Here is a 141,115-nt window from a genome sequence, read left to right on the forward strand (position 1 = left end):
TGTTTGTGTGGCTTTCGCCCCAAAGAATCCTCTTTCAGGTGGACTGGAGACTCTAAAATGCCCTTTGCGCATGTGTACGCGTTACATTTTTGTGGCGTACGGATGGACGAGTGTTTGTAGGCAGTTCTAGTTGACGTGACATTTGCAAGTCATCTTGGATTAACGTTTCGGCTAAATACCACGCAGGGGCCACTGCATGTTGCTTTGCAGAAAAGCATCTGGTAAATAAAGTAAATCTGAATGCTGGAGGTTGGAATTCCCCTCCTGCTGAAGTATCTTTGATCAAGGTACAGCATTACATTATATGACATTTACATTTATTCATTTAGAGGCTTTTCTTCAAAGCGACTTCCAAGGGACTATGGAGTGTTATCAGCCCACACACTAAAGCCTTATCACTAAGGTGACCTACACAGTACTGTACAGCACTGGCAAAAGATGACTAATAATGTAGGCCTCCTTAGATAAATGTGTCTATGAAACTTTTAACTTTTAAACTGAAAAGACCGAGCAGCTAAGAAACCGCTTTTAACGCAGCTTTTCTAGACACTGACGGCAAAAAGTTCCTCAGGGGCGTCGCACTGAATGCCCGCGCGCACTCGCGCGCCAGGTAGTGTCACGTGGCCGCATACGGGCCGCTCGCCCTCCTCCCCCGTTCCCTCCCTGCCGGGTAGTGCCGCGAGCGGCCGCGCTGCAGTGATTGGAGGACTCGGCGGGGATGGTGTCGCTCCGCGCAAGGCTGGAATGCGCCGCTCTGAGAGACACGGAGAGTAAGAGCGAACGCGAAAGAGAGAGAGAGGGCGACCGACGGACACACAGGGGTCGACGAGGTTCTGCAGCGTAAGTCACAAGCAAAGGAGCTAAAACCCGGGAATTACAGCTTTTCCGCAGCGTTGTGTGAGACGACGACACGCGCGCGTCGACGAGATCTGCGGAGGGGACTTTTCCCGTTGATCACACTCCTGTCCTGCGCGAGGAGCAGCAGAGAGCCTCTCTCTCTGAGGTAAAAATGACGATTCGGTTGCGGGTCTCGACCCTCGTCTTTTTCTCTACCCGAAAAAAGTTTCTCTCTCTGGGTCTTTTTTTTTTTCTAACCCTCTAGCCGCCCACTCGTTAACGCTCTAGTTTTGAGTAATTTCGTCAGAATTTAAAAAAAATAATAAATAAATAGTATTCGTCGTGACGAGACGGTGTGGGAAGTCGAAGTGTGTGGTGTTTACTGAACACGTCAGTTTTTCGTGTTAAATGGCCGAGGTAGTGTTTTCAGTCTGACTCCCGCCCCAGCGTACAAACTCCCTGTGTGTCGCTGTGACTTCGCAGTTATTCTGCTGCATTTCGTGTTTAGTTGGTGTTTGTTCAGCTCCGCAGCTGTAAATCCGTATAGGCTCCGTTGAACCCCATTGATTGGACTCAATTGTACCCCTGACGTGGGGGTGGGGTTTGGGGTCACAACACTTGCACGCTTAGGGGCTCCTTTCTTCTTGGACTCGTCCGCACTTTTCACTTGTTTTTCCACTGATCGTCGTGTTTCCACACATTCCTTCAAATCTCCCCAAACTGCTGCAGCTTTTCCTTTGTCTCCTTATCAGCACCAGTATTTCTCACTGCACCCCACTGTACATTGGGAGGTGAAGTGGCCAGTGAGTCGATATTTACTGTAGTGATTTGGTCATGTTTGCCTTTGTAGTCCACCTGTCTTATAGTATTTAAATTACATTTGATTTGTCTCGCACTTCTCTCCAATGTGGAGGCGAGGCGGGCTCGGCCGGGGTCCCGCTCTCTGGCGCGTCTGGGGTTCGAGTCCCGCTTGGGATGCCTTGCGATGGACAGGCGTCCCATCCTGGGTGTGTCCTCTCCTCCTTCGGCTTTGCGCCCCTTGCCTGGTTAGGCTCCGGTTTGCCGCGACCCCGCTCACGACAAGCGGTTTCAGCCAGCGCGTGTGTGTTTTCTCCAATGCAACTCATAGTGTTGATACTTACAACTATTTTCTTCTTTGAACAGCTGGGTAATTTTACTGGCTAAGTAATTTTTAGGGTAAGTACTTTCTTCAAAAGTACGACAGCTGGAGGTAGAGATCGAACCTGTGATCTTTGGGGCCAAAGGCAGCAGCTCTGACCGCTGTGCTACCAGCTGTCTCGGATTGTTGGAATTCTCTCTCTGTATTGACATCTGGCATAATTGTTAGTGCCTGCAACTTTCTGGCTCTTGTGATTTTGCTTCTCAGACGGAAAAAGTCTAGTTTCCTTATTCCGTAGCGTCTTGTTCCGTTTTTATTTTGTAATAATTGCCACATATATGCAAAGCCATGCTGTAGAAAGTACATGCGGGTTCCCTGTTCTGTTGCACTCGGTAAGGACAGCGGTGATCTGCTGTAATTTGAATCAATGCTAATTGTGTGTATTATGACCTTATCAGTGTATCTTTCTCTTTGGAAAGACAGATATGGGTCATTTCCTCCAGGCAGTCCAATTTCTTTTAAACAAGTCCTCCATTTATTCTCATTTCTCAACTCATTCTTATTTATTCGGGGAACTTGGGGCGAAATTGTACCTCCTGGTTCAAACCCATGTACTCGATACGGACACCCTAAACTCCACAAAGAGAGGCCTGGGGTCAGGGACTTGTCCAGGGGCCCCCTTTTTCATCCCCCTACAGCCTCCACTGATCTGATTCTAGAATGAGTTAGAATGAGATATTTCTGGTTACTGGCCATGAGAAGCTATTAGGACAAAGCTTCGTTTGTTTTATATATCCCAGCGGGTGAAATTATCAGTCTTATCAATATTTTTTTGTGATATTGTTTTCTTCACTGTACCAAGTGGAAAGCTGGTCTTAATTTGGGTTGGGGGGGAATGGAAGTTGAATTTTGGAGACCAGTCAGCCCCTTCACTGTGAAGTTCACAAAGCTGCCTGAGCTCCAGGCAGTGCTGAAGTGAGTGGTTGCAGTGGGGTGGAGTAGGAGGTCAGAAACCAGATGGAAATGGTGAATGTGAAGCTGCCTGGACTTCAGGAGCTTTGCAGAAGGCATTGGTAGGACTGGGGGGGGGGGTGGAAATGAAACATAAAGGCTGACATTAAACATATGCCAGACAGCTGCACATTTTTGGGCCTGCTCAGGCCTCTCAGTTACAAAAATAATACAATCCAGTATGTAAAAGCATTGGTATGAGAGGCCCTGGAAGAGTCCTGGACCAGGTACTTGAACACAAAGCTATGACCTACTGTGACTACTCTTAGTGGTGGCTGAGTGAGAGGTTCCTTTCACACAGTTTAAGCTTTTGTGTCTCACTATTTGGGTCTCTTTTGGCAGCAATGTTCTGTGCTGCCCACCAGTGCTTGGGAGGATCATGATTGATCACCGTGGCCAACACCTTATTGACCTAATGTACAGAACAGCAGTATTTGAAGGCAGTGCAAAACTTTGCCCTGAAGGATGGTGGCTGGGGGGGTTGGTGGGAGTGGGAGTGGGGGTGCTAGGTGTTATGAAAATGGAATCCTGGATCTCTGCTCTTAGATGGCAATCAAAGATATCTTCTTAAAAACAGATCCATGTGAGCAGCAGGTGGTGTAGCAGTTAGAATTGCTGCCTCTAGACTCAAAAGTCACAGGTTTGAATCTGTCACCCGCTGCTGTAATACCATTGAGCATGTTATTTTCCCTAAATTACTGCAATAAAAAATTATCCAGGTGTTAAAACGAGTAAATCATTGTAAGTCACTTGGGAGAAAAGTGATGCAATGTAAACGTAGATGCAATGCCTGTGAAAGGTCAGTACTGAAAGCATTATAGTTGTCACAGTTCCCCATGAGCTTGAGTCTCTTCCCCCACCATTTCAGTGTTTCTAGTCATGCACATGTTTGCAATTTGTTACAAAATTCTGCGAATACTAAAAGATTTGCGGCACTCTTAGGGGTCTGGGTGTAATCTTATCCCTTCTTAACAATGCAGGTTAAACCTTATTCAAAAAACACAGCAGTTTTGGTAGTTTGTTCCCGATTTACAGACTTATTTGGGACCGAGAGTTGGTTCATTATTCAAAGTTCATTAGTCAAGTGTGACATGCAGTGGGCTAGGGTTCCTCCTCAATTCTGTGTGCAGCTAGTCTTGTAGTGTGCACTGGCAGAAACAGTGGCATTTGACTAAGTGACTGCACTTCGAGAATCCCATGTATGCATCTGTAACTTTTCTAGTGGTGAAATTTGCATTTGTTTTGGTACGTTGCTAGGGACAAAAGCATCCGCTATATGAGCAAATGTAAATGTCAATAACCCTGACGGCTTTGCGGGGTGGAAGGCAACAGAGGGGTTTTTTTTCTTTTTTAAGTACACACGGTCTCCCTTCCATTCAGCAGATCGGGAGGATGATTCTTGCTCCCTCTGGTGAGCCGGGAAGGCTTGTGCACATGCCTAGGCATTTTGAAGTCCCCTGGCAGGATTGTTTACAAAACAGCGTAAATAAAAAAGCCCAATAAAGAGCTAGACCAGGGTGTTTGTGCTCACCTGTAGCTCCCTGATCTCTTCTCTTACCCTACCTATCATGCAGTTCACTAAAACCCAGTACAAGCCTAAAAAGAAGAAATAAATTCATAATTGCAAAAAATTTCACAGTGTATGTTGTATGCCATCTACCTTGAATTGTAGACAACTCTTTATCAGCTCGGAGCTGGAGGTTTTACATGGCGGATGACGGCGAAGCAGCACCTTGTTTACAGTTCAAAACTGATAATGTAGAAGCCACGGGATCTTCTACAGCTTATTCACCTTCTTAGCTCTTTTTAAAACTTCAAGGCAGCTGTGTGTGATGAACATCTGTCAACGCATCAAGTGATGCATTAGCGGGCAATTTGAATTGGTATCGATATTGATGTGCTTATTGGAAAAGTTCCTTTTGAAAAGCCTTTTACTCAAAAATTAGAAAGTTTGGGACTGTACTAGATGTTAGGATGTCAATCTGTAGCAGCTACCATATGAACAGGTAGTCCTGTATAACTGATTCAGACATGGTGAAAAGGTAACTTTGCTTTTGCTTCTCACTATGGAAACATTTCTTAATGTGCTGTGTATGCTGCAGCTGACCCTGAGGTCAGGGTAAGCTGCTTCCAGTCACACAGGCTCTTTTATTTTCAGCAACCAGGCTCCCGTGAGGAGTAAGGACCTGCTACTGAAGCTTTAGCCACTGCTTAAATTCGCTCTTTTATAATGGACTATTTTATTAAATGTTAAAAACTATTGACTTAATGCTTCAGTGTGTAATTGGCCTAAAAGCATTCCAGCTGCACATCACATGATGCCATTGCTAGGACTCCAGTTAAAGAAGGTGCATCAGTTATCCCTCATCTTGAGCTGAAGGTTCATGCATAACATGGTCGTGCAGATTATTTGCATAAAGATGAAGTTGTCAGATTTGTGCGGTGGATGCCAGTATGGATTCCACGAGCACAGACACTGCAAAGAGTGAAAGCTGGTCAAAGATTTTTGTAGATGTGCTTTTATAAACATCTCAGCATCTTCTGTAACACTACCCATATGTACCCACAGGAATGCTATGTCCCCTTCCCTGAGGGCCACAGAGGGATCACAGTGAGCTGATTGCCCCGATTAACATTTTACTGTCCTTTAAAAGCTGCTATAGGGGTTTGGCACTGAACGACTGAAACACCAGCAGATCGGTCTACATTTAACGACTAGGAAATGGTATTGCATTACTTGAAACTTTTCCACGTAGCAAGAGCCCAAGGATTCAAACAAAGATTGTATTAAAAATCTTTGGGTTTAGAATTTTGCTTTCCTCCCTTTGCATGGTACATGGTTGCATATTTACTAAGTGTGATTTTCTTGTATTTTTAGTTTTTGGATAATTATTTACTTATGAATAATTAAGGACTGTCTTAGCATGTGAAATTAAATTACTACAATTTAGCTCTAGTTTCAAGCTTTATCTGTTTAATAAGAAGCTGTGACAGCTTGTTTTTGATGGTGATGGAGCAAGACTCAATTACAGGAAACTTTAAAACTTGTTATACAAAAAATGTAAACATTTAGTATGAATTTTTAAGTGCCACGTGATTCCACACAATTTTTAAATGTTAATGGAACGTGCAAAAAAGGTTGTCCTGCACAAGCTACTTAATAGGTTCTTTATGTTGAAGGGCCATCAGATCTGCATCTGCCTGATCTGTTCAGAACAGCAGCAGATTGCACCCTCTGGTCCATCACAGAATGAGGATGGCACCATGGCAATGTGAAGGACACTTGGAGAAAGGTGGGGGTTTACACAGGAGTGAACCACTGCCTCATCCAAAGGGCCATGCAGCATTTGTTTTTGTAGACTGCTTTTTTAAAGGAGTCTTATTTTCTCCCCATCTGCAGCAATCATCCCTGAAAGCCTTGAGAAATGTTTCTGTTTCAGACATGGAATAGGGAGGGGTGGGAGATTGAGTTGCCTTGGGAGTCTCTCTGGTGGGTTGAGGAGGAGTGTTGGGGGTGGGGGGGTCTGTATCAGATTTCAGGTTCTGCGTTCCTGTCTGCTCTGAACCCCCAGTTAGGAGCCAGCGTGGCTGCGCTCTGGTGCACGCAATCACACCATGCTCTCTTTTCTTTTCCAGCCCCTCCTAGGTCTCCAGGTCTTGTGGAATGGACAGTTTTCGGGGGCTGGAGGGGATCACGGAAATCTCACTGCAGTTTGGTCAAATTGAACCTCAGATATGTAGGGACCAGTTTGAAACACAAATATGCAGTCTGTCTCTGGAGGTGTGATTGGATGTGGGGCTGACTGGGGTCAGATGTATTCAATGCAGTTAGAAATACATGTAAATAGGACAAAGTTTCCAAGATGGTCTTGCCCACCTCCATCCTTAAAAGTATAGCTGCAGTCAGCTTTGAATAAGTAGGAAATTGGTGCCAAACATGAATAAACACTGACTGCTCTGAGGATACATATCTTAAAATTGAAAGATTGTAGTTATCTTTTTATTGTATTCATGTATAAAACATCAGGGAATTTCGTGGATATTAATAATGTGACTTGAGAACTAAAGGTTTTAATGAGATGGATTTTATCACTGCATCTTTAGACTCAAATACCTTCCTCTCTTTTGAATGCCTATTCTAAAACTCTGGAGAGAACTGTTATGTTTATGGCCAGGGGCAGTTGGTAGCATAGTGGTCAGAACTGATGCCTTTGGACCCAAATAGTTGACTGCTGCACTATTTCTAAAAAGTCTGAAAATCTGGACTGTTCCGCAAAGGTGGAGAAGTGAGATGGAATTTCAGCATTCTTAGTGTAGCTGTGAGTTACTTGTTTCTCAGTTGTGTAAAACGATCAGCTCTTATCCTTTAAGAGTTAGGGAGCTCTGCTCTCGGCACCAGTAACCAGTAGTTTCCAGGAGATGCTTCTACGTCAGGAATGTTAGTCTTTATCTAGCTTTATGGCTTCAGAACTGTTTTGAGGCAGCTTGAAGGGCACATGGATTTGACATTGCTTCATGGCTAGCATGTCGTATAAAGCAGTTTGTTTATCATATTGTCATGTCTGTAATTAACATGCTCTTTCACATTATAGATAGATATAGATGAGTGACCCAGTGTAAGTAGTGTATCTAGCAGTGTTAAGTGGCCTTGGTGAATACGGTGTGTGGGCTCATAACAGTACATAGAGTTCATTGAAAGTTGCTTTGGGCAAAAGTGTCTGCTAAATAAATACATGTAAATGTAAACATTAATGCTGCTCTTTCTATGACCATGCAAACTAAACAGAGGGGTATAGGGGTGTTGGGTAATGAGATAAATCAATAGCAAGCAGTAGTCTTGTTCCTGCAATTGACCTTCCAAGTTTGTTCTGGCATTGTGGCTAATCTAATGAATCATTGAACTCTACCTTATCTGAAGAAAGGTGGGACAGATTATGGGTGACATCATGCAGTTTCATTCATCTTTACTGTCTTTGTAGTCGTATCGTAAAGGTAGAAGGCTGAATATTAACTGGAAAGCCATGCATCCAAGTGACATTTAAAGGCAACGTTGCAAGCAGTGATATACACTGACAAAAATATCCTGATATTACAGTAATGGCAGCATGTGACAGCACCTTTTCACCAAAAGATTATTTGGGTCAGTCCTTGAAGCCAAACAGCTGTTCCTTTCAGTAGAGTGTCAAAGCCATAACATCTCCAATAAATGCCACACCTTTACAGCATTATAGAGTTTTAAGTTGGAGGGGGGAAAAAAGGCAACTACAGAAATGGACTTGCACTGTATTGTGCTTTTGTCTGTCACCAAACTGAAAGGCAGGTATTAGTTTTTCCTGGTTTGATTTGCTGAGGTTTTGCATTTTTTAAAATTTTTTTGTGCATTTTTTAAGGCTTTTTGGATGTATTTTTCAACTTTTTGTAATTAACTGATTGTGGTGATGGATAGTTTTTATGTACTGATGAATAAATGTGGTAAATTTATTTATTTACAAGATTAAATTTGGATTTTTAAGCACATTAAAGTTGCAGTTGTTTCTTCATAATGCAAGTGACAGTTAAACATTATACATGATATCTTTAATTATGATGTGCTGAATGATTACTATGTGGAAGTGTAGGGAACGGGTTCTTTTACACATTGTCGATTCAGCCATTCTTTCTGGGACCAGTCCAACGTTCCCCTGCTGTCACTGACTCAACCCTGCTGACATGACTCGACATACAACCTATAATGGGGTGCATCGCTTATTCACCTGTAGTCAGACTCCACTTAAAGACCTTATACATCCGGCACTATGTATGACCGTTCATTTACACAAGGATTAGAACACTTTGTCATGGGTGGTTCTCACAGGGTTGTTTGTATAATCCAACACTGACTTGTGTGTCAATAGGAACAAATAGCGGCATTAGCCTGTCATACATTGTGTATAAGAAGCGTGTTTGCCTACGATGAGTTGTCTGTTTTGCTAACTGCTTGGCTGGAAGAAATCGTGCCGGTCGGTAACTCTGGATCTAGTGCAGTGGTGAAGGTGAGGCTTGAAAGCTTCGTGGATCTTTTCGATGTTAACGCCATGGACCGGGGAGCGATTGATCTGGTGTCTGGCTTCTTGCCTGGCTGTGAGGATTAGATCTGGGTGTGCTGCTCTGAGTTTGCCAATGTGTCACTGGTATGCGGTGGTTGCAAGCTGTAACACACTGTGTATGCAAGATATTTTTGCCAAATAAATCCTTATAAACTATGGGCAAGAAACCCTTACATACATTTGCACATTTATAGGAAATGTGTGTTGGATATCTGCAGTGTCAGTATATTGTTTAGGTGAATTTTTGGGTTGCATTAGGTAAGACGTAGTGGCTGTGTTTCCCAGAAAAACCTAATACATGCCGTATTTATACTTCTCAGCCCTTGTTCTGATAATGCTGGTGGCAGTCTGAGTGCCCCAATGTATCTTAACCTCCCCCCATCCCCTTAAGATCAGTCTAATTTGTGAGTGTCACAAAGGGTTAAATGTTCATTGATCCAAAATGATTAAGTCCCAGAACCACTACGTAATACCTCATTTAGGAGATTAAAGCTTGGTTAATTAAAAAATGCAGTCCTTGAACTCCTAAGATGAAAATATGCATTGAACTATTGTCGTGTGTGTCGTGCCCCCCCCCCCCCCCCCCCCAAGCCTCAGTGTCTCTTGGGACGAGCCAGACGTGACTAAGCGGTGGTTTGAAAGCCTGGGCAGTGCAGACCCATGCTCCCTGGAGATTTGTGGTATGGATGCTCTGAGGAACAACCCCCAGCTATCCTTCAAACACACTCCCACACACAATGCTCACATCTTCCGGTTAGAAACGCTCACATTTATTTTGCATTGCGGTGTGCGGTGGCTCCATGGAGAAGTACGCTGTCCCGTGTATGTTATGTCTTACAGCTGGTTCTTTAGGCTCGTCTGCTTATGAGACTCTGGTTCCATTCCGGCCACATCAGCCTGCACATCTCGTGCAGTACTAATTAACAATCATTCACTTCATCAGGGATGGCAATATTAAATATAATTGCCTCCTACAGAATGAAAACAGTGAAGCTTTTTAACTTCAGTTGATCCCTGATGTAATTTTAAGCAACCATTATGACTATGCAACAGAAATGGAAACCAAGTTCCCCCATTCCAGTTAGACATGTGGTTGAGGTACTGCTTCTGAAACGGGGGACCCTATCACAGATCCACAGAATGGGGACACATTGCATTTCTGTTCAAATGCACAGGAGCTGCTGTTCAGAGAGACATTAGAGAAATGTTAATCACAGTCTATTCCCGTTGAAGTCGGTAGGATGTTACACACCTTGTACACCTCTATGGTACAGAGTTCTTGTATGACAGGTGTTCTTCTCCTTTACACTGTTGGTTGTTCAGTGCAGCTTTCAGGTGCAACATTGCTGTCGGTCATTTCAAATATGCCAAGTTTGTTTTTCTCTGTGCAGTTTGTCATTTGATTTCTTTCACAAGTACTTAGCAAACAATTCAATTCAAGGTTTGTCATAAGTACAAGTACCGTGTACAAATTCTTACTCGAATGCTTCTCCACACACTTTAGATGACATGAGATGCAATACACGCACACGCACACATTTCCTGAACCGCTTGTCCCATACAGGGTCGTGGGGAACCGGAGCCTACCCGGCAACACAGGGCGTAAGGCCAGAGGGGGAGGGGACACACCCAGGATGGGACGCCAGTCCATCGCAAGGCACCCCAAGCGGGACTCGAACCCCAGACCCACCGGAGAGCAGGACCCGGTCCAACCCACTGCGCCCCCTGAGATGCAATAGATTTTCCTAAAAAAAAATTTAAAAAAAGCCAAAAAGATTCAAGTGACAATGCAAGTGATGCACTTCGAGGGATCAGTGTGAATTCTAGTTGCAAAAGTGACAGTGTAAAGTCCAGCAATGTTCTCTGTGGAGATTATCCTTCAGCATGCCCACCCACCACCCTGTTGTGTGGTTAGGAGTATGTTGCCTGCAGTAGATTGACACGGGGAGAAATGTGTCAAATTCCTTGCTTCCAGAGGCAAGGTGTCCTCAAACGGTGTCAGTTGACAGGTAGGCTATAAGGCTTTGTCACTCAAATGTAGTGAGCAACCTTGCTCTTGTCAGAAGTTGTGCTGTGCTGTGCTTCTCCCCCCAGGTGATTCTTGAAGCGGGCACTGTCAGAGGTTCCACTTATTCCCACACAGTGTCTCTGAACTGGTCTAACCTTCCCTTTTATGGTCCTTAATTTCAATTAGTCATGGGTGATCGTTCACTTTGATGGCATTATTTGCTCCTCTATGCTCAAACACATTTTTACACATGCTCACTCTATTGTGTTGTCTTTACTAAACCCACTGGAATTAACTGCAGAGATGGAATCTCTAAATGCTCAATTTCCACTTCCTGTGTGGCAGATCTTACACGCATTCCACCTCATGTGTGCCCGCAAGTCGAGGCTCAGCTTTTATATCTGTGACTACGTTTTTACCGTGTTTTCTGTTAAATAGTGTAACCGAGCAGGTAATGGTATGAGGATTTCATGTTTTCAGGATTTCTACATCAACTCGGCATGCGTTGAACTGATATGTAAAGAACGCTGGTTACACTATGCCATTTGAAGCAGATGAACATATTGTAGTAAGATGAAAATTTGTACTTTTGCAAGTGCAAGTGGCAGGATTTCCTATACAGGTGAATGTAGGAAGGAAGTGGCTGTGAGTCGTTATGTTCAGATCTCCGATCAAGTCTTACTGCATATGCAGCCAAGTATATGTATTGTATTATAGTTGCCTCTTCCAGCGATCCTCTGCGCGTGCTGGATGTGTGTGATGAAGGGGCAGAGAACACGTTGGTCATGCTCTCAGGTGTTTGCTGCTGTGGCAGCTCTGATGGGACGCTGGCCTCCTGCCATGTGCAGCGACAGTGCTCTGACCTCTGTGTTCCTGGGTGCACACTGCGCTGTAAAAGCAGACAGTGTGACTGCAGTGGAAATTATGGGCTGCACCTTTGAACGGGCTCTGCCATGTGCTTTACCCAAGGAACTCCAGGGGCTTTCATCTTTATCTCCTTGCCAGCTTTCTCCAATTTGTCTGTTTTCTCTTCATTCCCGAGAGGCATTCCCTTTTGGTCATCTCAGCGTTAGTTGCATTTGTAGTAATCTCACTGGGGAAAAAGGCGGGGACATAAAATGCTTTTTTTTGGGACTAATTTTACAGTCATCAGTGTTTATCTGTCATCAGAGTCAAAATACACATGATTTCTCTATCTGTGAACTAAAATTATGGTGCACGTAATCTAGAGTTCTTGAAGTGCCAGTGCTTAAGAAGTCATTGAAGTGTTAAGGCAGCCCTTGATTTGCTTTAAAAGTCGTGTTATTCCACGTTTCAGCTTCTTATAGTACATATTGGTTTTGTTTTTACTGAAACCTGTATCGTCTTCCTAGCAGAAATAAGCGACTGACTTATGGTATAGCTGCCAGAGCTGTTTTTTTCCCCTCTGTAAAAGTATAGAGGCCTCTTGACATACTGCTGTCCAAGTTGATCAGCCTTCTGGTAGTATTTCTGTTTTACAATGTTTATGCTGCAGATTTGTAAGTATAGCAGTGGCAGAAGGGTTGCATGCAGTGATTGCAGAATAATGCATCCTCTTTAAGTATCTTTGATCCATCAGTGTCAACATTTCTAACAACAGGATTTGAAATTGCCCTCAGGATGAGATTAAAATGTCATTAGTAATTTCTTTTCCATAATACATGATGGCCACTTGAAAGGCTCTGCATCCAGCTCAGTGCTTGAAACCTCTTTTTTAGCTGTAAGTGATGAGATTAAATAGCATTTTTCTATCAATAGGGTGTGACTCTTGATGTCTACTGGGCTTCAGTAACCACAGCGACATACAAAACTGCGCTTGTGTCCTGCCCAAGATGGCAATTTGGTGTCGTATACCAAATTTGGTATGTATTTCTGAAGGACTAATCAGACACATTGCTAAAAATGTCTGATGAGGTCTCATGCCCAGAAACAGTCAACTTTTCTGGAGCACTTTGGCTGTGTTCTGTATGTGTGTGTAGGTAAGCTTGTTCTGGTGGAAGTTGGGAACCCACACTGATACACGTCTAAGGGTCTTTGACTTCTTTTAAGATGTTCTACATGATATTTGCTGAAGAATGGCTCCTGTGTGAGTGAAACAGGGCCACTGGCCTGGAAGTTGGTTCCAGTCCAGGCCTTGCTGCTCCACTCAGCTCCCAGCTGCAGCTTGTGGGTAATTTGTGCTGCATTCCCCCACATGCAGGGAGGGGTTGGAGCTGGCAAGGGCAACCTCGGTCATAATCACATGGGACTGCTGGTCACATGGGGCCACCGATCAAACACACTTGCATTTGGAACACCTCTGGCCACTGCCCTGCCATTTAGGCTCTCCGGCAGAGTTTTAAAGCTAGGTCCTAGCCAGGACAGAAATCCGGCCAGCGGTCCCCAGCCAGAGACCTTGCCGAGCTGTCTGCTTCTTGGGCGTTTCCCTGCATGGTGTGACACGCAGGCAGACGGAGACGTTGGCTGCTGCCTAGCTCTTCATCACCTTTGTGAGGTCCAGGCTGGCTTCCTGGGCCTCTCTGTAGAGCAGATGTTTCCAGAACAACAACTCAGACTGCAGTGCAGTAACCTTTGTTTATGTAGTGAGCTCCATTTAAAACTTTCATGCCCCAAGTTTATGGCCTGTTAAGCAGATGGTGAGATTCTGTTCTATATGCTTTACAGCATGAAATCTGCGCTCATAAGTTGAGCATGGATGAATGGCAGATAAAAACAAAAATAGCAAAGCAACTGATTGTATTTCTGCTTAAATTAATAATTATAGTAAAACTTGCTTTAATTTTCTCTGCTTCGACTGGGCTTTAATTTTTTTGTACCAGTGCTCTTGTTCTAAACACATTTTTGAATGATTTCATTACGTACCTTGTTTAGTTTTACAAATTTTTTGGTTTAATAAAAAAATGTAATTTATTTGGTTGTTTAGCCGGGCAAATCAAAAGAAAACGTTGTATTTGCATGCCTCCAGCAACTTTGTTAAAACAGAACAACTTTGGTTTGCCAATGAAAACTCATACCAACATCCGACACCTACACGCAGCTTGTTCCCCAAACAGATGTCATACTACTTTAGTTGAGCTCAGCAATCGAAAAAATGTTTGTATGTGGCGCTATAGCCAGCACTAAGCGATAGCACTGCTGCAGTGTCACAGAGGACACATTTTACCTACTTAACTGTGTACGTTGCTCAGATCCTGGTTTTCATTCAGGCTGAGTTCATTCCCACTTCAGGGTAGATGTGGGTGCATTACTGCACAATTCCAGACTCTTCTGAAAGGCCTTCTTGCGAGTGGGAAGTTCGGGGGGGGGGGATCACCTTTGCTCCAACATAATGTCTTACTGTGGTTAGTTTTTTCATTTCCCATTTTTTTCCTAATTGGTTTTCTAATGTTCCTCAACCTCTTGTCCAGTGCATAGTTGCTTTGGGCAAAGCCCTATCCCAGGTCTGTCCAAAATGACTGAAAATAAAAACACATACTTAAAACACACACACACACACACACATTTTCAGAACCGCTTGTCCCATACAGGGTCACGGGGAACCGGAGCCTACCTGGTAATACAGGGCGTAAGGCCGGAGGGGGAGGGGACACACCCAGGACAGGACGCCAGTCCGTCGCAAGGCACCCCAAGCGGGACTCGAACCGCAGACCCACTGAAGAGCAGGACCCGGTCCAACCCACTGCGCCTCCATACTTAAAACAACCTCCTTAAATTCTGATTGCTGACCATTTCATCTAATAATCATCTCATGTGTGATGTTGGTCAGTATATGGCTGCTTTCAGGTTTATTAATTACCTATTTACTACTGTTGAAAGCATAGTAATACCTTGATTTATTTACTAGGTAGGCTTTGTAAAAGTCTAGGAAATGGCTATAATAAAGAAAAAACTTTAATTTTGAGGTGCTGATTAAATGCTAATTCCCATCTGATTTTAACAAATAAATGTATTTAGTGTTCATCTTGTTATTAATAACCAATTGTCAAGAAGACTAGCTGTCACTGTCAGTTTCTTTGGGGAAAACTAAATGAATAAAAATAAATGTATAGTTTGTTAATCTGGTTCCACATTGCTAACTGTAGTGTGTTTTATGGTCAACTAATAACTGGGCACGGAAATGCACGTCACGTTCATTCTGCCAAGAACATATTTTGAAAATATCTGTGAATATACAACTGAAAATAAACAGACACAGTATGTATCTTCAGTTCATAATCTAAACATTTCACACAAGCACTCTGTGCCTATTCACTTTAGACTGCTAGTCACACACACACACACACACACACACACATTATATATTTAACCCGGTGACATACAGTATTCTGTCTCTTTCTTGTCTGAAGGTACTTGCTCTGATTACCTGATAAACGATAAATGTGTGTTGTCCATTGTAGTGTCTGCTGTTCTTCTGTCTCATTGCTGTGGAGCAACAAACTATTGATTATGGTTTAAGGGGTGATTAGTTGCATTTGTAGACTTGACAGTCAATGTGATCATCTGCAGTTGGCTGCTGTGCTTTTGAATAGAGAAGGTGTCTTATACAGGATATTCAGGGTTCACTATTCTTTGCAGGATGCATCCTACAGCACACTCTTGTCTCATAGCGTTCTAACCAACAAGCAGTCAGCTCTGCCTCACATCTCGAGCACCAGCCAAACCAAGCTAATGCTCTGCGTTTGAAAGTTGAGAGAGCCTTTAGGATTGGTGTGCAGTCCTTCCCAAACAAGACTACAGGGCTTGGCTTGGTGGCTGGTCAGCAGCCTCTGTGATGTGCTGCTGTTCTACAGACATCTCCCATCCTCTCTGATTGGTTCTAAGTACTCACCCAAAACCCTACATTGAAGTATGGGACAGCAGGTGGTGTGGACTTGCAGCCTTTTGGGCATGAAGTTCTCATGTTTGAATCCCACTTCCTGCTGTGGTACCCTGTTGTAAGGGCACTGGAGCCCTAAATTGCTCCAGTAAAAATTACCCACGGTGTATAAATAAGTAAATAATTCTAGGTAGCTTAACATTGTAATTTGCTTTGCAGAAAAACATCAACTAAATGAATTAATGTAAATATGTTCACACCAGTTACTGGAGGGGTTCTTAAACTGGGGTTTGTGGATCATGGATGAGCTTCAGGGAGTCTGTAAAGCACAAGCTTCCTTTGGAAGAAAAAAACGTTGATATCACTTACAGAAAAAGTTCAAAATAGATGCCATTCGCATTTAATTTCTTGCAAAAGTAATTAAGTTTCAGTGAAATAAGTTCAGTACTAAGTTTTCCTCTGAATTTATTTAATGGCCTTTTTCTAGGAAGATTCCTTAGCTTTCATCTAATAAAGGGGTCTCTGGCCTAGAAAAGGTTAAGGACCTCTGTACTAGTAGCTCTTTGTGTTTGTTTAGCTCTGAATTGACATGCAGAAATGGGGTTTGTCTTAAAATAGCTAGTTTTGTTTTGCCTTGTTAACTAGTAATCAGGGAAATAAAAATTAAAGCTAGTGCTTTGTATGAAAGTGACATCTTTTCTACTAAACTATATACCATTATAAAAATTATTTTCAAATAGGTACAGATACTTTTGAAAGTGGTACAATAACTAGAAACTATTTACTTTGGATATCTTTTAAAAAAAAAAAAAGCTGAAAGCTTTGTTTTCATGTTTCGTCTACGACCCAGTTAGGAAGCTCTTCTAAACTTGTATATCGGCAGCCGAGTTTCAGCCTAATATAACAATCAAGGAGGTCTTAGATCTGGATCACAGAAATATGCAAATTGGGAAATAATGAAGTTGGTTTTGCGCGCAGCTGAGACAGAATTATGAACGCGAGTAATTTTGTGCAGTTTCCTGACATCTTGTTTAAACTGAAACCCCTTCGTTTCTTCCCCCTGCTAGTTTTCTGTGGCGCCAGGCTGGCCTCCTACTCCTCCACGCCAAAGTTGCACAAGGTCCGGCCGTGATGCTAGCAACTCTTGGAGGCAACACGTTTAGTGTTAGTACTGGCGTTCTGTGCAGGTCGTCTTGTGCTGTTCCAGTCTGAGCTCCCCAGGGTGGTCGGGTGTCTTTGCTCTGCCTTCTTTGCCCCCCCCCCCCCACCCCCCAACCCAGACTGTAGCTCATACTCCAACCGCCACCACCAAGAACCGCCTCCCAATCTCAACACCGCAGGCAAATATACTGGTAGCTAAAAAGGGTGTTCTCTCATAATACTGATATTGGCTGCAGTACCGAGAGTGTGGTCTGGACACAAGCACTGTGTGGAGAGTATAAAAACAAGTCCCAGTTCTATGTTGGTGGCTTTTGGAAGTGTGTAGAGTAGTAGTGATGTCAGTCTTGTGTTTAGTGTCAGTAATTTAGGCAGATGCCTTCTATTTTCACCCGAAATCTATTTTTGTGTCCCCATATACGACGTTACACGGTAGGTCATAATACTTGTCGAACCCGCACGTCGCCACGCTGAAACTTTCGAAATTGCAAAAGTACGAAAACCATGTGAGCGTGCGTTCGGTTTCTGTGCTGTAATGTTGCTTCGGTGCCCTTTCTTAGGGGAAAGAACGGTGCTGTTATTTGATCGGGTATTTAGGCTGAAAAGGGCTAGTTTTCTGCCTTACAAGATGCAGCATTGATATTTTTTTTTTGCAGGGAATTGGTTAAGTGCACACAGAGGTGGACCTACGTGTGTGTGTGTGTGTGTGTGTGTGTGTGTTCACTTTTTTCAGGTTCTTCTGCTGTAGGGATTGAGCTTGGAAAAACAAAAATTAAGTACCTTTGCCCTGCAGAGATTAACCCTTCACCCCTGCCTGCATACAGACCTGAGCAATCAGTAGGTTTCCTGTCTCATAATTGTACTGTCTGATTGGGCCGTTTTGCGCTGTCTGACCACTTGATGAATTGCCCGGACAATCAAGATGTTTAAAGCACTCTTTTTACAAACCGTCTGAAGTACGAAAGTCTGAACCTCACACATCACTCTTCTTAATTCTGCACGTTGCTCACGAGGGCGAAGTGGAGGGGAGCGTAATCTGTTAATTAACTGAAGAATTACTTTCATTTGTCTTCGCCTTTGTGAAAAGGGAACTGGAAGACGCAAACGCGCTCTGGCCGACAGACCTTCAAACGGAGCGGGGCAGCTTATTTTAGTAAATTGCAGCCATATGTTTGCAGAGGATGTTAGGCCGAACGAAACTGCTTTACGTGCCAGACTTTAAACAAGACTTGGCCTGTGGGCAGCTCTGAAATTTTCCAGTGTGCCCAGCCAGCCTCCCCGTGCTGGCTGCAGCTAACTGGGATTTGTGTGTTACTCTCTCGTTCGTACAAACACCCACATACACACATGATGTCATTGGTGCTACCCGTCACCGTTGGCATTTGCTGCTTTTTCCTGGCACCCTCTGACTTTCATATCTTTAAACTATTTGTGTAGCTGGAGTTTTTCTTTTTCAAATTGAAGCAGTTTTAATAAGTACCTTGCTCAGGCAGCAGGGCTCTCTTGGGGCTTGAACTAACAACCCTCAGTTCAGAAGTCCAGTTCCTTAAGCATCGTTCTCCTCACTTCATTTTTAGTGTTGTGTAGCACTGAGCTCGGAATCCTGGTCCTGAGTGGAAGAGAGCAATGTGGGAGGAAGGTTTTTGCGGGCAGCCTTCAATACAGTGGGATCCAGAAACCAAGACCATTCCTTTCCCTTCTTGGTGGAAGTGATATCTGGGGGAAAGTTGCTAAAGGGGTCCTTTGGGGTGCCATTGCCACAAGAAGCATTCCAATTATATGGACTGAAAAACCTTAATGCTGCTTAACAGCAAAACAAGCTGTTTAGTAGCTCAACACATTGCTAACAGCTCCTAAAAGTGTTTCCTGACCACATTTAAAAAGGCATCCCGTCTGCTCTGAATTTGTCTTTTTTTTTTTTTTTTTTTTTTTTTCCCCCCCCCAAAGTAAATATTCCATAGCTCCTAAGTAAAGGCAAGTGGTGCTTTAATATGTGGCTACTTGGGGCACAAAATCTATAAAATTCTTTTAATTTCTGCCCTTTAGTCATCACTGCCAAATAAACACGACTGCACTGCTTATTTTTATTTGTATTTCCATTTTGGATATTTTTGGTGTTGTGTGGTTTTATTGTAGGCTATTGAGGCTTTTGGTTTTTCTAATTTAAAAAAAAAAAAAAAAAAAATTTGTTGGATGTAAGTGTACTTTTAGTTGCCTGTATGATGGCTACCATAGTGTGGTTTGAAAGGAGGAATGTTGCATGACTTGTGACCCAACTGCTGTTAGTCTTGGCGTTGGTTTAGAATTTTCTTAATTGAAATATGCAATAAACAAAGAAGAAACTATACGTTGTTAATTTTACAGTTTTTAGAATACTGCGCCCCAGTATTTTTTGGGCTTAGTCTGCTTAATTGTTTGAAGATTTGGTTTTGTCTTCCACCTGTGTATAGTGCCGTGTTCCTTCGACTCCGTAGACCAAAGTTAGTCACGTTAACGGGATTTAAAATCTCGCACTGCACTAGGGCTGTCACTATCGATTATTTTGGTAATCGAGTAATCGGACAATAATTGTGGCGAGTACTCGAGTAATTTTTTAGTCACAATAAAAATAGAATCAAGTGAACAATAACATATCATGCTTTGCATTTCAAAATTGAAAATAAAGCCATGGTTAATTTTTGTAAGGGTTATAATTCCTTGATTTGTGTGATTAGTAACCATCAAACATGCTATCCCAAGCGGGAGTTTATGAGTTATGAAATCGCGATGAAAAGTAATGTGAACATTTTCAAACATGGATATAGTCATGCCTTAACTTCACATTTCATCAGAGTTCAGCATCATCTACATTCCATTAAATTGTGCTCTCTGACAGGTGTTTAAGTGGTAACTCTTTATGATGCAAATATATCATACATATATCATGTTCGGTCTCGTGTTTAAAACTGCGTGCACCGCCGCCTTTCCGCCATTTTGCCGAGTACTTGACACGGCAAATTGTACTCGAGGATTTTTTTTTAAACCGGGTACTCGAAATTAATCGAGTAATCATGACAACCATATACTGCACTACACATTATTTTGCTCTGTAGTTCTTGACCCTTTGTGTTGAAATAAAGTGCTTCCTGATGTACAAAGCGGTACAGTAGGAAACAAAGCTCATTTAATACTTTTTGTGAATGTTTACTTTATTTACTGAGTAGTGGTGTTACATTTATTAATTTAGCAGACACTTTTCTCGAAGGTGACTTCCAATGAACTATGTACATTTACGTTTACATTTATTTATGCATAAATTGTACTTTTGCTAGGGGTGCGGTGGCGCAGTGGGTTGGACCACAGTCCTGCTCTCCGGTGGGTCTGGGGTTCGAATCCCGCTTGGGGTGCCTTGCGACGGACTGGCATCCTGTCCTGGGTGTGTCCCCTCCCCCTCTGGCCTTACGCCCTGTGTTACTGGGTAGGCTCCGGTTCCCCGTGACCCTGTATGGGACAAGCGGTTCTGAAAATGTGTGTGTGTGTGTGTGTGTGTACTTTTGCTGAGATGTACGTCGTTTTGGACCAAAGCGTCTGCTAAATGAATAAACGTAAATGTAAAATATTTATTTAGGAGACACTTTTCTCCAAAGCGACTTCAGTGAACTCTATGTAGTGTTATCAGCCCACACACCTTATTCACCAAGGTGACTTTTACACTGCTAGATACACTACTTACACTGGGTCACTCATCCATACATCAGTATTAAAGTGGATACTGCTCATTGGTGTAATTCTGTGTCAGTTCCATACAGAGCAATGGCACGGCTTCCCGACTCTACACGTGGATAATTTTAACACTGGTAACACTGTGTGTTCTTTTAGCACTCATTCCTCAGCTCTCAGCAGTATGAATTGTCCTCCATTAAACTGGAATTTGAGTATTTACGTGCACCGGTGAGTCTCCGTCCGTGGCTCCCTGCCCAGGCTAGTAAAAACGATTGCAGGCCTCACTTATGGATTTATTTATTTACGTACTTACTACACTCTGAACATTTTTCCACTGTGATGTTTGACATTTTCACAGGAAAATTACCAACGTGTCACAGTTGCCGCACTGGGGGAAGATCAAGTGCTTAAGAGCTGTGAATAACCTTTCAACTCTTGAGCACAGTGTATCTGGTTCTTTAGGTGTACAAATTAAATTTAGGATGATTTAAAAGTGTCATCACGGTCCAAGAAGACTGGGTTAAGAAATTAAAGGAATTTAAAATCTTTTAGTCCTTTTTTGCTGTTCATTTTTGTCTATATGTACAGACGCAATTGATCACAAAAATGTAAATGATTCGGCACCGCTGTTCCTTCATATCTGATTTAGCAAAGGCTGTTTCAACCTATTATTTCTTTTTCCACCAAATAGCTCCTTTTTCTGCAGAAGCCCAAGCCCTGATTCGGTGCAGATAGCCTCTAGAACCTCCGGACCTTACGCTTTCCACACTCGTGTCAAATTCGCCACTGATAAGTCACTTGTTTGAGTAACTCGCTTAGATTAGAGTTTCTGACTCACGAGATCTTGTATTTCCTGCCTCTGCCTGTTGAAGCCGATGGGGGTTTTGAGCAGGGGGGTTGTTCCTACATGGCGGATTGTGGAAAGCCACCCTCCTCGGTCCTTGGGGAGTAGCAGTCGGGAATGGAGAATGGAAGGCATGATAAGGGCCTGTGTTGTTTATCAGCTCAGTGCCTGGAATGTGTGAGCAGGTAATGGAAAACAAACTCCACATGAGCCCCTCCTGCCCCTCCAGGGAACAGTGTGGCGCCGTAGCTGGCACCACGCAGGGCCCCTTGCTGCAAAACATAACAGCGCTGGTGATAAGCTGCCAAAATACTCTTAAACACACGTGTTTTGGTCTTTTCACTTCGTTATAGTTGTTTAATCAGAGATGCATTAAGGCAGCGTAGTTCAGTGGTTTGAGCTTTTACATGCCAAATGTTTCACCTTGACTGGTTTGCTCAAATATTGTAGGGGAAAGATATGATTAGTGGGAACGCTTCAGCAGTAATGCACTTCAGAAGGTAATATAGCGAAAGATGATTAATATTCCTCTTAACACACTGAGTGACGCTGCTATATCTCCATGTTAGTAGCTATTCTAGGTCACTTTTAGTTAAACTGACTTGCTACTCGGTACATCTTGCATTACTCTCACCAAGACAGTATGGATGAGGTCCCCTCACTTATTGTTTAGACTTTTACAAGATGAAGGCTTACTTTTTCCCTAAGCAATCAGTCTGTCGACACACCTTAATTTGATGCTAGGTTTCTGCGAAACGAGCTCTGTATCACTGTACTGTGAAAGAGATGTTCATGACTGAGATGCATTGAAAGGCAATCATGACAGTAACGTTTCGCACCTTGATATCTGGTGACGTGGGCGACAAGAATTTATAGAGATGTGGGTATGAGGAACAGGTTGCGAACAAAGAAGTACCAGTTTAGAATGCTAAGGGGTTTTTTTTTTTTTTTTTTTTTTTTTTTTAAAATTCGTGCAAGACTTTAACCATCTTCGATGGCAGCTCTGGTTTTGTTTTTCTCCAACTTATCTGCTGTTCCCCTTCCAACAACATGGCATTTTCACACATCTGCAATCCACAGCAGGACATGCAGACACTTGAGTGGGGCTCTGCCTCCTCATATGCACCGGGAGCATGAGGTTACAGGGAGTAAGTCACCTGAAATAGTACCAGACACCACATGTGCGTCTGCCTTCAGCCTGCCAAGCGGTTCGGAAAACAAAGGCCTGCTTTTTGGAAGCGCTTTAGATTGCTGTCGTTACCAGGGGCTTTTACACTCTGTCTGTCATTAAATTTCGCAATGAAGAGCCTTCAGAGCCCATCTGAACTGGTTGCCCAAGAAGTGTTTTCTTTTCTCCCTTTTACTTGCACTTCAGTTTTTATTGCCAGGTACAGCCTATCTCCATGATACTACACACCCCCCACATGGCCCAGGATCCTTAGAGCTCTGATCTCTATACAACAAGAAGAAAAAAACTGCACTATGAAGCCTTGTGCAGTATAACAGGGAAGTTCAAGTTGTTTTATTGTCATTCCTCTATATAGCTTGTATACAGTGGAACGAAATGTCGTTTCTCCGGAGACCACGGTGCAACACAGAACAGGAGTGCAAGACAGTAAATAAATACACCGGACAGGACATGGACGCTGACATGGGTTGTGAACTGTAGGCAGTTTTTAGTGTATGGAGTTATGTTGGGTTACCTGTTTGACTGTGCCAGGTTAGCCTTGGGAGGCAGCAGGGTGTTGAGTAATCTGACTGCCTCAGGGAAGAAACTGTTGCAGAGTCTGCTGGTGGAGGCACAGATGCTCCTATACCTTCTGCCAGATGGCAAGAGGGCGAAGAGTCCATGAGAGGGGTGAGAGGGTCATCCACGATGCTGGCGGCTTTGCGGATCCAGCGGGTTTTGTATGAGGTGTCGATGGTGGGTAGAGGGACTCCGATGATCTTTTCATCTGTTCTTACAACTCGCTGTAGGGTCTTGCGGTCAGAGACTGTGCAGTTCCCGTACCACATGGTGAGACAGCTGGTCAGGATGCTCTCTATTGTCCCTCTGTAGAAGGTGGTGAGGATGGGCTCTCTTTTGGTTTGGCTCTCTTCAGCCTCCGTAAGAAGTCAAGACGCTGCTGGGCCTTCTTGGCTAGGCAAGTGGTGTTGAGAGTCTAGGAGAGGTCCTCTGCCATATGCACACCAAGAAACTTGGAGCTTTTGACTCTCTCCACAGTTGTTCTGTTGATGTGCAGTAGTGAGTGGTCTACTCGGGTCCTCCTGAAGTCAGCAATCATCTCTTTAGTCTTATCAACATTAAGAGATAGATTGTTGTCTTTATACCATTCTGGCAACTGGGAGTTGACACTACGAGTCTGACTTCCAGTGTCATTGATTTAACATTTTTTCTAACTGTAAGGTTAGCTTGCATGGAGACATAGCTAGGACTGCTGGCGCTACTAGTAGCGCACCTGTTCAAACTGCTAGGAGCTGTAACTGATCCTAGGTAGCCCTCACAGCCCAAAGACAGAAGTGCAGCTCTTTGTAGCATGAAGAGACCACATCTGATTTACCACTAGTTTCGTGTTTTGAAATGTACATTTCACCTAAGCTTGATGGGAACTTGAGCAAAACATGAAATACAGCCTTGGACACTTTTTTTTTTTCCCCATTCCTTACAGAACTTAGGACGTGTCTGTTTATTGAGCTTAATTTAGTCAGCGAGTTACCCGACATTCTATATTTAAAGCTTGAACGGATCATGTGACATAGGTAGATGGATCTGCAACCCCTTGCAGTATTATCTGCTGAGTGCTACACTGACAATGACATTATTGGTCTAGCCATTCTTATTTAGCCCACAGAAGCAGTGGGATACATTATCAAGGAACTAAACACTTGCATGTCTGCATTTTCTTTTTTTTTTAACCCTATACCTCATAGACCTACAATGGCTTTTGTTTGCCTTTCCTTACCAGTCAGGATTTCAGTGCAGAGCACAAGGAGCAAAGACAGCTGCTGTCACCTGTCCAGTAGCAATGTCACGTCACAAAACGCACCATTGAGCAGTGTAGATACTGTAGGTGCTCTGGCTTGCTGGAGAAAAGTGTCAACTAAAACTCAGGTTATCTTGGGGATCTGAGTCTAGGAAGTTTTTGTTCCTTGGCTGTGAACCCCCTGATTCAACTTATTGTCTTGCCTGAACCCTTTGTTCAGGATTGTTCTTGAAGATTTGGCCAGGTGGATGTTTTCAGTCTAAACATGCTTGAAACGGCTCTGTGTTTCTATTGCGTAAAGTACCGTATAAAGGAGAGACCCTTCCTGCAGCTTTGCTTCAATGCTGCAACCCCAGAGGTGGGTAAACATGCTCCCAGCTGTCCATCTTTCAAGCATTGGTGCGTGGCTGCAGAAGATACGGGAGGGCAGTTGTGCTTGAGGAGGCGAAAGAGGTGGAGGAGGTTGCGGCAGCGCACTGGTCCATATTCTTATGCTAATCCTTCCTGGGATGAGACACAGAGCAGCCAGGCAAACAATGGCACTGGAGCCAGAAAGTCTGCACTGCAGTCTACCAGGCCTAGAAAGGCACGCTGGGCAGGGCGCCGACATGAGAGGGGGTTGCCTGTAAGGAGGGGCCCCAAGAGGGCAGCTTGGGATCAGGGCCAGGAGAGACTTCTGGGAGAGTATGGGGAAAGGCATACCGCAGTGTTCACTTCACAAGCTGGAAGAGGAGGTGTTTGCATCAGTGTATGTATCCAGCATAAGGATACCCCACCCCCCTCTCTCCACAGTCATAAGTGCTGCGATGCCAGAACATGCCGTTGCACTTCCTCTCTTTTAGGACCTTGTGGAACGCAGCAGAAATTGATCAGCACAGTCATTTCTAAACCTCAATGTTGAGAAGTGGTGCAGCATGCTCATCCGGCAGTCCTGTGGCACAGCCTCGCTCGGACAGCTGTTCGGAGAATTACTTAGGCTTGTTAGTGCCAGGAGCCGTCTGTAACGGGCCCACAGCCTTGGGTTGCCTGTGTCCTCCATAGTGACGTAGACGGCCGTGTCATTTCCTCCTGTACCGCAAGATCAGCGTGTAGTCACGGTACACCGTGCTTAGATGTACGGCACCCGAGGATGGCGGATTGAAAACATCTGGAGTTTCTATCACAGATCATGATACCTGTTGAGCTTGGCCTCCTAGAACTAAGGAAAGAGACATGTTTGGAACTTTACATCTCTTAGATGGGTAATCGTTCACTGCGTTTCTCATCAGCGGCCCTCTTTCGCTCCTGTCAGAAACAGACTGGAAGGAGCGGCTGCTTGTGTTTTCCCTCGAAACGATTTTGGTGTGTTTTGTGTTCAGGATTTCACTAATCCTGGCCACAAGGAAACTAGTTAGTCTACCCTGACATTGCAATAACAGGTTCAGATATCCAGGCGGGAGCTCATTATTAATTGTGCTGTTGCATCCTGTGTGGAAGAGGAACAGACACAGTGTGGTCTGCTGCCTCCTCTATCCTTTGAGTGAGCTGTCAATGTCCCGGTGGCTGTCTTGGGAAAGAGTAATACTGTCTTTGACAGGACGCATCTTATACTGGGGGAAGGTAGACCGTAGTGTCTTGACCTCTTGAGTCTGAGAACGTGCTTTTACCTGTCCGCTTTGCTGTGGGGTAACAAACCAGAGGTGCTTTGTATATGACATACATCCCTGGAGCAGCCAGGAAGGAACTGACCTGAGCTTGTGGCTCTGGAGCAATGCTGTCCTTCGGTGTAGCCGTGCCTTTGCCTTTGAGTTGGACTCCTGGAGCGCATCTTGCACCTTTGCCTTGAGGAGCCCCCCCTTTGTTGTCTTATTAGCAAAAAGTCATGGATGTGTGAAAAGTAGGGCACAGGTCGGGGCTCTTTGTCCCCCTCGTGCAAATCAGAAGTGACAGACACCAGGCAGCTCTGCGACTAATTTGACTCCCCCCCCCCCAACTACTCAATCACTGCCCGGAGCACTAATTGCCGCAAGACACACAGAGCTACAAGGGAAAAGACACATCGAGTTATTAACGCTGGACGGGGCCAACACGGGTAATTGCGGAACATCCCAGAACAAATAATTCGGACATGTTTAGCCATTCAAGAATAGCGCCAGACTGACAGGGGTCAGGGGGTCGAGCCTGTGAAAAACAAGAGGCCAAAGAACGCACAGAAAAGAAAAGGAAAGAAAGACGACCCGCCTCCCTGTGGTTTTAAACAGAAATCTTCTTTGTCTATCTGCTTATTGTCTGTTTTAAGCTTCACTTTTTATACCTTAATTGACCGAAGGGGAGGGGTTGTAGGGTGAGGTCACGAGTAAGACTAAATCATTTAAATGCGTATGTGGAACGGGGAGGTGAGACCAGGAGCCAAATGCCATCATATGACACTGCTGCTTTCTATTGAATGGCAGCGATTCTTAGTTAAGTTGCACCTGCACATGTCGGGCATTGTAAGTTGGCCTGTGGCTCAGCCTCCCAAAAGCTCACTGCTGTAATTCTCAACACATCTATGTTTATATTTAGTGTTCTTTGTTCCACCGTGTTCTTAGTTGGAATGCGCTTCTTAGCCCTCAACCCTCAGTTGTTTTTAAATACAATTGAAAGTTTAATAAACAAAAAAAATCCAAAATTTTGCTTTAGTACTACAGCTGCCCTAGACAAAGAAATGTCCCCTAATTTGGATCCTTAACCTTTGTTTTGGAACCTGAATTCACACACACAAAGTGACCGTTTTCTACATGTCTGTAGTTATTTTATGCTTATATTCTGGGAAACTGATTTATTTAGGATTGTTTTTTTTTTTTTTTTGGTGACACGATGCTCTGAAATCAAAGACTGTGTATTTATTCTTGTGGAGTCTTCAGCGGGGCCTTCAAATTTGTCCCACATTTATTGTAGGTTTTGCAGCGGTAAATGCTGCACACTTAACTTATGTAATGAGCTGCTATCGCCATTCTGAAGAGAATTTAGAGGTTAGGTGTTGAGATGATTTAAAAAGTCAGATTTGTTCATGGCAAGTTATAGGGTTTGTAGGTAGGTATGAAATATATTAAATGACCTTAAATTGGTGCCTGGGTCATTTTTTCGCAAGTTGAATCTCAGGTGTTCTCTTTCTCCCCAGGACCTTGGACGAAAAGATCCCGTGAAAAAGAGGCTTTATCATTCTGCTACGCTCATCTACCTCTGCCTTCCGAGTCAACGTTTACCTCCCTGTTGGCGGCAGGGTGCGTGCGTGTTTCCCAGTTACATCTCTCTGCTCTGCCCCCCACCTCCATGATGGGGGCCCCACTGCACATCGCTGCGCTGGTGGCCTGCATCTCCCTGCTACTTGGGGCTCAAGGTGAGTCTCCTCCTACCCCCTTCTCATTACTGTCTGCCATTCTCCTGCCTTCCTGCTTCATCACTGGAGGTGGAGGTACCCTGCGCTTTAATGGCCCTGCACTTTGACTTAATGTTATGTGCATTGCTTTTACTGGATCGTACTGTTGCCAAGGGCTTCTCTTTCCCTCTCTTGCCTGCTTTCTCTGGCAGCAATAGTTGAAGAATTTCAAAAGGGTGCTATGAGAATCATTAGAGAGCTGACGAAGGGATTTCAAAGATTTGTTTACCCTGTGTGCCCACTACATGTATTAAGGGATGAAGATGGATAAAAGGTCTGTTCTTGTATGCTTGCATTCAGTCTTTTCATTCAGGCAGATATTAGTATATGCTACAGGGAAATAAATGAGGAAACATGAGGAACAGGATATCTTCAATGCTAATCGTATGAAAAGATGGGGGCCTTGATCAATTCAATTTACTTTTTTTATAGAGGGCACTTCTCATGCAGTGACACAGAGCGGTTGAACATAGTCACAGAGCAAATACATCAGGCAGAAACAAGCACAATACATTATCAGTGCTTTTATAAAACTAAGTATGCTTGCTGGCCGCGGAGGAAGGGAACAAAAACTCCCAACTGAAGGTCGAGGGAGAAAAAAGCTTCTGGGTGTCCAAGTGCCAATGGCTGCCCACCCCTCCTGGGCATTCTAGATTGAATAGGATTTCTAATTCAGATTAAAGGTAACAAAGGCATCGTTGCTGTCTTGTATCTTGATTTCCCAGTTCAACAAAGCACACCTCGTCCATCATGATGCTTGGTCATCATCTTCAGTCAGCATGGGGTGCTTCTGTACAACCCGGCCAGCCTCCTGAGCTCTTATTGTAGGGAGACAATGCTCGAAAAGAATAAATTGTTAGTAACTGATAACTTAAATAAGTTGAATACATATTGGCGGAGCGGTGGGGAAAAAACTGAGAAAACAGCCAAGTGGAATTAAATTTTGTGGTGATACGCCCAAGTGAACATGTAAATCTTTAGTCTGGATTTGAAGACTGATAGAGACGGGGAATTCTTACAGTAACTGGTAGACTATTCCACAGTTTGTGTTCTATAGCTAGAGGCACAACCTCCTACTGAGGTCTTATGGATCACAGGTACTTTAAGATAACCCGCATCCGATGAATGAAGATATAGTCCCGGGATATAAAAATCAATAATCTCACAAAGGTAAGCCGGAGCAATGCCATGTACTGCCCTATAGGTCAAAAGTAGGATTTTATTATCAAGTCTAAATGTGACTGGGATCAACACTAAATGTAACGATCATTTCTGGTTGATGCTGCTGGGTTATGAGGCTTCAAAACAAACAAAAATTGACAGCTGTTATCATCATATCTGGGTTTCTGTTATTCTGGTCAGAAGCAGCAGCCAGCCAGCTGGCTGGATGTGCTACAAATGACTGTCGTGTTCCGGGCATCCAGCACAAGACTCTAAGGAGGGTGACCTGTTTATCTCATGCTGAGTAGGCATCTGGTGTTGGTGTACAGAGCTGTGATATCTGGTTGCTGTAATATTACCAGCCCTGAGCGAGTGACTTTGCCTGAGGGAGAATTCCCTTTCCTGTCCCTGTTGTATGGCGTCCTCACAGAGGTCAGTGCTGCGCTTGGGCTTGCCGTGCTTGTCCGGGAATCGGTCGCAGTGAGCCACAAGTTGATAATTTTACAGGGATGTCTACGTGGACTTCCTTCTCCAAGGTCCAGCATGGGCTTCCCATCACGCATCAGTGTGTCTCTGTCAGCTGAAGGAGTCCTTTATTTCAGACTTGACCTGCAGGAGGTTCAGTGCAGCTCTTCACACTTTGTCACTGTCTGTAAAAATTCCTGAACATTTGAAGGACAGGGGAAAATATCTGCTCTCGCTGCAGGATTCAAACCTTAGGGAACTGACAGTCTTTGCTGTTCCCCCCCCCCAGTTTTATTTTAATATCACTTTTAAGCACAAAAACCTGAGGCCCTACAGTTACCCTCTAAGCTGCCTGTCCCTTCATGCTTAGCAACCTGTTGAGAGGTTAGTATAGAACAGGGCTGCCTTTTCAAGATGTTCAAGTCGGCGAACCTTTTTCTAAGTGACATTTGTCTGCTGACAGACTTGCCGAGTCCAAGAGAGCAACATTCCTCACTTGGAAATCATTTCTGCAGGTCTGCATGAAAGAATCAATGAATGAGCGAGTAATGATAGCCTATTGAAAGGTGCCTTTTTGGTTTTTCTTGCTGTTTGCCTTAATCGGGGATTCCACAATGATTTGCAGCTATGTTTCTGGTCCATGTCCGCTTTCATGGCCTGTTTTCTAATAACGTGCTCTTTGGGCCGCGCGTGTGTTGGTAGCTCCCGTTCTGCTCGCATGCGTTGAGAGGTTGCCTTTTCGCAGCAGCTGAAGATGTGAAAGTAAATATTAGCAGTAGTCCTCAAAGTTCATGTTTGAGTACACAGACAATTGTTGCGTAATGAGTACGTTCTTGAGGTTATGAGATGTTCACCGCTTGGTTTTTTATTCGTCAGGGAACAATGCGGTATAGCCAGTAAAAGATTCCACTTGAATTCCCCGGACAGTGACTGAGACGATCTAATTACAGGAAAAATGTGTAAATTGTTGAATGCTAAATCTTGCTTCCACCTTATGCTGGGCCTTTTTTTTAAAAAAAGAAATTACTTAGGTGTGCAGCACTCCTATTTACTAAGACACGGCACCAGAACTTATGAACTTCACCCACCATACCCTCTAGCCCCTTAACCCATAGCAGTCGGTTAGTCCTGCCAGGCCCAAGCCATGGAGGCTGCACCACAGGAAGCTGTTGGGATGATTGCTGGCCCCCGGCGCTACTCGACACATTAACTGCTTCCTGTATAGTGCTGCCGGTGAGCCATTGCTGGACACAGATACTCCAAACAGCCATTGTTCTCCGGAAATGTTTAGACATGGGGAGGGGTGTTTTCTGCTGCTCAGTTATTGCCTGAGCACAGCCGCAGAAGTGTTAGGAGGAGATGGGCAAGCCTGTAGATATTAAGAGGGGTTCAGCCCACTACGCTCATTTTTTATGACTACCTGCGGTTCAGCAGCGGGTTTTTTGGCACTGGAGGTGTCTCGGGGGCATTTAGAGTTCCACTTTTACATTTTTAAAAAAAAAACAAAAAAGCCTGAGCAGTAAAGATTTTATTAGTCTGTCGGTTTTCATTTGTTGTTGTTTACTGCGTTCAGGGAACGCCCGGAGAGGGTTTTTTTTTTTTTTTTTTTTTTTTTTTTTTCCTTTTTTATAAACAAGCTGCAGTTTGGCTGCGTGAAGGATATAATGCAGTTATGGTTTGTGGTGCGTTCCTGCCAGATATTGTGTGTTGATTGAGCATCATTTACACAAGCAACTTTCTGTTTGTTCACCTGTGCCGCCCCACATTTCAATCAGGACAAGGTGTGGTCTGCTAATACTGGTCCGATGCAAAAAGATGACACGGATACGTTTTCTTAACTGACGAGTATGTGGTTTTCTCTAGTGTTTAGTACCTGCTCAGAAATGGAAAAGTTTGAAAACAAGTGTATCTGTTTTCTGTTGTCCTCATCACAATCTTGCAGAATAGTTGCAGAAACATGAACCCCTGTTTCATATTTAGAGTATTTATATACTTTAGAGGGGAACTCATGACCTCGTGTAACTTGAGATTTCAAAAGGCGGGCAAATATTGCAGTGTGGTTTTCAGTTTTGATTTTAACTAATATGAATGTTGGCAAAGGTTTTTACAATATTTTTTCCTCGAGCGGCATTATGAGAAGTTGGATTTTCAATATCTTTAACCTCCATGTTTCATGAGATCATTGGGGTGATAAGGGGAGTATTCAGTGAGCTGCTTAAGAGGCTGAGACAACAGAAAGGCTAGTTGGCCCTTTAAGTGCAAGAGGCAGCCATCCCTTTCAGACTGTGGATCACGCCTGGAAGTAGATGGAGGAGCAGCGCTGCGGAGGCTGAGCTGCCAGACCTCAGACTCCACCGTGACGGGCGCCCGAATTAAGCACACATGTGGATGCTGGCCCACAGAGAGTCAGACCCCAGGCCGTCTTTGCTCCCCTGAAAGGCCTCAGCCTTATTCTGTGCTCCCTCCCCTCATTAAAGTCCAGGCTGGGAGATGTGTAGGGGCTGGGGGTGCTTTATGACTCCAAGGGTGAATGTGAGAGTCCAGTTAATCCTGCAGTAATTGTTACCGTTCGGCTGCAAGCGCACAGCACTCTCACACAACCGCTGACAAGTGTCCCATCTGTCATCCCACGGTTGTCAGTGGCCCAGTGTGACGATGCATTACCCAGAATCCTTTCTGATTGATGGCTTCATGGGCTCTCTGTGTTGACCGTTGAGATATTTATGCCACATATTCTTCTCTGGTGGGTACAGGACCCCAGGAATCTGAGATTTATTATCCCCCCCTCCTCCCTTCACTATATAAAAAAGGGGTCTGCATGGTGCAACAACTCCTTGCATTCCGGAGGCAGGCAGCTTTGATCCTCACAGAGGAAAAAGCGCTTAACATTTAGCGTGTGGGTCAGAGCTGAGTCAGAGGGATGCCGGAAGTCGACTACTTTGTTTTTCAGGCTGAAACATGCGCTCATTTCTGTGGCTGTATTTTAGGGTTCTGCATAAAGAGTAGTTGAGTGTAATGTCCTGATGTACTGAACTTTTTATTTTACTGAAGCCTCCGCAAAAGAGACATGCTTGAAAAGTGCAGTTAATAAGTGAATGTGTCTTAAACACTGTACTCACAAGTGAAGGCAAACAGCGGGGGTGGTGCAGAGGCCTAAGATCTCTGGATTTTATTTAGGGCTGTCTGCTTGATCTGGTTCCAGTCTGCATTGTGTTAGACTTTCCATATCCCAACCTGGAAAACCCTCAGTTCGGTGTCATACCACATTGAGATCCTGGCCTGACGGACATTGTACTCCAGGGGGGTGGTGGATTGATTGTGCTGTTGTAGGGTGCCTGAGCAAGGTAATTGTGCTTTGCTTAGGATAAATACACAGTGGGTAATGGTAATACTAATATTTATATTAGTGTTGTTGCTTCAGATTGCGAGGATGTGATAAGTGTGGTGGTCACACCTCCAAACTGACCCACCTGTGAAGAATGGGTGTAGCATCATTAAAATCAGATCTGTATAATCCCACTTCTCTCACCTTTTTGCTGATGGTTCAAAGTTGTGTGCTCTATTGGCCACATAAAAGCCCTGCAATGTCACAGAATAGCTGCCTGTTTCCATTACCTCTTATTATCTCATGGCGTTACCCTCGGCAACAGTGTAGATAGTGCCTTGGTCCCCTGTTTGTATAAGAAATTGCTGTTTGCTCTGCGCCCTCTGGCCTGCTGGCTCTTGTGGCTCAGATTGGGGTGATGTTTTTCAACACTGCCTGCTGTTTCTGGTTTCCTTATAACCATTTCCTGTCTCACTTTTATTTATTTTCCACTGTTACTGCGTTATGATTAAATGGTCTTAAATGTCTATTAGCAATCCTTGGGTGGTGAGGTGGCTGAGATGTTAGAGCTTTATCTGCAAGGACAGTGTTGAAAGGAGTGCAAAAAGTACCGTTTTTGTGTCTGCGAACAAAAGGAAGTAGCAGGAATCTGACGATCGCCAAGGAAATTTCACCGAGGCCATAGCTGCGATGCTTGGAAAGGAATGTAGCGTACAGGAAGAAGGAGCTTTGCATCCAGGGCTGTGAAACTTTGGGCTTCCAACCTTTGGGCCATCACAGACATTTCTGAACTGAAGAAACGCATTGTTTGGGAGGAACTTCCTACAACTGCATGCTGTACGCGTGCCATTGTAGCTCAGGGGCCACCAAGCGTAGCGAGTGTATGGCCAGGGAGGGCAAGGCTGTTAACATTTCCATGCACTCCTCTCTCCTTCCTTCCTTAGCCGCTGTCATTGGCTGCCACTGCTTTTCCGAGCACGTAGTTTTTCGGTTTCTAAGAGGTCCTAGTCTGCGGTGACACGTCTCCAACCATACTAACCAAATGACACCTCCCCAGATCGGTGACTGGTCCCAGCACTCTTAATGGCTGTGTGTACAGGCTGCTGGGTACAAGGATGCTTGGAATGGATAGCGTCTCTGTGCGCATTAACGTTGTATGCTGCCTGGAGTTCTGTGCACATCCTTTTCAATGTCAAAGTGTGGTGAGAGAAGCAGTTGTAACTGTGATCAGCAATGCAAAGTGCTCGACTTATTCTTGAACTATAAGTCTTTAGCCCAGTTTGCACCGTTTCCATTTCCTGCTTTGACATCAGTTAAATTGTTTACAGCACACATTCCTTATAGAGCTGACAAATAAGCTTTTAAAATTGGTGTTGTGCTACTGTTTACCTATCTGGAAATTGCCATGAAACCTGCACTTCACTCTCAATATGTCCATGAAACACCCACTTCAGACTACAGTGACTGTAGTGTCTTATGAAACAACTAATTCTTTATAATGGAATATTACAAGGGTAATATAAGAATCGCAGTAAGCTAACAACAATGTTGTTAATGGGTTGCAAACGTATTTTTCCCTTAATAAATAATAGGAATAGCTTCTTGGGTATCCAGATCCTCGCCTTTAAGGAACCAATTAGATTTTGATGCTGGGGAAAGGGTGTATTAAAATATTAACTGAATGAAGTACAAATGTGTACCAGAGTACACTACTCAAATAGAGTACAGCAGAGCGCTCCGACCCCCCCCCCCCCCCCCCCCCCAAGCTTTTGCACTCTGGGTAATACAAGTGTGTATGCTAGCCTTGACACAGTGACTCTTGTTTTTTTTTCGAGTGGTGTAATTAGTGCCTGTAAATAACGTGGACATGTTAATGATGTGATGAGTAATGCCAACCAGCTGTTGATGTAGTTATTTTTCAGCCTGTACTATCCTATCTGCCTTGCTTTTCTCATAACAAAAAGTTGGTTGTTTTCGTTATTGCGTGATCATGTAAACCGGGTGAACAAAGGTTGGAGTGGCAGGCAAATAACCACTTATTGTGTACACACACACACACAGAGCGCACATATGCACCCACACTGACACACTCTTGCCCTTTCCGAAGGACAACACAGTATAAATAGCCTCTAGGCCTTATAAGGACCAAGCTTATCAGTGGCTTAGTGTCAAGCTCTGCTTTTCTAAAGCGTAGACATGACAGAAGAGGATAAATTATATACACACACACACACACACATATATAAATAAAATGTCATATGCAGTACCAGTAAAGTACTGTATCTGAAGTGTATTGGCCTCTCTGCTTGCTTTGGGTCGCAGTGAGTAGGAAAAAGTGAAGAGATACTGGGAATTGAGAGCTGCAGACAGGCGCAATGTGGAGTAAATAAATATTGTTAAAGGGGTCGAGTTCAGCCTCTGGGGTGTGTGTGTCTTTGTCAGTGAGTAGTAGCATTGCGTGGAAGTAGACTATCCAGGCCTGCTCTTCCTTTAGTCAAGATGCAGGGTGGGAAACGTGATTGTTTGTGTGTGTGGGGGGTGGAGGGTACCGAGGGTCAATTACTTCTGTGCTACCAGTGCTTTTATGTTTCCCCTTTGTTGTACCTTCGTGCTTGACCATAATCAGACACAGATGTCCTTGGATACAGAGGCCACAGAGAATCCTATCTCACTGTGGGTTGTGTGCAGAACAAAATTTTTTACCTATAGTCATGAATCTTTTCCATATAACTTGGGGCACTAGGATAGTTTAAAAAGGTCTTCAAATTGTGATCTTTCCAATTATGCTATCGGTTTTCCTGTTGGCCCACTTTATCAAGCTTTCCTTTGCCATCATTTTACATTAGACATTGCGTCTGACACATCAATTCCCTTTTCAGGTGGACAGAACCCCGACTATGTGCTCCATGGTACAGGGGTCAAATACAGCTCAGAGTCCAAGAGGCGAGCAGAAGATACCACTGTAGCCCCAGAGGATGCAGCCCGGTTCCTCCGCTGCTACTGCTCCGGCCACTGCCCAGAGGATGCCAAGAACAACACTTGCGAGTGAGTCGGCCTGCTAGTTCACAGCCCCAAGTCTGTCGCTCTCAAATTCTCCCTCATGGCAAAGTTACCTTCTACACGTTCATTCTCTCACCCAGTTCCAAAAGCTACAGCGTGTTTACCGGCTCTTTGCCATCCCTGTACTCATTAAATGTTTTTTTTTTTTTTTTTTTTTTTTTTTTTTTTTTCTTCTTTCCCCCTCACATACCTGCCTAGTCTGAAAGTTCAAACATATATTTGCTCTTTTTGTGCTTGTGAGTTACTTTTGTAATCTGTTTTGCTCCAAGTCGCAGTTCTGTGTGCAACATGAATTGTGTCACCATACGCAATGTTCCAGCTACATGTTGTTCCCTTACTGTGTTTTCATGCAGGACCAATGGCCAGTGCTTTGCCATCATCGAGGTAGATGAGCACGGTGAAGTGGTCCTCAGCTCAGGATGCATGAAGTATGAGGGGTCTCATTTCCAGTGCAAGGTATCTCCAAGCAGTCCACAGAGAGTATAAGGACCATAGTGCACATGTAGTTTTATTATCCATGGCTTTAGGTACCTCTCATGATGTTAGATGCTTTTATTGCATTTGTATGTATTTCAGCTTTGCATCAAATCTCATCTTCACTAGGATTCCCCTAGAGCCCAGACAAGGCGGACAATCGAGTGCTGCCAGACAGACTTCTGCAACCAGGACCTGCAGCCTACACTGCCCCCTCTCGTGGAGCAAGGTGAGGAACAGGCCTTGTGAAGTTTCTCATATTCAGCAACATTATTGCTTGTAGATATATGAGAAACAAAAATATATGCTTACCCCCCAGGTCCTGACAGCGCCCACTGGCTGGCTTTCTTGATATCCATGACTGTGTGCTGCTGCACCCTCATTGCCGTCACAGTTATCTGTTACTACAGGTGAGCTCATCACAGTGGAAATACACAGAGAAACAGATACACCGTGGCTATGGAGTAATGACAGCATGAAGCGGCACTGGTGAACGCCTAGTCTTGTAACATACTTAAAAAAATATAATGTCTTACCATAACGAAATAATTAGCCTTTTGTTATAACTGATAGTATTATTCTTCCAACTTGTCAAATTAAAGGGCCGTCACACCTGATATCGTCTGTGCTTTAAGACGTTACAGTGAATGCTTTTGTGTGCGAGTCAGATATAAGTGGCAGGCGGAGAGGCAGCGTTATCACAGAGACCTGGAGAAGGAAGAGGCCTTCATTCCCGCAGGGGAGTCCCTCAAGGACCTCATCCACCAATCACAGAGCTCTGGCAGTGGTTCAGGACTTCCCCTGCTGGTGAGTGTCCTGCATTGCACCTTGCTTGGCACCTCATTGCTCTTTCTAAACCCAGGTTCTGACTTGGGATCAAACGCCACGCACCTGTACCCTGCTACCTCCAAACAGGTGCAGCGGACAATTGCCAAGCAAATTCATATGGTGCGTCAGATCGGAAAGGGCCGTTACGGAGAAGTGTGGCTGGGCCGCTGGCGAGGGGAGAAAGTCGCCGTCAAGGTGTTCTTCACCCGCGAGGAAGCCAGCTGGTTCCGTGAGACGGAGATATACCAGACAGTCCTTATGAGGCATGAGAATATCCTGGGTATGTATTTCTGGTGAAGCTCTCTGCCACTGTTGCTGCTAGTATGTAGAGCTATGATAATATCTTGATTCTTTCTTAATGTATGGCTTTAACAAGACTATCTTAATGGTAAATGTCAGAGAGTCGAAGTTGACTCATAATGACTACTGAAGTGTTTTCCATAGTAAGGAAGGGTATGGAAGTGGTGTGGCATTACTTTCTTCCGTGTATGTCTTTGGGCTGTGCGAGGAAACCAACACAAAGGAGAACATGGCAACTCAGCACAGACCTAATGTGGGTTGTACGCCAAATCAGAAACCACAAGCCAGGCCCTGCGTGGTAATGGCATTACCCACTGAGAACTGTCATTTAGATGAGTAGGATTTGCTCATACATGGCATGGCTTCCAGGTTTTATCGCAGCGGACATCAAGGGTACAGGAGCCTTCACGCAACTTTTTCTCATCACGGACTACCATGAGAACGGCTCCCTATACGACTACCTGAAAGTGACCACGCTGGACGCCCAGGCGCTGCTACGGCTCGCCTACTCGGCAGCTTGCGGCCTGTGCCACCTGCACACAGAGATCTACGGCACGCAGGGCAAGCCAGCCATCGCCCATCGCGACCTCAAGAGCAAGAACATCCTGGTGAAGAAGAACGGCACCTGCTGCGTCGCTGACTTGGGGCTGGCTGTCAAGTTCAACAGGTAGAGTCCATGCCCTGTAGCATGGACCTCATACATTCACTCAAGCCTATAACATACCCAAACACATATAGAAAAACACATAAAGACAGTTTGATAGTTGCATCAGTTTGGGTCCCCAAGTCATAGGTATATTTTGAGTCCTCCTGCCTTGCGTATTTGGGTGTTACATTACATTTACGTTTATTCATTTAGCAGATGCTTTTCTCCAAAGCGACGTATATCTAATAGAAAATAGTTTGTGTATTACATTAGGAGAAAGAGAGACGTAGCTGGAGACACGTTATTATTCTTCAGTAAAGTTAGTTTCTTTCCACCATATGCACCAATGTTTATCACACGAGTAGCTGCATAAAATTCAGAATTGATGATTCCTGATCACCTTCCTGCAAATTTTTTTTTTTTTGAGATAACAGAAACATTTACATTAAATAACTATTCAACAAGTGAGCATGCACTGTATTTAGCGGTGAGGTGAACCATTATATTTCTAGTGTTTGAGGAAACAAGGGTTTGTCTCCACGGACCCAGTGTACTCAAGATTGCTTGAGAAATAAATGTATTTTTGGTATTGTATGTGCGAGCTTTGTTTCAGCATTTGATATTTAGCCATGTTTTGCCTTTCAGTGACACCAATGAGGTGGATGTGCCACTGAGTACGCGGGTGGGCACAAGACGTTACATGGCCCCCGAAGTGCTGGATGAAACCATGAATAAGAACCATTTCCAGGCCTACATCATGGCAGACATCTACAGCTATGGGCTGATCGTGTGGGAGATGGCCCGGCGCTGTGTCACAGGAGGTATGAGCATTTCAAACCCTGTACCCAACAAGCTGTACATGAGTTTCTGAAGTGCTGCTGACACCCATCTTCTGCAAAAACTGCATGAAGTCCATTGCCTCAGCAGAAGAAAGTTTACCTGTTGCAAGTCACTTGAAGCGGCTTGACCATTTTCCATCAGTAGTTCTTGAAGTAATACATTAAAAAACATACATTTAGAGACGGAAAAGAAAAGCATTTAAAAATATTTAGCAAACAGACAAGCATTTTTCAGCTATAGTGACATTGTTGCCCTGTCTGGGCCTCCTTGTGTTCCCAGGCATAGTGGAGGAATACCAGTTGCCCTACTACGACATGGTGCCCTTGGACCCATCGTACGAGGACATGCGGGAGGTGGCGTGTGTCAAGTGCCTCCGACCCACAGTGTCCAATCGCTGGAACAGCGATGAGGTGAGTTGAGGGGTTCTAACGGAGCTAATTGGCTCAGGGCCGTTCAAGTACACACAATGTAGAATTGAGTTTACCTGATGGGAGGAGGCACCGTGTCAGGGGGTTTTAGCGTGACTGTGATCAGTGTCACTGTGCCACGCATTTGGAGTGACGCCTTTCATGCATCTCTCTCCTCAGTGCTTGAGGGCCATGCTAAAGCTCATGTCCGAGTGTTGGGCCCACAACCCGGCTTCACGCCTCACAGTGCTGCGCATCAAGAAGACGCTTGCCAAAATGGTGGAGTCTCAGGACATCAAGATATGAGGTGTCCGTTGCCAGCTCAGCTAAGCAGAGAAAGGACCTGATTTGGCTTTTTGAAATTAAAACGTTTGCATATTGCTTCACCTCAAGGAAGGGGGAGCGAGAGAGAGAGTGTGTGACTGGAAGGAAAGACCTTTCAGCGGTGTGGGGTGCATGGTGTTGAACTTCCAGTGACTGCTGGCCCTCCAGGAACTGAGCACGGAGACGAACCGTTCCTGCAGCAGCAGTGCGGCGTATTCCGGGGCGGCTGCATTCTCACACTGTCACATTGCTGCTTTCCTCTCCTCCACCTTTCAGCACAGACGCTCTGGGAAATGGGAACGAGTGGCATTGTGATTGGTGCTTTCTGTGAAAGCCATCCACTGAACTGGAAACGGGGGCTGGGGGTGCGGGTGGGCTGAGTTATGAGAAAGGACAATGAATTATTATGGTACATGTCATGGAAACTTTGGCTGAAAAGTCAGCAAAACCCATCACCCACAACTTTTTTTTATTTTATTAAAAAAACTTGTTTATACTCTAAATATTTTACATTGTACAAAGACCGTGTCTGTCCTGCCATATGGAACTATTTATCTGACTTCAGTTGTAGTATTTCTAAAGGAAAGAAACAAACTCATTTGCATTTAGTAGAGAAGTAACTACAGACAGACTGCGCATTGCCAGTAAATGCTGGGCTTCAGCTGCACAATTTCTGCAGACTGGCAATTCCCAGCTTGCGCTCAGCACTCGGACAGCAGGGAGTTCTTTGCTGTGCATCACGGACTTTGGCCAGTAGGAGGCACTCCGTATCTTTACCGTGTTTCTGCAGTGGGGGGAGACTATTCCAATTCGAGTGCAGATTTGGAAAAGATTTGCTTAAAAAGGTTTTATAAAGGTATCTTACATATTTACTTAATGTGGCTATAAATTCCGTGAGCTGCAGATAGGGTTTGTCTTTTTCTTTGTTTTTAAATCCATCTCCAAATTCTAGTCTTGAAATACAGCTGCATGTCTCATTGCAAAGTTTTAAAATCTGCGTACAGTTTGCATGTGTACATGTAGTGTATGTCCAACACCTATTTGTTTTATGTATTAAATGCTGGAAGTAAGATTTAAAGAATAAGGGAAAAAAAAAAAAAACTGGCAGGCATTCAAGTTGTGGCTAGCACAGTGTAAAATGAACTCCCCAGTACATTCCTGCTGATTTTTTTTGAAAACAAAGGGGTTTGTTCAGTTCCTCTTTTGCACATTTGCTTATTTGAATTATTGGATTGATGGATCCAAAAAACTTTACTTCTCTATGAAACCTTTTCTGTTTGCCTCTCCACCTTTTTTTTTTTTTTTTCTCCCCTCCTCTCTCCCTCCCTTTCTAGCCTTCACACATTAGCAGTGTAAAAGATGTTAGAAGAGGCAGGTCATGCCCAGAATTAAAGAATAGCTCTATGAAGGATTCCAGGGGTTGCCCAGCTGTGTGGCAAACCCAGTGCCAGCGCTTATACCCAGAACAGCGTACTTGACCATCCGTTGTACAGCTGCAGCGACACCCAGGAGATCACTGGACAGGAGTGACATTTAGAAGAACAGGTAACGCAAAGCCTGACACAGTAATGTCCTTAAGGATGCCAGGGGATGTGCCAGGTAACCCCGCTACAGCTGTCATCTATCTGATTCGGTATGCAAGCAAAGCTGTAGTAGTGATATTCGGGGCGAATTTACATGGGGTGAATGTGTTGCTCACAATAACAAAATAATTTTGCTCGTCACTCCTCCCTTGCACTTTCCTACTGCATCTCTTGTTCTTGTTTCCTGACAGAAAAGGCAACAGAAGACCTGATAGGATAGTTCGTATAATTTTGTCAATTAATCAGTTAAGGATGCATTTAGTTGCCGGTGAAGGAAAGCAGTGGCCTTTCAGAGGCACCGTGCCTCTTCGGGGGAACTTCAAACCTTGAGAATCAAATCATCCTCATTTGGGGAATTGTACTAGAGCCTTCATGTTTCATTCGGTCCTCGATGGGTCATGCGCTTTTTAATGTGAAAGGCCTGGTTTGATTAAGTTAACTTATAAATGGATGCATAACTGAATGCTTCTGAAGTATCCATGGTAACAGGATGCACATGAAAAACGAGTTCAGCCAGTCTTAACATTTGGTGTCAGTATTGTTTATGCACAAATTCAGTGTATGTCAAACAGCTAAGTATTAAATATAAAAATATTACATATCTCATAGGTGCAATCGCATAGAAATCGAGGTTTTTTTCGTACATTACCTGAAAAATGAGATTTCCCTGCATAACTGTAACCTCATATAATGCAAAGGTGCCTTTCCCTTCTTCATTAGCCATACTACTGATAGCTTGCACAAAAAGGTATCACCAAGCGTTGCATTTGTAAGATATTGACAAGTAAGAATGAGGACATAAACAGCCCTCTGATCGTACTCACTATGGGGAGCTTAATGTCATCTGGTCTCCCGCTATCTGTGTTGGTTTTTATGTCCGGCATCCAGCTCAAATCACGCAAACAAAGTCCCCACCCCACGGCTATCATTCACGTACATTTGTTGCTCATTTAAAGTGTTTATTCATAAGGAGGAATCACTGTCTAAAAATGAATCTAGCTGTCAGGAAACAGAGTATTGTTTCTGCGTAACACATTTTGTACAGCGTCTCTCCCAAAATGGTGCCTTAAGTTTACAAAAGAAATCTGTACAGATTGTCCAGTGTATCCAGTTTTTAAGTAAATCTTATTTTAGTATACAGTATTGTGGTCTTGTCTTTCGTTGTGTAAAAAGCAGTCTTTTTTTTTCCTCCTCCCCCTTAATAAATTTTTATTTTGTTTACTCCTAGGGGGTGTGGTGGCGTGGCGGGTTTGGCCTGTGCCTGCTCTCTGGCGGGTCTGGGGTTCGAGTCCCGCTTGGGGTGCCTTGCGACAGATTGGCGTCCCGTCTTGGGTCCCCCCCCAGCCTTGTGCCCTGTGTTGCCGGGTTAATCTCCGGCTTGTCACGACCCTGCTTGTGACGAGCGGTTTTGGACTCTCTGTGTGTGTATGTGTTTACTCCTAGTAAAATCAAAAGCCTCACACGTGCAGGTATGAAACAAAATATGTGTTGGTGCAGGGTGTACGTCCAGTTAAATTCTCCATGTCAGCATCATTCATGTTTCAATTAAGGCTGAGCTTGAGAAAGAACGCTCATGTTCCCAGATGCCCCTACTCTAAAATACATATACGGAACGCAGCTATTCTGCTTTATGGCTGTTTGCTTTTATAAGTAAAACTCATACCTTACGTCTGACTTCCAAGCCATTTCCCACAGTTGTGAGGAATGCTTGGTGGGTTTAGAAGTATATCTCGTAACCACTCTTCTTCATGATGCCAAGGAATCGCCAGAGGCGTTCCTCACAAACTTCAGACCCGTCACATGGCATACCTTCATGACGCAACCAATGGGCTGAGTGACATCAGAGCCATCACACAAGCCCATGTCTCACTTTTCCAGTTCCCATGTGACTGTCCATAACCCTCCTTTGAATGATATCTGGTGTTACTGGATGCATTTGATTCATCTATGTTAGTGTAATCAGGTGTCAGTTTGAGCAGAAATTAAATGTGTTGGACTCTGCACTGTGATTTTCCCCACTTAATGATTTAGATCTACGTTAATTTGTTTTGCTTGCACTTCTGAACACGACTATGACTGTTCCTATAGATGTCACCACGAGTGTCTGCATTTGTTCATTGAGCTGCCACTTTTCTCCAAAGCAGCTTACAATTATTTGCCCTTTTATACAGCTGGGTCATTTTACGGGAACAATTTTAGGGTATTTGCTCAAGGGTACTATAGCTGGAAGTGGGATTCGAACCTGTAACCTACCAGCTGTTTTGTGTCGCCCAAAGGTACCAGGAAACTGTTCCACAGAGCGTGTCACTGCCATCTGCTGGACAAGAGCAGCACTGTCTTTCTCATATATATTTAGAGTTTGTCAACTAGTTTTGTTGAAGGGAGTGCTAAGTTTACATGTATTCATTTAGTAGAGGCTCTTTTCTAAAGCGACATGTTACTCGGAATAAACAGGAGTGCATTTCAGCAGGTGGAGAGATACAGGTGCAGACACGTTGTGTGATGCCACCGTTTCAAAGAGCATAGCCGATGCTGTCCGTCGCATACGGAATCAATGATTATTGACAAATGATACGAAAGGAATGTGTGGAGCAGGTAGGAGAAGTAATGACTTAATACATTTTCTGGTTATGAGAATCCACGAACACATTCCCTCAGTAACAGTCTGTTTCGATGGTGCCGTGCAAAGGAACATCTTCAGTATTTCATTGTATTATTTTTAGTGTAACTGTAGGGGGTGCGGTGGCGCAGTGGGTTGGACCACAGTCCTGCTCTCCGGTGGGTCTGGGGTTCGAGTCCCGCTTGGGGTGCCTTGCGACGGACTAGCATCCCGTCCTGGGTGTGTTCCCCGCCCCCTCCGGCTTTACGCCCTGTGTTGCCGGGTAGGCTCCGGTTCCCCGCGACCCTGTATGGGACAAGCGGTTCTGAAAGTGTGTGTGTGTGTGTGTGTGTGTGTGTGTGTGTGTGTGTGTGTGTGTGTGTGTGTAAAATTCATCATAGCGTATCCTGTAAAGTTTATGGACTGACAGGATACCACTTCTGGAACTGGGATTCAAACATGCAACCTGTGGGTCCAAAGACAGCAACTTTAACCACTATGATACATAGTGAATTGCCTGTAGTGTGTATGTGTGTGTGTTACATTGCTCTGCTGTAGAGGTGTGTGTGTGTAAATGATTGCAGGGTGTTTTGTGTAGTGTATCCAGCACAATAGGTTACCTTGGATGAAGGTGAGAGCTGAATACTGTACAGAGTACATTATAATCGCTTTGCATCCCCCTCCAAATATGTAGTGGTGTGGTGGGTCTGGGCTTTGAGCCTTGCTTGGGATGGACTAGCATCCCGTCCAGGGCGTGTGTGTGTTGCGCCTTGTGTTGCCGGGTAGGGCTCCAGCTCGCTGCAACCCTGCTCAGGGCAAGCGGTTGTAGACATTGACTGGTTGTGTAGTTTTGGAGAGAAATATCAGCCCAGGGAATAAATATATCTATTTACGTTCATTCATTTAGCTGATGCTTTTCTTCAAAGCAACTCGCAACACTAAGCTGATTACCATTATTTACCCATTTATACAGCTGGGTAATATTACTGGAGCAATTTAGGGTGAGTACCTTGCTTAAGGATACTACTGCTGGAGATGGGATTCAAACCTGCAAACTTTTAGGTCCAAAGGCAGCAGGTCTAACCACTATGGTAGAAGCTGCCCTGTATGTAAATATAAAGGAAATATACTCTATATAAATGTTTCCTGCCTCTCAGCTGTTGAGTAGCCTGCAAAATCCAAGTTTGATCTGATTAAATGCAAAGAAAAGAAAGCCAAAGTAGGGGTGTTGAGTGAAAATCCTCATAAAGTTTAATTCTCATAACGTGAATGGAAGTATCTCATGGTATGGTGCTGTAAGTATTTATTCTTTGGGTGACCTTTAGCAGCTGGCTGTCATTCTGAACTTGTTAACCTGATTTTTCAACATCCATTTGCGGCATAGAAGGAAAATGAGGGAAACAGAGTGACGCAGCAGGTAACACTGCAGGCTCATAACCCTTGGGCTGTTTGGATGTAGGTTTAAATCCAACTCCGTCTGTGTGAAGTTTGCATGTTCTCCCTTGTTTCCAGGTGCTCTGGTTTCTTCCCACATTCCAAAGAGTGTTACAGGTGAACGGCTCACTTTGTTTTCTGTACTCTGAGAACAAGAGCGTGCAGCGTCCTGTGACGGACTGGAGTCTCGTTCAAGCTGTACCCTGACTAGCTTAGGGCTCTGTGCTTCTGGGATAGACTCCGGATCGCCACACTCCGGCACACTGGATAAGTGGTATGCTACTTTTTTCTTGTATTCAGAAATAATGAGCATAGTCTATTAAATCATATAATTATAGTAATGCTAAAGGGGAAAAAAAACAAATTTTGCATATTTATTATCAGAAGAGGACTCTGTCATAACATTTTCATCATTGTATCCAATACTAAGATATACATCAGTGATGCACAGTGTTTGTTTTATGGAAAACGCATATTTAGCAGAAGCACATGTTTATACAACACAGCTCAGGCCCAGCCTCAGCAAGTCTGATGCACTTAGAAAGAGCGAAGTTTCCCAGCACGTGTCCCAACATCCTAAGTTATGAGCACATGTTCTTTAAAGCTGTGACAATACATTTAGGTGATGGTGATATTTTTCTGTATTTTTTGCACAACTTTTTCTGGTTTCCTATGTACAGTATTATGGTTTTTTTAGGCCAGACACAATATAATATGTTTAAAGCAATCATTTGTAAACTTATTTTTACTAAATTCCATATAATTACAGCAATTGTACTTAAGCAAAGGGATTTGAATTGTTTTTCACTCCTGCCCTGCGATAGATCAGCTTTACAAACTAAATCTAATACAGCTAAGCCTTTAAAATAAATTATAAAAACAGTGATTTTTGTGGTACGAAAAGCAATACCTTCATGGTCATACATGTTCTTCATTCTTACATAAATGATACTCATTACCAGTTAACTACTTATTCTACTTATATACTCAACTGTCTGACAAGCAGTCAGCTAACTAGTTACAAAAATATAATACTCTAACACTGTTTGTAGTGTCTCATGACTATGATTCTCACATATACACACATCATCCGTATTTGTAAAAACTTAAATGCAGTTAAAAAGTGAACATAAAATTAAAAAGTTGGCTTCCCTCAGAAATGAAGATAAATATTTAAAGGAAAATTAAAACCTTTCAAAGCTCTCACAAATGAAGAAAACATTCCGAAAAAAAAAAAAAAATTGAATTAAATCACGGAATGAAATCTTATGATACACAGATACAAGTGTTTATGTCACATGAACGTTCGGTGACCGGAAAGAGCCTGCAGTTCACACATGAGCCAGCCTTACGCAAAGCCCACCCCCAGTGAAGCAGTGAGTGGGCTGTTGTTTGTCTTGGTTTGCGTAACGCTTCTGTTGTGCTTGGCATTTCCTGCTCTGACTTTGTATTTATTTTGTGCCGAGCTTAGCAACAGCGTGGAAGGAGTTTCAATGAGTCCTCAATCCTGACCAGCTCTGGCCGGAGAGGCGTCCCTCTTGCTGTGCAAAGCTATCTTCCCTCTGCCATGACCTCCTCTTGCCTGGTCTTTCTTCTCTTTGTGATTCCTCCCCTGTTTATCTTCTTTCCTCTTGACCATGTTCCGCAGCTGGCTGAGGTCCAAGGCATCGCTGGAGTCTGCGAGAGCCTCCGCGTTGATGAAGACATCTTTGAAGAGACGCAAGTGGTCTTCCAGAGCGCCGCGCATCACGGCCACTTCGGACTGCAGAACTGCCATGCGGCTCAAGGGGGAGCTCTTATCGGTGCAGTTGCAGCAAGGGAGGCAGCGCTGCTCCTTCACGCTGCTTGACTCGGCTCGTGGCTCCTCCACCTCTTTCTCAAGGCCCAGGAGGTCATAGGCGGAAGGGCCAGGGTGGTTTTCCACTGGGGAGTCTAAAGAATCTTCCCCTCTCTCATCCTTGCTCCTCCTCTTTAGCCCTCTGGTCGACCCATCTGTTGGTGCTGATGGCCCATACGTGTCTGGGTCCTCTGCCTGGATTGAATTCCTCAGATAGAGCATGCTGAGGTTCTGGTTCCTGATCTGCTCATGCAGGTGTTGGATTCTGCTCTGGAGCACAGGGATGGAGTACATCTCCTGCTCGTGGGATGGCCGGTCCTTAAATTCAAGCACCTCCTCCCCCAACAGGACCTCCAGGATCTCTGAGTGCCGAATGGCATCCTTCATAAGCGTTTTGAAGTCACTGGAGAGCTCCTCCACCTTTTCTTTTTTCACTTTGTCCATTTCCTCCAGTCTGTGGAGATCCTGCTGACTCCCCATGAAGCCATGCTTCAGGTCTGTCAAACTGTTATCCATGGACTGACTCTTCATCTGCTCGAAGGTCAGAGTCTTCTGGACCTGAAGCAGACCTTCACGGATTTCCTCTACCGTGTTACAACAGCCCATATCCCAGTGGTCCTGCACCTCTGTGTTTTCCTCCAGGGCAAGCTTGTTTTCCTTGGCCACCTCTGTGACATTGGCCACTTCCTGCTCCAGTTTGGACAGGGCACTGGTGATGACCTTACAGTCACAAACTGTGGCGTTTGTATTCTTGTGTACGTGCCGGAATAGGTAATCCACATCTTCTTCAATTTCTCGCAGCAGCTTCTCATGGATGGTGATGTTGTTGGCCAGCTCATCTATCTGGTTCAACACCTCCACTTTGGCTGCCTCCACCTCCAGCCCTGTTTCCATGAATTGGATCTGGCTGTTGCGCCCGGTCTCAGCAATGCTTTCCTCTAGGTCGTGGTGTCGTCTTTGCAGGCCAAGGATGTTGCGTTTAACCAGGTCCAAATCTTCCAACAGGGCACTGAGCTCTACTGTGTTGTTGACTACCTTGTTATCTAATCTGTCGATGGCCTCCCACATTGCTGGCCCTTCCAGGAGCTGGCTTGGACTTATGCTGTCCCTATCGCTGCTTTCTCTCTGCACCTTCTCCTCCAGCTGCTTCTGGTCTAGCTTCACCTCAGCCAAGGAGGCATTGAGGGACTGAAGACTGACCTGCCCATAAAACAAAGAAACCAGTTGGTATTCCATGCTTATTCTTCATGCATGTGTCTCAGAGATACCGAGCATGTTATAATTCCATTCATCTTGGATAAATGCTCTCTTCCTGTTAGTGTGTAAGACTAACGTGAAATCAATTTCTCTTCTATTCCGATTTTCAGAATGTTTTACACATGAAATGTCTATTTGTCACAAGAATTTGTAAGACTTGTCTAAATCTATACATTCGCTGGTGTGTGTGTAGCAGTGACAGACACAGAGCCGAGTCAAGAAGACATAACCTGTACTGACCTGTAACAGTTTCTGGGTGCGTTTGATCTTGCCGTCTGTCTCCATCTTAAAGTTTGACAAGTTCTGGTGCAGCATGGCTTGCTGGGAGTGGAGTCTGTCCTCCAGCTCTTCCTGACGCAAGTTCAATGTCGCCTTCATTTGGTCAATCTGATGGATGGTGTCATCCAGTTTGGCCTTAAAGACCCCATGCACACCGGGTGGCTCCTCCTGTGGCCTGTGGTGTTCACGACCCTGCTTTAGCTCAGCCAGGTCCCGAGAAAGGTCTCCAACCTCCTGAGAGAGGCGCTGTAGGGTTTGGTTGAAGCCATCTAGCAGGGGTTGGATCTGGGCCATCAGTACTTTTGTGATGTCAACAGGAAGATGTACAGGATCTAGGGAAGATGCAATGGTCCATCAGATAGCCATTTCAGCATCTCAGCAGTTAACACGGATGACTGCAACAGTTTGTCTTCTGTTACAAATGCTACTCAGAGATGGTTTGAAAAAAAGAAACGTGACAAGCATCATATTTGGTTATTCCAACCTAACTTCCCTTTGCTGTTTTTAACCCAAAGATCTTGACTTGAGTTAACGATGACTTGGCAAATAGACAATAAAAAGCTCTCGGTAGGGTAATGCACTCCTGAATTCAGCTGACCCCGGCCCTCATCATGGCGATCAACAGGGTTTGCAGCTTTTTAGCAAACTCTGCCTCATTAGATACTATCGGGCTTTTGACGTTTTCACCCCATTTTGGAAAGAAGTAATTTGGCCGTGTACTTTTAAAAGCACAATGACCCTTCTTTGACTTTCACTCGGGATCTCAGCGTGCTTCCAGCTTTTACTTGTACATTTTCAACAAGAGTTATTTGTTTAAGTTAGTGTACCCGACTGCTCGATTGAAGGTTGCTGCCACTGCCCTAGACTGAGTGTCTGCTTCCAGCAATGGGGCAGGTCTTCCCCTGAGAGTTCTCCAACATCCTGCTTGGGCCTCAGTGATGTGCACAAGGGCAGCAAAGGTCAGTCCGCCCCTCACCGTGGTGGGGGTAGCGCGTGTGGCTCTGTGTGAAGCTGGGGATGCGAATTGCGTGTGCGAATGCATTGAACAACAGAAACAGAAGACATGCTATGAGCCCTTGTGGTTGGCCACCTCTGCCAGAGCTTCAGCTGCAGCATCGGAGCTCATCTACAACATCGACGGCTGGACCTCTTTGGCACAGACTCCTAGGAACCAAGAGCCACTGAAAGAAGCCTGGAAAAAGTGAATATTTTTTTCTTTTGGGTACTAAAATTCCAACATAACTCTGTCCACATACTCCCTGTCCTTGCTCCTAGAGCCTAATGTGTGATGTATGCAAGTGTCTTAGCTGTCAGGTCTTGTTTTTTTCTAGGGGAAAGGAGACCTCTTGCAGATTACAGAGGCTGCCGCCGGGGAGACCAGGTCAACTGTATACCACGATATCAGAGGTAAGACGTACTGAGGACGCCCTTGCCACCACACGGATCTGTGCTTCAGGAGCCTTGCTGCTGTTGCCGGTCAAACAGAACGTCCCATCATGTCACAGCTGAACCTTGGTTATATGACAAATTGGACATGTTAAAGGAAACCTGACCTCTCTGAAGAGAATAGTTGGACCTATATGGGAGCAAAACGTTCTTACTAAGGGAAATAAAATCATCCTCTGCAAATAGTATGTTTCACACCTATTTTCCAACAGTTGATTTTCAACTGGGTGGGTGCAGTAGCGCAGCGGGTTTGGCCAGGTCCTGCTCTCTGGGAGGTCTGGGGTTCGAGTCCCGCTTGGGGTGCCTTGCGATGGACTGGTGTCCCGTCCTGGGTGTGTCCCCTACCTCTCCAGCCTTATGCCCTGCGTTGCCGGCTTAGGCTCCGGTTTGCCACGACCCCACTTGGGACAAACGGCTTGTGTGTGTGTGTGTGTGTGTGTGTGTGTGTGTGTCAACCCTGATTTGAGCACTTTCGAAGAGATGCGCACCCTACAGACAGCATATGTTGGCGGAGTGTTAAAAGTCCCACTGGACTGCGTCAGCTCAAGGCATGAAAAGGCTTCTCTGTTTGTTTCCATATTTCGTTTAGCGTTCCACATAGATAGGATATGCTTTCGTTCCCACTCAGCATTACCATTACATCATGTGCCTCACAGGGGAAGAAAACGGAGAGATTTTTTCATGGAAGAAAGAAAGGATTTCCTGGAAAGGAAGCAGCAAGAAGCACAATGTTGGGACTGAATATTGCATAGGAAGAAGGGGAGAAGGGAGAACTAGACTTGGCAAATGCGGGGCCCCTTGCTGTGACCCAAGCCACACAGCTGGGTGAAAGAACTTCTGAAGGATGTGGGCGAGACGCAAAGCTGCCCGGATCAGATATGTCGACAGCTCTCAAAAGATAATCATGTCAGACAGAGGAACATTGTTCCTCTCATTTTTGGATGTTCAAGCAGCGTCCAGACTTGAACAGCAGGCCAGTCCACCTACAGATAAACGTTTTTACCGTGTTATCAAAAAGAGCACACGCCCATTTTAAGCTCAATTTAAAAGCACGTAAGTTTGGCGACGTAGTTAGAAAATTTCATGCTCTGGTGCTTACGGTACTTGGCCTGTCTTACCACACAGGGTGTTGCAGTGTCATCTTTGGGTGGTCTATTGTGTCCCATGACAAAGTTGCAGTAATGAGCAATGAGTTGGTGGATGGTGTTTCCATGGTAGACCCAGGCCAGAACAAGCAACGTCTCATGTGTCCTACCTACTTTGTGGCCCCTGTCACCATGGATGTGAGTATGATCTTGGTGATGGTGGTGATCGGGTTTAGGGATTGAAACTGTGACATTCTCTTCCTCAGGCCCTCCGGAAGGCTGGAAGTCATTCTGCTCCTTAGCCAGTTGGGTCAGCCTCTCATCACCTGGAGAAAACCAGACGGGCTGGTGAAACAACAAATTGCAGCCCAACCACAGCAGAACCCCAAGCAACACTGGGGTTTTCAAATAGGTGCAAGAGCAGTAAGGTGCATCTGGCCTTGACCAAGCTGTCACCCCCTCCAATACGATAGGAAGAGTGTATGAGGAAGGTGGGAGCGAAACAGGATCTGTGAAGGAATTGCTTTGGTAAAAGAGAGGCGTGGAGAATGTCGGGGAGGGGATGTGTTGAGCGCCTGGGAATTGCTTTGTTCTTGCGCAGTTATTTGTGGCCCAAAACCCAAAAGGGCAGCCAAACGTTGTTGTTTCTTAACGTGTTCTGAAGCACCAGTGCCCAGGACTGCCCTTTTTCTGTGTGTGTGTGTGTGTGTGTGTGTGTGTGTGTGTGTGTGTGTGTGTGTGTGTGTGTGTGTGTACATTTTGGGAGCCCTGAGAATGAAACACACGCCCTTTCCTCCTCCCATCCCTTAGGGAAGACGAGCGCGTTCCCACAGCCCGCTGTGGGGTCACGGTGGACCGGAGATGCTTCCTCCCCTTGGCGGAGCCGGAAGAGCAGACTGACTTGAAGAAAGTGGCTGAGGTCATCCATATCGACCCTAGAGGCAGGTAAACGGCCGGTAAAGCGAGAGACACATACCTGCGTAGCGGGACCCAGGCCCTCCTGGGCGGGGGCTTCCTGCGGTGTGGCTGCTGGGTTCCAAGACGTGGCCCTGTGCGACTGTGAGCCAGAGAGGGAGCGGAGGAGAACCAAAAGGAGGAAGTCACTTTTACGGGCACGTTCAGCTTTCATAAACACGCCGTTTCCCAGCCCCCGCGCCCCAAGCCGTGGCCTTGCACACGCAGGAAATCTGCTCCAAATTAGACGTTTATGTCGACTAAATTCGCGTCAAATCTTTGCCGGGGAGGGAGGATCCGGGTTCGTATTTAGCTCGCTCGGGACACGCTGCGTGGCTGGATGGTTGGCCGCTACGGCTCGCTCCAAAGTTATGTAGCGAACGCTCCCAGACAGCCCCTGGGACACTTTTTTGCAAACAAAACATCCAATCCCTCTCACTGAGGCCATGTTTTCACAGGGGTGTATTTGCACAATGCAGTGGAGGGAGGCTGTAAACATATTGGTCATTTCCTTTCATTTGGAGCATGTTGTGGGGGGGCTTCACTTGACCATTCGGATGAGATTGTTGATAGAACATCAATACGTTACAGACAGGAGTTGCAGGTGAAGGAGGGTGCGATAAACAGCTCGCAATTCACTATGATGATCGGGGAGCTTCTGCGATTCTAAACGCTGTCCAGACGGTCCCCGATTTACGATGGTTCGAATTTACGATTTTTTTTCGACTTTACGGTGGTGAGCTGGCGATGGAATTCAGTAGAAACTGTACTTCAGATTTTGAATTTTGATTCCCCCCCCGAGTGATACGCGGAGTGATACACTCTCGCGATGCTGGGCAGCGACAGCGATCAGCATCTCCCAGTCCGTCATGCAGAGGTGTGTATTAAGTGTATTAAATGCATTTTCGACTTACGATATTTTCGACTTATGACGGATTTCGCAGCACATAACCCCATCGTAAATCGGGGTCCGCCTGTACTTATCCCTTGCATGTTGCTGAATGCCATGGACTAAAGACTGCGCTCCGTGCAGCAGACGGTGCCTTGAGGGTCACGCCATTCCCAGGACGGTACCTGCATCCTCGCAGTTCTTTCCTCCGTAACCAGGGCAGCATCTCCAAAGTAATACCGTGACCATCTTCTGTTTCTCCCTGTACACTGGCCGCGTGGACAGCTTGTACCTGGTGGCGCACACACGTGTACAGTTCAAGGTGATGAGTCTCGTTGGCCGTGCAAGGCTCTTGTTTACTTTTCTGGGAGCAACATATATAGTATGAGCTACGGCCACACAAAATACTGCACATCGGTCCCGTTATAAAAGACCAATAGGAACTAAGACTGCATTTATGGGCTGAAGTCTTACATCAGTATGATTTCCGTTTAATTAACATTTAATTTCTTCAGCCTTAAATAAGAAGAATGAGGTTGAGTGAAATGTTAGACGGAGAGAGATGTGTGGATGCTGGAACAGGGCTCACATGACCAGCTGGCAGTCAGGTGTGCCGATGGGGCAGGGGCTCTGGGACTTGATGGTGTACTTCTCCATGCCGCAGGACACTACCATGGTCACCATGCGATGCTGGACATAGGCACACCAGTTCCTAATGACACACGCACACAGACACACACACTTATGGTCAGAGCTGAAGGCCCCAGGAGAAGACGTGGGACCAGCTGTCATGTTTTGACTGCGTTTGGCCTTTGCGTTACCTTCCGCCGCGACTCTGCCCATGCGTCTATATTTACATGCTTGTTTGCCGCTCTCTGCCTTTCCTTCCTGACCTGTGGGGTCAGGGCCGCTCTAAACTGCCAAAGCTTGGATGAGCTGTTCTATGTGCTTTCAGTCATCAGTTCTCGAACGTCAAGTGTGTTTTACATTTACATGTGTTCATTTAGCAGATGCTTTTCTCCAAAGCGACGTCCGTCTCATAGAAAATACAATGTGTGCATTAGGAGAAAGAGACACTTGGATGCAGATGAATGATTAAATGCAGTTAGTTGTTTTTTTTTTTTTCTTTCCACCGTATGAACCAATATACATCACACGAGTAGCTGCATAAATCGCTATCGGAACATCCACGATTCCTGATCACCCTCCTAGTAATAATTTTATTTTTTTAGAGATACATAGAAACATTTACATTACAGGAGTAGCTGTGTAAAGGTTTATCCGGGCACGATCTAAAAGTTATAGCGCATGAACATTTACACCTTATATGAACTTAGATCATGGGTGAAGTGCGTCTGGAAGAGATGAGTTTTAAGACCCTTTTAAAAAGTGGGCAGAGATTCAGCAGTTCTGAGCGAGAGGGGGCGGTCGTTCCACCACAACGGAGTCAGAACTGAGAATCTCTGTGCTTCTGGAGCTTTCATGTGAGGGACCACCAAGTGGGCAGATGTTGGAAGAGCGTAGCAGTCTGGTTGGGGTGTAGCGGATGATCGAGTCTTGTACTAATGATGCTTTCGTAGGCCAGTTTATGTCACTGCTGGAGATCTGTTATTTGCGATGCATGCAGAAGGTGATTTTTTCTTTTCGTCCGAGGTGACGCCGCTTCCTGACTGCTTTGGTGGCTCGATGGAGCAGAGCTCAGCTGAGTGCAGCCGAACAGATTGACTCTCCTAAAGCGCCTTCCTTTCGCTCTTCTGCACCATTTAGGAATGCAATGCGCTATTGATGGATATATTTTATTGCACACGCTGCATTACATCATTGCATTATTTATTTGGTGGGCACAATCGTCTAGAATGACAAATGGCCTAAAGTCTAAACTTCCAGACATTTCCACAGACACGATGACGGCGCAAGAGATGATTTCCTGCCAGCAGCCCACTCTCCCTCTCCGCCGGACACCTGGACACACTCGTTATTTCCCAACCGCCACATCGAAGATGTTTTGCTGCAGATCCGCGCCGCCACCACCCCCCACCTCTGTACCCGCTCTCCGTTCAGCTTTCGGAACAGCCTGGCCAAACCGCTGGCCTACACCGTGGGGGCTTGGAGCTGTCCGGATTCAGACGCGGAACCGGTAGGTCGTCCCCTGCCAGTAAACCTGCACAAACGTACCCGTCGCTCACAGTTCAGCGGAGACGCAACAACTGTGTCCTTGACTACGCTGTTCGCGTCACACAATGCAAGATCCGTAACCGCTCCGTCTAGGAAAGCTGTTCAAGGGCTGGATTAACTTCGCAGACCCGGAGGCGCGAGTCTTGGTCCTGCTGCTGCTCCTGGCTCAGCCCACAGGCCTGTGACTCAACAGCCAGGTTATCTTGCTGGGGAGGATTAACCAATCTGCTCTCATACAGGAAAGACCCGAAAGGCCTCCGGTCGCAATGCTTCCCAGTGACAACACGCGTTCCCAGTGACTATGAAGTGGTCGCAGCTGAGAAGCCACAATGTCAGGATGGACACTGTGAGTGCCCTTAAGCCACTAAAGTCCCTACTTTGTCGTGTCAGGCCAAAGTGAACTCCGCAGCCATGTTCCTTGGATGGAGGACAGATTGAGCATGCAAGTGTGAGGTCAAACGCGCATCAGTTTCCTCCATGGTGGTGGAACAGTAAGCAAGCTGACAACATGTGAACAATGGGGGGGGGGGGGATTGTGACGCAAGCTCTGGGTGTTCCTTTTCGATCGTTGCCGGGGTGATGATGATGTGTACCGTTATAAAAAAAAAAAAAAAAAATTTGTTGGAAGGTGATCAGGAATTGCCTATTCTGAGTTTTATGCACCTACTCGTGCGATGAACATTAGTACATAAGGTGGAAAGAAACAAACTAAGTTTACTTAATCGCATGTCTGCATCTATGTCTGTTTCTCCAAATGTAATGCACACATTGTATTTTCTATGAGATGGACGTCGCTTTGGAGAAAAGCATCTGCTAAATGAATAACTGTAAATGTAAACTGCACCGCTGTCACACACACACAGATTAATGAGGAACAGCTACAGCTCTGTTTTGCCCCACCCCCCACCCCCACAGACAGAATACCGAGAGCCGGGGGTGGTCCCAGGTGGCAGAGGGCCGAAACGTACCGGGATCACAAACAACGAGAAAAGCAACTGTGAACCGTGAGTCACTGCAGTACAATATGTGCTCGGTTCAGGACACAAAAATGCAGGCAGGGTCCTGCCATTGTGTTCTTGCTCTGGTTGCACTGCAGACCCCCACCGGCTAACGGGCGCACGATGAACAAGCCCGTTTGACGAGATTTCAAAACATGCGCAGAGGGACGAGCGCTTAGAGCTGCTGCCTTTAGATCCAAAGGTTGTGGGTTTGATCCCCACCTCCAGCTGTAGTACCCTTGAGTAAGGTACTTACCCTAAAATTGCTCCAGCTGTAGGAGTGGGCAAATAGTTGTAAGTCGCTTTGGAGAAAAGTGTCAGCTAAGTGGATAAATGTAAATATAGGAAACCGTCGGCCTCATCTGTGTAGGAAGGACATCGGTCAACGTTGCTTCCGATGTGGTTTTACCAGCAGGCTTCCAGGAAGCAGGAAAACCCCTCGTCGCCCTGCTGCTCCTATGGCCCAGGATCCTTTCCCACAGACGGGACATCATCGCAGAGCCCTGCCCATTCACGCTGCTTTCCTGACGGGTGGGAGAGCGAGGGTGGCCACAGCAGAGTGGGAGGAAGAGGGATTCCTGCACACGCATCACTAGCTTATGGAAGGATGACTCCGCGATCCTGTCCGTCTCCTGGCTTCCCTTCAGACACACCCGTGCGCCCTTCCCTTACAGGCTCTGAGAGAGAAGAACTGCTCACTTGGGGTTTCGGCGACCGAGAAACCCGTGAAAGAGCCCTTATGCGTCTGATGGGACCAGATCGAAAAAGGCCTGCTTAAAAACCGCAGCAGGTCCGAGTGACGCTCCCGTCTTTTTTTTTTTCCTGCTCGCAGTGGTTTAAATTGTTCAGCTCCTCACTGGCCTGGACAAGTACTGCAGAAAAACAGAATGAATAGATCAACAAAACATACCGAACGATTTATTCAGCGCACTGCTGGTGTTTGGACACCAGCATGGGGCCTGAGTAAACATCCTTATGGGAGGCCAGGAAAGGACGACAGCAGCGTGTCCAAGTGGCCCCGTGGGGCTGAAACCGAGCCTGGTGCCGATTATCCTCACGAGTCCCCGGTGCCAGTTTTGTGGGCAAGGCTGCATTCCAGGAGGAGGTTGGCGCGGTCGCTAGAAGAGGGATCCAGGGAATGTCGTACACCCCTCCATCTCTGTACGTGCTACACCCGATCGCCCTCTGTGTGCCCCGTGTCTGTGCTTCCATCAAGTCCGGCGCATAGGAAGTGGAGTGACTGAGGCCATCCATCAAATACCACTGCTCCTTTCCCACATCACATGGACATCATGGTCCCTGTCACCAATACTTGATAGGCTCTGCAGGCCACCGGCTACCCGGAACCCTCACGCATAGCCATCAAGTGTACTGGGAGCGCAACGCAGGCTCAACTAGGCAAGGGTGCGGCTCCCCGAAGCGATCCGCAGGCCGCAACCCCGGTGACGTGCCGCGCGGCAGCCCGGCCGACTTCTTTGTCAGGGGACCTCATACCCTCATCCTGCGCCCTCAATCTGCAGGTCATTACGGTAATGGCAGTGACACAACAAAGGCTGTCTGGTCAAAGCCGCGAGGAACACTCAGATGCGGCCCGTTAAAAGACCTTATTGTGGCTCCGTTGGTCGGGCCCCTTGCGGGAGCTTGTTATCGGACAATCGGGCCCAGTTGCGTTGCAGTCTGGGAAGTAGCGTATGTATGCGGCTTGAAATGATTTACGTCCGCGGGGAAGAAACGTGAAGCCCATCCAAGCAGGCTGTGCCGCCGCACGCAGCAAAACTACCGTCCTCTCATGTTTTCCACAGATTAGAGTGGGTTTGCAGCGATTAGAGCGGAGCACGTACCCGAAACACGTGGAACACAGAGGGTAATAAGTGACCGACGCAGCGCTCGTCCAGACATCTTCCAGAACCATCTCGCTCCGTTTGGCTTTTGAGAAACTTCGCTGATCGCAAAGGACTGCGAGTGGAGTTCAGAAGGCGCCCGAAAAGCAAGCCACCCATCTTGACGGAAGACGCCCTTTCTCGCTAACCACGCGGCTAAAGGACGGTTATATAGTGGCCAGCGACCCAAAGAACACGCAACTCGCCGTGTCATGCTGTAGCTGCGCGTCTAATCATCTTGAAGCCGGTTTGCGGGTATCTCCGCTCTACTTGGTGCAGGACGTGTGAAAAGCGGCCGTAACGGATGCGAACCATCCCGTCGCCCACTCACCCGATGCGAGCCGGAGAGTGTGGGGTCTCCTCCCCCGTCGGGGCTCCTGGCTCGTCCCGGAGACTGTGAGGGGAGCACTTGGAGTCCTCCGGGAGGCGTCCGCGCTCTGCCGGATCGTAAGCAGGCCCCTGGTGCGGCTGCGGATGGGATTGACCCCCGCGCACCATGTTCAGCAGCCGTTGCGCGTTGCTGTGGCCCGTAACCTGATGGGGCTCCTCCTCCACCTCGGGGTCTCTGGCTCTGATGTCGCCGCATGCCGCTGCCGACAGGACCACGAGCAGAACCACCGGTGCCATCGCGGTCATGCTCGGTCGCTCACCGCACTTGATGCGTAGCTGCCAAAGGACCATCTGAGGCTTTCTCCAGGGTCGCGATTTGTTTTAAAGGAGTCGGAGACGCGCGGAAAGTCCCCGCCCCGCTCCAGAAGCCCCGTCCCTTCTCCCAGTCCCCTCCCGTGCACCCCGCTCCCACCCTCAACTTTTTCAAAGCCCTCCAACAATCATCGGAAATGAGCCTCCCACGCAGGCAGCCCCCCCTCCGCTGGAAAGGTCGCGGGTCTCTGGAACAATGAAGCGATGCCCCCCCGGCAACCCCCGGCCCACCCCCAAGCTCTTGGGTTAAGACAGGCCGGGGGTCCCGATTCCTCACCGGGACCACTGAGACAGCGAGGAAGCTGTTCATTTCACTTGGCAGGTCTGTGCGGTCCTTATCACACTGTCCCCCCCCCCCCCTCCAGACTGCTTTCCTCTGGCCCCCCGTGTCCAGGAAGGGGATGTTAGTGGAGAGAGAGACTGGATGTGTGTGTGTGTGGGGAGGGGACACGAGTGTGATCGGGACAGAGAGAGGGAGCACATTAGGATTAATGCGAAGGGGAAAGAGGGGCTCACGCTCAAGGCTTTGTTCCACCTCGAGCTGCTGATCTCTTGTACAGACCGGAGGCACTTTGTTACGCCGACTGCTGGTTCACCGTGTCACGGTCGCGGTGCGCCAGGGTTCGAGATGAGTCACCGTTTTCGCTGGAACCGTACGCCACTGAAACTCCGCTTAGGTTCACTGCAGCGCAAACATGACTCCTGGACTGGGGCTCGAGAAAACGTTGCTGAGAAACAGAACATGTTTAAGCTTTTCTTTCACAGTTTATTTATTTATTTAGCAGATGCTTTTCTCCAAAGCGACTTTCAACGAACTCTACGTAGCGTTATCAGCCCACACACCTTATTCACCGTGGTGACTTACACTGCTGGATACATTACTTACACTGGGTCAGTCATCCATACATCAGTGGAACACACACACACTCAGTATGGGGGAACATGAACAGCATGTCTTTAAAGTGTGAGAGGAAACCAGAGCACCCCGAGAACATGCGAACTCCATGCAAACCGAGCAGGGATCGAACCCACGTCCTCTCTCACCACCCAGGCGCTGTGAGACAGCAGCGCTATTCGCTGTGTCACCATCCACCCCCCCCTTCCCACACTTTTGTTTGCAGGGTAACGCACCGTGGCAATTTTGTACCTTAACTGTTAGCCCGGACAGTTTTCTCTCCACCCGCAACCCACTGCCAGCTTCCCCAGATAGCAGTCATCTTGCCTTCCTCTTTGCACAGGGCCTCGATTTCAGGACTAACAATAAAATCCAGCAAAGACTTTGAAGTAAGAAAGCTAAAAACAGCAGAACAAGGAGTGCTTTCTAATTTCTTCTGCTGGGGGGGCTTGAGAAGCAAAGCCTCGTGACTTTTGAAAGCATCAATAATAGCATCCGGCTTGGTATGTACTAAGATCCGTTTCCCCCCCCGGAGAACCGGTGCGGCACCAGCTCAGAACTTCCCGAGTGAAGCCTATGTGACCACAAGGTGGGGCCACATCGACGCCGAGAACCTCACAGCCTCTCGCCGGGGCCAAACAACAGGCATGTCGGCCCACGAGGGACGCGAACTCCCACCGACGCGGAGTGCGGGTCGCACTCGGCGGGGCTCGGGGTGTCGTCGGCAAGACGTGTCACTGTGGGCGGAGAGGGAACTTAAGTATGGAGGAAAACGCCAGAACTTAGATCTGCTGGACCCAGATCCTCGGGCCCTCTCCTCTCTCCAGCCTTTGTGTGGCACGGTCCTTCCGTGATTCCGAGGCGCCGTGGGCCGGTCGCCGCTTCGGCCACGCGGGGCAAGCGCACGTGGGTAGGATGCACGGAGCGTAGGGCGCAGAACTTGACGCCCCGCTTCACGATAGCCACCACGTTGCGGATGCAATGTTCGCGGCTGTAAAAGAAGTTCACGCGTTTCCTTCCTGGAGACGCTTCCATGTGGACCCAGGACATCCGGGGAGCCGTTACAGGGTCCGGGGTCGGGGGTCCGCCGAGGCCGAGGACGACCCGGAGCCGGTCGTTTGTCTGAGTGAAGTGAGTTGCCTGGAGACGAGACGCCGTTGGGTAGAAGGTCTGGGGTCTGAAACAACACTTTGCTAGAGAACCTCTGCGACGTGGTGCAGGTACATTTCATAGTGCGCCAGACCCTCGTGCCAACTGGCTGAGCCTCGCCAAGGCTCACGCTTCGGGTCCTGGGCTCTTTGTAATAAATTTCCTTTGTTCCAGAACCACACCTTGAAACTGAGCCGCTGGATGCCAAGAGCCAGCTGGACGGGTGCCCGTTGCTCCCGGTGCTGCCACGCAGAAGGATTCCGCAGCGCGGGAGGCCGGCGGCCTGGCCACGTTTGCGTCCGGGAGTTCGTCGACGCTCCCCTCTCGGGAAAATTAGACGATTTCACGGGAGTGCGGGTGGAGAGGATGAAGAAGGCGTGTACCGATATCTCCGATGTCAGCCGTGTGTGTGTGTGTGCGTGTGTGCGTGCGCAGCTCGGAAGCGTCCAGATTGTGCCGACGTCGCTCACAGCCTTTGTATAGTAACACACCGTCCATGGCGATGATGACGAATGTACGTGATGCCCACTGTGGGGGAGCTGGACTCCGGGAGCTGGGTGTGGCGTCAGCAGGGAATTGTCGGAAATGCACGTCGGGAACCCGCATCAGCCTCACCGCTGCTCCCTTGCGACGGCTTTATGTAGGTATCCTGCTGGTAGGAGCGAAAAGGGGGGTGGGGGGAGAGGAGCCACAAAGTTGAAAGGCATATAATACACTCGACTCCTCCATCCAGCGTCCCTGTACGGGGCGGCTGCTGCCCGTAGCCGTCAGGATCTGTCACCCCGAGCCCCGCTGTGAACGGGGGGAGGGCGGCGCTGCTCCCACCCCTCCGCTTATGGAACAGTGACGGATTTGTGGGTAAACGCACTGTAGTTCATTCCAGACAGCTCTTACGCGTATCCATATGCGCAGGCCCTCTGTCTCGACACGAAGACCCCCGGGGTGGGGGGCGGCCGGCAGCCGGCCGCTGGTGCCTGGACCGCCAGAGGGTTATTTTTCTTCTTCTGCTTGTGATTCTAAGCTTTTTTTTTTTTGGTTTTCCTCTTCACTGTTGCCAGCTGGCTCACTCTGCTGTTGTTTCGAAGTGTTGTGACTGTAATTTGGGATTATTTGCAATAACCTTGTTTAGCGCTCTGCGAAAGCGAATAGGACTGAGCTGAATTGTGAGCGGTGCTATGGGGGGGGGGTGGGGGCACTCAGTGGTGAGAGCTGAGGGATTTAACGTCGACGTGTCGAAGCGGAACGCCTCGTCGGACTGCGAGCGCCCCGGCATCGCCGTGCTAAAGAGCGGCCCCTGGGGGGTCTCGGGAACGAGCGGGTCAGCCGTCGGGCGCCTCCCTGCCGCTCCTCCCGATCCAGAGGGTGTGCCGCGGGGGAAGGGTGCGAAGCGATGCAGGAGACCTTTCGCAAGTCTCCACCTCACTTTGAGCCGTCCTGCCCGCGTTGTCAACAACAAAGAGCACAACAGAAGTGGCCGCTGACCGCGTTTCGCAGCGCAGCCACGTGGAACGGTCCCGTGCTCTCGGGGCCTCCGGGACGCCTCTCGATTGCCAAAGAGTCTCCGAGAACACGCGCGCGCTTCGCACGCCGTCTCTGCGGCGAAAGCGCTCGTCTGCTCGCGGGACTCGGTGCTCGTACCTAGACCCGTTTCATTTAGAGGATTGGCAGATTTCAGGACGGACTGCTGACCCCGGGAAGGGGCTCGGGGTCCTTTCTAAACAAAAGGACTCGCTGTGCACGAGGGCCTCGAGTCTTCCACGGTGTCGCTGTGTGGAGATTCGCTCTCCGACAAGGTCCTCCTCGCTAACGTGCGCGTCGGACAAAGCGGCTTTTCATCCTCTCTCTGGCAGGGACCGCGGCTCCGCCCCGTCGGGATCCGGCGGGGGCGCGGATCGAACGAGGGTCGACGGCTTCCTGTAATCCTGCTCTCGGAGAGGGCCGCGCCACCCCGCGATTTCGCCGCGCGCATCGTCTGCCCTCCTGTAGATGCAGGCGCTGCCCCTGGAGGACTGGGGAATGAGGATGGAAGTGAAAATCAAGGCGAGGTTTATCGGGCCCGAGCTGCCGCCGGTGCCATTCTTAGAGGAGCCGTGTGGCGGGAGGCCGGGCCCTTGGGTCCGTTTACTGAAGGACGGCGCCACAGATGAGGATGCTGCCGCCGAACTCTCTAGAAACCCTCTGTGCGCAAACACCGCAGGAGTCCGACCAACTTTTACACACGGGCCTTTGACTTAGGCATCTGTGCCTCGCTTGAACTTAGGAAGAAGTCTGAGAAGGGTGCGGATGGGTAATTACTTCACGGAGATGTGGGAAGCGCCTCTGAACTGCTGTGCCCTGTAGCACCGTGCCCCTCGACCTGGATCGCCGGGCCTCTGGGCATGGGGACCGGGTCGGAGCGATTAAGGCCCTGGCAGCGCAGCGGCCAGAATCGACACGCGCTTTCTCATCGTCTCGATAAGTGAGCAGCTCTATGAATACGCCTGGCGGAGGAGAGGTGGCAGGCGTTCGCCGGGTGACGGCGATGCTCGCAGGCGGGGGACGGGGCGCCGACTCGGCGGTTTTGCGCTAGGTTCGGGATTCGCTGCAGGCAGGCAGGCAGGGTGCGAGGAGTGATTCGGCTCTTTTCCGTGCTTGCGGGGATCCGCTGCGCCGGAGATTTTTTGCAAGTCAGGCCTAAGTGGCAGTGCGGTATGATCCAGAGCAGGGAGGCGACACGGAACGGGCTCACCTGTGCTGCGACGGCAGGTGATGACCACGTCTGAAAGGAAGCGCTGGCTCTCCTCCCCTCCCCTCCCTGCGTGAGTCCCGTCACCGGGGATCGACAGTGGCCGCAGCCTGTCGTAAAGCTTGTGAACCTCTTGTACGCGACACCCGAAACGCAGAGGACCCAAGTCATGGTTTAAAAGTGACACTAATTCCAGTTAATGCTGATAATGTCCCATCTGCTCCATTAACTTTTATTACATTATCTGTTAAATTTAAAAAAAACAAAATGGCCCATCAGTTCTTTATGCAGCCACTTGTTTAATGCATGCTGGTAAAAACTGCGGTATTGGACTAATTGACCGTACTTCGAGAATCGCGTCTGCCTCTCTGCCCGTTGTTGACCTGCACTTTAGTTTACTCTGAGTTGTGTGTTCAGATAAATTGTGTGTGTGTGTGTGAGAGAGAGATGCACTCCAGCACTTGTAAATGCCGTAAGAGACACATCGGGACGGTCTGCAGGATCCGTAATGATATCTGTCCGTATTATTAATTACGATTTTAAAGCACCGGGGTTCACGCACCCCTGCCGGAGAGCTGTGACGTGTTCTTCTCTCCGCGTTCCAGTCGCAGTCAAAGCGACCGACAAAGGAAGGACCGTCTGCCTTCTTCGGCAGCCTCCGCCGGCTGAACTGCGAGCGCCAGGGATCTTCGGTCCAGGACAGCGAGGACGGTGCAAGGTGGAGTCCAGCTACTCGGAGTAAAGAGTTCCTTACAAATGGGAGGGGGGGGACGGAAAATGTCCTACGCGCTACGATGCCGCGCTAAGTTCATGTTGCAAAAACATCTACGTGGCCTTTTCTAAAATGCTAATTTGACATATTTCGTATTTTCTACTCGTCAGTCTGTTTCTCCAGACTTTCTGTGGCTCGTTTAAAAGTTTACGTCGGGTAGCTAAAGAGGGGCGCACAAACATCTTTTCTCCGGCTTGTCCGAAGGTACCGGAGCCCAAAGGACGATGTGATGAACGCATCTGAAACTGCAAAGTGCATCTAAGTGTAAAGAGCTGTGAGGCTCAGGGCATCACCATGGTATACGGGGTGAAAGCGGGGTCCTCTGGCCGGCAGATGGGAGAATGACCGCCGAATCCCATTAGAGGATGGGTGGCCACATGCAACTCTCTACTCTCCAGATGAGTGCGGTCCATTTTTTCAGCATCCATTTCCAACAAAACGCTCATATGCAGCGGTGAGACAAGTAACAAGGCGATTAATATCTGCGCGAGCTGCTCGAGCCTGAATGGGAAGGACGAGAAGTGAAGTGCCTTAACCATGTTGCGCAATTTGACACAAGAAGTTTTGCCACGTTTGGCTGCTCTCTCCAGGTTCAGAAGACCTGGACAGAGGTGAAAACTGCGAGTGTCTATTTTAAGAGGGGGGTGCGGCGGCACGGCGCGTTTGGACGGGTGCCTTGCGATGGACCGGCGTCCCGTCCTGGGCGTGTCCCCTCCAGCCTTGCGCTCCGTGTTGCCGGGTGGTTTTGGACCGTGTGTGTGTGTCTGTTTTAAAACAGAATGCCCAAGGTATTCTCAAAATGCCGCAAACGTGACCAGTCTCGTAGTTTGTGTTTTGAGAGGAGGGTCTCAAAATCGGCTGGGTGCGTGTCCGTGCGCAGGAGGGAAGGAGCACCCCCGACCCCATCTGGCACGGAGCCGAGCGGCGGTCCGCGTCCCGGTGCCGGCGCTGTGAGCTATTTCCTGTGTGCTTCTAAAGCTAAGTGCATTAGAGAGATCAGAGCTGAATCGGGGCCACGCATAAAATATGCAACCCATCAGTCTGACGTTCCGGCTAAAGTGCACGCCTGCAGTGTGTGTGGGTACAAAGTATGAGAGGGAGGGGGAGGGGGAGGGGGAGGGGCTCACTTAAATACACTGCAGCATCCAGTAGGATCCATCTTTCAGCATTCTGTGATCTTGTCTGCGGCTCTGCCCTGCCCCGCCCCACCCCCCCCTTCTGTCCTCGCTCTCCTTGCTAAGGCCACATCCCAGTCGGCCGGTCTGAGGGCAGAGCATTCAGGAAAGTCCAGCAGCCCGCACGCGCTCGGATACGCACGCAGACGACCGCTCGAGCCCACCAGTCCGAGAGACCCAGCCTGCGCTCGTCGGCCCCGGAGGATGGACGCGCTGAAGAAAGGCTTTTCCATAGCGAAGGAGGGAGTGGTGGCCGCCGCTGAGAAGACCAAGGCCGGGGTGGAGGAGGCGGCCGCCAAAACCAAGGAGGGAGTCATGTACGTTGGTAAGTGGCGTCCGTGAGGGAGGAGAGGGGAGACGCAGGGAGGTACTGAGACGGCGCTCACGGCTAATGGCCGTGGAGTTTCTGATGATGAGCCGAGAGCCTCCGGAAAGTAGGTTACAGCTGTGAGGGGACAGACGGCGGGGCAGGATGTGACCACGGGTGGAGGTGCGAGGCGAGGTTAGGCAGAGCAGGGTCTGGAAGCTGACATCACCTGACCTTAACCATCTAAACATCTATTTTTTGGGAGTATCCCCAAGTGCCATTCGTTGTCTCGTTACGAAGAAGGTGGCGTCTTGTGAAAGAGCGTTGTAGCAACAGCTACGCTGGACCTCCGGACAGCGCCGAAACGAGACTCTGATGTAAGCACCGCGATTGTCCGGGTGAGACCCGACGGAGAGAGACGAAGCTGCGCCCCCGAATCCCGTTCTTGCTACTCGTTTCAAATGTCAGTGTCCCGCCCCACCCGATCAGTCCTACATCGCTGGAGGAGGTACGGGCAGGAGTGGGCGAAGAAGCGACACCTCCTGCTCCGCAGGGATTCGCTGCTCCGCCCGTCGCCTCGGCCATTAAGTTGCGCCACGTTCACGGTAAACGGGCCCGTAAAAGCGAAGGAGCGAAAGGCAGTGGGAGTCCTGCGTACGTGACTATTGTGCTGTGTCATTGTGCTGTAGTTTTACTACCCCACGCAAGCAACGGCTTCGGAGGGAGGGAGGGGGACGGGGCAGAGGTGGAGGAACGTGCCTCTTCAAGGCATGGTAATCGATGCAGATGGGGTCGAGGCTCCGCGGACCTGCCGCGAAACCCAGTTCTCTTCAGTACCCATTGCTTACAATAGCGTTGGACCCCAAAGCGCCTAGAACCCTCCACGTACACCCTTACAGCTACAGCTCTCGCGTCGGTGCGGCAGATTGCCGGCACGCGTCTGTCCCCGCGCCGAACGGCACTGGGTCGCTTCCATCAGCACGACCCCTGTCCTCCCCCAAGGTCAGACCTCCCCCACCCCTCGCCAACAATCAACTCCCTGTCATGCAGATCAATGAACGAGCAGCACAGGGGAATAGACCACTATGGTGGCATAGCGTATCCAGCTGAGCATAGCGGGGTTTGGGGTTCGCGGTTCGATAGTGAAGCGCGTAGCGGAGTCTGTTAGGGCTTGACCCGGTGGAGGTCCGGTCGGGTTTATCTGCACATCACCGTTGAGGAGGCGGCACAAAAGCCAGAGCGGCAGACGGGCAGTCACATGGCAGCACTGGCACAAGACCAGACAGCGCTCATGGCGGGGTCGGGGGGGGGTCCTCGCAATCACTGAGCATCCCTGCCGTTTGTAGACCAGTCTCAGTCCATCGCTGACCGCAGCGCTGCTTGAAAGTACGTGAACCTCTTACGTCTCTTGGTGTTATCGCAACTGGTCTTCCTCACGTGACGTGGGTGTGCGAACAACCGGTTCCGTACGTAGGGTTAGAAGAAATCGTGTAGAGGAGAAAAACAGAAATAATGCAGGTGCAAAAAGTGAACCCCAAGTTGCATTGGTGAAATCAGGTGTGTAAATCGTAATCATTTATCCGTTTATTTTAATATTTTTCAAAAGAATAATGACCATCCCTACAAGGTTCACATACTTTCAAGCAACACCGTAGGTCCAGCATAGTACAAACGGGACACTCGGCCTAAAGAGTCAGACTCGGCGCTGCTACCTTAGTCACACGCAGTCAGCAGGGGCGAAGCAGCCAAACATCTGTGATTTGTCAGAATCAGAATCTGAGTTATTTGGCCAAGTATGCACGCGCACATGCACACACAGATCTGTGCGACTGCAACACGCTGATCCCATTCTGCCTCTTTTAAATTGATTCCTTTCATCCTTTCAGAGCAGTAGATAAGTACCTGGTTACATAAGCATCATTTAATCACTCGAGCGGGGACACGTGCTGGTGTGCGGATTCGGAGGGAAAAACAGAGAGACACGAAGAGAGGAGGATGGAGACCGGGCCAACAGGGCATCTTCTTGTTCTGTGCAAAATAAGAGCCTTTGTGCTTCTTGGAATCGTTCAAAGAGCCCAGAGTTCCCACACAGTTCGGTGCCGCATGTCCGATACCCCGTGGTGTTACAGAACACGTCTGTTCGCATTGAGTCACGTCGCTCGTATTTGCTCTCTTTGAATCACATCGAGGACTTTGGCACATATCTTGGATGCTTTCCTCTTGCTAAGTGAATTCCCTAATTGTGTCCCCTTCACATAATGAACTGAAGACTCCAGAAAGATGTTTAAAAAAAAAAAAAAAAAAACCCATCTGTCTCCAGCGCGTCCGCTGTCCCACCCACCTTGGCCTCTTCCGCTGCCAACGTTCGATAGTTCTTGCCCACCGTAGCTAGGAGGAAAGAGGCACAACTGCTGCGCGAAATCTCTCCCTATATTTAGAGAAAGGCTCGTGTCCGTGTCACCGCACCGCAACGCCGAGGACGTTGGCCGATGGTCCCGACGCGGGTTCGACGTGTGAGCGGAGCTCTGGCGCTCGGTGGAAACTGCAGCGACAATCTGCGCTTTTGAAGCCGTCCACATCCCGGTGCACTTGGGGGAAGGAGCACAGAAGCGGTTTGTTCTGGGTGGAGTGTTAAGTGCTGTGGGCTGCAACACGCACAGTCACTGCCAGTTCTTCCAGAGAGTGCAGTGGGCGACGGTGGGGCCGGACAAGGCTCCGGCAGGCCCCGCGGGGCATCGGGGGGCCAATAGCGACTGCTTCGTCCCACAACGAGACTTTTGTAGCGGGAGGTGGGCAGAGAGCCGCGGTGCTTGTTTTACTATAGTATCGCTTGCCCCTTCGCTGTGTTGTACGTACTTCAAAGGAATACATGCGTGCTGGGACTGAAAGAAACTGCTGTTGTATAAATATATCAGCTGCTCAGACTGTCGCAAATTGCTGCAGAAAAAGGGTCTGTCTTCATTCCTGTTCTAAAATCCCATTTTTGTCTCAGGCAAGAAAAGATTAGGTTCAAAAGCAAAAGCACGAAGGTTCTCGGTTCTGGCTCCGTTGTGGTGGAACGGCCTCCCCCTCTCTCTCAGAACTGCTGAATCTCAAAGCTCACTTTCCCCACGATCTCTTACGTTCATGTAACGTGTAAATGTTCATGCACCATAACTTTGAGACCATACCAGTTAAACAGGTAAATCTTCATGCAGCTGCTCATGTAAAGTAACACAAATGTTTACATATTAAAAAAATTGTTACAGGGGTGCGGTGGCACAGCGGGTTTGGCCTGTGCCTGCTCTCTGGTGGGTCTGGGGTTCGAGTCCCGCTTGGAGTACCTTGCAATGGATTCTCGTCCCATCCTGGGTGTGTCCCCTCCCCCTCCAGCCTTACGCCCTGTGTTGCTGGGTTAGGCTCCGGTTTGCCACGACCCTGCTTGGGACAAGTGGTTTCAGACAGCGCGCGTGTGTGTGCGCACATTATTATTATGAAGGTGATTAGCAATCATCAGTATTTGGATAAAGTTTTATGCAGCTACTCGTGTGAGGTACATTGGTTCATATGGTGGAAACTAACTGTACTTAATCATTCATCTGCATCTGTCTCTCTTCCTGCTAAGGTAAACCACAAATAGTTTTTTTTATTAGATGTGTATCACTTTGGAGAAAAGCATCTGCTAAATGAATAGGTCCAGAAGTGCTTCTGACAAAGTGACACATCATGACCGTCACTGAAAAGATCACATGGTTTATTTAAGGAAGGTTTTAATCTTATAATATTCAGCAGGCGCTTCTAACCAAAACAACTCAATGCTGGCTAAGTAATTTAATCAAGTGTGCAATAATTAAACATTCATTCTGTACCTTGAACCTTTGGGTTCCAGTTGTCCTTAACCTCCACGTAACCTGCTGCTGTACTGTCTCTTAACTTGCTGGACAGAGCCGATCTTCGTAAGAGAATGAATCTCAGTAACTGACTCTGCATTCATTTCTTCTCCTACACAGGTACGAAGACCAAAGAAGGGGTTGTCTCCAGCGTAAACACCGGTAGGGGAACGCTTCTGAGATGAGTGATGAACAGAGCACTGCTGGAGATGCTAAATGCTGCTAATATTTCAGACTCTATGAATCATTGACTTTACAGTGAAAAGGAAACATCGCATAAGAACAGGACATACTTTCCTGGACCAAATCTAATATTAGTGTTTTTCGAGCTTTCTGAGGTTTAGTTGTTCTGCAGCTGATTCGGGTTTAGTCCAGCCAGGTGTCCGGGATGATCGAATTACCTTTTTTTCCTTAATTGTCGCAGTTGCCCAAAAAACAGCCGAACAGGCGAACGTTGTGGGCGAAGCAGCGGTCTCGAGCGCTAACCAAGTGTCCCAGAAAACAGTGGAGGGAGTGGAGAACGTGGTCGTCTCCGCCGGACTAGTCAACCCGGTGAGTGCAGAAATGTGTACGTTAAACAAGCTCATACGTATCACAGGCTGTTCTGTCAATCTCATCCTACTATAGGAAAACAGTGCGGTAGAAAGAAAGCACTTAAAACGAAGTTTCCATCCCGAGGATCTGAGAACTAAAACATTCATGAAACAAATTGAATTACAGAACTAAACTGACTCCGATCTGTCTTTATAAGACTTATGCCTAATGCGCTTGTACTTTTCCTTATTACGCACCAACATTTGAATACTCAAATTGTCTTGCAAGCACAGAATGTCCTAAAGGTGGTGGTGGCCGTCTAAACTACCACCAAGTATGGTAAACGGAGCAAATGAGAATGTGTCCTTGTGAAATTAAAGCTCATAGCGCCGCTACCCTCGTGGGGGGCAGGTGCCAGCGCTCAGGTGAGTTTGTGCCTTCAGCACCCTCTGTCCTGGACAGCTCCACCCATCCTCCGTCTGGTGTGTAGAGCGAAGGTGTGTCACTCAGTCATCACGTGTGTGTGTGTGTGTGTGGGGCTTTTGAATAATGAGATGTTACAAGTAAACAAGACAATGCCTGGGGGTAGATACACAGTGCTGTGTAAAAGTCTTAGGCGCTTAAATGTTTCACAAAAATATTTGTTTTAGACTTATTTGTCTTCTGCATTAATGTCAGTGGGAAAGAGCATATTCTACATTACACACCCCGGATGGGACACCAGTCCACGGCAAGGAACTCCAAGCAGGACCTGGCCAAGCCGTTGTTAACGATGGAAGTTTAAGAGCATTACTTTTGGAAGCATTTTCACTTTACAGCTCCCCCCCCCCCCCCTCCCCCCAAGTCCCTAAAATGTTTGCACAGTACTGTATGTGGTAAAATAATGCACTAATTGGATGTAAATAAGGAAGGTAAACTGGTGGGAGCATAAAGCATCGGTGATAAACACCCATTTGTATTTTTGTGATACAGCTGTGGTTGTTAACCTGTTCCGTCTGTTTTGTCTGTCCACTGGACGTCTCGCTGCGGCTGGGACAGGACGAAGCTGCCGATCAGGTGCCTTGTCAGCAATGGCCAGTGGGGGGATGGGAGTCGGGATGATGTGTGCATGGGGGGGGGGGGGGGGGGTCTGCTGGTGCAGTTTACAGCTTCCTATGCCTTCTGCAATGTTTCCAAGCTTGTTTTACATCCCATACCTTATGACAGAGGTCTGGGCTGTACAAATGGATGTGGCTACTGCTATATATACACACTAATATTACTAACATCCACACTTTGTCCAAAAGGAAAAGAACCTCTTCTTTACATCTGTTATGGAGTATAGCTTTGCCAGAAAAATGGTTTGGGTAAGTAAAACCTGTACGATGTCTGGTTCCTATGGCCAGGGGTCTGTAAGTGTTATAGAGGGTTACTGCAGGGAGCAGCTTTTGTGCAGGAAAAAGGGACCTTTGCCAGGAACGTGTGTGTGTGACAGATATAGATATAGAAAGCAAGGAACAGCCTTAACCTCACCATTAGTCTCCTTAGTAGACAATTTGTATATGTTAGAATTAAAACTTATTGGTAATGAAAGAAATTTGAGTGCTGGAGGTGTGGTGCATCTTTTCCTTGGCCTGCTTCCCTTCATCTCCTTGGAGATGCACACTAACTGCATGGTTATTACTCTGAACATTTCTTCTCCAATTCCAGGAATGCTTTTACTCTCAGGGTACATATTACTTGAAAGTCTGCTAATCTAACCCTTTTCCTCTAAGCATTTTTCCTCTTTTGAGCAGGGCCTTCATGTGCCCGTTACTCAATATAGTTCAAGTCCTGGCCCTTATTCAGGGGGCCTTCCTCCGCTGGTGTTCGGCGGGGATGGAATTACATTTATTCATCTAGCTGATGCTTTTATCCAAAGCAACTTAGTGATAAGGGCACAATTATTACATGCTTACTTGCATTTACCCCTTTATGCAGCTGGGTAATTTTACTGGAGCAATTTTAGGTTAAGTATCTTGCTCAAGGGTACTACAGCCAGAGGTGGGGCTTGAACCTGCAATCTTTGAGTCCAAAGGCAGTCGCTCTAACCCCTATGCTACCACCTCTCCCCCTCCACAGGCATTCTTTGCTGGTTCATTTTAAACAGTTCGACTAGTAGGGAGTGCTCATGGGCACAGGGGACCTGCTTTGCATGGCACGGCCCTGTTGGCCACTTACAGCGAGGGGCAGCATTGCATCTCGCACCCCGCCCGCTCACACGTCCCTGTCTGTCCCTCGCAGAAGGACCTCTCTCCACCTGAAGGAGCAGCCGAGCCAGCCGGGGATGCAGTCGAGCAGGTGCGTTTGCAGTCATAAGTTACATAGAGCGTCACAGGTGAGCATACCAGGAGCAGGTTGAGCCACATATATGTATGACCTCCCTCCTCACCCACATAGTCTTGCAGCTGAAAAAGCAGAAGATTGTAATATTTCTGACTTAGTCCTTGTGTTACACCCCAGAAGTATCCTAGCATGAGAATGTATGGTGGTGTAAAGGAGAAACTGCCTGAGGCTCTAAGTGAATTCCTTTCCGTGTCTCTCAGGGAAATTAACCCCGTGCTCGCAGCAGCACCGCTGCCCTTCAACAGCAGAGCCGCCTGTGGAAGTTCTCGCGCTCAGCCCCGCCACCCTGTCCGACAACTCACTGGGCCTCTTTTGTGAAACCAGTCAGTCAAACCAAATGGAGCCCACTAAGCTCAGCCCCCCAACCCCACTCTTGTCCTGCTTCCACCCTTGTTGCCATAGCCCGTCTGACCACACGCCATGATATCGTACATTAAGTGTTTTTGTCTCAGTAGTACAACGGTGTAAGACCTGGAAATATTACACACATTTAGTATTAACAGCTGAGCTAATATGTATGGTACATATACTAACTTGCTTTATAAACTATGTTAAAGATTGTTTTAAGCTGTCTAACAATCTCCTTCAGATCAGGGTCAAAGAGAATTAAGGGAGCAAAAGGCTAAATGACAAAGACACTGATTTCAACTCCCCTACTACTGCACTGCTCCTGATTAAACAAAGGCTCAGTAGTGTAAAGGCTGCATACAAAACAAGGTAAACAGACAGGTAGGATGGTGTTCATCTGGATTGAAACTTATCTGAAGTCTACTCTCTTATAAAACTCAGGAAAGACTCCTATTGACAAATCTAAGCAATATCTGACTTATTACTAAAGGAATACCCTTTAACATCAGCTCAAGTCAGAGAGGACAATATAAGCAAGGAACCACCGGACAGGGGCATGAAAGATCATTTGGATTTCTGCACGTGAGTCAAAAAGGCACACACATCAGTGAGCTGCAGCCCCCATCTCTGTCTGATTTTCGAACCCTGACCCTCACACGGCCCTGTTTCTGCTGTAGGTGTTTGCCACTGAAACCAGAAGACTGCATGTTGCCTTACCAGTATACACACACAAACAGCTGATTTTATAAACCAAAATAAAAAGTTGTTTAAATCTAATCATGTCAGGACTTTTTTCTCCCCCCCCCCCCCAAGTTCTGTCTAGACAATCTAAGGGGATGTGCAGATAAGGAATCACAACTAGTGGTTAACAGTTCATTGTCATAGAGTTAAATCAGACCACTTGAGCCCAACTTGCGACTAAAGAGCGCAGAGTGTAGGTCTGTAAGGGTGACTCACTCACACCCTCTGGAGGTAGAACATAGGTACAACACTGAGCTGTTTAAATGCGGGATTTCACTACACGTTGACAGTTAGGGGGCGTAGGGGGTATGGGGTTCGTGCTTTGCGCCATGTGTTGCCCAGTTAGGCTACGGCTTGCCGCGACCCCACTAGGGACAAGCGGTTGTAGACATTGTGTGTGTGTGTGTGTGTGTGTGTGTTGCTGATGGATCGCCTTAAAAGCCCAGTATTAATTTTAATACTTACTATAGGAGATCCTGCTCTCTGGTTTGAGTCCTACTAGGGGTGTCTTGCAACAAAGTGGCATCACATCCTGGGTGTGTCCCAGAACCAGGATACAGTACATGGTTCAGTCAAGACAGTAAGTGGAATCAGGAGATTCACTGTCAGGCTCCAAAAACAAGCTTCTGGATTGGACCCAATGTCATTTGCACACATACAAAGTACTGTAGTTGGTAACATTTACATCTATTCATTTAGCAGCAGCTTTTCTCCAAAGCAACGTACATCTCGTAGAAAATACAATTTGTGCGTTACATTAGCAGGAAGAGACGCATGCAGAACGCTCGCTCACACACGGTTTCCCTATCATTCACTGGTGGGTTTCACACTGAACTGCATTTTAATGAAATTAATTCCTAACCTTGAGTCATCAGAGCTTGAAAAACATTTGTGACTTCTTGTTTATTTAAAAAGCTGATGTGTCAGTAGTGCAAGAGTGTCAATATTGTGCATCTAGATAGCTCAGGTGTTACACTAACAAGTATGGCTATAATACTCCAATTTACACTATACTGTGGGTATCTCCCCACATTCAGAATTTACAAATATGCAAATTTTCCCCAGAGATTGTCTCCAAAACTCAGGGGGAAGGGGGGGGGGGGGAACCCCACCACATACATGTACTTAAGAACATTCTCTCTCTCACACACACACACACACACACACAGTCTGAAACAGCTCATCCCAAGTGGGGTTGCGGCAAGGCCCCACTGGGAGGGGACGCCACTCCATCGCAAGGCACCCCAAGCAGGGCTCGAACACCAGACCTACCAGAGTGTGACCAGTCCAAACTTGCTGCTCCACCGTGTCCCCCAAAGAACATTCAATCATTTAGAAAAATATTCTCTATTTTATATCATTACATTTTTTGGAGTAAAAAAGAAAGTTCACCAGGGAGTACCATGCTGGACAAGAGACTGCAGAATAAAATTGAAATTAATGTCTCATAACTGTCTAGTTTAACCTCATACTACAAGGTTAAAAATCTCAGTCAACTCAACATGGTGACAGAAAACATTCAGAATCATCATCATCCTCATCATCAAGGGTGTATTGGTGTCTGGAAGTAACTGATCCACTGCGAGATGACGCATGGCCCAGGGCATAGTGGTGTGGTAGAGGATTTGAAACACATTATGTCACGGATACACAAACCGCCTGCCTGCTACAACCGGTTCTACCAGAACCCCGTGCCACATTCACAAGCTGCAAATCAAAAAGAATTCCTGCAGCTAATCTATTTATATTTATTTACAAGACGCTTTTCTCCAGAGCGACTTCCAATGAACTCTATGTAGTGTTATGAGCCCACACACCTTATTCACCAAGGTGACTTACACTGCCAGATACACTACTTACACTGGGTTACTCATCCATACATCAGTGGAACACACACACTCTGTCACTCACACACTATCCGTGAACAGCATGTCTTTGGACTGTGGGAGGAAACCAGAGCACCCGGCGGAAACCCACGCAGATTGTGTACCGCTAGTGATGTTTCATCACACAGTGTGCCGGGGAAAGGACACAAGTGATGGCATGGCTGCGGTACAAAGAGCGAAGCAGAGAGGCAGTGAACATTGTCCTCTGAGGCATGCAGTATGTGGAGGAGGCCGTACAGCGAGAGCTCCATTTGTGCCTCCCATGAAGCTCCAGTGCAGCTCCCGGTCTTGTGACGCACTGGTCCGTGCCAGATTGTCTCTCGCGGCCCCACCCTCCTCGACTTCAACCGCAAACTTCAAAGGCTTGCCTGCTGGCATGGTGCGAGGGGGGATGGGACCGGACCACACCACACCACACCACACCCAGGCGTGCATTTCACCCACAGGTCTTGCTCGTGACATTCAGGTACGCCTTGCATCTGTTGCCCCACATTCAGAATACTGATAAGAGTCAAACACTTGTGTTCATCACACTTTCGCTGCAGTATATACAGAGCACGCATACAAATACATTTAATTTACATCGATTCATTTAGCTCACACGTTACTATGTTAAGCTACCTACGACTCGTCACCCATTTATACAGCTGGGTAATTTTACCGGAGCAGTTTCCATTTACTTATTTAGGAGATGCTTTTCTCCAAAGCAACTTCCACTGAAGTATGTAGTGTTATGAGCCCACACACCTTATTCACCGTGGTGACTCACACTGCTAGATACACTACTTACAATGGGTCACTCATCCATACATTAGTGGAACACACACACATGCTTTCTGTCACTTCTTACACACTATGGGTGAAGCTGACCAGCATGTCTTTGGACTGCGGGAGGAAACCCACACAGACCGAGCGGGGATCGAAACCATGTCCTCTCACACCACCCAGGTGCTGTGAAACAGCAACGCTACTCGCTGTACCGCCACCCTACCCCAGTTCAGGGTACGTACTTCGATCAAGGGTACTACAGCTGGAGGTGGGATTCAAACCTGCAACCTTTGGGTCTAAAGGCATCAGTGCTAAGCACTAAGCAACCCGCAGTTCGTTGAGTGAAGACATATATGCAGGTCTACATTATGGAAACTAGAGAACTTAACGCAAAACTACGGGCTTCCACATGCCAACAAAAGAAGGGTTGTCAGCAGGGTTCTTCATGGAGACCTGTCATTTCGGTAAGTGAATCAAGTTCCAATAAAAGGCCCATGTCAAAATTAAATTTCTTTTCTAACGAATTCGATACCCAGAAATATCTGCAGAACCACAGATAACATGGTCTTAGTCATTAAAGTAGGATGTTAGGAGACCAGGCAGACGTGACTCAATGTACAAGCACCTGGTCAAACAAAGAAAAACTGATGCACATTCAGAAAGCCCACGGACTTTTCGTTCAGCCTTCTGGATGCTCATCGAGTCCTTGAGCTAAAGGTCGCAGAGATTGATGGATCACCGATGATCAGAACAATCTGCTCGGTGGGGCCCAGCCTTTCCACTTTTACTGGCTGTTTCTATGGCAACTCCCTTGAGGTTTCAACACTGCACCCCGGGGCAGACCCACAGAGCGGTGCCAGACGCTCTTTTCCTGTTTCACGTGTCTCCGCCGCAGCTTGGTGCGACCGCACAGCATGTTGAGTGAGGTTCAAACCCTTCGCTTGCACTGGCACCAGAGACCAAGCATCGCTACATACTAGTGCCACGCGGGTGTAGGTACCGGGCACAGCTGGCATATTTTCCATTCCAGCAGGAACTATGAACTGTTAAATAATGCATCACCTTTCCACCACTCTTGTTGCTTGGGGATAATAAACAAAACAGAGGCAGGACACACCTGTTTTTCAATGATACCAATCAAACAGGAGGAACAAGCAGAACTGCCATCCTCATCTGATGAGAAGCAGGACAATACTGCAAACACATGCCCTGTAGTCGGTGTCCTACGGGCCCGGGCTGAGGGGGCGTGTCCCTGGGACGGAGGGTGGCGACCTGTATAAGACCGGAGGCCCCACAGCCGTGGAGCAAAAGCATCATCAGCTACGCACAGACTCCGCTCAGGGACCAGAAAATCAAGGGTCATCAGCAGAAGACATGGCATTTCTTAAAAAGGCCCTCGGCGGCAAGGCAGACACTTACGTTGACCAGGCTGTCGACCAAGCTGGTGAGTTCTCTCGGGGGAAGGGGGGGTTGGCAGGTGCTGTTATTTTGTCTCGGTGTAGAAGAACATTTTAACATCATGCTAGGCAAAGAGATGGTTCAGTTAATGAAAAGTGTCAAAGAGAATGACGCCTCTATAAAGACAAACAGGTATGATCTCAGAACTAGCCGCTCTTCCACTATCACTCCACTTTGTGAGACTTACACTGGGTCACTCATCCATACATCAGTGGAACACACACTCTGTCACTCATACAATATGGGTGAACCTGAACAGCATGCCTTTGGACTGTGGGAGGAAACCAGAGCACCCAGAGGAAACCCACGCAGATACAGGGAGAACATGCAAACTCCACACAGACTGAGCAGAGATCGAACCCACGTACTCTCGCATCCCCCAGGCGCCGTGAGACAACAGCGCTACTCGCTGTAGCGCCGTGCTGCCCAGCCCAATGTTTTTCCCATCACAAACTCAGAGAACCTGTTGTGTGTCATTCCTGATGCTTTAACACTGTTAAGGTGCACTGAAACAGTGTTCAGTGTCACCCAGGCCTCTGTCTAACGTCTTTCGCGCCCCTGGTTCTGTGTCGGAGAAGGTAGACGACGTGTCTCTCGCCCTAAACACCGAACGCGTGCAGCTGGTAGCGTAGTGGTCAGCGCTGCTGCTTTTGGACACAAGTCACAGGTTTGATTCCCACCTCCAGCAGTAGTACCGTTAAGCAAAGTATTTATCCTAAATTGCTCCGGTAAAAATTGCCTGGCTATATAAATGGGTAAAATAATTCCAAGTTGCTTTGGAAAAAAGCATCAGCTAAATGAATAAATGTAAACAGATTGTGCTTAAAGCAAATCTAATTTAGATATTTGTTAAAGACAGGCATTGTGGAATAGCTGAAAAATATTTTTTTTAGGTGTTTGAAACAAAAAAAAAAAAAAAAAGATTGTTGAGGAAGTGAAAGACAAGCGCACTGAATCAAATGAACACCGTGACAGCTGGGAACCTGAAACACGCTGCTCTACCAGTATATCCCAGACACATTTTCTTCCGCACACCTTCAGCAGGCAGCGCCCAATAATAATCCCAATTATTAAATATGCCCATAATCTCTCCAGTCAGTGATCAAAAAACACTAAGGAGCACACCACTTTTTTTTTTCCAGCTGTCATTGCCAAGGGCAAGGTAAAATCCTTCATGGGAAATGATGCAGGTGACAAGAAAGGGAAAGGGCAAGGTGGCAGCAGTAGCGGAGTCCCAGAACAGAAGCCCGCACCAGCGACGCAGCCACAGAATACCGATGCAGGAGGAGCGGGAGGAGAACCAAAAGGTACTCGTCATTTGCAAAGAGTTTAAGATGTCAAAACAGCAGCACTGGAGCACACGTTCACCTGCCCCTTTACCTTCTGCCAAATCTGAATGACCCAAACCTTCTCACAAAGCACCTGGAAGCTTTGAACTCAGACACATGACTTGACACAGAACTGCTCTGCTTTAATATACAATCGCCATAATCTGTCTCGCACGAGGGTTTTTAGTCAAGTCGGGGGCTCGGGGAGGTTGTGGCGCCTGCGAAAGTCTCTCATGACAGCTTTATAAATTTGCAAAGGAGGCTGAGAGCACATGCAAATGTTCTGGTGGGAGGGTGCAGTGTATTTAACTACCTTCTCGTCCCCCGTCAGATATTACGGACGACCTGATGAATATCGCCGACGAACTCTCGGGTGGAAACTGAGCTACAAGTACGACCCCGCGCTGCCGCAGAGCCTCCCCCCATTGGAATGCAGAAATGAAGATGATGTCGCCACCTGTACACACACTGCCCTGCACCACCTTACGAACCCATGAGATCTTTCCAGCCCCAGGACTCCTCCCTCCCTCCCTCCACATGGACTCGAACCCTCTGAGCAGGCTGACCAACTCAGCTCCTGGACCTTTGTAATCCATACCCTTCCAGTTACTTAAACTTTCACAATATTTGTAAAACACTTTTTGACCACAGCTACTTTACTGTGCATTATTTTTGGAAAATCTGCCGGTATGAAATAAAAATGTTAATTTAAGCACAGACCAAATGAGAGACATGTGTTGTAATGGAGGCACCTAAGATTCCATCAAAAAATTATTCTAAGCCCTGAGATCAGGCCTCTAATGAACCTCTAATAACAGCAGGGTGATCACCACCCATTGCAGTTTCATTATGATTACAATAAAACTTAACCTGCACGCTCTCCTGTGCTTTGTCACCTACACATTCCGGTTTGAGAGGAGGGAACGAGCGAGGTGTGTCGCGTTACAAGTAGAACAAGGCTACAGCAATGCTGCTGCTCTCTAAACCACATCCTACACCACAGTGCCGCCACAAGAGCCCAGACTGCAAGCACAGGATGACGCACTTAGAGCGATGGCACGCTTATTTGTCGTACTAGAAACCAAAACTTCACATGCAGATATTCAAGTTAAACACAAATAAAATATTAAATAAGCCCCTTCCTAGAAAAAAAGGCATGTAATAAAGCCACTGCTGCAGATTATTGTATACAGTATTTGACAATTATTTAAAAGGTATCAGGTTTAAAGATATACTGCACTTGATAGCAGTGGGTAGAGCTGCTGCTTTTGGAGCTGAACATTGCAGGGTCCAACACCACCTACCGCTATAATACTCTTGAGCAAGGTTCTTACCCTAAAGTACTTCATTAAAACAAAACAGTCTCAGCTATACAAATGGGTAAATAAGTCAACACAGCTTAACATTGCTGGAGAAAAGCGTAAAATGTTTTCATTGCTGTTAAAGGGCCGTTTGGCATGTATGTTGAATTAGAGTATCAAGTTCTCCACCAATCTGTATGGCAACAGCCAAACAGAATTTGCAATTTGGTCTTGCAACTTCATCCATTCTGTACAAATATTTGGAAATTTTAATTATTTAAAGGTTAAACGTATTGCCCTTGACTGGGGTCTTCCACGTACTTTCTTTTCTGTATAAACTGGCCCACCTCACCTGCCCCACAACCTGAACTTACTGGGCAACTGAGCTGCCATATTGCTTCACCTGTAAAATCCATCGTGAGGGTAGAAGATGAACTTTTGGTATATTATAAAGCAAAGTTTTTAGCCCTCACGCTACACTAGATTCACTGAATTAACCTTTAATTTGCTGAAATAAATGTCATCTTGAAGAGGGCTGGGGAAGATAGAGAGGGAGGAAAAAAAAAAAAAAAAAAAAAAAAAAGACTTGTGAAATTTCTTTGGCCATTTTCTCTACTAACTTCTGTAGGTTAAAAGTACTCTACCTACACTGACAAACGTCGTTCAACTTATACAATCAAGTGCTGCCAACTAAAAAACAATTTTAAAAGATAGCACACATTAATATTAAATATCATGAAGTTCAAGTCTATTGCCTCATACAGTATTACCCAGAACTGGGATATGCAACATGGAACCATCCTCTTCCAAGTTCAAGGAAGTTGTAATTAATAACTAAAATAGGACATTGATTACAGAGAAGTGTTCCCTAGACAAGAAATGTGCAGTGACAAAATGTAATTTCAACTTTTGTTAGGAACAATTTTTATAGAAAGCTACAGTCCTGTAAACGTTAACACAGAAACAAAACACACTTGACCCATTTTGTCATCAGTTTGTTTTCAACAAAAAGGCAATACAAATTTTTTTAAACAATCTTAAAGCAGTGTTCCAACCTGGGCTTACAAAGAAAATGTTCCCACAACCACTCCTCCTCCTCCTACCAGTTAAACATGCCTAAAGAACAGGTTTAAACAGCATCATATCAAGAAACTAAACCGTGTCACCTAAGAGGTGGCATTAACTTTAAGAGTGCATGAGAATATTTCCAGACTCCTACCAGAAAGTCTGTTTTCTGCATGTCAACAAGTGCATTAAATAAATGACAAATGGATATTTCTCCAATTAAACACTGCAGAAAGGGCTTTGAAAAAAGTTTCGGTTTTTATAACTTCTATGCATATATGCACACATCCTTTTAGGTAAAGACATCAAAATTAAATATTTGGAAGGGGGAGTGGGTGGCAAAGAAGAAAGTACATTCAAGACCCCAAATTTTCCATGATACCTGACCTGTCCTGTCTGTTCCACCACAGTTCAAATGCAAATTTACTCATATTACATTTCAATTTATATATATGTGTATTTTTTTTTTTTTTTTTTTTTTTTTTAAAGATTAGGTGTATAAAAGACATGCTTCCAGCTGGTTCGCCCCACATGGGGAGGGCTAAGCGGCCAGAGTCATGGATTAAAATTTTTGGCATTTACAGCAACGGAGATACAGTTTTATAGTCTGAAATGTACTGAAGACAGGAAAAACTATATGGCAACAGAAAAAATAAATGAATGGAAGCCAGAGGAGCTCAGAGTCACAGTGAAGACATTTGGCCTGAGGCTTAGAGTAAAAACAGATATGGAAGCAGAGAAATCCTGTTGAATTCCTTCACTGTCTAGGAGCTTGAGAGGCAGAAAGTCAGTTACACGGTATACCATACAGAGCTCGGGGTGCATAATATGAAGACGCCCGATGTTATCAAGGCTGCATCGGGATGAGCAGCGGGTATGCATAGACAGCTGGACGGAGAGACAGGATGACGAAGGCCACGTCTATGTGAAGGTTAAGCCAGCCTCATTGTACACCTTGAAGACCTTCTCAATGGCGTTGACATAGGCAGCTGTCCGCAGGTCCAGCCCCAGGTTATACTTGTTTGCTGCCCGCATGATTTGCTGTGCAGAGAGGGTGGAATATTTGAGTGAGTGAAACTTGTTGTCAGTGCTCGCTTCTTCATCACCTGAAGTAGATGACAATTGCTGGTGAGGTGTTGAGTGCATCTGATCAAATATGACAAATCAATCCATATCTGTATGCAATATATCAGTGCTGCAGGCAGGGTGGCACAATGTTTTGCGCAAGTTTGTTAATTTCATAAGAAAACATGTAGTGAAACTGAGTAAGCCCTCCTCTAGTTACAGATGGGTCCAGTTCTCATGCAATACACAGGGAGCACAATGAAAAGCTGTATGGAAGGTGTCATCTGCTCGGGGAGCTGAGACAGTGCTTTGAATGAACCTTTGTTCTGCCCACACCCCGCCGATTAGTGTCAGCCACTGAAAAACATCCCATGACATTTCACGTAGGAGAATTTTACAGAAAGCCTACACTGACATACTTGAAAGATGAAAATTTATAGCAGTCATTATTGGCATGATAAAGACCAGAGTAACCATGGTGAATTAAATATATGACAGGTTGAATTATTCCACCCGAACAATGTAAAAACAAAGGGCGAACCTGTTTTCCATCCCTTTGATTATTTCAAGGGCTGCAGGGATACACATTATTTGCATTTTTGTTTGCGCACTTTTTCGCAAACGTGTTAAAACGTAGGTGCAACGGGGTGGCTGTGTCCCTGCATGACAACCAGTTACATTGCTGAATAGTAATGCAAACCCTGCAACAACATGAGCAGGTGGTGACCTACCCTTGCAGACCTCTCCATAGTGTAGGCCAGGCCAGAATGGACAATATCCTTCTCTGAGGCACCCTGGCAAAAAAGAATCAAAGTTCATAGTTAAAACTCACACTACAACAATACTGTACCAATGCTATGTTTCCATGACGACGAAAATTATGACCCTTGGGATGTGTTCTGGCACAATATGATCCATTTGTAAAACTTTTATTGCCAATACATTTGGTTTCTGTAATCCGACTGCATTAAAACTTCATGATGTTCTCCATAACAGACACTAGGCATCCAAAGACAAATTAATCAGTTACACTGAATTTTACATGTTTTATTCACATTTGCTCCACCTGTGGTATGTTTTGTCAGATTTGGCTAGGCATAAGAGATGACTGGGTGAGTCTATGATAAACAGCAAAGAACATCAAATGCAAAATTCAGGAGTTCTTGGTACTGTTGTACCATTTCAGACAAATGAGGCATAAAGACCATACATTCCAAAAAGCAGAGAGACAACAATAATGACCAAGAATGAATTTGGTTTAAAAAAATGTATAATAGCAATAGACAAGCTATGTTTTACAACTTCCACTGTATAAGGGAAACAGAATTTTGGACAGGAACTCCAGAAACACAAATCTCTCAAATACAACAAAAGTGCTTAGATATTGATTATCTACTGTTGGACTACACAAGTCTCCATTTCAACCTTCAGAAAACACCAGAAGTCTTTAATAGAATTTTCACACTAATGCATTTCATCTGTTCACCATAGCATCACAAATATGCTGCACAGACTTCTCAATGAAATTTTATAGTATTTAAAAATAAACATACGTGAACCCTACTACACAAATCAACTGGGCTTGCATAATAAAGCACGTAGCGTTAAGTCAACAGATTAGTAACACGAGTAATTATTTCCACTGGTCGGAATCTACGTTGCAGGTGTAGATGTGTCTGCACAAGAGCGGGAGTGATGTATGTAGGTGTCCGCAGTGACAGGAGGTACTTACAGCAATCCTGGCCTGGAACTCCGCAGTGGGAACCACAGGAATGGCCCCGCCGTGCTTTCCAAACTTCCTCTCCAAGCTCTCCTGGACGGACACTAAAGAGGTAAACGCACACAGTAGGGGTTAAACTCCAGAGTCCTTCCAACACTCTTCTTCTGTATATACACAACTACACTAGTATAAAAAGGAGGGACAGCTGGTAGCTTAGTGGTTAGAGCTACTGCGTTTGGATTCAAAAGTCACAGGCTTGTATCAAAGTGTACTGGAGCAAGTTAAAAAGAACACACAACTGGCAGCAGGTGACCATGGGCAAAAGCAGCAACGCTGCCAAAAGCATTTCCTCCGATTCCTTGATGCAGGCATACATCCAAAGACCCATTAAGACCAAAAACTGCTCAACCAATGTTCTCAGCATTTCCGGTAGAGGTGCGTTGAGCACCGTATGGAAAACCAGAAGTGCTCAGGACACACAAGGAATAAAACATGGACTTGATCCTTTTTTGGTGATTCAACTGATGTAAGCATTTAATCGTATATTAGGACAAAAGTAAATTCGACAACAGTAGTTGTTCCACAACAACTTTAACATTTTTCTAGCAGCACAAGAAAAACGGCAGTTTGCAATTCACAGCCTCCTTCAAAACTGCTGGAATCATCAGCTCTGATTCCATCATTTTCAATATAAGGAAGACTAAGATGGAATCTTAACAGCTTCTGGGAGTCAGCTTCCAGTTACCTTGGATTTCTCACACCTTGATGAAATGACTGATGCTACTGAGCTGCAGTAATGAGATGGACCTGCATTCACAGCCTTCAACATTGCTGATGGCTCCAGCTACATGAATCGCAGCCCCTTCCAGGTGGCAGCATGCTGCTTCCCGGAATATCCCATCTATTACTCCCGGATCTATGCTGCCTGGGAGCTAAGTAGTGTCACAGGCCATTTTACAGTATATAAACGTAAATCATGGCACAAAGTGGAAGTGCGCCCTCTACTGGATGTGCATAGTGAAATTCTGCACTGCACTGCACCAGTGTGGGTCTGCTTGTAGAGAGAAGAAAAACTTACTCAGCAGGTGGTAGTTGGAGTCCCTCTCATACTTGAATGTGAGTCGACCATAGCTGACATGGTTCAGGTTCTTGAGCCACTCGAAGTAGGAGACTGTCACACCGCCTGCATTCAGGTACAAATCCTGCACAGGACAGCCAGTTGCTCAATACAATCCCACAGAGAGAACTAAGTACGGGAATATATTAAAAAAAATAAAAAAAAAAAAAGATTGATTTCAAGGGAAAGTTCCCACAATAGTCATAAAAAATTAATTTATGAAACATCAGCCTCTGTTGTCACTGGATTTTCACAGAACAAAAAGCCAAGTCATTTCAACAGCCAAAACACATCAACACCAAGTTCAGAACACAACAGGGAGCACTGGCTGATCAATTACCCCATTGCACAGCAGAGGAAAGAGGCAGGAATCAAAAACATCTTATTTTTACTCTATGATTCATCACATCTTCCAATTACACCCCCTCCCCCCAACTGGCCTGCTATCTCCCAAGTTGATTAAATGCCCATGACAGCCTCTTATATCAGCAGGAGTCAATGCTGACTCAGATGCAAAATGAGCGCTTTCCAAGCTAGGGTCAGATTCCAACTTCCTGTTCCATCTCCCACCTCGCCTGCTTGAAAAGAGTGGCGGGGGGGTGTAATCCTACCGGGATGACCATGATGTTCCTCTCCAGGAAGATCTTGTCAGCTTCTGGGGTCGTGGGGCCATTGGCACCTTCAGCAATGATCTGCAATACACAACATGGCTGTACTCTCTCTATTTCAGTTTGGCATCCTTGCACTAAGTGGAGCTGCTCACTTCCTCCACTGCATAGAGGATTTTTATTTGCCCACACAAACACCAGTTGTTAAACAACCAAAGACAAGAAACATCTGGGTTCAGAAGACGGGTACATTTCTGTATGGACTCTAGCAGAATACACTTGGTATGTCCCAGTGTACCATAAACCAAACTGTAAACCTCTCCTGATAACAATATGCTGGATATCCAGGGCGGCTCCTGACCTTGGCTTTGATGTTGTGTGCATTCTTCTTTGTCAGCTGTTTCTCACTGGCTGCAGGGATTAGAATGTGGCAGTCAGCCTCCAGGATGTTGCCCTCATATGGCTCGGCATTGGGAAAGCCCACGATGGTGCCATGTTGCTGAGAAAATTTAAAAGTATATTTACTCCGATCTCACTTTTGGTTGTATAGAACACCAGGGCGCTAGAACATGCATGACAAATGAAGTAAACAATGCACTGAAATGACAGGTACAAATTGTCCCTCAGCTATAGTTTGATTTCCCAATACAGGCGATCCTCCACTTATGACACATGCAACCTACAACCACCCAGACTTATGATGGCTGTCCCAGAAACCTCAGTATACTGTTTGAGTCCCGACATTTGGTTGTGACATCTAATAATGACCACTCCATCACCTGTACAAAAACACTGGCTGGCCACACTGGCACAAGACAACCATATTACTTATTGAGTGTTTAGCAGTGAGTGAGTTTTGCTTACAAAACTTCTCTTTTGCAATTTGCCACAAGTTACTTTTTATTAAAAATGGTTAGCAAGCAAAAAAGTCAATGTTTTGGTGGTGTTTAAAAGAAAAGGCATAAAAACAACAGATCTAGAAGTGAAAGTGAAAATCCAGCTGCATGAGAATAAAAATACTGTACATTATCCTACATTCACATTAAAACAATGTCTGAATTAAGTGAAAAAACAAAGCCCTGCTATACAACATAGCATACATGCATGCTACATATATAGTGTGGATAATATATAAGGGAATTTTCTGAAATAATCACAAGGTCAACCCACAACAGGGCAGATTATATATTGTAAATGGAGGACTACCTGTAATGTGTTAAAGCTTGTAACTGACTGCCCAAGAAGTATCATGTAGTGTTCAGTAGGCACAGTTAGGAAGCTCTTCCAGGAGTGCGATACTGCTCTTCACCATTAGATGGCACCATTACATTTATTCTACTTAAATTCTATGGACAGAACAATATACATTTATATAAAAATACATTATATCCATTACCAATTAGCAGGTATAAATAATTCTATGTAAAAGAGGACATTGCCTGTGTCTGACCCCATTCCCTGAGCAAAACCAGGTGCAAACACACACACACAGCAACTCACCAACTTGTAGTCCTCCAGTTCCTTGGGGTCAATGCCACTGGGGTTCCAGATGTTTCCATCCATTTCCCCAACTCCAATACACTTAGCACCGAAACGATGCAGGTAACGCATGGAGTGCAAACCCACATTACCAAAACCCTACAGGTATGAAGGGGTAGAAACAAGAAGTGTCATAGTGGGATATGAAACAGGACACTTTTACTCGCTGGCATGAGGAAATATGCCATTATCCATCATTGAGCTAATGTTTTTCCACAAATCCACTTAAAATTTTAATCAATTCTCCTATGACTCACCAATTTACATAGCAAAGTATCCTTCAGCAGGAATGGGATTTCAACCACAAAAGCACATATTGGGGATCTTGAGAATGCAGGACAACAGCTTTAAGCAGGAAACTGACTATCCAGCCATGTATCCTGCTGCCCATGCTATGGAAAATCAATATCTTTTTGTAAAATCTGCAGTGCTCTTCTCCACTTGTAAGAGTACATGAGAGCATGAACAAAGAGAAACCTACCTGCAAAAGACTAGTATCTAAGTATGCAAGGAAGGAAAAGGTAGAAAACCAAACATGCACTCACCAGAGGAAAGCCTACAGCTGAGTCACGTTGCTCAAAGACTTTCTGCTAATGCTAGCACCGCTGTGCACGTTAACTAAAGGAGTTTTTTTTTTTTTTAACACAATGGTAAAACAGTGAGTCTTTAGACGGAGCTACTACTCACAGACCATCCCAGCTTCTGTTTCCACAGAAACGTTCATCTCTAGTCACACATTGTTAACATTAATGGTTCAGTCATACTCACACTTGCAGAATAAAAAGGTTTTTTTTCTTTGGTTTTCTTTTTGCATGCAGAGGTTATCACAACATTACAGCTGCCCTTTACCCGTTGACACCAAAACTGCTCATCAGCCTGCAGCTTGTTGGTCGCATAATGAAGCACGTCTCCACAGAGCCTTCCTCACCTGGATGATGAAGGTCTTGTCCACAAATCCAGGAGTGAGGCCCAGCAGGCTCATGTAGGATGCCTCATTGATGAAGTTCTCAATGCCATGGAAGACCCCACGGCCAGTGGCTGAGATCCTACCATGGATACCCCCCTGGCTGATGGGCTTCCCTGTCACACAAGCGTGCGCATTGATGTCCTAGGAATGAAACGTTACCTCCCTCAGAAGAAGAGTTCCTCCACAGTTTTAACAGCAACAGAACACGGTCAAAAATCAGCTTGAAAATATCTAACAAGCGCACACATATCATTTATCTACAGCAAGATCAAGGATGACCACAACAAGGTTCAGTTACTAAACCTGCTAATCTGAAGTTCTTTCAGAGAGGACATGTGGACAACACGCATTCCGACAGCACAAACTGTGAGTGCATGATGGTTTAGCACTATCAGGCTGGTTTTGAGAACAACCAGGAGCTCTGATATGACCAGCAGCATGAAAGGCCTACATAAACAAAACTATAAAATGCAAATATTAGCTTGAATATTGAACCTTCTGGTTATCAGCTACTGGCAAATAAATATCCCATTCATTTACTTTTACATTTTCTATACAGGCTAAAAACAGACTAATGATTCTGATAATTCTAAGCATTTGTCCAAACCAAAACGTAGTGCATGAAACGCTGATATTTACCAACCAAGGCAGACTGGTAATGCTTAAAAAACAAGCTACTAGAGCCATTTCTAGCAAACTATAATAGTTTCACACTCATTGCTCAGAGCAAAGGAGGATGGGGAAGGAAGGGAAAAAAAAAAAAAAGCTACAAAACACAGAAGTTCTGAAGTTTAACAGAATAAAATCTGTACACATGCTGGTGTATGCTGAGCTCTAACAGAGCTTACATGGTGGCCCATAGTGTTGGCATACGTGTCAGCGATCCAGGACATCTCCCGCTCTCCAGTGCTCATGTCCGGCGCAGGGACGTCGATGCCAGGGCCTGAAAAGGACACAGGAAATGTGTCACAGGAAGGATGAACACAGCAGGAGCAGGACTGACCAAATTCAGGACAACTAATCGCATGAGCATCAAGCAGAGTTGTCCAAGTTTGATGTTAACACCTGAGCTTGGCATTGCATACAGATGATTGTGGAAACCCGAAGTGGCTACATCCCAAACTAGTCCAAAACTGTTTTATTATTTAATCATTTGCACATGCTGTTCTCCATAGTGACTTGCAGCGTTACATTTGAACACTTTCTTAAAATTTGGCCATTTATGGAACTGGCTAATTTTTACTGCAGCAATTCAAAGTAAGTGTCTTCATCAGAAGTACTACAGCAGGAGCAGGGCGTCGAACTCAAGTCCTTGGACTACAAGACAGGAACTCTAACCACGATGCCACCTGCTGTCCCCCTGGCCCATATTGGTATGATACAGCAGCGCTGGGACAAGGCCTTCAACAGTCGATGGTTTGGAAAAAAGAGCTGCAGCATCTGCAAGCAGCACCAGAAATGCGGGCTTCCATACGAGTGTGACGCCAAACCCTTGACACCGAGGCACAGGATAGGAAGGTCAGAACTCATAGGGTGGAGCGCAGTGTGGGGACTGGGCATAGCTGAGTGACAAAGGCAGCGTTACTGTTGGAAAGAGACGCTCGGTATTTATAACTTAGCCGTTGTTGTGAAGTGGTTAAGAACATTGGGGAGGGCTCGTCCCAGGGACATCTAACCCAGCAGGCAACCTGGCCTGGCCCAATGCACTGCTCAGAATGCGGGGGTGAGGGGCGCCTATTCCTGTAGGCTTGCGCCAGACCCCTTCTCATACACACAGGATATATTTGCGGATCACGGTCCCCTCCACCCCCAAGCCCAAGGAGAGGCAAAGCTTCAAACAAACACAGAACCACAAAGACTGTGGAAAACACAGTTCCACTACCTCACAACCAGCTAGCAGACGCAAGATCGTAAGGTTTTTCATTCTTTCATTTTTGATTCCCTTTTCAACAATTGTTAATAAATATTAAGAACAACTGGCCATAATTACCATGTACAGGGCATGGTGGAGATCTCAATAGGGTTGGCAAGCTATGGTTTAAACACAAAAAACTAATACCACATATTAATGCAATTATGACACAAAGCTACTGACCGATGAAGCCTTTCTTTGCCAGCTCAATGGTGAACCTTCGTGTGATTTTTTCCAACTCGCTGTCCTGCAAGGAGGAAAAAAATAAAAAAATTTAAATCACCAATAAAAAAAATACAGTTTTGTACAGACCACTACTCTGCCTTAAGGCAATTATCCGAAATGTGTTGCATATTACACGTTTCAGTTTTAAAGAAACTAAGATGACATTAGGTTCACACTCAAAAAACTTGAGAAAGTGAAAAGTTTAATAGATAACATGCATTCAATGATGAAGCCAGGAACTCCCACCATCCTCGGGACCCATCAGCTGATAGCTCAGCACTTTGTTTCTCTCAAAGCCTGTGTCAAGAACTAATGGATCCTGACCTACATGAAGATCAGTGCTAGCAACAACTAGATACTTTAAGTGGTTTCTTGCATCCAGCAGGTACAATGGTTAGGGAGGAATTTGACTTCATTTATTCAGAAGGAAACAATCTTGTACCGCAAATCGTCCTCTCAGACGACCATTTCTCTAGTGAAATACGGGTGCACACAGTTACCCGTGAACTCAGGAGCATGTCCAGACTAACCTGGATGAGTTCCTAAAATGTTCAACCAACAAGGGTACCCATTTCAAAACAGAGTTTAGCACAGAATAGAACCCATCTCTGTTAACATGTAGGATGTACAGATTGAAACAATACATTGCAAGTCCCCAAAAAGTGGTAACGTTGATTAAACACAACTTAAATTCAGATGTTAAAGTTTCTGCAGGACAACAGACATGGGCCGTTTCTTGTTGCTCTGCAGTCTAATACAGATATTTAAAGAGCACAGAAGAGTAAAGTGATTCTTTGTCAGATAATCCTTACAAACAAAGGCAGATACAAGTTAATAACCGGTTGGAATGACAATGAAATACGATCTTGCCAACACCTAGATTATTAAAAGTATAATAAATGGGATTCAGTGTCACCAAGAAAATAAAGGGACTTTATGCCTGTAATTCAAGTACTGCCAGGAAAAGGGGGGAAAAAAAAAATTTGCCAACTGCTAAAACAACTAATCAACTCTACTATCATATGTCTATTGTTGAGAAACATTTACAAAAACACGCTTAAGATTCTTCAGTACTCACAGAATAATTTCTTGGATTAATTTTCACTCCAGCTTTGGCACCTCCAAATGGCACATCTACAATGAAAGAAAAATTAAACCACATTATATACTAATGTCAAATATGGATATGTGCCAGAGTGCTAGGCAGTTCAGCTCTGAAGGAATGGCCAGACTCCATCACCTGCACCATTCACAAGATGCAATAAATCACAGAAGGTGAATCTGAAGGACGAGTTGTTTCGAGCACGTTGCTCGAAACAAGCATTCTTGAAAGTGAAGACTGTGTGCTAGTTCAAACTGACTTCTCATGTCAAGGCAGAACGCAGCAAGAAATTATATGCTAATGACTGGAATTCAACCCAAGATATTACAAGTAGTGCAGCTGTGATGTTTCAAGAAGCGCTACTGGAGGTCATTTCTATCAGCAGCCGTGAGGCTTGACAACAAGTCCTCATGCTGTTGGGGGGGGTTAACTTCTTGTATCCCACCATACAAATTTATACAGCTGTTTATTTACTTGCTAAGATTATTTTTCTACTTATGGTTATTTTATGTGTGTTTCTATATATATATATATATATATATATATATATATATATATATATATATATATATATATATATATATATAGAAACACACACACCCAAGTATTTTATGTGTGCATGTATGTTTTTCATTGTATGCTGTTGCAACTGAACTTCCCTCTGGGAGTAAATAAAATTTCAGTCATTCAAATATGAGGTGGCTATGAGCACTGTGTAGTAGAATCAAGACCACATGCAGGTGGGCAACAGGTGACAAAAACTTACCCACAACAGCACACTTGTAGGTCATCAGAGATGCCAGAGCCTTGACCTCATCTACAGACACTTCAGTGCTGTACCGGATACCTGAAACACACAGACAGGTTTCACCAGTGACTTCTGGAAGGACACTTAAAAAAAATAAATAACTAAATAAATCTTAAGAAAAATACAAGAGCTGAGACATTACATGGTCCAGTTATGGTTTCCCCACTTCCAATGACAAAGGTGGCAAAGCAGGTTTCTCATAAACACTCAGACCTACTTTTAGGCTAGAGTGTATGAACAGCAGAGCTTGTCCAGTGACATAAAAAGCATTTCCTTGCATGGATGTATTACACAACTTGAGAAATGTCAGTATAAGATGAAGATACAGCATGTGTTCAATGCAGAGCACAAGGAAACAAGAATATCATATTACTCTCTAGAAGATTAATGAACACAACCAGCTCAACTGAGCAAATCGGGGGGGGGGGGGGGAATCATCCCCAGTTTTAACAGAAAGAGAAACATGGACACAAGGCAGAAAAGGCATTCAGCAGACACACACTGCCAGAATAACTCACTGATCTTGTCTTTAGGACCTTCATATTAGTTGATTTCCCCCCCCAGAGCACTTCATGCAGCAAACACATACATTTCAGCTTCCTCTGGGTCTCAAACCAATATGGTACTACTTTATCTACTGTCTTATTCACAACCCACCATATGTGCAGAAACTACAGTGCTCAATCTGTGTTTCAGTAGTACACGTAGAGACACTCCTCATAACAAAACACACGCAGGTGTCTGCAGTTAAGGTTAGTTAAATTAGTCCCATACAGCCTTTATGCCTGTGTACTGCACTATCTTGTCTTGTTTCTGCACTCATCTGTTGTATTTATCTTTTTACCAAGTGCACTCTAAGTTGTGTGTGTCATGGAGGCCTAAAGAGAAATAGAATTTCATTCTCTTGTATGTATAACTCACCTATAGACACAATGACAACAAGGTTGACTGACTAACTTTGATCTCATGCTTGTGCAAACTGCCTCTACCCATCTCACACGCTTCACTTTTGTGTCTTCCTTGAGCCGCAAAGCAGCTTTTCCACGTTCATTCCAAGGATGGGAAAAGAGACCCCAGGCCAGAGAAGGTGATCACAGAAGATAGAATGAGGAAGGTCCCAACACAACAGCCTGTGATGTGAGAGGGGGCTCCTCCTCCTTCTCTGCCTTATTGAGATGGAGGCTCCGCCTCGGAGACCATCAGCCAGAGCCTCATTATCGAGAGAAATCGACACAGCAGTCTATGGCTGCACTGTTCAACAACGTCTGGCGCTCTCTCTGCCCAGATGCAGCCGCCCTCTTCCTGGAAAACAACCCATCACACTCACAGTAAACAAAAGAAAAAAGACCCAAAAAGACAACCAAGAATCTACTCAATGCGATAGAACAGAAACTGCACACAAAGTTGGTTAATCCATTAAAAACAACTCTCTCCGAAAGTAAAACTATTACGTGCATAATTTTATCACCATGGCTCACCCTCCCAGGGACAAGCAGCAAAGGAAATATAACATTTAAAGCAGACTAAATGGTTGCAGCTGCACGCAAACAAAAATCCACAGCTTAAAAGGAGCGAGAGAGAGAGAGGAGAAAAAAAAAAAAAAAAAAACAGATTCCAGAGAGATGGAGTCAGACCAAAGGCCCCAGGTCCCGAATTCAGCCTCTCTGCTATCCACACACCCACTTCTACTTTTCAAAGTGGAAAAAGCAAGTATGCTGCTAACCAGCAAGAGAAAAGGAAAAGGACCACACCCAATGGTCAGCACGCTGCAGCAACTCCAGGGCCTTGCCCTTAACGGAGCACACGCTCTTATTCCTGGCAACAATGGGGGGGCAATGACTTTAGTTGGAATTTTCCCTTCTAATGAGCAAAAAGATCTGCTAAAAAACCTACCTGAGGAGATTGAATACAACAGCACGCAAGAGGAAACAAGTACAGTCTTATGACCTGCCCCGCCCAATCTACTCATAATGTACCAAGTATGTCAACTCCACTTCACACCCCCAGAATGTCACCTGCTGTGTTTGCTACATGGCAATACACAGAAGCTGTAAAATGTGTAATTTACACTTGACATTGTTACACTGGGCCACATGGTGCACGCAAGGATACAAAGTGGTATGGCACATATGTGTCCGTGATCAAATGCCTGGATCAAATTCAGGATTCTGGCTATGGCCTACAAGAACATCAATGGAACTGCTCCCCGATATCTACAAGACCTGATCACCCACTACACTCCAACCAGACTGCTATGCTCCTCCACCTCTACCCACTTGGTGGGTCCCACGCACAAAAAAAAAAAAAAAAAAAAAAAACACCTTTGTGTTTTTGCTTTTGGATCTTTGGTTCCAGGAGGAATGACCACCCCATTTCTCAGAAATCACCACATTTCTCATCACTCAGAACTGCTGAATCTCTGGCTACGTTTAAGATGGGTCTTAAAACTCACCTCTTCCGGAGTCAGTTCTCCCATGATCTCCAAAGTTCATGTAATGTGTAAATGTTCATGCACTATAACTTTGAGATCATGACTGCTGAATAAAAACTTTCATGCAACTACTTGTGTAATGTAAATGTTTAAAAAAAAATTAGCAAAGTGATTGTCAAATATTTGGATAAACTTTTCTCCAGCTACTTGTGTGATGTACATTGGGTCATATGCTGGAATGTAACAAATTAACTGCTTAGAATCACATCTGCATCTAAGTCTCTTCCTGCTAATGTAATGCACACACTGTATTTGTCCAAGGTGGACATCGCTTTGGAGAAAAGCGTCTGCTAAATGAATACATGTAAATGTAATGTAAATGGCTGTATTTGTGCATCACCTTTCCCCAATAAACAGCACACCACAGAGATTGGACCACTAACCCAACAGCACATGAATCATTAAACTACTGCTTACCCAGCCCTGCTCGGCTGTTTCATCAACAACTGGGGGTAAAATCACTGTCACAACTGATCAGGTCTAGCATTTCCACTTTTCAATGAGTGCACACCTCAATTTGCCTTTAACATATCTTTCAAGAGAAGTGCACATTATGGTGTGTTAAAAAAAAAAAAAAAAAAAAAAAGACTGATGATATGCCAATTAAAATGGGACCCTCCGTAAATCCACATCCAATTACTTGACAGTGTGCTTGTAGAGGTCAAGGCCCTACATGCCACATTCTCTCCCTCACGTTTCTCTAGAAACACCAAGCAGGACATTTGTGAAATTATCCACAACTTTTGCTTGTTTAAATGAGCAGCTACGCTAGAACTGCACTGTGATGCTTACACTTCACAATGGAAAAACTAGTATTGTCAGCATTTGTACAATATACTTGTTTTTGCTACCAGAAAAGTGATTAAGGATCACCAAGGTGCACGACCGCCACCCCATGACCTCAGTTGCATCTTGGGAACGCATTCTGTGGCCCCGATTCCTCACCAACTGGACCACAGAAATGTTTTGTCTGGAGGTTCTTGCGTGTTCTTGGATCCTGCAACGAACTAGCAAACAGCAGGCGCCGGTGGTCTTGTTAGAGCGCTCATCTTGCGCTCTGCAGGTCACGGGTTCGAATCCTGCTCCTACTGCAGTACACTGCACAAAGTGCACAACCCTGTATTGAAACCTCTGCTCAAGGAGTTTGGGAAAGACAAGGCTGGACAAGTTGTTTATCCCACACTAAGTCACTTGGGGGGGGAGAAGTATGAGTTAAATAAAAGGTAATAAAAATAAGACATTTATGGCAGAGCAAGGAAGCTTAAGTTGCTCCCTATTTGATTTTTTTTAAACTAAGTGTCCTCCCTGAAGCCATTCTTTCTACACACTTTAAAACAGCTTTTTGGGCAATGTTTTTGACAAAACCTCCCTGAAACACACAGAACGACACAGTTTTAACACTAACAGTGAAGCTGGGACTTGAGCACAAGCGAGTGATGTAAAACACTGTACACTGTACTGCAGTAACTGAGTGCAGTCCCTCCTCAGAAGGACAGTGTCGTCCAAAAGTTATAGGTTTATAAATAAAACGGGGCAGAAAAGGTGAGACTTTAACCTAAATCAACCGTTCAGTTTTAAAAAAAAAAAAAAAAAAAAAAAAAAAAAAAAAAAAAAAAAAATTTAAAATGGAGCACCGTGAGTGACGAGAACAGTACCGTTGAACCGTTTTAGCCGCACTCGTCAGGAGAGAATGCCTCAGAATCTCGTCAGATTCATTTTGGGCCCGATTTTTTTTTTTTAACGACATAGACGTTTATTCTTGTGTACATTAATTTTTTTTTTTTTTTTTTTTTTTTGCAGTCTTATCTAATTTACGTCGAAGAACTGCGGAGAACGCACCTAATTTTAAAATTTCCCCCAGCAGTTGTTGCTTACCGTCACGAGTGTCAAAAGTGTGCTGCACAGCACTTCAAGTCTTTTCTCCGCCGGGACCCCCTCCCTCCTCAACCGCCCACCCGTCACGCGGCAACCGCGCAGGTCCGCCCGGCTCACGCTGAGCCCGCGCGCGCACTCTCTGCCTTGCGGTCACCCGTCCCGTCCTTACGGCGTACCTCCTTTGCAGGGCGTGCGGTGCTGGCTGTGCTGCGCCCGGTAGCCCTCGATCACCTCCCATTCGCCGTTGTCCCTCTTGATGGGGAAGGAGACGCTCAGGACGTGATTACACGGCTTGATGATCTTCAGGATTCCTCGCACCCGGTGGCGCTTCTGCTCCGGCGACTCGCGGTTCTTCAAGTCCGCCACCAGCTTGTCCTCCACGATGGCAGCGCCGCGGTCGAAGAAGCCTTCGACCATCTTGAAAAAGTTGGGGTCGTCCTCCTTGTCGGTGACCGCCTCGCTGTAGCGGCGGAGCCGCGGCAGACAGGTCCAGGAGGACGCGGAAGCGGGCAGCGCGGCGGAGTCGGCGGCGGAGGCCGAGGCCAAAGCGCTACCGGCTCCTCGGGTGAGCAGCTCGCCAAGATAGCGGTACATGCTGACAGAGGTAAGCGTTCAGGGGCTCTGCGGGAAACTAAAAATGAAGCCTAATCGTGGAGAGGGTGGGAAGCAAAGAAAACAAAGAGTCCTCCTCTCTACGCCCAGTTGCGACCTTCTTTTCACTCCCTCCTCTACTTTGAGGGCCGGGCGAGCCGCTGGGTCCCCTCACGCAAAGGGGCGGGGCTTCCCGAAACGCGTGCGTCTCCTTTACGCCCCTTCCCCGCGCAAAGGGGCGGGGCTTGTAGGAGGCGGTAGGAGGCCGCGCGCGCCTCTCTGACTGACGAGTACAGTCGAGGAATTTGTGAAAAAGCTGGCACTCAATGAATTATTCATAAAGTGTATTCCTTAATAAAGTGTATAGAGATAATATTTTAATATCATTACCGGTGGTCACACTTAAGACTTCAGGTGGCTCCTTCACTTTCCAGGGGAAAATAATTTAAACGAGCAGTCCCCAGCAGTATATAATATAGTATTTTGTCAAAACAAAAGCATTTTGACTCTGTTTTTTCTTTTTTTTTTCCCCCCAAACAAATCCTTTTCATTACAATTAAGGTGAGATTGTAAGTATGATACGTGTGACAGCCTTTAGTAAAGCAAAGAAAACTGATTCATCATTTCTAAGTGTCTGGTTTCTATATAATTCAGATTGTACTGTACTTCTTCACTGAGCCATTGTTTTATCTGTTAGCAAAAAATATGACCAGTATTATTACTCTATAATGGAATATTAGGCTAAGCAAAAGGAAAGACTGTAGACAGTAAGCAGTGGAATCCGAAGGATCCCTTTGGAAACGCAACAGTCAGAGCAACGAGTAGAATCGTCTCTCTTCTTCATTAATTCTCCTTTTTTAAGTTTAACAAGAATGAACAGCCGCCCCCCCCGACCATCGCCACCACCTAATGTGAAAAGTGTGGAGCCAAATTCCAGGCCTTGGCCAAATACTTCAACTCTCTGTCCATTGGATGCTTCGGTGGGAGGTGCTCCCACCCTTGCGGGACCTGATCGGTGAGGGTACGGCTTGTTGGAGCTCCATGCGTGCGCCCTTGTCGCATTTCCCACAAATCCACAGAACACGACATCTCCGCCGACCGAATGTTGCCGTGGAAGAAGGAGAACAAACCAATACGTTCATTTAGAGAGCCAGTAACGAAAGCGATCTGTAATCATAACGCATCAGCGATCTCCACTTCACGAACTATAAAAAGTGCCAATAAGCACAAGAAGAAGGTAGGACCACGCAAAGGTAGCTGGTCAGAAGAAATGTGAGGTCATGCTCCTTGGACCAGCTTTCCGGAAATGTTCAAACTTCACTAGAACTATGCAAAGGGAATTAATGAATGAATGCTGTCTTTCTGAAATGGAAAGCTTAGCGCTTTATAGAAGGTGATATTAAGATGGGTGGCAGTTTCTGAAAAGGTTTTTTTCACAAAGTGGTTTGTTCATGAACTGGACATCACTTGTCACCTGCCATCACAGTGTCATCCGATAAGAGTTGGGATCGCCGTAGATCCATGTGAATCCGTGTGTGTTTACAGTACTTTTTGTCCTTGGCAATTTGCTGTTTTTTTTTTTTTTTTGCATTTTGTATATCAATTTTACCACAAGGCGGGGTGCGATGGCACGGTGGATTGGAACCGGGTCCTGCTCTCTTGTGGGTCTTGGGTTCGAGTCCCGCTTGGGGTGCCTTGCGACGGACTGGCATCCCGTCCTGGGTGTGTCCCATCCCCCTCCAGCCCTTCGCCCTGTGTTGTCGGGTTAGGCTCCGGCTCCCCGTGACCCCATACGGGACAAGCGGTTTCGGATGATGTGCGTGTGTGAATTTTACCACAACGAATTCAGTACACCACCTTAAAAACAACTGATCGTTTTTACTTGGCATTTTCAGACTTCAAAATAATCACTTTTTCTCCCTTGACCACGTATGCTGATTTTCAAACCAATTGCCAACTTAGAGTTAGATATTCTACATCCAGCACCTTCTTGCCTCTGTATCAGATAGAGGGAGGAAGGGAAAATAAAAAAAAAAAAATACACATGGAAGGTAGAGGCAGAAAGACACAGCAACGGTTGCTTTCGGTTACGTGGGTTCTTTAGCTGAAAGGCCCCTGGCAGGATTATTTATGGCAAAGAGGAGCAAGGAACATGTTTAGAAATTAGGTCCAGATGTGCAGGGACCTCCATCATGCGGCACTAGTCATGTCAGGTAAGAAGGTCCAGGGAGCACAAAGATCTCTTCCTAGGGTGACTGGCTAACAATCTGTTTCTACATGTCACCAAACAGTAAACGAGCGGTACTCTCCTCCAAATGTGTTATGGTGCTCGACAAAGCCTACAGCCTTTACATTTTCCTTTACCTAAGGAAGCAGGCGACTCACACCATGCACATTAAGGGAGGTGTGTGGCTATATGCGCCTCTGCTGAGTTTGCATGTCATCACGGGGGTTTTCACACCGACGTTCACCATAGCTGAAAACAGAAAAGTTTATAACGGGTTTTTACGAGGCTAACTCGGAATGTATCTGCGGTATTTAAAAAAATTCTTCCCCAGACACTTTTTGACTTGCCCTTGTCCTTTTCCTTGCTAAAACCAACTAAAATTACACACACGCCGCGCTGTCAGGGCTACAGCTCTAACACTTTCGACACGGTTTCCGTTTTCTCTACTGGCGCCTCCGTGTGTCCTGTCTGGACAGACTTGCTCTTCCTATCTGCCATAATCAGCAGTTTAAAACTATAAATATAATCCAGTTAGAAAGATGGAGGATGTTGAGTTGCTCACCTTTAGCTTTAATGGTTTCGGAGTTCCTTCAGCAGATGGGTGCAGCTCGGCTAAATGATCTCCGTCAAACCCTGTTCCCTCACACCCTCCTGGGAGTGTTTACGGTAAATCAGGGCTCATCCCCAGGTAGGGCTGTATGAGACACTCGTATTTACAGCCTGAATTTCACCTGATGCTCTACAGGAGGCAGGATAGTCTCAGCAAGGGATCCGTTGTCGGTTTGGTGGCCATATGACCTGTGCTGAGTGTTCAACCAAAGGATGTGCGCCAACAGCTATCGTACAATCTTATATTTATTCATTTAGCTGACACTGTTCTCCAAAGTTACTTGCAGTGTTAAGGTTATTTACCCATTTACACAGTTGGGTAATTCTTACCAGAGCAATTTTTTTGCAGTAAGTACCTTGCTTAAGGTCACTACAGCCAGAGGTGGGGATTAAACCAGCAACCTTTGGATCCAAAGGCTGTAGCCCTAACCACTATACCACTATGCTACCAGCTGTCGCCATACCGTATCGCCTAATTTAAACGTCACTGGAATTTAGGGAAAAAAAGAGCGTTCTGGTGTTGGCAAGTCTGGCCTAGGTGAGAATACATGACTTTCTGTGAATGAGATCCCCCCTTTGATGCCAAGAGAGGTCATACAACTGCTGTTGACTCACTAGTTTTCAGGCTCCGGTTATGTGTGCCTGTGTCACCTCGTGACCACGAAGCAGCCCCCAACACGCGCGTATCGACAGGTGTTTAACGCTGCAGCCAGGGTCGCAGCAGTTTTAGGCTTATACTGGGTACAGTGCAGACCCTTTCAAACTGCTTGAGACGTTGCAGTGGCAAGTACATCTCATGGCTTACTCTTTTTTGTTGTGCTCATTTTGAATTCTTACATTTGTTTTTCCAGCTTTCCAAAGGATTACATTTATTTAGCGGATGCTTTTCTCCAAAGCAACTCCCAATGAATTCTATGCAGCGTTATGAACCCACACACCTTATTCACCACGGTGACTTACACTGCTAGACACACGACTTACACTGGGTCATTCATCTATACATCAGTGGAACACACACACTCTCTCTGTGGCACTCACACACTATGGGGGAACCTGAACAGCATGTCTTTGGAGTGTGGGAGGAAACCAGAGCACCCCGAGGAAACCCATGCAAACACAGGGAGAACATGCAAACTCCACACAGACTGAGCAGGGATCGAACCCACATCCTCTCGCACCACCCAGGTGTTGTGAGACAGCAGCACTACTTGCTGTGCCACCCAAAGCAACTTGCAATTTCACTATTTTATACAGCTGAATAATTCAGAATAACAACCTTTTTTCAAGGACTCAAGAGCAGAACCTGACCTTCAGCCTGCAACCTTCAGCTTACTAGCTGATGTCCTTCACTACCCGTTGCCACCAGTTCAAGAAACGGAGGGTAAGGACAGCAGACCTTGTCCTGACACAGGCTTGACTTTCGTCAGAAAGGCTATAGGCGTTTTCTCTCTCTCTCACTGATGCTCACTTCAGCTTCACGGTTTACCACTTTCTATTAGTTTTTAATAATGGTGACAAAGAGAGGTGGCTGTTTACCCAACGGCACTGAGTACATATAGGGTCTCTGTGTCACCCCTGACCTGGGCATCTATTGCCAGTGTGCCGAGCGCTCGTGTTATCGCAGCTCATACTCCTGCTGCTGGACTCTGCCCAGGTGAGCATGTTAGGTAATACCTGATCCTCAAAGGTCCGTGGATTGACAGTCCCACTGCAGTTGAGAAATCCACTGATGATTAACCACCAAGGGACTGTGTATTGGCGGAAGCACCAGCCCCCAGCCCCCAGCCCCCAGCCCCCAGCCCAGATCCGCAGAACTCATTACAGCCCTCAGGAGAGCCTGTTTCTTCTCAGCCAGTGACCAGATGAGGAAAACACACCATGACAGAAACACCACTGTGACATGAAGGCTCTTGTTATAATTTGCCGTAGTACCGAACATCCCGCTGCTTCTCGTTACAAACAACACATTTTTTGCTCTCCGGTGGGTCTGGAGTTCAAGTCCCGCTTGGGGTGCCTTGTGATGGACTGGCGTCCCGTCCTGGGTGTGTCCCCTCCCCCCTCCAGCCCTACGCCCTGTATTGCCAGGTTAGGCTCCGGCTCCCGTGACCCCATATGGGACAAGCAGTTTCAGATGGTGTGTGTGTGTGTGTGTGTGTACCATAAGTATTACAAGTTCACCATACAGTATTCACAGTACTTGTATGTGTGGGGTTCCTATGCGTTCACTTCTTTACTGCAGACCCTCAAGGTAGATGCCAGATTAGTGTTTTTTTTTTTTAAAAAAAAATTAAAAAGTGAACTAATCTAAATTTAAAAAAATCTTCAAATGCAGCAGAGGGGGTGCGGTGGTGCAGTGGGTTGAACTGCAGTCCTGCTCTCTGGTGGGTCTGGGGTTTCAGTCCCGCTTGGGGTGCCTTGCGATGGACTGGCGTCCCGTCCTGGGTGTGTCCCCTCCCCCTCCGGCCTTACGCCCTGTGTTACCGGGTAGGCTCCGGTTCCCCGCGACCCCGTATGGGACAAGCGGTTCTGAAAATGTGTGTGTGTGTGTGTCTTCAAATGCAGCAATGATCACTTGATATGTTTTTCATCTTAGTTAATATGTTTTCTGCACGGTTGTCTGACCGCACAACCCACGTCCATACGGATGGTGGAGTTCCCTCCAGCCCCCCTCCAGGGTTTCCCGGCCGAGCAGCTGAAACTGGTCCCGGTCAGGTTTCAAAGCCCCAGCGCTCCTGATCCCATTGGCCACTTGGCAGACAACACCCACTAACTGGTTGGCTGCTTTTTTGGGAACAACTGTATACACCTTTATCCATTTTTCCTGCATGTCCAGTTCAATCCGTGCACTCTTCCAGTTCAAGGAAGGCAGTTCCGATCAGCGTCAGCTCTCCCTGCATGTTCGGCCCGTACCATGGTAACCTGTTTCGCACCGTTACTGTAACTCCATTGCTTACATTTACTCATTTAGCTGACGCTTTTCTCCAAAGCAACTTACAACATTGGGTTTGCAAACTAAGCGATTTACAGCAATTTACCCGTTGATACAGCTGGGTCATTTTTTTTTTCTGGAGCCATCCAGGAGAAGTGCCTTTTTCGGCGGTGCTACAGCAGGAGATGGGATGTGAATGAAGGAAACGGCTGTAACCACCACACCACCTGCTGGCACACTTCGGTAGTGCAAGTGTGGTAAAAATTCAGATGATTTAAGAAAATTGTATGACATGAGCCCTGATTACAGTTGCAGCTTTCGGGTTTGTTTTCGCAAATAGACTATTCGTCATTTTGGAAAGGCGTTCAGAGTGCTCTGCTGGTTTTTGGAGTCTGCGCTTTTGCACGATCGAAGACTTGAGCGAAGCGCCGCTGGAGGCACAGTCAGGGCCCTTGGCGAGCTCGCACGCTGCCCGTCCTCCACAGCGGGACGTCACGGCCGGGCCTCGGAGCTCAGCCGTTCCGCGGAGGGACGGCCTCTGCGTGACGTCACGAGGCTCCGAGGCCCACGGTTCCCTCCCTGGAAGGACACGTGGCTTACAGTGCCACCCGCCGGGCACTTTCCAAACAGCGTAGTTTCTTGAAAAGTGAAAAGTCCCACGTTATTACCAGTAAAGTCAGATAAAATGTGAAGAAAGTAATGGTGTTTCTGTACCCATGAGATCAAAACAGAGTGGTTGAGTAGCAGGGGGGCGCCGTGGCGCAACGGGTTTGACCGGGTCCTGCTCTCTGGTGAGTCTGAGGTTCGAGCCTGCTTGGGGTTCCTTGTGATGGATTGGCGTCCCGTCCTGGGTGCGTCCCCTCCCCCTCCAGCCTTACGCCCCGTGTTGCTGGGTTAGGCTCCGGCTCGCTGCGACTCCCGCTCGGGACAAGCGGTTTCAGACAACGTGTGTATGTCTTGCTGAAGCCCAGTATGGATTCGGTTTGAAGTAACAGAGTTCCATTAAAATTTCTAAACGCCGCAGCCAAATTCTGTCCCCTCTCTATGGACAGTGAGCCAAATTACAGCCAATAACATGTAAACGGGATTGCGAGGGAGGGGCGCACGTCTTATATTTTTCTCCGGTTTGGTTTGGCCGACTTCTCCACTGGCCACCTTCGGCTCCACGCGGTAGTCGTTGAGACGTGCCGGAGGCACGGAGATCCTCCGGTTCCTGTTGAACTTGACGTACCTGCAGAACTTGGGAAAGAATGCAGGCGGTGCGGTAAACGCGAACCGTACGGTGCCGTGTGTATCGCGCAAGAGGAAAGAGCAAGATCTCAGAAGTTTAAGTACTGCTGACATATGCTTCCAGAATTAAAGACAAATTGATTGACAGCAGTTTTTTGTTTGCAGGTGTTTCCGGCTCGGAGCAAACGGGGGGAAAAGGCACGTGCCGAACCGGCGATTTTCAGTGGATTGGTCTCTCAGAGAAGTCTGAAAACTGTGATGGAGAAGGCAAAAATTCACGTGTTCCTAGGCGCCCCGACTCTGCCTCTCGCAGTTTCGACAGGTCCCGATCCGGACCGCGGCACGTGGGAGACCGCGGAGCTCTGCTTGCTGGGGAGGAGGCTGCAGCCCAAAGCAAGCGAACGTGGTCCTCGGGAAGGTGATACTGGGCCTGGCGATGCCATCTTGGCGAACGAGGTCGGAAGAGATTGTTTCGCACTCGCTAACGAAGGTTTCTTTAGGCTGAACATCGATCCCAGCGCCGTACCTCAACAATGCCCCTCGTCTCCACGAGCAAAAGGGGACGTTGTGCAGACGGACGCTGTTTCGGATGCGAGGGAAGCTTCACGAGAAAAGCACCCTGTCCTCAATGAGGAGGACTCGTGTCCCATTGCAGTACAGGAGTACCTGGATAGCTCTTTTACCGATCCTGAATCGGGTCCAGAGCCAGCAGGGGCCTCGCCAAGTCCATCGGTGTCTCTTGAGACAGAGTACCTGAGCTTGTGGACCATGAGCCAGACGCTGGTGCTCAAGGGGATGCTGAGGACGCACAAGGACCCCGAGCAACTCGGAACGCTGTGCACACCAGCCAGCCTTCCACTAACCCAACTGGAGAGCTCTCCCGAGCTGTACAGCCCTGGAAGCGATCTCATGGAGAGGGGGGGACCGGCGAACGGAGGGGCCTCCCAGGTGTTCCTGGACGCGCTGCGTGAGAGACAGGAGGAGGGCGGCGTGCAATTGGAAGCCACGCCAGAAGGGCTCCTTTGCTCTCAGTACTCCCCCTTGGGGAAGAGAGAAGGGGTACCGGGCGAACTAGGATTTACGAGGTCCGCTGACACGGGCACGACGGCGGCCTCCTCTCTTCAGACGTCCCCAGCGGCCCCGGTCTCCAAGAAGACCAGAGTGTCTCCATCTGCGGTAAGGACTCAGGAGCCACGTGATCGGACCAGGAGGATTCCGGGACCGGTCCAGCTCCCCCCCACCACCCTTCTCGCCCGTTGTGTAACAAGGGGGGTGCCGTACAACATCTTGGTTGCTGTGGTATACCCCTGTCACCTGAAGGAGATCAAACTGAAGTCAGGGGCCTGGGCAGGTTCCACCGTCCCCTTGGCAACCGTTGTGGTCACTGACCAGTCAGGCGTGGAGAGGAAGGTTGTGTTGTGGAGGACTGCGGCATTCTGGGCCTTGACAGTGTACCCAGGAGAGGTGCTGCTCATAACAGGTACAAACTATTCCCTAGCAAGTGAAAACAGCCTTCTTGTTCCATCCTCATTCTGTTTCCATTTTGGCTTAAAAATGAAAAACGCGACGTCACGACTATACGTCGTCGTGTAGAATTTCACTCATAAAAACAAAAATCCCCGTAGCGTGGTAAATCTCAGCGGGATCGTGAGTAAACTGGCTCGCGAACAGCATGCGGTCCTACAGCGCGCACTGGAAAGGGTCAATAATTTCTCAGTTTTCCTTCTCTTAACCTGCTAGTTCAGGTTTAAAGGAAAGTATCGGTGCAAGATAGAGCGGTGGACTATGGCGTTGCCGTCACGTTCACTTTAGTTTACATCCGTCGTTAGACGCCGAGGATCCGTGTTGATAACGGGCTGCGAAACAATGCCCAGCTCCATAGTACAAGCGTGCCTCTAGCGTGGTGTTTGTGCATTTTCAAAATGTGGTATATAAATGCACTTTCACTCTTGTTAACCCCTTGTCCAAGTCAGATCGTCCAGATCTCGTCACGGAAGCATAGCAACGTGTTGCATATAACAGGAGAGAGTGTAATGTGTAGAGGACTCACCTTCCTGGGGTCGGATCCCCACTCTGGTAAAAATTACCGGGCTACACACACACACATCTTCAGAACCGCTTGTCCCATACGGGGTCACGGGGAACCGGAGCCTACCTGGTAACACAGGGCGCAAGGCCGGAGGGGGAGGGGACACACCCAGGACGGGACGCCAGTCTATCGCAAGGCACCCCAAGCAGGACTCGAACCCCAGACCCACCGGAGAGCAGGACTGTGGTCCAACCCACCGCACCACCGCACCCCCTACCAGGCTATATAAATGCGTAAATAACCTCAGTGTACAAACCAAACATTGTAGGCCGCCTTAAACAAAGCCTCCGCTGAATTTACAAGGAGGGGCTTTTATTTATTATCGTATTATCATTTTATTTAGTATCGTTATCGGAATCGTTAACGGAATATGGCGTGGTTTGGCTCGGCCACCAAATCGGATAGGAATAGGCTACAAAGGACAGTCAAGACGGTTGAGAGGATCATCGGTGCAACCCCGCCTACCCTTCGGGTCTTGTACGAGAAGTCCGGAATGAGGAAGCGGGCGAGCAAAATCGTCACTGATCCCACGCATCCCAGGCACAAACTCTTTACACTTCTCCCCTCTGGCAGGCGTTAGAACGACCAGATCCAAGAACAGTTTTTTTTGTATCCGTACTACTATTTATACTCTCCTGTTTGTATACTCGGTAAATATGTTATTTATTCTGTAATTCTGCGTCAGCTGTTTGTTCGTTCGTTTCTCTGGAAATACCGGAGGCACCCAGAACCCCAGCAAATTCCGCACGTGCGTCAGCACACCGGCCAATAAAAGTCATTCTGATTCAAGTGTTCAAGTTACAGTAGGAATTTTCCATACTGTGGATTTCAGGGCTTCACCCATTCTTTGCGCTGATTATACAGAATGTTATTTTGAGGGCAAACGATAGCAGCGGTGGTTTAAATGGTGAGATGTGTTTCAGGCATTGCTGCATGGGGGCGTGCTGACGCGGTGGGTTTGACGCGGGTCCTGCTCTCCGGAGGGTTTGGGGTTCGAGTCCCACTTGGGGTGCCTTGTGATGGACCGGCGTCCCATCCTGGGTGTGTCCCCTCCCCCTCCAGCCTTGCACCCGTGCAACCTCGCATGGGACAAGCAGTTTCAGACTGTGTGTGTGTGCATCGCTGCATGCGGCTGGGCTGTTTCTGGCGTTTCACCGACTCTCGTTCTGCTAGGTGTGATGGCGAAAGAAGATAGCTGGAGGAGGGAGTCGGTCCTGCAATCCACCAGCTCCAGCACACTGCTGAACCTGGGCCAAGTCACTGGTGGAAAATTTCCACGAGGTGAGGCTCTCGCAGCATCTTGCGGCAGGTCACCTCCCGACAAGAGGATCTTCCGAAATCTGCTCATGGCGTTAGAAACACTTGTGTTTTCCTGCTCTCATTTGAATCAGCTGTTTTAATCTGATTCCGTTTGAACCTTTACTTATTTCTAGGACTGAGAGTATTTAAACGCCAAAGCCTGCAGTTTCCACTGTCTATTTAATAAGTCTTGCGCTACTGGGACATCGTTCAAAAACGTATCCATGTGTGGGAGACCAGTCTCCCCTAAGTACACAGGGAGCACGATGCTATACATTCTGTCATATTTACCCCGGAACACTTTTTAAAGTAGTTTTATAGTTTCATGCTTTCTTTTTTAATACTGAGAATATATTTACTCCTGTGTATAGCTGTTTTGAAGTGATCACTAGGCCATCTGTGTGAATCATGCCTGAAAAACATCACCAATTACAAGACACCACCCCCCGGCACCGTGTCAACTCAACAACTAGCCGACGATTTGAATGAGTTTTATTGCAGGTTTGATAAACCCTGTCTCACACCCCACACCCATTCAGACCCTCTCTCCACGAATCAATTAACACCTCCAGTAACCCCCACCTTCCCCTCTCCTGCACCTTTGATCTGCGAAGAGGAGGTGCGTCGGGTCTTCGTCAAACAGAAGACGAGGAAAGCACCAGGCCCAGACGGCATCTCACCGGCCTGCCTAAAAACCTGCGCTGACCAGCTGGCCCCTATCTTCACAAAGATCTTCAACAGATCACTGGAGATGTGCGAAGTTCCTTCCTGCTTCAAACGCTCCACCATCATCCCCATCCCAAAGAAACCCAAAATCACAGGACTTAATGACTACAGACCTTTCGCCCTAACATCTGTGGTCATGAAATCACTTGAAAAACTCGTGTTGGACTACCTGAAAGACATCACTGGACCCTTGCTGGACCCCCTGCAGTTTGCTTACCGAGCAAACAGGTCTGTGGATGATGCAGTCAACATGGGACTGCACTACATTCTGCAACATCTGGACAAACCAGGGACTTATGCGAGAATCCTGTTCGTGGACTTCAGCTCAGCCTTCAACACCATCATCCCACACCTCCTCCTGTCCAAATTAACCCAACTCTCTGTGCCCACCTCCATCTGTCAGTGGATCACCAACTTTCTGACAGACAGGCAGCAGCTAGTGAGGCTGGGAAAATTCTCATCCAATACTCGCACGATCAGTACTGGCACCCCCCAGGGATGTGCGCGCTCCCCACTGCTCTTCTCCCTGTACACCAACGACTGCACCGCTAAAAACCCCTCTGTCAAACTCCTGAAGTTTGCAGACGACACCGCACTCATCGGCCTCATCCGGGATGGCGACGAGTCTGCTTACAGACAGGAGGTCCAAGAGCTGGCTGTCTGGTGCAGTCATAACAACCTGAAGCTGAACACGCCCAAAACGGTGGAGATGATCGTAGACTTCAGGAGAAACACCTCATCATTATCCCCACTCACCATCATGAACAGCACTGTGGCAACAGTGGAGTCATTCAGGTTCCTGGGCACCACCATCTCACAGGACCTGAAGTGGGAGCCCCACATAGACTCCATTGTGAAGAAGGCCCAGCAGAGGTTGTACTTCCTTCGCCAGCTGAGGAAGTTCAACCTGCCACTGGAGCTACTGATGCAATTCTACTCCGCAGTCATCGAGTCCGTCCTCTGCACCTCTATAACTGTCTGGTTCGGCTCAGCTACGAAGTCAGACATCAGAAGACTGCAGCGGATAGTTCGGGCTGCTGGAAGAATCATCGGCACATCCCCCCCGGCTCTCCGAGAACTGCACTCATCCAGAGTCGGTAAAAGGGCTAGCAAAATCATTCTAGACCCCTCGCATCCAGGCCACTTCCTCTTCGAACCTTTGCCATCTGGCCGGCGCTACAGAGCACCGAGCACCAGGACAGCCAGGCATAAGAAAAGTTTCTTTCCTCAGGCCATGTACCTCATGAACACCTAAATCTCTCCCCTAGAGAGTAAATCAGTGCAATACACAACGCTATTTATATTTATATTTATAACTTTTTATCACATCATATCTCTTTTCACACTCCCTCGCATTTGTAACTAGTGACTATTTTTGTATATAATACAAAAATGTATATGTATATGTAATGTATATGTATATGTAAAAGTACTGTATATTTTTCTATATTTTTCATCCCTTATTCACATACTCTATCTTCTCATCTATCTTGCCACTGTCATTCTGTCTGTGCTGTGGAAGTTCCTGTCACCAAGACAAATTCCTTGTATGTGTGAACATACTTGGCAATAAAGCTCGTTCCGATTCCGATTCTGATCACGTGCTCCCGTTTCTCTGTGCTCTTCAGCCCCACACACCGTGAATGGCCGCACCCTGGACTTACTGTGTGCTCATCTGAAAGAGAAACACCCCTTCCTGCTAACCCTCCCCGCACGCGCCCCTCAGGACCTTAATGCCATCCCCCATGTCCGTCTGGGAGCCCTGAAGCCTGAAACTCTGGTCCACATTGTGGTGAGGGTCAGCCACGCGTCGACATTCACAGGTACGATCCCAATCGCGGAGACGTGGTTTACCGGGAACTCGGGTCCCGCTCTCTTTCGCTCCACCTGGATTACACCCATACCCGCCGCTCGCGACCCTCATCATATATTGAAACCCAGCCCATGCTCTCCAACTGGTTTTCCAGAATAGCAAAACCATTTTTCAAATCGCGAGCATTTCGGGAACAGGGAACGCAGACATTGCGTCGATGTATACAAGCGACAGACTTCAGCAACGAGTGTGTCGTGTTCTTCCTTTAGCCTGGCGTGGAGAGGTGAGCGGCTCTTCCAAGACAGGGGGAGTGCAGAAGGCCATGCTTACCGTGGTGCAAGGTGATAGCCAACAAGGGGAAGTGGTGCTGTGGGGAGCGGCCATGGCGTGGCTACCCCAGATCCAGAGGAATAGAGGTGAGGCCTGACTGAGCTGGACTGAACACAAAATATCGCTGTTGTTGGATAGTTAGCTCTCTTTAATTTGATAATCGTGCAAATAAATACTCAGATCATTGCTTGCTCTCCTTGATAGTAGCGTGGTGCTGTTATGCATGATGCGGCGGTGCAGTGGCATTTCTCACAGAAAGAACTGATTTTAATTGATTATGCATCCCTCCCGTTGTTGTGTATAATTATTTGACAACTCTTTTCATTTCATTTATGCTTCTACGTAGTTCGCAATTTTTGAAGGAAAAAAAATGCCGCCATAGGAGTAGAGCGTAACAAACGCCATAGCTGTCATTTTTGGCTGATGGTTGATGATCGTACCTATTTTAGATGCTGTGTGGGAATTTAAGGTGCTCCTTGTAAAGGAGGACCTTGCATCAGGAAGACTGGAACTGCATTCCACCCCATGGGGGTCATGTGAGCCCCTCCTGCCCGGCGATGACAAAGCGCGACAGTTCTGCAAACGGACTCATCCCGAGAGAGACACCGTCAGCTTTGAAATAGACCTGCAAACCCTTCTGTCGCAGAAATACACAGGCGAGGATGACCTCACAAAAATCTCAACAAAGCGAACGAGTTTTAATATGCTCTTTTGCAGATGCTGGATTGCTTTTTCAGAGAAAGGTTCACATTTGGGTAGTTCGACGTAAACAACAGCGTCGACGAGTGTAGCACATCTAAAGAAAGCAGCCGTAGAAGTTGTTCTTGCCATGATGGGCTCATTTAATTCTACTATCCTTTGGTCTCTCGGGCATAAAGGGAGTCAATTCTTATGTATTGTAATGCAGCATAACAGGTTTATTGTTGATCTTAACTGATGTGCGTTTGAAATGTTTTGCATCGACCGGTTTTTCTCCACTGTGATCCAGGATTATAACGGCCTGCTGTTCTCTCGTTTGACAGGTGATGTGCAGCTGAAGTGTCAGATCACAGGTTTCCAGTTCCAGAGCAACCCCTCCCAAGATGTCTCGCCACTAATAAATAGTGACACACCCTTGGAAGGGATTCTGGATGTGGTGTCTGGTGACATCACTTTTGCTGGCTGTGGGAGGTGTGTCTCCAAGTTATCCACGGACGCCAATGGAATTTACCGGCCCTGCTACCCCTGCCTGCCGTACACTGGTGTTCGCCGCTACTACAGGTTAACCCCTTTACGGATTTGTAGAAAATTCGTGAATGAATTCATCAATGACTTCACTGGTCTAATGATGTTCTCACAGCATACTATTGATCAATATCCTTAATGTGAGCTATAAAAATAGGTAAAAATTATAGGTAAGAAATAAAGGTAGGTGGAAAAATGGTAGGTAGATACACTATAAGTAGGTAAAAAATATAGGCAAAAAATGCTTTGGAGAAAAGTGAACAAAGAGCAACAAAATACAAACGGCAAAAACATTTAACTATTCTTCATAAAAGTAAAATGGGCTACAATGCGCACACACACATCATCTGAAACTGCGGGGAGCCGGAGCCTAGCCTGGCAACACAGGGCGTAAGGCTGGAGGGGGAGGGGACACACCGAGGATGGGATGCCAGTCCATCGCAAGGCATCCCAAGCGGGGCTTGAACCCCAGACCCAGCGGCGAGCAGGACCCGGTCCAGCCCCCCCAGCTACAGTGCATATTTTCTATTACAGTATTCATATTCAACTGTATTTTTATGCGTTGACAAAGTGCTTTAGAAGAATAATCAACATGTCCAAAAAGAGCATCCTGTAAGATATGAAATGTGTCCTGTCCAAAGTCTATGTTTAAACATCTGAATTTATGAGCGTTCTGCTCTGCACCCCAGACCTGCTCTGCTCATGGTGAAGGAGGGGATCAGCAAGGTCTGCATCCAGGTACCACCCATCCTCGTGCAGAAGATCCTGCAGAACATTCCTCCTGAGAAACTGAGCAAGTCTGTGGGTAAGGGGACAGCATCTTTCACTCCTTTCTTTCTCTTTTATTGTTGCTTCAGGTTCTTCGGTAATCTTACCGGGAGTCAGACACCGGTACTGTTTTTGCACGTGCTATAGGTGACACTGTACTACCTGCCTTACTCTCCTGCAGCGCCCTCCTCAGACAGACGGTTTGTTCACGTGGTAGCCGACGCACTTCATTGCCTACTTTCTGTCCAGAGCACCGTCACCCTGACTGTGCACAGCCACTTTCTGTGTGATGAGAACAGTGTCCCCATCGTTCAAGACTTCCTCCTACTGGACATTGACACCCAGGTGTGATACTGCACTGACTGACTGATCTTGTAGCTACACCTCTGTTGGCAGTCCTAGTATAAATTATGGCGTGAACAGCTTTGCTCAGGTCAAAACACATCTATGTACAATACTCAGAGGTTGGTTGTGTAGCACCACCCTCTGTTAACTTGACTATAAGGGTGGTGCCCTGGGTTGTGTTCTAAAGACTAAAATATTCTAATATGAAATGCAAGTACATTTATAATACAATAAACATCCAATTTATTAACTGGTCCACCTGAACCGTACTCCTCTTTTCTCAAGGAATTTAGTAACTGTATAACCCTTTAGTCATTACTCATGACAAAATTATCTTAATGAGGGATTTCAATATTCATATTGTAATGACCCGCATTACCGAGAGTTTGGGTGGGAAACGGGGCCATTGTACACAGGTGCATTATGGGAAAATTGTAAATAAAGTGTTCAACTGCTGGGGGCACTTTCGGGGAAAATAAGGAGGCACTGAAATGGCACTAATACATGTTGTTAATAATATTCTCATCTCTTCTGATGCTGGTCAGCTCTCTGTTGTTATGTTACTGGACTTCAGTGCTGTGTTTGATACTGTAGATCTTAGTATCCTACTGAGTAGACTTGAAAGCCTGGTTGGACTAAGGGGTACTGTCCTGAAGTGGTTCGACTCCTATTTAGCTAACCGTGAACAATTTGTACTGAAATCTGGTGACTGCACCCCCTCCATCCCAACTACAGTTCAATATGGTGTGCCACAGGGCTCTGTGCTAGGTCCATTGCTGTTCTCACCGTATGCTACAATTGGGTGACATTCTTCGCAAACACAATGTAAGTTTCCATCCATATGCCAATGACACACAGCTGTATGTTTTGTTTAAGCCTGATGACCCATCACATGTGGTATCTTTAGTTAACTGTTTATCAATATAACACTATATATGAGTAAAATTTTTTTTTTATCTCTAAAATGCCACTAGGGTCCTGCCCTCTGCTGGGTGTGTAAGTTATCCATGTGGATTTAGACCTTAGTAAATCACCAGTATGTACGATACATTGTTTTAGACCTGGATAAATTTGCTTTAAAGTAATAGACATTCTCCTCCGTGAACCGCCACCTTATCGTGGTGGAGGGGTTTGAGTGCCTGAATGAGTCCAGGAGCTATGTTGTCTGGGGCTACATGCCCCTGGTAGGGTCTCCCATGGCAGACAGGTCCTGGATGACAGACGAGACAAAGCGCGGTTCAAAAACCCCTTATGACAAAAAAAATCAAGGCGTCCGTTTACCCCGCCCGGTATGGGGTCACCGGGGCCCCACCCTGGAGCCAGGCCTGGGGGGGGGGCTCGCATGCGAGCGCCTGGTGGCCAGGTCTATGCCCACGGGGCCTGGCCGGGCTCAGCCCGAAGCCACAACGTGGAGCCGCTCTTCGGTGGGCTCACCACCTGCCGGAGAAACCATAAGGGGCCGGTGCGTTGTGATTTGGGCGGTGGTCGGGGCCGAGTGCCCGGCCGACCCGAACCTCGGGCGCCAACTCTGGTTTTTGGGACTTGGAATGTCACCTCACTGGCGGGGAAGGAGCCTGAGCTGGTGCGGGAAGTTGAGAGATACCGTCTAGATATAGTCGGGCTCACTTCCACTCACAGCTTGGGTTCTGGAACCACTCTACTCGATCGAGGGTGGACTCTCCACTATTCTGGCGTTGCCCAAGGTGAGAGGCGGCGGGCTGGTGTGGGCTTATTAATAGCCCCCCAGTTCAGCCGCCATGTGTTGGAGTCTACCCCGGTGAATGAGAGGGTCATCTCCCTACGCCTTCGGGTCAGGGAACGGTCTCTCACTGTCGTTTGTGCTTATGCGCCTAGCGGCAGTGTAGAGTACCCGGCCTTTTTAGAGTCCCTGGGGGGCGTGCTGGAAAGCGCTCCCACTGGGGACTCTGTCGTTCTACTGGGGGACTTTAACGCCCACGTGGGCAGCGACAGTGATACCTGGAGGGGCGTGATTGGGAGGAACGGCCTCCCTGATCTGAACCCGAGCGGTGAGTTGTTATTGGATTTCTGTGCTAGTCGCGGTTTATCCATAACGAACACCATGTTCATGCATAAGGGTGTCCACCAGTGCACTTGGCACCAGGACACCCTAGGTCGGAGGTCGATGATCGACTTTGTAGTCGTTTCTTCTGACCTTCGGCCATATGTCTTGGACACTCGGGTGAAGAGAGGGGCTGAGCTGTCAACTGATCACCACCTGGTGGTGAGTTGGATTCGATGGCGGGGGAAAAAGCTGGACAGACCTGGCAGGCCCAAACGCATAGTGAGGGTCTGTTGGGAACGTTTGGCGGAGGCCCCTGTCAGAGAGGTCTTCAACTCCCACCTCCGACAGAGCTTCAACCAGGTCCCGAGGGAGGTGGGGGACATTGAGTCTGAATGGACTATGTTCCGCTCCTCCATTGTCGGTGCGGCTGTCCGGAGCTGCGGCCATAAGGTCTCCGGTGCCTGTCGCGGCGGCAATCCCCGAACACGGTGGTGGACACCGGAAGTAAGGGATGCCGTCAAGCTGAAGAAGGAGTTCTATCGGGCCTGGCTGGCTCATGGGACTCCTGAAGCAGCTGACAGGTACCGACGGGCCAAACGGAGCGCGGCTCTGGCAGTCGCCGCGGCAAAAACTCGGGCTTGGGAGGAGTTCGGTGAGGCCATGGAGGAAGACTTTCGGTCGGCCTCAAAGAGATTCTGGCAAACCGTCCGGCGACTCAGAGGGGGGAAGCGGTGTTCCACGAACACTGTTTACAGTGGAAGTGGTGCGCTGCTGACCTCAGCTGAGGATGTTCTCGGGCGGTGGAAGGAGTACTTTGAGGATCTCCTCAATCCCTCCGACACGCCTTCCGTAGAGGAAGCTGAGGCTGGGGACTCGGAGGGGGACTCGTCCATTACCCTGGCTGAAGTTGCTGAGGTAGTCAAAAAACTCCTCGGTGGCAAGGCTCCGGGGGTGGATGAGATCCGCCCCGAGTTTCTCAAGTCTCTGGATGTTGTGGGGCTGTCTTGGCTGACACGCCTCTGCAGCATCGCGTGGAGTTCGGGAACGGTGCCTCTGGACTGGCAGACCGGGGTGGTGGTCCCTCTTTTTAAGAAGGGGGACCGGAGATTGTGTTCCAACTACAGGGGGATCACACTCCTTAGCCTCCCTGGGAAAGTCTATGCCAGGGTACTGGAAAGGAGAATCCGACCGATAGTCGAACCTCGGATTCAGGAGGAGCAATGCGGTTTTCGCCCTGGCCGTGGAACACTGGACCAGCTCTATACCCTCACTAGGGTGTTGGAGGGTTCGTGGGAGTTTGCCCAACCAGTCCATATGTGTTTTGTGGACCTGGAGAAGGCATTCGACCGTGTCCCTCGTGGCATCCTGTGGGGGGTGCTTCGGGATTATGGGGTTCGGGGCTCGTTGCTACGGGCTGTTCGTTCCCTGTATGACCGGAGCAGGAGCTTGGTTCGCATTGCCGGCAGTAAGTCAGACCTGTTCCCGGTGCATGTTGGACTCCGCCAGGGCTGCCCTTTGTCACCGATTCTGTTCATTATTTTTATGGACAGAATTTCTAGGCGCAGTCAGGGAACGGAGGGTGTCTGTTTTGGTGGCCGCGAGATCTCGTCTCTGCTTTTTGCGGACGATGTGGTCCTGTTGGCTTCATCAAGTCAAGACTTGCAGCGTGCACTGGGGAGGTTTGCAGCCGAGTGCGAAGCGGCGGGGATGAGAATCAGCACCTCCAAATCCGAGGCCATGGTTCTCAGTCGGAAAAAGGTGGATTGCTCCCTCCGGGTTAGGGGGGAGTTGCTCCCTCAAGTGGAGGAGTTTAAGTATCTTGGGGTCTTGTTCACGAGTGAGGGAAAAATGGAGCGGCAGGTCGACAGACGGATCGGTGCGGCGTCTGCAGTAATGCGGTCATTGTACCGGTCTGTTGTGGTGAAGAGGGAGCTGAGTCGTAAGGCGAAGCTCTCAATTTACCGGTCGATCTACGTTCCTACCCTCACCTATGGTCATGAACTCTGGATCATGACCGAAAGAATGAGATCGCGGATACAAGCGGCAGAAATGAGTTTCCTCCGCAGAGTGGCTGGGCGCACCCTTAGGGATAGGGTGAGGAGCTCAGTCACCCGGGAGGAGCTCGGAGTAGAGCCGCTGCTCCTCCGCATCGAGAGGAGCCAGTTGAGGTGGCTCGGGCATCTGTTCCGGATGCCTCCTGGACGCCTCCCTGGGGAGGTGCTCCGGGCTTGTCCCACTGGGAGGAGGCCTCGGGGCAGACCCAGGACACGTTGGAGAGACTATGTCTCCCGGCTGGCCTGGGAACGCCTTGGGGTTCCCCCAGAGGAACTGGAGGAGGTGTGCGGGGAGAGGGAGGTCTGGAGTACTCTGCTCGGACTGCTGCCCCCGCGACCCGGCCCCGGATAAAAGCGGAGGAAGATGGATGGATGGATGGATGGTAATAGACATTATACCAGGCATGCAGAAAACTTACTTTGACATGGAAAAAAACACAATTTGTGGTGTCAAAAAATACATTCTGCTTCTCCCATGTGCTTCAATCCATTACAGCCAGATAGAAATGATCCAAGCTTCCTAAATTTATGCTCACATGACAGCAAATGTGCTTATTTGCCCAGATGCTGGGGTGGGTCAACTTACCCCACTCTCCCCTACTGTAGTCTCCATGTTTGGTTACAAATGACATTTATTTATTTAGCAGACACTTTTCTCCTAAGCAACTTACAATGAACTCTATGTAGTGTTATATCAGCCCCCACACCTTATTCACTGCGGTGACTTACACTGCTAGATACACTACTTACACTGGGTCACTCATCCATACATCAGTGGAACACACTCTCTCTGTCATTCACACACTAGGGGTGAAGCTGAACAGCATGTCTTTGGAGTGTGGGAGGAAACCAGAGCACCCTAAGACTTACACTGCTAGATACACTACTTACACTGGGTCACTCATCCATACATCAGTCAGTGGAACACACTCTTTCTCACACTAAAAGTTGTTTACAGAACTTGTTAAGCACGCGACAAGGCTGCCCTTGAGGGCTTGACAAAAGTTAGATTAAAAATCAGAGATTCAATTAGCATCTTCAATGTGTATTTTTCACAAGAATGCTTTCCATCACCAATTTTTCGCATGTGAATCCGAATGCATTGATTCATTGACTTCAGCTGCACTTTAAAGTTTAATTTAAACTTTTGCCGCACGTGAAGGTGAACATAAATAGGCTAATAAAATGTACTAGTCGATTCCATCGATTTGTCACCAACCTAGCAAACAGAGAAGCTGACACTGTATAAAACCCTGACTTGTTTACAGCGTAAAAGCACTTTAATAATAGCAGCGCCAGAGCTTTTTTCCACTAACAGCTCGCGCAAACACCGCCATGATGGAAACGGCACACCGCAGTGTCTCGCGCGAGTTAAAACAGAACGTCAGGGACACGGGCGGCGAGAGGGGGCGGGGCCTTCGCGCAGAGGCTGCGAATGAAGGCCGCCGCAGCCAATCGCTTGCGCGCAATCCCGACGCTCAAGCGCGCGGAATTCCCCCCGCAGTCCGGGACTTTCCGTGTTACCTCGAGTGAGGCGCGAGACTCGCGCTTGTTGCGCCACAGAGCTCGAGCGCGTCGCCGGAGGAAAGTTCTGATGGAGATCGAGCTGGAGTCCCTTGTGCGCTGGTGACATCCCCCCTGCCCTGGAGCAGCTTTCCTGGAGCCTTACAGGTACGAAGGAGTTTTTTCCGACCTTTCCCCCCCCCCTCATATATTTTTTGTATGAATCATGTTTAAGCGTTTGCTCTGCTGTATTCGGGTGTCGGGTTCCGCTGTTACCATGGCAACATCAGGACTCACTGACAGACACGCACCGATTCTGAAGGCGGTCTGTTGTTGTTGTTGTTGTAGTAAGATGTGCACCTGTGTGACTCTTGTCCAGATGTGGTGTGTCTGACTCACTGCTGCCTCCTGAAGTAAGCTGACAGGGGGAACTAGTAGCGCCTCAGAACATAATCATGGTCAAGGATGTTTAACCCTCATGGTGGTAGTAATGGCTGGTCAGTAATGACTATCAATGATTAACAATGGTAATGGTCAGTGCTGCTAAACAGTACTCTAATAATCATAGTGATGTTAGAAAAAATGGTGATCAAAGTGACTGGTCAGTAATAATCAATAATGTTCCTAATTCTCAGTAGTGGTCAGCACTGATCAGTACGGTCAGTATATGTCAGATATAGTCAATAGTGGTCAATAATGGTCCATGCTGTGTTAGGGAGTCTGATGTGAATATGTTGTCCCGGGACAGTCATCGCTGAGCAGGGAAAGTTTTATTACAGGGATCTGCGGGTTTGCTGATGTCACTGAAGGGAGTGTCTGTCTGTGTACGTCAGTAGTTTTCAGTGCATGTTTGTTGTGGATTCGGTGTATTCTTTGAGGAGATTCACTGGAGATCAGGGTCGTGAGAAGGTCTCCCCAAGGGTCAGCTGGGGATTCATGCGTGAACATAAGGGAGACCTTCTGCTGTCAGGCCAGAGGACCCCCGGTCACGGGATTAAAAGTCCCCTGGCAGCATCACAAACCTGTGGCTGTTCACCGCAGGGGCAGGATCATGGTTACGGTCAGCCGCACCAGACTAGCAGCCACGTTTGTGAATTCCCTTTGCCAGGATGGGCATGGACAGACACATAGGCCTGTGAACAAGTTGGGGATTGTTCAACAGCACAGTGAAACAATGTGTAATGAAGCACTCATCTGTCATACACTGTTTTCACCATGAACACACCCAGTGGTATTCAGAGTACACTTTGTGTTTGGTCTCCCATAGTATTGGCAGTGCTCATCATGTTCTGTCTTTCACAGTATTCACATCTCTCCTTTGAGGTAGTCTTTATTCCGTATTCTTTATTTATAACCTGCCTTGTGCACGCTGGCTGAAACGGCTTGTCCGGGTGAACCGGAGCCTAACCCGGCAACGCAGGGCGTAAGGCCGGAGGGGGAGGGGACACACCCAGGATGGGACGCCAGTCCATCGCAAGGCACCCCAAGTAGGACTCGAACCCCAGACCCACCAGAGAGCAGGACTCGGCCAAACCCGCTGCGCCACCGCATCCCCCAGACAGGTCACCATAATGTTAATCTGCTAATTGGTGTCTACACGAAGAAAGCCCTAAATTCAAAAATGAATAAATGGGGGGGGGGAACCATTAGATAAAAAGCAGGAGAGGATGACGAACGTGTTTGGCTGACGTGCTGGAGTTTTCATCGCTATCCCCTTGTTATGAAATCGATAAAAGCTTTCTAGCTCCGTTCTACGAGTTCTGGGTTAATCCATCATATGGAAGGTTTTATTCTAGCGAAGGATCCAGTCCGCACAAACATTAGGCATTACATCCATAGTGCGCAAAGAAGGAACTTTAGACAAAATCTGAGACCTATCTTCGTAGTTTGGATGTTAGTAATATCTTTCTGTTATGAGTAATGGTTAGGAAATGAAGAGAGCAGCATTTCGGTCAAGCAGTTTGATGGGAGTAAAAATGATGTAGGTGTAAATCCCCTTGGTGACGAAAGCACAGGGCAATCCGCTGTGGGTCGGCCAGGTAGCGTAACGTTTTGTCCGATTTCAACATCTACTAATCTTGTGGGGCGCAGTCAGTTTTGGGGGGTGTAGTTTGACATTTTTGTTGCATGTCTAAAAACCCCAGACAAATACACACACTGTACATGACCGCTGGTAACCACATGTAAAGTTCACTGTTTTCACGACTTAACCCTTAGCTCGCTGTTTACGGATTCCAGAGCGTATGGCGTAGGTCAGCACGCAGTTCAAGAAATGGATTTTTCCGGAGAGAAGCCCACACTAAAATTTTTCACGTTATGAGCCCGGCTCGCAGCACGTTCATCCTTATGCAAATGATGTTCACACAGGGGATTTCTCTAACTAACTTTCACACTGTGTTGCCCTGGCTTATTGTACGTTACACCTGGGGAGTGTCAGCAGGTTTACGACACCCGATCAGAGTTTTTAAAATCCCTTGTTACTATAAGCATGTATATATTTACTAGCAAATGACACATAGGAGAAACCAGAGCAAAGAAAGACTAGATAAGTTTTTTTTTTTTTTTGGGGGGGGGTTTATCTTGCAAAAAGCCATTCGTTCTGCATGGTTCTCTTCATTCTTTGTTCATCAGTTCAGTAACCAGAGCGGCGCTGCCTGCCGGGAATAGGGATGACATCATCGCTGTTGAGAAAGGAGGACTTTGTGGCTGTGAAAGTGAAGGTCGGCCTGTACAGAACCTCGCCGCATTCCTCGCTTTCTCACTCCTTATTGTATGATCACAGCGAAGAGTAAAAACACTTGTAAGTATTACACAGGTAACGGAGAGAAAAAAAGGAAGAAACGTAGTGCTCGAGTCCAGGAGAGGATGGATCTTCTGCAGGAATGCGGATGTCTCTGCTGGGCTCCAAGCAGGACAGTTCGGCTGTTGTGACAATGCACGTTGTCGCTCGTAGATGGTTTAACTGGTATAATTCCCATTTATAGAGGCTTTTCTTTTTTACTTAGTGCAGTTTATCTGACTTATGCTAAGAATAGATGATGATGCAGTTGGGTTTTTTTCCATCAGGAATGTTTTGTGTTTTAAACCAGAAGTTGTCTCATGAAACGACTAAGCTTCGCGCCGCACTGGAGGCGGAGCGCGTTTGCCGGTTCGATTGCGATGCAGCAATAAAGTGTGAGTGTCCGGATGTGACGCGCTCGAGTCTGCATTCCAAAAGAATGCACTTTGCCTGCCATCGTGGTCTGCAACCGGGGCTCTGCGTTCGCTCGAGCCGTAACGGGACAGAACATCACTGGGCGCTTTTTTAGCGAATGCCCACCGTCGCTCGTCCAAAACAAAGTTGCGTTCACATTCAAACGGTTCCGATAAAGCCGAGGTACACAAAGACACGGCGATTCCTCTGTCTTCCGAACCCACTGCTGGAGCAGGAAGGGATTGAGTACAGATCCGTTGTGATATCGAAACGGCGGTATCTCAGTTTACCTCCACTATGTGACTTGGAGGAGCCAGTGAAAAATACACATGTTGCCCAACTGACAGGCAACTACGGAATTGCACAAGTTGAGTAAAACCAGAGAAGCTGCTTGAACCCAAATACTGGTCTAAAAAAAGCAGCATCAGATGCCATGTTCCTGCTCCGTACATTTCCTGCAGCTTATTTTTACCCGATTCTGGTGAAGTCAGGATTTTAATTAATAATTAATATAAATATCCAAGGGGGGCGCGGTGGCGCAGTGGGTTGGACCGGGTCTTGCCCTCTGGTAGGTCTAGGGTTCGAGTCCCGCTTGGGGTGCCTTGCGACTGACTGGCATCCCGTCCTGGGTGTGTCCCCTCCCCCTCCAGCCCTTCGCCCTGTGTTGCCGGGTTAGGCTCCGGCTCCCCGCGAACCCGTATGGGACAAGCGGTTTCAGATGATGTGTGTGTGATGTATAAATATGCAGCTATTGGTATCACTTTCACGATGAAAAAATATTTAGGTAGCACCAACTGTTACGTGAAAAAAAATAATTGAGCAGGTTTTACCCTGTGTCTTAGAGTGCCATGTGAGACAGCGATCATGTTAAATCAGTGTGAATTTCCTCGGAAGCCTCTCTGTGCGCTCAGTTCGCAGGTAAGCCGAATTACCGAGCCGGGGGTGTCCAGGCTGTCGGCTGGGTTATTCCACACCCTTTAGAGAACTGGAGTGTGTGTGTGACAGATGACTGGATTTCATAGCTGACACACAGTGTACATTCCAGTTGAAAAAGCATTATGCAATTACTGGGAAATGACAGTCCAGCAGTAATGGCTTTTCTGTATTATTGGCTCTTCAGTTTGAACCCTGGGCAAGGGGCTCAGACCCCCCGTGGGACCACCAAAACCAAGAAGTCACGTGATTTTCACTTGTTCAGCGCTGTGAATGAGTTCGGTACTGCGAGGTTCTCTGCAATGACCCTGGAGTGATTTCCCCCCCCCGAAGGCAGCACTCTTGTCAGGTGAAGGCCCGGGGGGGTGGGGGTCCACTTCTGGGTGTCTCTGCAACTTGTATGTATGTGTGTGTGTGTGTGTGTGTGTGTGTGAGCCTAAGGGAGAAAACTGCAGAGGCATGCTGGTATTTTTGGGGCTTTCCTCTCTGGCTTTTTTGTCTTGTGTGTTTCCTGGAAACAAGTGACACAGAGAAGAGAGAGAGAGAGAGAGAGAGAGAAGAGAGCGAAAGAAGCGTTGAGCATAGCCACGCGGTACTCGGTGGAAGCAGAAACCATCTCTTCAAACGGAAACTAAAAGCCTGTCTTACCTTGAATCAGTAGCCTTTCATTTGATTTTTTTTTTTTTTTTTTTTCCCTTCTCCATGCCATGCTGAGAAGAGGTGGAAGTAAAGAGAGGCGCACGTCACTTCGATTAAGCAAATAGCTCTTAAAATCTCGGTCGACGGAACGCAGAGACGTTTTTCTGCGGTCCGGCAGCGCGTTGCGTATGCGGCTCGTGGGTTTTACTGTGTGCACAGCGAGCTCTACTTTCTGATTATACCACATCTGTCGGTGCTCGCCGTGCTCTCTTGAGCACATTTCCCCAGCGACTGAAGGAGCCCTGGTTGAGGAGCTTCCTCTGGTCATCTTCATGAGAGGAGACGGTCACAGCGGGGATACGGTCCGAGAAGTAGCTCCTGGCCGCGTGTGTTCTAACGCGAATGTTCTAACGCTCTGTCCTCCCTTTTCTCTCAGCATGGAAGATACTACAATCAGCATGATCGAAAATGAGGTAAGACCTTCATCCTCTGTTATAATTACTCGTAGCTGCTGTGCTTCGAAGATCCTACTTAAATTGCGCGTGAAGACGTGGAATTTTATAACTGGTTATTGCAACAATAATTTGCACTGTGTTTTTAAGGGCGCTAAAGTGGGATACGTTCTTGTTCGAAGTGCGGCCTTTGAATGATGGTGTTCAGTCCGTGCCTCTCATCAGACCACAGTAGATGATCATTGTGTCAGTAGTCTACTGGTTATCTTGGGAACAAAGAATCATTCCTTATACCGCGGTACCCCTGAGCAAGGTACTTACCCTGAAATGCTCCAGTAAGAAAATTGCCCAACTGTACGATTGGGTAAATAAGTAGTTTAGTGTACAAACCTCACATTGTAAGTTACTTTGGAGAAAAGTGTCAGCTAAATGGGGAAAAATACTTGTAATAACAGAGCGCACACACAGTCTGAAACCGCTTATCCCAAGCGGGGTCGCAACAAACCGGAGCCTAACCCGGCAACACAGGACGTAAGGCCGGAGGGGGAGGGGACGCACCCAGGACGGGATGCCAGTCCATTGCAAGGCAACCCAAGCGGTACTCGAACCTCAGACCCACCGAAGAGCAGGCACAGGCCAAACCTACTGCACCACCGTGCCCCCTCACCAGAGGATGCGTCCATTCTCTAACCGTGTGATCTGCTTCCTCCCCAGCAGTTCATGATGGACTTTTCGTACCCGCTCATGCACCCTGTGAAGAGCGAGCCGTACCTAGCAGAGACAGGTAAACACTCCGTCCCTCAGGTGTGGGAGTGACATTATTAACTGGTACGTCAGTGACCGAGTAAGACACCGGCAAGGGAGATTTTACTGTGATCATCACTGCTTTTCCCCACCATAGCACATGGACCTTACCTGCAGATCATCGAGGAGCCCAAACAGGTGCGGTACTCTTTATTTTGCCGCAAGGTTTTGGTCTTGCGGATGGACTTGAAATAAAAGTGCCAGGGTTACTTGGTTATACTTTGCACAGTTAGGGCATTCCTTGAGTAATGGGAACTACACTTTTAATACCTGAAAGGAAATTGGGGAACACGTGTGTATATATAAACTTAATATTGGTGCAGCAAAGCAGGTTTCTACTAAAAGCATGTAAACTGGGTAAATCACAGTCTGTTAAGGCAGGGAGCCCCATCTTTACTGTGCATTTGTCTCAACAGGAGAATCCTGATGGAAAGTTACTGGCTCCCACTTTGAGGGATTGTCCTGTAAATAATTGTTCTTTCTCTATTTTTTCTGCAGAGGGGCTTTCGATTTCGCTATGAGTGCGAGGGCCCTTCCCATGGGGGCCTGCCAGGGGCCTCCAGTGAAAAAAACAAGAAGACCTATCCAACAGTGAAGGTGAGCTTGCTAGTGCTGCGGCAGCATGGTAAACACGCCTGCATTGTAGCTGCACTGGTGTCGGACAGAGATGCTATGAAAGAGGTGCTGGTGTCACGGAACTGTGAACGCAGAAACCTTGAGCACCAGGGGGTCCTCGTCCTCCGGTGTATGCATTTAACCACCAGAGCCAGCAGAACCACTCTGGGAGGACTGTGATGACACTATGGGTCTGGGGACAAAATCTGACTGCTGCTTCCCCTTCTCCAGGTGTGCAATTATGTGGGCTACGCCAGAGTCGAGGTGCAGCTGGTGACACACACGGATCCCCCGCGCATCCATGCACACAGCTTAGTGAGCAAGCAGTGCAACGAAAATGGCACGTGCAGTATGGATGTGGGCCCCACGGACCTCACAGCACAGTGAGTATGAGCCCGCGAGTCACTTCTCCATTTTTTCGAGCTATATTGGAGTGGGATTAAAAACCATATATGGGGCGGCACGGTGGCACAGCGAGTAGTGCTGCTGTCTCACAGCGCCTGGGTGGTGCGAGAGGATGTGGGTTCGATCCTTGCTCAGTCTGTGTGGAGTTTGCATGTTCACCCTATGCCTGTGTAGGTTTCCCCTGGGTGCTCTGGTTTCCTCCCACACTCCAAAGACATGCTGTTCAGGTTCCCCCATAGTGTGTGAGTGCCACAGAGAGAGTGTGTTCCACTGATGTATGGATGAGTGACCCAGTGTAAGTAGTGTATCTAGCAGTGTAAGTCACCTTGGTGAATAAGGTGTGTGGGCTCATAACACTACATAGAGTTCATTGGAAGTCACTTTGGAGAAAAGTGTCTGCTAAGTGAATAAATGTATAGCACTGCAGCGGGAGTATAAAAGTCCTCATTAAAATAAACGCTCTTGTGCGTCTGCATTTTTACCTTTTTCCAATACACTTTTTTTAACGGGAGAAGCGTAATAAGAAGTTACAATTTTTCTCTCCAGATTACACAACCCAGGCTCTATAAAAGCAGAGATACATGGGTTATGTGTACCATTATTAAAATGATAAGCAACACTCAATTAGGCAGACTGAAAATACCCTCTGCCTGTCTCCCTCGCTCTGCTCTCCTCTGGGATTTGCTTTTGGATAAAAACTCCTACAAGGGGAACTCCAGGCCTGTCAGAAGTTGAGTATAAATATTTATACATCTGTGAGCGTGTATACAAGTGCGCCGACGCTGACGTGGTCACAGACGTGCGTTCAGCAGATGGGGCAATAACTATTTGTGATACTGAAGTACAAGCTCAGTTCCCGGATCACTCCATCTGGATTACTCTGTCTTTCTCTGCTGCTCTTCCTATGAAGGTTCAACAACCTGGGCATTCTCCACATCACCAAGAAAGGGGTGGTCGAGGTCCTCACCAAGAGGCTGAAGGATGAGAAGAGGAGGCTGAAGGGGCCAAACTACCACTTCCCTGGTAAGGCCACAGCACATGACCCTGGTCATCAGAGGCAGGATCTTTTGTTACAGGATCCTGGCAGATCGTGTGTGTGTGTGTGTGTGTGCAGGTCTGCTCAGCTCTGCCCAATGTGCACCAGCCACTAGTGTGTCTTAGGCTGAATGCGGGGAGGGACTTGGAGCAAGCAGGCAGGGGAATCCCTGCATTACTGTGCCAAGTGTGCAAGGGATGGACGCAGTGCTCACATAGGGCTCTCTCTCTGTTTCTCACACGCGCACACACACCCAAAGGCCTTACAAGGAGATATAGGACTGGGCTTGAAAAACATACCCAGCACATTTAAAATACAGCCTTTCAGTTTGCATTTTTATTAGCATTGTTTTACGTGTGGGGGTGCGGTGGCGCAGTGGGTTGGACCATAGTCCTGCTGTCCGGTGGGTCTGGGGTTCGAGTCCCGCTTGGGGTACCTTGCGATGGACTGGCGTCCCGTCCTGGGTGTGTCCCCTCCCCCTCCGGCCTTACGCCCTGTGTTGCCGGGTAGGCTCCGGTTCCCCGTGACCCCATATGGGACAAGCGGCTCTGAAGATGTGTGTGTGTGTGTGTTTTACGTGTAAAACGCGTGCAGTGAGTCGTCGGCACCGTGGGAACAGAGCAGAAGGGTTGACGCGCTGTCTGCGCTGCGCTCTTGCCTCACAGATGCAGAGGAACAGGCCATAGCGAAGGAGGCCAAGGCGCTGGGCAAGGACATGGACTTGAACGTGGTGAGGCTGAAGTTCACGGCCTACCTGCAAGACAGCGACGGCAGGTTCACCAGAGCTCTGAAGCCAGTCATCTCCAAGCCCATCTACGACAGCAGTAAGTCCTCCTGAGAGAGTAAACGGAAGCTTTACAGTACTGTACAAGTGGTTTTACAGCAGTGTATAATTTCATCACAATCCTGTACAAATGACATTATAGTGTATTTACATTTATTTAGCAGACGCTTTTCTCCAAATTGACTTAAAATGAATACTATATAGCGTTACTAGTTCACACACCTTATTCACCAAGGTGACTTACACTGCTAGATACACTACTTACACTGGGTCACTTATCCATACATCAGTGGAACACACTCTCTGTCACTCACACACTAAGCATAAACCTGATCAGCATGTCATTGGAGTGTGGGAGGAAACCAGAGCACCCGGAGGAAACCCAAACAGACACGGGGAGAACGTGCAAACTCCACACACACACTGAGCGGGGATCGAAGCCACGTTCTCTCGCACCACCCAGGCGCTGTGAGACAGTAGCACTACTTACTGTGCCACCATGCCACCCAGTACAGGTCAAATAACTGTACAAGCAATGTTACTGTGCTGCATTGGATAAATTTCAGTATTGTATGAATAGTACTGCACCAGTGTATGCAAAACACAGTACAGTAAGGTAAGAATAGCATCACAGTGTTGTACAAGTAGCATTACAGTACTATATGAATAGCATCACAGTGGATCAGCAGGTAGCACTGGTGCCCAACAGCACCTGGAGTGTGCATTTGAAAGTGCATTAGAATCCAGAGTTTCCATTTCATCCCACATTCCACGCACACGTTTCGGGTAAATTAGGGAATGTCAGACTGGCTGTAGAATGTGTGTGTGTGTCAGCGAGTTTTGAACTTTGCTCTCACTTATAAATGGGGAAATTGACTGCATGGATTTTACTGCAGTGTATCTAGGATTGAAAGAAAAGCATCTGCAAAATGAATAAATGTAAATGCATATGGTATGAATGACATTACAGTACTGTGTGAATATCAGTCAGCAGGTGTTTCAGATTTTTCTTTTATTTTTTCACCTTTTCTGTCACCAGCTTAAAGTTTATAAAGAGCTGATTTACATTTATGCATATTTGACAAAGGTTAGCCGTCCCTTGGTGTCTCAGTGCCTGAATGGCTAGACAGTGAAGCTCACCGTGTCCTTTGCAGAGTCCCCAAATGCCTCCAATTTGAAGATCTCGCGAATGGACAAGACTTGTGGCTCTGTGCTGGGAGGAGATGAGATCTTCCTGCTGTGCGACAAGGTGCAGAAAGGTGAGGTGTTGTTTTTCTTGTGGTCGGTCACTGTCAAGTACTTCCTGGATGGCGCCCTCAGCCAGCGAAGATTTTCTCCGCCTTGTTCCGCGTTATTAGAAAAACACTTTGGCACCTCGGTAGCGCAGACTGCCGCAGTTCTCGAACGTCACCTTTGGACGGCTTCACCTGCTCTCGTACGTGAGCTGACGTAACACTCTTTTCCAGATGACATTGAGATTCGCTTCTTTGAGGATGGTAAGGACGGAGGCTGGGAAGACTTCGGCGATTTCTCCCCCACCGATGTACACAAACAGGTGAGCAGTGTGTGTGTGTGTGTGTGTGTGTGTGTGTGTGTGTGTGTGCGCGCATGTGGGGGCAGCATCCCGTACCGCCAAATGTGTGTTCATCCAGGTGACATCTCTGTCCATTGTGTCCTTGCAGTACGCCATCGTGTTTAAGACCCCCAAGTACCACACGATAGACATCGAGCGGCCCGTCACCGTGTTCCTGCAGCTGAAGAGGAAGAAAGGGGACGACTGCAGTGAGCCAAAGCAGTTCACATATGTTCCATATGTTCAAGGTGAGATCAAGTGCACACACACACACACACACACACACACCAGCGCAGTGTGTTTGTCAGCTGCAAAGCCCACAGTGATTGCAGCCAGGTGGTTTTAGAGGTCTTGCACATGTGCTGAAGAGGTGTGCTGTTCCCCTGTGCTTAACGCTCCATCTCCTGCTGGGTCTATCAGATAAGGAGGAAGTCCAGCGTAAGAAACAGAAGCCTCTGCCTCACTCTTTTGACCCCTGGAACGGGCCACCTGGGGGCGCTGCCGGGACTGGCAGAGGACCAGGGAACTTTGGAGGATCCGGTGGAGCGAACGGTACGTCAGCATCGCTGTATTTGATGATGATAATTCTGATGTGAACGCCAAGTTACAGAAGGTGTTTAGGGTTGTTAGTGATGGTGTTGCTCACAAGATTACCTGGAATTGATGCCTTCATGCAGGAGGCTTTCAGTTCAACCACCTGGAGGGAGGGACCCTCTTTGGCTCCATGGTGGGGTTTTCGGGAAGTGGCCTTCACATATCAGGCCCCGCGCAGCCTCAAGAGGTCCCCGCTAACCAGCAGCAGGTCCACGGGTCGCAGCCAGTGGCGTCGGCCCTCCAGCAACAACAGTTGCTCCACATCGGTGAGTCACTGAAAGTAACATTGTTGGGGGTAGGGTGGGACAGCCTAGGATGGTACAGGGGGGTCCTGCTGCAGTGTCTCTCAACAAATGCAACAACGGGAGGTAAATAGGCTCAGGGAGGACTCAGAGTGTGTGTGTGTGTGTGTGTGTGTGTGTGTGTGTGGTGTGGCATTGTCTCAGTAACCTCCTACAGTGAATGTAAGACCCTGTGGCTGCTGAGTGACCCACTCTGCTCCATGTCCCCCTGCCCCTCCCAGCCTCGGCGCTGCAGAACCGTGCCTCCCAAGCCACCAGGCAGACCGCCAGGGCACTGCTGAACTACTGCAGCACAGGGGATGTGCGCCTCCTGTTAGCCGTGCAGAGACAACTGTATTCCATCCAGGATGAGAACGGAGACACGTAAGTCCCTCTGGACCACAGCTGCGTATCAGACGCTGTGATGGATCCTTCATAATATGCAGTAACAACATTTACCCTGCTTTAAGGTAAAACAACTTTTTGGGGATCCTTCTTTGTATCAGGGACAGCTGGTAGAATAATGGTTAACTCTACTACCTCTGCTGGACCCACAGATCATAGGTTCGATTTCCACCTCCAGCTGTAGTACCCTCGAGCAAGGTACTACCCTAAAATTGCCCCAGTAAAGTTACCCGGCTGTATAAATGGGTAAATAATTGTAAGTCGTTTTGGAGGAAAGTGTCAGCTAAATGAATAAATGTACCAGTGATGGAACAGGCATTTTTAAGGACGCAGCTCGAGAAAATCTTATTTGCTCTGCTTCTGTTTCCACGCTCCTTTCTGTCCAGCATGAGGCTTTTCTAAGCACGCTCTGACTCACCTGTGTATATGGCTCACCTCTGTTGTATCCAGGCCGCTGCATCTGGCCATAATCCACCAGCAACCTGCAGTGGTGCAGCAGCTCGTCCACATGATCATCAGTATCTCTCAGCAGAACATCCTGAACATACGTAATCACCTCAGCCAGGTAGCATTGCAACCTGTATCACCTCTCCTGCCATGGATACAAAGACAGTCACTGCTGTGACATTATGATGATGTTAAACAAAGAAAATGTGGTGATTGGTGTGTTTTTCTCTGCCCAGACTCCACTGCACCTGGCAGTAATAACAAAACAGCATGGTGTGCTGGACTTCCTGCTGAAAGCAGGGGCTGACCCCACTTTGCTGGATCGAGACGGCAAATCAGTCCTACATCTGGCAGCAGACGTTGGGGATGAGGTCCTCCTGCAAATTCTCCTGACACACCTAGGAGAGCACAATGCCCATCTCGTCAACATGGTTGACTACAACGGTATGTAAACTAACTCTGGTGTGTGCAGTGTCTTCTACCAGCAGCCTCTGAACTGCTGTTAAACGTCATCGAAATGTCTTTAGTAAATGTTAAATGTTAATGTTAATTAAAATAGCAGCAGATGGTGCAGTGGTTACTTAGGTTTGAGATCCATCTCTTGTTGTTGAACCCTTGAGCAAGGTACCTACCCTCAGTTGCGCCAGTAAAAATTAGCCAGCTGTACAAATGGGTAAATTGCTGTAAGTTGCTTAATATCGTGAGTTCCTCTGAGAAAAAGGTCAGCTAAATGATTAAGTGTAAGATGAACAAAAAATGGTCCGCCAACACAAACGCATGTGCCAAGAAATGAGAAAATGTCTTTAGGTTTGCGCTGGACCATCAGATGAATGAGTAAAAACTTGCATAGCCAAGAGGCTGTCAGCAAAAACGTTTCTGGGGTTACTTCTGATTTCTGTCTGGCCTCCTTCAGGTATGTACCCCATCCACCTGGCAGTGAGGAGGGGTGGCGAGCGGTGCTTGCGAGTGCTTGTGGAAGGTGGAGCCCAGGTCGATGCCCAGGAGAGGAAGGGTGGCAGCACCGCCTTGCACCTCGCTGTCAAGGAGAACCTGTTCAAATTGGCCTGCATGCTGATCACTGAGGTACCTGTCCCAGAGCTTCCCGGCTCTTGGTCCACACCAGTGACCAACTGTGTGGAGAAGTGCTAGGTCAGCTCCCGTGTCCCACTGCGCCCTCGTCTCAGCCTGGTTTTTCCCCCTTCTTCTCCCTCCTCTGCCTCCAGCTCAAGGCAGATGTGAACGCTCGCACGTTCGGAGGAAACACGCCGCTTCATCTGGCAGCCAGCCTGGGCTCGCCCACACTCTGCTCCATGCTCATTGCTGCAGGTGGGGTGTTGATCGACAAAGCGAAAACCAGCTCTGCGACTCTGGGCATTTTCTTTTCAAAGTCCTGCGAAAATGTTTCAGGGCAAGAACAATAAGAAGTGATGTAAATGTTAATCTGAAAAACGAACATCCTCTACAGCTGCTTTGCTGAGTTTGCTGTGTAGGTTCACCTCACTCTTGAGGCTCTGAAGTTCGGCAGTCTCGGTTCGTAGGGCTGTGGAGCTCACTGACACCTGCCACCTCTCCTCTTCCGCAGGTGCCAGGAAGAACCTGGAGAACGACGAGCCCCTCTTTTTCAGCTCTTCTTCCTCGGATGAAGAGGATGAGGAGGATGAGGAGAATAAGGCTCAAGCTGAGGAAGACAAAGAGAGGGATGAACAGGCGCCGGTGGCGTTGCAGTCCAACAGAACGTCGAAGAACCCCCGCAAGAGAGCGGCTATGGGTCATACTCCCTTCGACCTGGCTAGGTGCCAAAAGGTGAGCCGTTGGAGAAAACTCAAATACTGAGGATCTGGACAATGGGGAAAAAAGGCTCAAAGGTGGGACAGCCTCTTCCGTCCGCACTTCCTTGTTCCGACATTGTTTGGCCTGTAGAGTCACCTGCGCAGCTTTCCCTCTGTTCGCTCTACTCCGTTGGGCTTCACGTGCTCTGTCTTGCCCCTCCTCGGCAGGTGAGAGCTATACTGGACAGCAGGCAGAGTCCCCGGCCCATCAGGGAGACAGCGAGGCCCGCTGAGAAGCAGGAGGCAGGTGAGAGTCCACTGCAGTTTTTAACGTAGTCCTTTCAGATGAGCCTAACACCGCACTGGTCTGTATTACTGGGACCTACGTACCTACAAGGCAGCAGGCTGTGTAATGGATAGAGCTGCTGCCTTTGGACCTAAAGGTTGCAGGTTGGATTCCAACATCCAGCTGCAGTACCCTTGAGCGAGGTACTTAGCCTGAATTGCTTCAGTAAAGTGTATAAATGGGTAAATAATTGTAAGTATCTTGACATTGTAAGTTTTTTTGGAGAAAAGTGTCGGCTAAATGAATGTAAATTATTCATACAAACTCGTCCCCGATGCGTGCCCTTAGCAGCGTCACCCCAGGCCTCACCCCTCTTTCTTCCATGCAGCCAAGCCCCAGATGGATAATGAGACACTCAGCAAGCTTTGTGGGATCCTCAGCCAGGGCAACGTGCCCTTGAGACAGCTGGCCGAGAAGCTGGGCATGCTGACACTAGCTGACCTGTACCAGGAGTGCCCCTCGCCCTGCCAAAACCTGCTGGAGAACTACCAGGTGGGCCTTCATTATGCCCCTCCGTCATACTGTACCTTAACCGCTGGATTAGAGAATCTGTCAGATGAACTCATTGGTAAATGCAAATAAATTGGACTATTAAAATGGTTATAGATGGTCAGCGAATATGTTCAGTGTGTGGCTCTCTGTGCGTACGTGTGTGTATGTGTGTACACGTGTCCTGATAGCCTGTGCTCCTACAGCTGGCTGGTGGTCACCTGGAAGGGCTGGTGGAGGCCCTGCGCTCACTGGGTCTCACTGAAGGGGTGAGGCTGCTGAGGCAGACGGAGACTAGAGACAAATCCCAGAGCACAGGTACAGTGGGTCCTGCACTGCCTTTCTCTGTAGTGCTTGTGTGTGTGTGTGTGTGTGTGTGTGTGTGTGCACGCGTTGTACAACAGCACAATGACACTAAAACATCGGTGACAACTAGCAGGGGAAAGATGACCCTTTCATTGTTTGTTGAGTACCTGCTCATACGCTAGGCTTCATCTGTCCATCATGATGAGGTCTCAACCGTTGCTTCCACATCTGTGTGTCAGATACGACAGTGGACAGTGGCTTCGGCAGCCAGACGGGGGACTTGGAGGGGGAGGTGCAACAGGTGGTGGCCAACCCCTGACGCTGACCCCAGCAGGGGCACCAGCTCATCACCTGCACGTCTGAGGACCAAGCCGCCCCCCTGGCCTGGTGTGGGGAAAGAGACTTCTTGGTTTGTAAGCACAATCCCACCAGGGGTGTGTGGTCAGAACTTCGCATCGGCATGACGGCGGTGCAGCTAAGGGATAACATGAGGGCAGCTAAACTTGTACCTGCCGCATCGGCCCTCCGCGAGGAGGCAGACGGAGCTCCTGCGTGCGTGGACATCAACAGCTGCCTCCGTCTCGCGGCCGGGAAGAGCTTCCTGCTGCGTTACCCTGTCAGGCTAAAAGAAGGCAACTTGACCAACTTCTGCGTGGCTCAGTTCAAAGACTGATAGTCTTGAAGATGCACTCGGCTTTTAGCGGTCGCTATCAATACTGTGTATTTGTTACATTTCAGTCCATCAGTACCTGTACAGTGTCCTTACCTGCGTTATCTTGGTGTGTCTGTTGTAGTGTGTGGACATGGAATTTTCACTGTGGTGAGCAGTATAGCTATAATAAAATCCTCCATTAATATATATGGTTTTTGTCCTTTTCTACATATAATTCTCCAGAAAATAATAGTTTATGGTCCAGAAATACAAAGTTATTTAGATACTCTGGGGGAACAATACCTACCTATTTAAATTTTACTGCAGACTTTAAATAAAAACAAGAACATTCTGTAGTTTTTTCATGTTTATTCTCCTGATCTGCTGCCAAAAAAGCTCATATACAAACAATGTATTCATTTAGAGATGAATCTTTACAGGCTGTTGACAAGTTTGCGGCGAACAAAAGAAAAACAGTCCAAGTAAAAACATTCAGAGCAATCTAAGAACACTGGAAGATAAGTGTCCAGTGTACTGAGTACAGTATTGTCTACAATAACTGCATATAAAATGGAATAAATACAGTTCTATATCCTGACTGACTGGATGAGACATGACTGATAGATCAGAAAGGTACTTTTCAGCATACACACTATACACAATACAAATAAAAGGAGACCATGGCTTCTATGTACAAGTGACATTTAAAAGTGCTAATTCAACATGGGCTAGGTTACAGTTGGTCGTCCTCCCTTGACAGAGATCTCTTCACTCTGAAGAAAGCGGACAGCCGGTTTCTGTCACACCCCTGTCACAGAGATGAGCCTGATGTGTGATGTCACAGCTCCCCAGTCACGTACAAATCATACCCGAACACATTCTGAAACACCTTCTCTCTCCGGAAAGTTATGAGATCCAGCTTGTAGGACCAGTTCCAAAAAGCAACATACTGCTGCAAAATATACATTACCAAGCACGTCCTCCACAGTCATTGGTGCTTGTAGGACCTTCCGCCCTGATGCCATTGCCCCCTTCCTTTTCCGAAGAGAGTCCGAGGCAAACGCCACTCAAACCCCTAACCAGCTGGGGTTCCTAACCCTCCTTTGAGCCCTTAATTCCAGAACAGATGCCTGCAATCGTTACAGAAAGTTACAGAAACACTTTCCTGTTCATAACGGAAATAATCAGAAAGAAACAGGAAAGCGGTCCCGCGCACGGAGTTGCACCGCAGCTCCCGGGAGGCCGGAGAGACATCTGAACAAGAACGCTGAGCCAAGTGACTTGCGTGGCTTTGTGGAGACGCTGACAACCAGCGCAAACGGCATCGCCACGGGGTCCAGCAGCTCCCCCGATCTGGAGCAAGTCACGTCACCGAGACAGTTTCACAGAGTCTCTCTCTCTGACGGCTCCAGCGACGTGTTCCGATGAGTCAGACGTGCACATGAACCGCGGGGGAATTACCTGCAGAAATGCCAAGGAGCGAGTGCGAGTGACACCGGCCGGCGGCTCCAACATCATCGCTCGCCGAAGCACTCGCTTCATTTCTGCCTTTTCTCCAGGAGGCCCCGAGAGGAATGATTTCTCAGCGTGCGTGAACCTCCTGCGCAACATGCTTGCTATGCCATGCAAAGAGAACGGCGAGCGTTGGTCCCGCCCCCTGACCAGGTGGAGTCAGGACCCGGAGGAATCCGCCAACCGATTCGGCTTCTCGCTTCCTCTCATTTCTTTCTCACAGGAGGTTCTTCTCTGAGGGGCGGCAGCAGCGGAGTCTCCAGCCGGCGAGCAGACTTGTGCCTCCCGGCCCAGCGCCGTGTTCGGAGCCGCTTCTGGCGCAAGAACGAACCGCCCCCTCGCGGTGCGAAGCCGCCGTCGCTGCTGCCACGACTGCACGTGCTGCACTAAAGGTCCCGACTGAGCGCCTGAGTAGGAAATGGCTTTGCTACGACATGAAACAGTAATACCCGTTCTAGAATATGTACAAGATCCTTTCTCGATACACTTCACAGTAATATGTAGACAGGACAGAGAGGGAGATACATATATAACTACTGTTACTTTAAAATGATCCACATTTTTCAGCAGACACTGGACTTTCAATAACATCTTACTGAAATTTATGTCATCATGCAAGCAAGGAAATATTCCTGTTGGGCTCTTCTTCCAAATGTTCGTATTTCTGTTACCAACAGGCTTGGCTGTTTCATGTGAAATAGTAACAATTTTCACCAGGAAAACAGAAATCATAGCTGGGGTAGTAAAGCAGAGTAATAACGTCGTGAGAAAAGAAGGCAGACTTCAAAACAAAGGTGAAAAACACAACCGGAGTGTGTTTGAGTGCTGCCGAGGCATGAGAGAAAGTTCATTAGACCAAGTGCTGCAATGTGGAGGTTCCTCCTCAGTGATGTCCTCATTAAACTGCGAGCTGCCTTGACCGAGCGGCGGAGGAGTGGCGTCGCGCCTTCGCTCTTCGCGGCACAGGCAACGCTTCGGTGGAGTCGCCGGGATTAACGCGGGAGGATTCTCGCCTCTACGTTGTTTCGCCCTTTCCACGGAGCGGACGAGAGCGAAAGCCGCTGAACAAATTGAACACGACTTTCATATTGCACCTGCTGAATATTAATGAGAGCGCTGCGGAGGCACGGCTCAGGACAGCCCTTATAATGACGAGGAGCTCGCTGTTCGGGGTGCCCTCGACAAACAAGCTCAGACGCAAGACACCTCCTTCGCGATTTTGTTTCGAAAACGGGAAAGGAACGACAAAGGTTGAAATGCTTAACGAGCCGAGCCGACTAACCGGGAAGAAAAGCAGCTGTACCGCGACAGCGAGCGCCCATGGAACCGAGACGAGGACCGGCCTGCGGACGCAGTGTCCGTGTCCCAGAGAGGCGCAAACGGCCAGGAAGAAGCGGGCGGACGGGGCACCGCTCCAGACCAGGGAACCCGGAGGGGGAGCCGCGTCGGTCACAGTCCGAGGCGGCTCGGCCTCTCAGCGCACTTGTGGGACGGAAGATTCGAACCCCTGGGCAGTGAGCTCGTTTGCAGAGCCCTTGGTCCTCCTAAAAGGCCCTCGCGCCCCCCCCCCGAGGGCTGCGTGTTGCCGCGCCTCCCTGCAGGAAGGGAGCACCGCGCAGTGGAGAGCGAACAACCCGCGGGTGGAGCGATACCACTTTAGGGCAACTGCTGCGACAACATTTCTCTCCTGTATTTTTCAGTAAATCCTCATTTGACCCAGGGCTTCGGACGGGACAGGCCCGAACCAACCGGTCAAAGGCGTGCGCAGGGTGACATGTGGAAGCGCGCAGACGAAAACAAAGTGTGTAGAAATGTGATGCCAGGTGGTGTTTATGCTGCTCGTCTCCAGGGTGCCTGACGCCCGCACTCAGAAAAGCCTCGCGCAACGAGGTCCGGGCCTTTCCGTCGCTCCCCTCCTCCTGCCCCCGGCCGTGCGTGCGACAGAGGTCATTCCCATCGCAGGACCACCGCTCTCTAGAACTGACCAGGTAAACCGGGGTAAAACGAGGGGCCTTGTGTGAATACTGTAGCCCCCCTCCCCATGCATCCAGCCCCCAGGAACAAAAAATAAAACAAAACCAGAGTGGGAAGGCAGGCAGCTCCGTCCCCCCCAGCCACCCGACGCACCTCCTCACTGCTTAACGGCCTGCCGGTAACTGTGCCTCTGGCCCTCGCTGCGCTTGCTGCCCCTGGCACTGCCCCTGGTATTGGCCCTGCTGCTACCCTGGCTGCCCTGGCTGCTCTCCTGCTGCAGTGTGGGGCTGGAGTGTGCGCGCTGTAGCCCATTGTCCTCGTACAGGCGCGACTCAAAGGCGGACAGGTCGTCTTCCCCGCTCCGGATCTTGGCACGGAGCAGCATGGCGTAGGTCCCGTACCGTGTTTTCTAGCAGAGAGACATCGACAAAGACACCGGTCATTTACCTCTGCCTGTTACTGGCGGTTATTAAAACGGATATGGTGTTCAAAGTTATGCATTTTATAGTTCTTCCAGTAAAATATAGCAACACCAAGCTATAAGTACCAGTACAGGAACACTTTACAGGATTCATCACTAATATTAAGTATGTAAAAATGTCACTCTGTCAGCTCAGACAGTCCCTGTATAACAGGTGATGGATTTTCACCTCAAATTCCAGGTATTCCTCTCTGTGCCGATATTCCTCCAGTTCGCGACTTTTGATCTTGCGATCGGGGGGGTACGAGCGTAACTCTGTCAGCTCAGAGGAGACGGTGCGGAAACGTGCTTCGTGGGACTGGACCTGTTCCTCCTGCCAAAGGAGAGCACCGAGCTTAGACGGGATCTCCATCCTCAGCGGTTTCTCTCACTACACCCTCCAGCCTGGTACCTGAGAGAGCTTGGTGCTGGAGCCCGGCAGCAGCGGTCGACTGAATTTCTTCTGGGACCCGATGGCTGCTGGGAAGGGAGGAGCTGAGAACATGGCTGCCACCGTGTTGATACGCGTGATCCAGGACTGCATCTGTTCCGCATTGCTGCAGAAGACCGTGATACACACGAGGCATGAACAACATGAGGCACACGTGTGTGCGTTCGCGTGTGTGTCCGCAGCTCTGTCGAAACATAACAAGCTCATCTGTTCCACCGATCAAGTTCCACAGAGTGCTGCTCGCTGCCGAAGTTCGAGGAAGGTGGACGGGGCATCTGGGTGAGCGTCTGTCCACACGGACACTTACGGGGCCTGGAAGAGAAAGACCCTCCAGTCAGCAGTGCGCAGATAGAACACATTGGGTCTCTTGCTGTAGTCGGCCGCCCGCATGGCCAGCGAGTGGTGGATGGACACGGCGTTCTTCAGGTCCTCATCCGACAGCTGCTTCTCTGGCCGGTACTCCCCCTGCAGGTCATGCAAAGCAAAGACGGATTCATATGTCTGCAATCATAAACTGGAAAAAATATCTGCATCTCAAAGGCTGACTCTGGGTACGAGATACATAGACTCCGATCAAAGAAACTGCGGTCATGTAGACGCATTGCTTGTGGAAACGTTCCTTCTCTTACGATCACATTATAAATGGTTCTCATAAAAACCAGTCGCCTCCCACAGCTTAACGTCTGCAAGATGGTTCATTAAACGTGCTCCATTTCAGTGGAAAGACATTCATGAAGGCATCAGACTCCCAAGTTTCTTTTGCTCCCTGGATACATCTACTTTACGAACGTTTCACGTGTGCATGTGAAATGACATCCCACGTAAAGGGTTAAAAAGAAAAGGTCAGCCTGCTGTTTTTTTAGTGGTGGCTGCCATAAGACAGAGTCCAGAATAACCAGGCATGCAAGCTCTGCTCCACATTCATTGTAGGTGTAGGTGTTTGTGGGGTGGAGGGAGAGGGGGGAGGCTGTTGGTCATTGTGAGGATGAGTCTTCTTTGCACGCATTTTTCAGGAGCGAGAAACATTTATTATACAAGCAGGGAAGGAAATGTCTCGCAGGGGAGGCACCGTTACCTTCTGCAGATACAGGATCAGCCCCTTCAGGATTGCGTAGAAGGTCTTCCAGCCCCTCTTTCCCCTCGGAGCTGCGGACGACAAAGACGCAGCCGCTCTCTGAATCTGAAGGACACCACCGTCCGGTCTCTGAAATACCTAACGGAGATCACACCTCGACGTGCACCTCGAGATGCACAAACTGGGATTCCCACTTCACCGTGATGCGGTAACACGGTCAAGGTGACCCCTTAGTGAAGACAAAAATGCCAGCAACACAATCGTTCATTAAGAGAGAAGCATGGTTGCAGGTGAGCCTCTCTTTCACTGAGAAGAACGGAGAGATGCTGTAATCTGCACCGGGGGGACATCGCCCTGCATCCCTCTGCTTATAATGATTTTTGCAGAGAAAAACACAATCAGATCAATAGCATTCTGAGTTTGCCAACATGAGCCGCAACTGATGAAATTAAACCCACGAGCGGATCACGGTGAGCGGTGGCAGTGGAGTCACTCACTTTTCTTGCCGTCGGAGTCAGCGTGGACTTTGCGCACAAGGAATCCGTTCTTGTAGACTGCGGCACCCAGCTGCTGGTCCACCCCGGTGAATGGGTTCCCCCCGCTACCGATTCTCTTCATGGTATGGGAGGCGGAGTCGGTGCGCCCGTCCGCCAGTTCCGAGAAAGATTTGCGCAACTCCTCCTCATCGCTGTAGAGAGCACAGAACGCCAGTGTGTCGAGTTCTCGATCGCACATCGCATAATAGCGCTTGCTTAAAGAAATCCACATTCTCCGCATATAAACCGGCAAGGGTCCCTGCTGCATTCCACATTCTACATTAGCATTCAGAATCAATACAATCCTCAGGCTTCGCAACACTGGAACCATTGCACTGGAAGTACAGCTTCATACTGCATTAGAACACGGCTCCGAGAAGAGCTGTGTTTACGGCCAAGCGCAAAACTGAGAACCCCTAAACCCACTTTCCATCTGCCACCCCCCTCCAGGGAAAAGCACTCTCCTTTATTGTAGTGTCCCAGGCAGTATTGATCGGCAGAGCTTGTATGCGTGGAGCTCAGTTCTGATGGGCCGGTGGAAAGGCCGGGGCTCAGTGGCGGATGCGAGCATATCC

The 141,115-nt window shown here is 47.4% G+C and overlaps 7 protein-coding genes across 11 annotated transcripts in view; 4 read left to right on the plus strand and 3 right to left on the minus strand.

The window, feature by feature from the left end:
* Positions 1-685: 685 nt before the first annotated feature.
* bmpr1aa (bone morphogenetic protein receptor, type IAa) lies at positions 686-42,592 on the plus strand. 2 transcript variants are annotated; one of them, XM_018766290.2, is made up of 12 exons: positions 686-1,003; positions 27,730-27,948; positions 35,818-35,983; positions 36,352-36,454; positions 36,602-36,701; positions 36,792-36,882; positions 37,141-37,279; positions 37,388-37,580; positions 37,970-38,267; positions 38,892-39,067; positions 39,366-39,496; positions 39,674-42,592. In XM_018766290.2, the coding sequence occupies exons 2-12, from the start codon at positions 27,882-27,884 to the stop codon at positions 39,797-39,799; spliced, it is 1,590 nt and encodes a 529-aa protein (XP_018621806.1). In that variant the 5' UTR covers positions 686-1,003; positions 27,730-27,881; the 3' UTR covers positions 39,800-42,592. The 2 variants fall into 2 exon arrangements, with proteins under 2 accessions (XP_018621806.1, XP_018621807.1); XM_018766291.2 differs by having other exon boundaries at positions 686-840.
* Positions 42,593-46,642: 4,050 nt separating this feature from the next.
* mmrn2a (multimerin 2a) lies at positions 46,643-59,285 on the minus strand. Its single transcript, XM_018724924.2, has 7 exons — positions 58,565-59,285; positions 53,770-53,892; positions 53,366-53,472; positions 52,314-52,394; positions 51,508-51,663; positions 48,768-49,138; positions 46,643-48,470 (listed from the first exon to the last, which is right to left on the minus strand). The coding sequence occupies exons 1-7, from the start codon at positions 58,912-58,914 to the stop codon at positions 46,935-46,937; spliced, it is 2,724 nt and encodes a 907-aa protein (XP_018580440.1). The 5' UTR covers positions 58,915-59,285; the 3' UTR covers positions 46,643-46,934.
* A 6,305-nt stretch (positions 59,286-65,590) lies between these two features.
* Positions 65,591-73,598, plus strand: sncga (synuclein, gamma a). 2 transcript variants are annotated; one of them, XM_018724926.2, is made up of 6 exons: positions 65,591-65,976; positions 69,948-69,989; positions 70,252-70,379; positions 71,400-71,417; positions 72,624-72,680; positions 72,926-73,598. In XM_018724926.2, exons 1-6 carry the CDS (start codon positions 65,856-65,858, stop codon positions 72,932-72,934), a joined length of 375 nt encoding a protein of 124 aa, XP_018580442.1. In that variant the 5' UTR covers positions 65,591-65,855; the 3' UTR covers positions 72,935-73,598. The 2 variants fall into 2 exon arrangements, with proteins under 2 accessions (XP_018580442.1, XP_018580441.1); XM_018724925.2 differs by lacking the exon at positions 71,400-71,417 and having other exon boundaries at positions 65,718-65,976.
* An 8,481-nt stretch (positions 73,599-82,079) lies between these two features.
* On the minus strand, positions 82,080-97,852 carry glud1a (glutamate dehydrogenase 1a). The gene is made up of 13 exons (XM_029254313.1): positions 97,226-97,852; positions 92,642-92,722; positions 91,852-91,907; positions 90,732-90,795; positions 89,485-89,579; positions 88,598-88,777; positions 87,631-87,768; positions 86,492-86,629; positions 86,134-86,214; positions 85,484-85,607; positions 84,418-84,509; positions 83,417-83,479; positions 82,080-82,661 (listed from the first exon to the last, which is right to left on the minus strand). Exons 1-13 carry the CDS (start codon positions 97,641-97,643, stop codon positions 82,542-82,544), a joined length of 1,650 nt encoding a protein of 549 aa, XP_029110146.1. The 5' UTR covers positions 97,644-97,852; the 3' UTR covers positions 82,080-82,541.
* Positions 97,853-103,328: 5,476 nt separating this feature from the next.
* Positions 103,329-113,479, plus strand: shld2 (shieldin complex subunit 2). Its single transcript, XM_018766190.2, has 9 exons — positions 103,329-103,390; positions 104,801-106,115; positions 107,898-108,005; positions 110,378-110,572; positions 110,832-110,978; positions 111,342-111,548; positions 111,915-112,152; positions 112,806-112,921; positions 113,066-113,479. Exons 1-9 carry the CDS (start codon positions 103,388-103,390, stop codon positions 113,233-113,235), a joined length of 2,499 nt encoding a protein of 832 aa, XP_018621706.2. The 5' UTR covers positions 103,329-103,387; the 3' UTR covers positions 113,236-113,479.
* A 5,260-nt stretch (positions 113,480-118,739) lies between these two features.
* On the plus strand, positions 118,740-134,762 carry nfkb2 (nuclear factor of kappa light polypeptide gene enhancer in B-cells 2 (p49/p100)). 3 transcript variants are annotated; one of them, XM_018725098.2, is made up of 23 exons: positions 118,740-118,977; positions 124,011-124,047; positions 124,744-124,810; positions 124,928-124,968; positions 125,329-125,427; positions 125,677-125,828; positions 126,761-126,873; positions 127,552-127,710; positions 128,825-128,929; positions 129,137-129,225; positions 129,353-129,491; positions 129,664-129,795; positions 129,921-130,103; positions 130,361-130,502; positions 130,974-131,088; positions 131,207-131,414; positions 131,884-132,053; positions 132,194-132,296; positions 132,553-132,773; positions 132,968-133,046; positions 133,414-133,577; positions 133,781-133,892; positions 134,120-134,762. In XM_018725098.2, exons 2-23 carry the CDS (start codon positions 124,012-124,014, stop codon positions 134,197-134,199), a joined length of 2,709 nt encoding a protein of 902 aa, XP_018580614.1. In that variant the 5' UTR covers positions 118,740-118,977; position 124,011; the 3' UTR covers positions 134,200-134,762. The 3 variants fall into 3 exon arrangements, with proteins under 3 accessions (XP_018580614.1, XP_018580612.1, XP_018580613.1); XM_018725096.2 differs by having other exon boundaries at positions 118,741-118,977; positions 124,741-124,810; XM_018725097.2 differs by lacking the exon at positions 118,740-118,977 and adding an exon at positions 120,493-121,609 and having other exon boundaries at positions 124,741-124,810.
* A 149-nt stretch (positions 134,763-134,911) lies between these two features.
* LOC108918141 (PH and SEC7 domain-containing protein 1-like) overlaps positions 134,912-141,115 on the minus strand; it is a 21,998-nt gene continuing 15,794 nt past the window's right edge. Inside the window, exons 8-13 of the mRNA XM_018725177.2 lie at positions 140,502-140,692; positions 140,005-140,075; positions 139,237-139,394; positions 138,891-139,035; positions 138,669-138,812; positions 134,912-138,427 (exon numbers count right to left, since the gene is read on the minus strand). Coding sequence (XP_018580693.1) covers positions 138,176-138,427; positions 138,669-138,812; positions 138,891-139,035; positions 139,237-139,394; positions 140,005-140,075; positions 140,502-140,692 — 961 coding nt within the window. The 3' untranslated portion in view covers positions 134,912-138,175. The remainder of the gene's footprint in view (positions 138,428-138,668; positions 138,813-138,890; positions 139,036-139,236; positions 139,395-140,004; positions 140,076-140,501; positions 140,693-141,115) is intronic.

This window comes from Scleropages formosus, chromosome 8 (genome assembly GCF_900964775.1).
Source record: "Scleropages formosus chromosome 8, fSclFor1.1, whole genome shotgun sequence".
Classification (NCBI taxonomy): Eukaryota; Metazoa; Chordata; class Actinopteri; order Osteoglossiformes; family Osteoglossidae; genus Scleropages; species Scleropages formosus.

Excerpts from the sequence above, each read along its gene's own strand:
- bmpr1aa (XM_018766290.2), top strand. The coding sequence starts at position 27,882 with ATGATGGGGGCCCCACTGCACATCGCTGCGCTGGTGGCCTGCATCTCC. Across the intron at positions 36,883-37,140 it reads ACAGTTATCTGTTACTACAG|ATATAAGTGGCAGGCGGAGA; the intron begins GTGAGCTCATCA and ends TGTGCGAGTCAG. Across the intron at positions 39,068-39,365 it reads CCGGCGCTGTGTCACAGGAG|GCATAGTGGAGGAATACCAG; the intron begins GTATGAGCATTT and ends TTGTGTTCCCAG.
- mmrn2a (XM_018724924.2), bottom strand. The coding sequence starts at position 58,914 with ATGGTCCTTTGGCAGCTACGCATCAAGTGCGGTGAGCGACCGAGCATG. Across the intron at positions 53,473-53,769 it reads CCTGACTGCCAGCTGGTCAT|GTACAAGCTGTCCACGCGGC; the intron begins GTGAGCCCTGTT and ends GTGCGCCACCAG. Across the intron at positions 51,664-52,313 it reads GCCTGGGTCCCGCTACGCAG|GTGATGAGAGGCTGACCCAA; the intron begins GTATGTGTCTCT and ends GGTTTTCTCCAG.
- sncga (XM_018724926.2), top strand. The coding sequence starts at position 65,856 with ATGGACGCGCTGAAGAAAGGCTTTTCCATAGCGAAGGAGGGAGTGGTG. Across the intron at positions 65,977-69,947 it reads GGAGGGAGTCATGTACGTTG|GTACGAAGACCAAAGAAGGG; the intron begins GTAAGTGGCGTC and ends TCTCCTACACAG. Across the intron at positions 69,990-70,251 it reads TGTCTCCAGCGTAAACACCG|TTGCCCAAAAAACAGCCGAA; the intron begins GTAGGGGAACGC and ends TAATTGTCGCAG.
- glud1a (XM_029254313.1), bottom strand. The coding sequence starts at position 97,643 with ATGTACCGCTATCTTGGCGAGCTGCTCACCCGAGGAGCCGGTAGCGCT. Across the intron at positions 85,608-86,133 it reads GGAACATCATGGTCATCCCG|GATTTGTACCTGAATGCAGG; the intron begins GTAGGATTACAC and ends TGTCCTGTGCAG. Across the intron at positions 84,510-85,483 it reads CTCCAACTACCACCTGCTGA|TGTCCGTCCAGGAGAGCTTG; the intron begins GTAAGTTTTTCT and ends TTACCTCTTTAG.
- shld2 (XM_018766190.2), top strand. Across the intron at positions 108,006-110,377 it reads TGGTGGAAAATTTCCACGAG|CCCCACACACCGTGAATGGC; the intron begins GTGAGGCTCTCG and ends TGTGCTCTTCAG. Across the intron at positions 112,922-113,065 it reads GAAACTGAGCAAGTCTGTGG|CGCCCTCCTCAGACAGACGG; the intron begins GTAAGGGGACAG and ends ACTCTCCTGCAG.
- nfkb2 (XM_018725096.2), top strand. The coding sequence starts at position 124,012 with ATGGAAGATACTACAATCAGCATGATCGAAAATGAG. Across the intron at positions 126,874-127,551 it reads GCCAAACTACCACTTCCCTG|ATGCAGAGGAACAGGCCATA; the intron begins GTAAGGCCACAG and ends CTTGCCTCACAG. Across the intron at positions 133,047-133,413 it reads CGCTGAGAAGCAGGAGGCAG|CCAAGCCCCAGATGGATAAT; the intron begins GTGAGAGTCCAC and ends TCTTCCATGCAG.